This window comes from Zootoca vivipara, chromosome 8, assembly GCF_963506605.1.
Source record: "Zootoca vivipara chromosome 8, rZooViv1.1, whole genome shotgun sequence".
NCBI lineage: Eukaryota > Metazoa > Chordata > Lepidosauria > Squamata > Lacertidae > Zootoca > Zootoca vivipara.
In genome coordinates this window covers 21,556,214-21,700,392 of record NC_083283.1, presented here as the reverse complement: position 1 = coordinate 21,700,392, position 144,179 = coordinate 21,556,214, and the positions used below count along the sequence as shown (strand labels likewise).

The window sequence follows — 144,179 nt, the reverse complement described above, 5'->3', positions numbered from 1 at the left end:
TTTGCTTCTGTTCCCTTTTTGATTAGATTTTAAAAGTATTTCTTTTTTTCTGGTGATTTATAAAAATATAATTTGTATTGGGTATGAACTTTTGTACATCTTTGGATAACTATAAATAAAAATAGGAGAGAGAGAGAGAGAGAGAGAGAGAGAGAGAGAGAGAGAGAAGAAGAAGAAGAAGAAGAAGAAGAAGAAGAAGAAGAAGAAGAAGAAGAAGAAGAAGAAGAAGAAGAAGAAGAAGAAGAAGAAGAAGAAGAATAGAAACTTTGTATCCAGCTCAATGAAATAGATGGGCTTCTGTGCATTAAAAAAAAGGTTATTCATTTGTTCTTGTGTGAAACCCATACTTCTTTCCTTAAGGCTGCCCACCCTTTAAGCTGGTATCACAATTCTTTCCATGATCCATACCACACTATTTCAGTGGTAGGGATATAATATTTTTGCCCAAATGGTGAACCGATAGTTATATTGTGAGCATTTTATGGAGTACACTTGCACGGAACCCTATTGAACAGTGTCTATGGCACCAATATGGACAAACCCACCCCCAACCTATATTGACACAATTTGGGTGGCTTTAAAAATCTTTCCAGTTATTCTGGGTGGTTTTTTTAAAAAATGCTTAATGGGTCTCTCTTCTTTTCAGGCAGCCGCTGGCGGCAGTGTCAACATTTGCTTAATTATATTTTATTAAAATAAATGCACCCACTGGCTCAGGCAACAATCGTGTTCTTTCGCAAATCAAGTTACCGTGGAGATAAATGCAATAAATCCAAACCGCAAAACAGATTATCAATTTTCACTTGTTTGCTTTGGGGGATTAAGGCAACCCACAGCTATTGCTCTGTACGAAACAGACTGAGCTACAATCCGATTGGTTTCAGATCGCCACTGAGCAATTTTCATGCTCGGGAGAGAAGTGGGAATGTGTTTTGAAGTACAGCCTGGTGGTGAACATCAGGCCAAGCTACCAGCTCTCTACTTTCTGCTGTGACATAGCTATCTTGTTTTCGCTCGTCGGCTTCCCCAGTTAATTTTCTTTGTTTAACAATATTTACATACCGCTTGGTTGTGTGTGGGGGAAATCTATACACTGTGTACAAAAAGAATAAGAGAGCAATTCTAGGCACAAGAATGCAAGCTGGTGTAAAGTATGCCAACATAAAGTTACGCCAGATCCAAACTTCATTAAAAAAAACCACTGGGGGCGGGGCAAAGGTGCCTCGGCTCCTAGGATTCAGCTCCTGTGGCAGGGAGGGTAGAGCTAACACATTCTCGCTGTGTGTTAAAGGCAACACCTTTGTAGCACAAGTCTGAAGCCGAGCCCTGATCTCACCATGTGCATAGAGGTGAGACAGGAATCATATATTTGCAGCCTAGGACCCTCGTACACACAGGACCGCCTCTCCTGGTATGTCCTGCAGAGGACCCTAAGGTCCATGAATAATAATAGCTTAAGGGACCCGGGCCCAAAAGAAGCCAGATTATCCTCCACCAGGACCAGGGCTTTTTCAGTGATGGCTCCGACCTGGTGGAATGCTCTGTCCCACGAGACTAGGGCCCTGCAGGATTTGATCCCCTATTCCGCCTGGCCTTCAATTTGAATTTAGCATGATCCTCCCTTCCCTTTTCCCTTTCCTTTTTCTATGAAGAAACCCTTCTGGGACCCCACATTTAAACTCTTCCCTGGTCTCCTTGCTGGCCCTAGCAGGACCAACTGGGCCAGTTAGCCCTGGTGATTACTTGACGTTTACTGAACTGGGTTTCCCCCCCCCCCAAAAAAAATGACCTTGAATTTTTTGAATTTTATTGACATGGATGCTACATTTATGTTGTATTTTATGCTGTTTTTAGGTCAATTTTAATTAATGTTTCATATTTGCTGTTAGCCATCCTGAGCCCGGTTTTCAAATCGGGAAGGGCAGGGTATAAATAAAATATTATTATTATTATTATTATTATTATTATTATTATTATTATTATTATTATTTTCTTACCGACATCCCCAGAGACTTAAACTGGGAAGCTTACAGATAATTTTGTGACAATTTAGTTCACCACATAAATGTATTGTCCTCATGTGGATTTTTGAAATTTAATTTAAGCATCCCCTATATAAATAACCGGGACCCAGGTGGTGCTGTGGGCTAAACCACTGAGCCTAGGGCTTGCTGATCAGAAGGTTGGCGGTTCGAATCCCTGTGACGGGGTGAGCTCCCGTTGCTTGGTCCCAGCTCCTGCCAACCTAGCAGTTCAAAAGCACATCAAAATGCAAGTAGATAAATAGGAACCGTTATAGCGGGAAGGTAAACGGCGTTTCCATGTGCTGCTCTGGTTTGCCAGAAGCGGCTTTGTCATGCTGGCCACATGACCTGGAAGCTATACGCCGGCTCCCTCGGCCAATAATGCGAGATAAGCGCGCAACCCCAGAGTCGGTCATGACTGGACCTAATGGTCAGGGGTCCCTTTACCTTTTACCTATATAAATAACCAGGGAGTCCCTCTTTGAAAAGCAACATTAAGTTAATGAAGAAAGCAGCAGCAACACTATCCACTATTTTTGCAAATCTCTTGGGATAAGAAACCTCTTACTTCAAGCATAATTCCTGGATGGCTTGCTATAGAATAGATGGATCTCCTTGACAACATATAGCATTAGACTTTAATGATCTGCCAGTTGCTCCTGCAAAGTGAGCTGTTATTGACTTGGAATTGTCATTTAATAAGAACTTGGTTTTCTACCTGTCAATCTATCAACAGTTCTAGTTGGAATCTAAACCAGAGGTTTTTCCAAGGACTTTTGTTGGGGTTGGTGGGGAAGGGGAGTGGCTAATAATACAGATGATGACCAGGGATGATGGGAGTCTAGTTTAGAAACATCTGGAGGACCAAAAGTTCCCCACACCTGTTTAAGGTCATCTACTACAATCCTCGGTCAATGCAGGAATCTTGCAGCAGACAGCATTCTTGAAAGAAAGCCATCCAACATCTGCTTGAATACTTCCAGAAAAGCGCTTTGTATTCTTGAAAAGCCTCTTTTAGTCCAGGCAGTGCCCAAATGACTATTTTAAAGCTTAAACCGAATCAGTGTTGTTGGGTTTGTTTCTTTGTTTCTTTGTTTAAATAAAGTTTCCAAAATGAGCCTCAAGCTTTCCCTTCTCAGAGGGAAAATTTGTCATGATCTGCTGTACAAACTCCCTCCACTAATATTGCTTAAGGACTTAACACATTACACAGAAAGCATATACAAAAGGAAATATGTAGGGTTTACAAGCTAAGGGCAAAAAACCCAAAAGGATTTTAACATATGTTAAGGAAGATGTTAACAGCTGTGACTGACAAAAGAAGAACTAATGAGTCAAGCAACACAGCTTTCAGCATTAATTTCCTAATTAAATTAGCAGAAGAGTTGTTAATGAATTTGTTCCAGCTTCCCAGGAATTTACAGCTTCAGCTGTCAGCCCCATCAAGACTTACCACAGTTTCTTAGCCCTGCAAGACTTTCCTACTTGTTGAGCTGCAAGGATCTTTCTGCACAAAGCGCATCTTAACTATTCTCTACCTTTGCAGATACTTCTGAATGTCTCATCCACAGCCACAGAAGTGCAAAAGCTTGCCTGTGTGTTCTGGATAGCTGTGCTATGGGAAAGATTTGTGTGCTATCATTTACCACCTGAAAAGAAAGCTTGTGTGCAGTTGAGGGGAAAGAAAGCACATTCCCTTCCAATTAAAAACCAAACATAAAAGAAACCAACACCAAAAGGGTTGCAAAATGGGGGTTTAGGAAGGAGAAGTAAGGTTGCTAGATCATAACTCAGAGATCATATCTGCTTTTAAAATACAGTACAACGGTGCCTCAGTTTTCAAACGTCTCAATTGGCGAACATTTCGGTTTTCAAATGCCGTAAACCCAGAAGTAAAAGCTTCGGTTTTTGAACATGCCTCGGAAGTCAAACATGCCACGTGGCTTCTGCAAGATCCTGAAGCCTAGCTGTCAGCTATTGAGTTTTCAGTTTTCGAATGTTTTCGAATGTTTCAGAACTTGAACCATCTTCCGGAATGGATTATGTTTGAAAGCCAAGGTACCACTGTAAATAAATTCTAAGGCAACAAAAGAATACACAGCAACAGCAGCTCTCATTTCCCCCCCCCCCCACGTAAAACAAAATTGCTAAGTTGTCATGAGACAGTTGTTCTCCTATAGCTCTATACTTGGATGTTGAGAAGATTTTGAGAGGATTGGTAGTTCAGCAACATCTGGAGGACCAAACTTTCTGCACACCTGGTCTAGGAGGGGACATGGGTGATGCTGTGGTCTAAACCACTGAGCCTCTTGGGCTTGCCAATAGGAAGGTTGGCAGTTCAAATCTGCGTGACGAGGTGAGCTCCTGTTGCTCTGTCCCAGCTTCTGCCAACCTAGCCATTCGAAAGCATACCAGTGCAAGTAGATAAATAGGTACTGCTGTGGCGGGAAGGTAAACGGCATTTCCGTGCACCTGTCACGATCCTCTGTGCGCCAGTAGTGGTTTAGTCATGCTGGCCACATGACCCGGAAAACTGTCACGTGGACAAACACTGGCTCCCTTGGCCTGAAAAGTGAGATGAGTGCCGCACCCCGTAGTCGCCTTTGACTTGACTTAACAGTCCAGGGGTCCTTTACCTTTTTAATGGTCCAGCAGTCCTTTAAGTAATTTGATCCCAAACCATTTACAGCTGTAACAGCTAAAACCAGTATTTTGAATTGGGCTGGAATTTCACCCATCAATCGTAACCCTGCGGCTTGTGCATCCATAGATTTCCCCAGTTATCTGGAGGACAAAAAAGGATTATTTCTGTCCCCATAAGCAGACAATATGCTGTATGATCCTTTTCCCCCTATTTTTAGATGTTATCAAAAGATTATAGCATTTGTGCTTATATCAATGTCATTCTAACACAGAAGATGAAAGCTCTGAATGGAATAAAACATATACTAGTCTACCAGTTAACGGTATTTCTTGGAATATCAGTCAGTCAAACCGGGAGCATAAAAATGAAGCATCAGCATTTCTGGATCAGTCAAGTATTGCACAGAAGATTCATTTAATGTCAGATCTAAGGTTTTTAAAAAAGAAGGGAAGAAAGCCTGCATATACTTGCTAATACTTCTAGTTTGATCTTAAATTATTCATAAGTTGGTGAAGGGGGTGTAGAGGCTGAAAGTTGACATACAGAAGCTTGAAAGATGGAGGCAGGGGGGAAGCCATGCCCAGTTTCCTTTAAATGTCTTTCATCAATCCACACTGAATATTCAGAACCTTATAACCCAAAGGGCTGGTGAAGTGGAAATGCTACAAGAGAAATTCCCTCACATACAGCCCTAAAGATATCTGCACTTTGAAGGCTGACACAGACAGGGTATTAATTCAAATTTCTAGCTCCAGAGCATCAAGGGGATGAGATGACAGGACTTGTTATTAACTAGCTACATTAAGAGCAGCTGGGAAAGTGATCTGAGCATGCTCATTCGCTCATATTTTTAGTAGCTCCTAATGAAGGCCATTTCCTTTGTGGTATCACAAAGCATATTCTCCTTATCTTCTCACTGTAAAATGTTGTTGGTGACCGACAGCAGCGAGTGGGACAGTTTGCTTAGGGGAGATTGGTGGATGGCTCATTAATGCACAGAGTCCGTGCAATTATGCAGATAAAACGGCCTCATTAAAAGAAAAGAATTCAAAGGCACTCAGCAAAGGAGTCACTGATTTTGACATTTAACTCGTGTTGCCTCACACTTTCCTAAGAACGGTGGTATGACATGGAGAATGGCTTGAAAAGCATATACAGTGGTACCTCTGGTTAAGAACTTAATTCGTTCCGGAGGTCCGTTCTTAACCTGAAACTGTTCTTAACTTGAGACACCACTTTAGTTAATGGGGCCTCCTGCTGCCACCACGCCGCCATAGCACGATTTCTGTTCTCATCCTGAAGCAAAGTTCTTAACCCGAGGTACTATTTCAGGGTTAGCGCAGTCTGTAACCTGAAGCGTTTGTAACCTGAAGTGTTTGTAACCCGAGGTACCACTGTAATGTAGTTCTATTCCTCAAGCAAAGAAGACTTTGACCTGTTTCAAAGAGGACCAGGATGCTCATAGGCAAGGGGTGGGGAAATAGTAAATACAGAAATTGTGAAATTGACAGCAGCCTTTTCCAATGACCCTGCTGCCTGGGGCCTGGCTGGGGCTGATGGGGGTTGTAGTGCAAAACATCTAGAGGGCATCAGGTCCAGTCGTGTGCGACTCTGGGGTTGCGGTGCTCATCTCGCTCTATAGGCCGAGGGAGCCAGCGTTTGTCCGCAGACAGCTTCCGGGTCATGTGGCCAGCATGACAAAGCTGCTTCTGGCGAACCAGAGCAGCACACGGAAACGCTGTTTACCTTCTCGCCGGAGCGGTCCCTATTTATCTACTTGCACTTTGATGTGCTTTCGAACTGCTAGGTGGGCAGGAGCTGGGACCGAGCAACGGGAGCTCACCCCGTTGCAGGGATTCGAACCTGCCAACCTTCTGATCAGCAAGCCCTAGACTCTGTGGTTTAACCCACAGCGCCACCTGGGTCAGAGGGCATCTAGTTGTAGATAAGAGCTGTACAGTATTTCAAAATATCTGTCCATGTAAATGAATGGGCCACAAAAACAATTTTAAATGGGGTCTAACTAGGAATGGAGGAGAAATAGGATTCACTTCACATTTAAAGGCAAGCATACATAATTTGCCTGTCCCAGAACAATACACGAACCAAAATGCACCCATCCTTCAAAATTCACATTTCCCCAAATTTTGCAGTGCCGTTCTCTAGCCAGTTATACAAAAATGTATATAGCAGGGGGAAAGTTCACATAAAAATTGCATGTATTAGTGAAAATAGCATGCCAAAAATATTTTATTAGGGGAAAGTGCTTACAAAAATGTGTATGACAAGACAAAATTGCTTACAAAAATGTGCTACATTAAGAAAGATGGGCACTGAAATGCACTACCATTGATTTTCATTTTTTAAATAATCGCAAATTGATTTTCATAAGGACTTTAAGAAGGTGTGGAAATATGAAGAATTGAACTTTAAGATTGGAAAAGGGATAAAAAGAGAAACCAAAATTGACAGATTCCCCCATCTCTAAGATTTGGGCTTCCACAACGAAGAGAGATTTTTAGAATAAGCATCACCCACCTCTTCGGGATGTATTTTCTAGTAGAGTACCTTTCAAATGGTGCTTCAATTTATTGGCTTGTCATGCCAGGATTTGCTTGTCTCTTGGCTCATCCACACAGGGATCCACTCTAAGATGATGAAGTTAATGGATTGGGGGGGATCTAGTAAAAAGAAAGTAGATCTCATAAGCCCGAATTTTGCCTGCTCCTGGGCTAGAGCTTTTCCCTCTGCCACCTATTTTCTATGCCCGTGGGTGGGGGGGAAATTACCCATGGAGGAACATTCATTCATATGTTCCCTCACCTTCTAGACACACCAACTTACAACATCACCTGCTGTGTTTGAGAACTAGATCCTTGGATTTCTATCGCCCTGCCCCAATTTTATTTTATTTTGCTTTCTGTTTGTCCTCAGAACAAACCTCTTGGTTGCTAACCTATGACAATGCCTAGTTCCTGACTTGGGTGACTCGTTTGGTCTCAATCCTGTGACGTCAAAACTGTACAAATAAAGATTGCCTGTGAACCAACTAGCAGCTCATGTGTGTCATGAAAAAGTAGTCAATTAACTGCAATTCCTGCAGAGTAAAATACAGCAGAGGATAAATCACTGGCAGGGCATTTGTGTAGCTTCCTTTAAACATGGGAAGAAGTATTGGAATGAGATGTTAACTGTCAAATCTGATTATTATGTAGGCTTTTCCCTACCATTATGGCCACTATTATTCTAGCTGCAGATTTTTTCTTTCTGTTACGTTTTCCAGTGAAATTTGCTGCAATTTGCAATTTTAGTCTTATTGCCTTGCTTCTCCGGTAAGCTGCTTAGAGACGACTTTAATTAAGCAGTATACAGATTGTTCAGTTTGCCTTATATCCGCTTACGTTTGCTTATTTATTTATTTATTTATTTATGAAGCTTGCATGGAAATTTGAACACATTTTCATGTGTATTCCTCCTAATTCATTTATTTGTGTATGCAATATTGCCAAGTATAGACATGTTTGCAAACAGTCCCCTGACAGAATGCATTTCACAGATACACACACTTATTTTCCTGCACTTTTCACCAATATGTACATTTTTGTATGCATTGTTTGTTTGGGGAACCGCATCACAAAAAAAATCTGGAGAAGTATGAATTCCAAGAGCTGTGTTTTGCAGGTGTGTTGTGCAGGTCCAGGAAGTGAGGATTTTGGAGGTTCACATTAAAATGTGAACTGAACTCATTCCGCACCCACCCCCATCCCTAGTTAAAACAGACACAGCATTATGTATTCATCTAAAACAATTAGAGGAGGAGGAACTTTCCAGTCTATTTTGTCTAGAGCTCAGCAAGATCCACATCTCTTAAGAACACATGCTGGGGGAAAGCATTTTACATTTTTATAGGACTCTTAGCCAAAAATAGGAATCCCGACATGCTCCACAACACTAATGAGACTACGGTTATGAACTGAAACTTTGGAAAGCATCAGGTCTACCATGGTCCCAACTGCAATGCATTCAAAAAGGATTATGGCAAAAGTGGTTTTGAAGCACTAAGTCTGAAACCATAGAGATGGAAGCCATCAAATTCAAATTCCCTGCTGGAGCAATAATGTGCATCAGGATTGCCAGTGCTAGACAGCACTCTTTGTCATGAATGACACGATGTCTGGATAGGAATCATTCACCCTGGGCAACACATTACAGTGGTTTAAGTGATTATTAGTGTCCAATATTAGTCATATTAGTCATACACAAGTCTATCGATTTCAGTGGGTCGCCTCTGAGCATGATTTAGTTGGCTATCATCCTAAATCTCCACAGCTAAAACTCTGCCTTGAGGTGGGGAGGGAATCTGAATCCCTACAACAGATGAATAAAAACTGCACAATCATTCTGCAGGAAAACAATTTTCTGCAGATAAAGACTCCAGATCTTTTCGCGTTCTAAATAAATTTGAAGTCTCACAGGTGCCTTTCTTCATTAACAGCTTCAACTGTTCCATGGAGACCTAAACTTTCCGTTTTGAAGAAATCCCATTTTTTTGTAACAGCACAGTTATGGTTTGACTCACAAGACTGATGGATTGTAGGAAACATTTCTTGATGTAAGGCTTGAGATCCTCAGATCTTTCTGTTTGTTTGCTGTTGTTGTTTTAAAAAAAATCAATCTAAAGGCAAAATTGCTTCTACTGCAACCCTTGATGTCACCGGTACAAACCACAGCTCTTCCTTCTGATGGTAATGACTGGGTCTGGAAGAATTTAGGCATGTCTACCTAAATGATGTGGGCTAGCCATCTAAATTAAACCAAGGTGAGGGATCAGGATTCTAATAAAAGGCCACAGGTAATGAGGAAAATGATATTTACCAGACTTCCACCTCTTGATCCAACTTCCATAACCAACCAGATCCTCTCGCCTCTATATCCAGCTTTTGAAAACAAGAGCTTCTGCCTCATGTCTGAGTACCACTTGCTAAGTACGGTATGTGTGGGACAAGGTCTTCTGGATTGTAGCACCCAAGTCTCAGAACTCCTTTCTTTGAGAGGCCCATCTAACCCTTTCCCTGCTAAATTTTCACAAGAGAATTTTCTTGTTGAACAGAACCTTTAATGTGCAGTAATTCATTCCCACTGATTCAGCTGGGGTTGTTTGTTTGTTTTTGTTTGTTTGTTTAGGTTTCTTGCTTGTCAACCTCAGCCAGCATGGCCAGGAAACAGCAATGATGGGAGTTGTAATCCAACAACATCTGGAGGGACACAGGTCAGCATCCATCCTTTTGTTACATCGCTGCCCACAGGACATATTCACATTCTTACAAATTGCAGAACACAGGTCTGGATTCAACTAAACAGTTGCACTAGTAGGAGCTGGAGCAATGAGACCCACCATGGGGCCTTGCTCCTCTCTCCACCCACCTGCCAATTTTTCCCCCTCTGGTGGCAGTGGGAGAGTAATCAGAGCGGCATGTGGGAGGAGGAAGGGACACAAGGTTGCGTCTGCCAAGCAGAAATGCTTGTGATGGTGGAATGATCGTAATAGCACACCATTGAATTCAACCCTTCATGTAAGCTATGGATTGCTGGTTTCCTTCCTTCGTCCTAAAAAAAGAGGTTATCAGTGCGGAGAAAAAATAAGATCTTGCAGCTGAAAAATATCTCTTGAAGGCAAACATGTGAGAACAATATACTGACCATCTTTTCCAGCTGCAAGGCAGACCTGATGATTGCCTGCAGCCATTGACCTGCTGAACTTCCTTGACTGACACAAGCAAGACACATCCTGCTTGGCAGCCATCTAAAAATAACCTGAAACACTTTTCCTAAACAATTCCCCCCTGTCACCTAACCCCTTTCTGTTTGCTCACTGGGAAAGCAGCTGAGAACCAGCCTTGTATCCTCTGAAGCTGAATCAAGCTGAATTGTTTCCTTCCTTCTTTCCTCTTCCCACTGCAGAGGTGAGCCTGGTAGTCCTTCTTTACGCACAGTACATCATCCATGAAATGTGTCACAGCCAGAGTGAGGCTGGACCATGCACTTTCATAATATGGCACTTTCATAATATGGCACTCTGCAAGGCCAACATTTGGCGCTCCCAAATGGATCTTCTCAATTCTGTGCCCTCTTGGCTTGGTACCCTGGGGGGGGGGCCAACAATCTGCACTGCCCTAAATGCACCGACAGGACTTGGACCTGGGAGACCAGTTTTCAAATCTCCATTCAGCCATGAAGCTCACTGGGTAACTTTGGACTGTCTCTCAGCTTGATCCAGCTCACAGGATTTTTGTTTGGATTCAGCTCATTGGGTCGAATGTGGAGTGTCAATGTAATAATAAATACAAGGATTTCTCCCTGTTGTATATGTTGTTGTTGTTTAGTCATTTAGTCGTGACCCCATGGACCAGAGCACGGCAGGCACTCCTGTCTTCCACTGCCTCCCACAGTTTGGTCAAACTCATGTTCGTAGCTTCGAGAACACTGCCCAACCATCTCGTCCTCTGTCGTCCCCTCCTCCTTGTGCCCTCCATCTTTCCCAACATTAGGGTCTTTTCCAGGGAGTCTTCTCTTCTCATGAGGTGGCCAAAGTATTGGAGCCTCAGCTTCAGGATCTGTTCTTCCAGTGAGCATTCAGGGCTGATTTCCTTAAGAATGGTTAGGTTTGATCTTAAACTCTCCACTATGACCTGTCCATCTTGGGTGGCCCTGCATGGCATAGCTCACAGCTTCTCTGAGTTATTCTAGCCCCTTCGCCACGACAAGGCAGTGATCCATGAAGGAGTTGTATATAGTGGTAGAGAACTGATTTTCCAAGCAAAACACCACCATCTACCATGCAGAAGAGGGTTGTTTCAGCAGGCTTGGGTAAACCCCAAGGTTTGCAGAAGTACAAAAAAGATAGGCGGGGACTCGAACCTCAAACAGGAATGAGCATGCTCAGTGGGCATGGAATGTCTGAACAGGAATGAGCATGCTCAGTGGACATAGAATGCTGAAATGAGTGGTGGAAGAATGGGGCTTGGAGTGGAACAGAATATCCTGAAAAGGGCCTGGCTGGCAAGACCCTGAATAGCACTCCAGTCCACATTCTCCAGTTGCAACATTCTACTGCAAGTCCACTTGTTTTTGCTAATGCCCAATCTCTTCTTTGTCACAGGTTTACTACTTGTCTTCTTTAATACATGCCACACCTTAAAAACAGTACAATCATCCTTGTGCAGGGAAGGAGCTGACAGGGTCCTGCCACCCTTGACAATATTCTAAGCTCCTTCCTGAATTATTCTTCTTCTTCTTCTTCTTCTTCTTCTTCTTCTTCTTCTTCTTCTTCTTCTTCTTCTTCTTCTTCTTCTTCTTCTTCTTCTTAATGCCCAGTCCTTTTTATTTGGAAGGAGGTAGGAGAAACCTGCATGAAGTTGGTCCAGCCTAGGACTGTGACTAGATGAAGCCATGGAATCTGAATAATTTCTTCTTTCACCCAGCTCTTCTCCTGCTTTACCATCCAGCCCAACTTTTCTCAACCTTGGGTCTTTTAGATGTTGTTGGACTACAACTCCCATCATTCCTAGCTAGCATGGCCCGTGGTCAGGGGTGATGAGAGTTGCACTGCAAGAACATCTGGGGACCCAAGGTTGAGAATGGGGAACCTGTGGCTCTCCAGCTGTTGTTAGACTATTGTTCTCATCAGCCCAAGCTGGCATAGCCAATGGTCAGAGGTGATGGGATCTGGAGTCCAGCGACATCTGGGGGACCACAGGTTCCCCACCTCTGATCTAGCCTAATTAAAAGTTCTGGAGAACTCAAAAGCTTGTGACTTTTTGGGTGGCTCCGTACAGGTATTGTTCTCATACAGAGTTTGGATTTGTTCCTGTGGATCATCACGGCTACCTTTCACTTTCTCTGAAAGAAAAAATGGCAGTGCTTTCTTTGTCTCAAAGAATCTCTGAACCACTGACCTGCCTAAAGTTAATTGGCCTCCTCTGTCTATCTTTGGCAAACTTTAAAAACCGGGGGGGGGGGGAGTGACTAAAACTAACCTGTGAATCAGCGGTTTCATTAACGTCCAGCTGTACCATCTCAATTCTGCCACTTTAATTAAATGACTCTATTTCCTCCCATTTCCAAATGAAAAATTGTGAATTCATTTTCCAATGGAAAATGCCATCCCATAGCATTCCTATTAAATCTGTCTCACACATCAAATTGGGGTGGTTTTTTGGTTTTTTTTTTGCCAAAATCAAAATCCAAAGCTGAACTCTCACAGCTCCTGGTACATCAAGGCAAAGATGTAAGTAGAGAACACAGATTTACATTTTGTTTCCACAGAGCAATATTTTCTCACATAGCATTTTGCAAATAGTTTAAACCCCTCTTGACAACAAATATTAGGTGTGATAATAGTAATCTCAGCTGATATCAGTAAGGAAAGGAGGAAAGGACTGTTCTTCATTAACTACCACAGTTACAGCCTGATTCCCATTCCATGGCATTTCTTAGCTCACAGCATCCATGCAAAATTGTTAGTCATTATCTTCTCACATATTGCGTCATAGGGTCAGCCCTTATAGTACCTTCTGATCTTAGCCTGCTTCTTCACTGTGAGCACATCCTTGTTTGTAAGAATTGCAGTCTTTGTTGGAGTTTCCTAGTCCCCAACATTAAGAACATGCATCAGAAGAACAGTCGTGCTGGGTCAAACCAAAGGTCCATCAAAGTCGGGGGTCAGCAACCCAAGGCCCATGGGCCACAAGCGGCCCATGGGGGTCGTTTAACTGGCCCATGGACCCCCCACCGCCCACTCAGTTGGCTCCCATGCGCTGCGCTAAACTGGCGCGGAGCAGAGCAGGGACTGCCTTCCATGATGCTGGCCGGCTTCCCATTGGCTGCAGGAAGCTCTGAAGCCAATGGGAAGCTGCACACACCTCCTCTGCGCCAGAAGGAGCACCAAAAATAGCGTTTGTGCTTGTGTGTGCACGCACACACACACCCCGGCCCACTGCAGCATCTGTGGGACCATGAACCGGCCCAAGCCTCAAAAACTTTGCCGACCCCTGATCAAAATTCTAGTATTATGTGAGAAGGAGGGGAAAGTATGGTTTGTTTTCTTCACACATATGCTTCCTGCTAATTGCATTCTTCAGGAGGGTCATTGTTGGGAAGCGGGGGCAGCAAAATTCCTCGGGTGTGCAAAGAAACCACCTTGCAGTTCTTTGTATCCCAGCCTTACAGAAGAGAATGAGAATAAGCTATCATGGTGATCATTGATCATTATATTGCACTAAAAATTAACATACATGAATGCAGTGCAATTCAGAAAGGTCATAGCTCAGTGGTAGAGCACCCACTTTCAATGCAGAAAGTCCATGTTTCAATCCCTGGCATCTCCAGGTAGGGCTGGAGAAACCCCTACTTGAAACCTTGGAAAGCCACTACTACCGTAGTTAGTGAAAACCAGTGTTTCCCAAACTTGGGTCTCCTGCTGTTTTCAGACTACAATTCCCACCATCCCTGGCCACTGGCTATCTGGGAATGATGGGAGCTGTAGTCCAACAAATAGCCGGAGACCCAAGTTTGGGAAACACTGGTGTAAAGTGGTGTAAACAATACTGAGCTAGATGGAGCAATGGCCTGACTCAGTATACATGTTCAATTAAAGGTTTTTTAATTTTAATTTATTACTTTTTAACTGAGGAAAGGTAGAAGGATTCTTTTAATGTTTTATGTGAGTTGGTTTTTTGGGGGAGGGGATGAGTTTAGAGAAAGAGAACTTTGGCTTGGCTAAGTCAGGCAACAATTTTTTAACAGCCTTTGCTGAGCAGTCAAGACTTCTGGTTGTCATCTTGAGTTATATAAGCACGCTTGCCATATACTGGTGGGCTGTTAGCATACATATAATCATTTTTACAGTGTCAAAAGAGTAAATCTGAAGAGTGTGTAGGATGAAGTGCTATAGAAAGAACCTGTACTGAATTTGATGGAACAGCTAACACAGCTGTGAGGGTGCAAATCTATGGGAGTGTTAACAAAGCAAGAAGGCTTTGTGCATTTCTGAGAATGCTAATGAAGTAGCCTGTAATTTCCTGCAGCGCATTAATGAAGAGAATTTGAAAATGACACTTTCCCCCTTAATGTCTTGGGTCTGCATTAATAACAGCTGGCGCTGTTTGGTTACCACCAGGAACTGAGGACTGAGGAAAAAGCCACTTGCCAAGTTATCTCCCTCAACAAAATAAGCTTATGAAGTTACCAAGAAGTATTATGCAAGAGCTGAAGGGTTTGCCCAACCCAAGATGAAATAAAATGATTTATATAGGTGCAACTGTTATTTAGAAGAGCATTTACAACAACTTCTTTTAGAATGACTCAGAGCGTTTGGCCAATCCCCAAACGGAACATCTATTCCTCGCTTCGCTTTCTCCTGGCCTGGCAAATTATGGAGATTAGCTGCATTTTAAGGCCATGTTTGCTTGATTAGTACTAATTAGAAACTCAGACTTTGTCGGTGTTGCTCAAATATGCTGTCCTTGCTTATTTTAGATGCTGGTGTTTGTGGGTGCACAATGGCTGCCTGTTGACCTAGTATATTGCTACCCCACGCACAACAGCCAGATACACTGGTGTTCCTATTCATGGTTCAGTGCATAGCTGCCAAGCCTCCCTTTTTTTTGCGGGGAAACCCCCGTATTTAGACCCGTTTCCCGCTGTTATCCTGAATAGAGAAAAATCCCGTAAATCCCCCAGATATCCTACCTGCCAGGGAGGCTCCTTCTGCGCATGTCTGGACATGCACAGAACCGATTTCAGGTGCCGCTCTGCCCATGGCTGGGCACTGGATATCAGGGAGTGCCGGCACCGGAAGTTGCTTCTACGCATGTCCGGACATGCGTAGAAGCGACTTCCGGTGCCGCGCCGCTGCTGATCCTGGATTTTTCTTACCAGGAGTTGAAGGGTATGGTTCAGTGTGACTTGCAGGCTGGCGCTGCCACCACCATGACGGGCCCTCCAACTGCCCCTAAATATTCAAAGAACAATTTCCATTCTTTTATTGAAAGTATGCTATCTTGTTATCTTGATTTCTTATTCTTCCAGTAAGTTTCGCCATTTGGGACAAATCCTCCTCAAGATCTTGTGGAGCCGCAACCTCTCATGCAACACAGCAAGATCCCAGATGGAACAGCAAGCCCTTTAAAAGTGTGGGGGTGTGTCAATACAAATGAATGCAGATGAATCCCTACATCCAAATGTGGGGCAGAATACTGTTTGGTCAGAGAGAGCCCCAGCAGGGATTTTAAATCACAAAACATGCAGCAGAGTGAAGCATTGGAATATAGACCTTTTAAATATTTTGTTGTAAGTCCCTTACAGTGACTTCCCCTTTTTACCCCCTTTAACGGTGAATAGTCTACAGAGCTTGTTAAGTTTAAAAGAAGTTTACTTACAAACTTATCAAAGGTCGGATCCATGCATTTTTTCCCCATGCAGCACCAAGAAAAACTCAGGTAGAAAACTAAAAGTTTTTAGAACTTGGAAAAATATGGTAAAAATTTCTGAAGACCTGGCCTAACCTTGAACAGCCAATTGCTGCAGCCGCTGGTTGCCTGATGTGGCTACATACATACATCTTGTGGATCAGGATCAAAAACAGAGGAAAACCTGTTAAGTAAAAAAGAAGAGGTCTTCTCCTATGACAGAATCCATCTTGTTCAATCTCCCATCATTACTCAAGAAGCACGACCCTTTGGCTTAGCTTAGAAATGACACAGCAAATTCTTATTAGGAAAAGGAAAGAGATGTATGGGTTGCAAAACAAAGCACTTAATTAAGACATAGTGTTTCCAATTATGTATGCCAGGGTGAGCTCATTATAGTTAATGTCATTTCTAATAGTGCCCCTAAAAATGGCAAAACAAAGTCAGCAGCAGCAGCAACAGGTTCTTGTCACACGGCTGCTCAAAGCACTGATAACTGCTTCCATTAGAAACATCTGTGCAGGCTGCTAGCTGATGTAATATGAGTCGCATGATAAGCTGGTGTTTCTCATCATCTGAGTTGGAACCATAATGTGACAGTGTTGATATACTGTAGGCAATCAGTTGCAGCGCTCAAGAGAATAAGATTGGGACTCACCCAACTCCGCGAAAACTTGCTAGAAAAGGTTCTGTGGATAATTCTACATAACCCCTCAAAACGTTCTATAAAAGGGGCATGGCTCAGTGGTAAAGTACTTGCACGCAGAAGGGCCTTCACTAGCATCATAGGTTCGAACTCTATGCAGCTGAGGACTGTTCAGCCTCCACCCAAAGTTTGTGGGGATGGGACTGAGCTCCCCCAATCTTGTGGGTCAGGGCCTCACTGGGCCCCACTGTGGCAGAGGGTCTCCTCGGGCCTTGTGGCCTTCTCCCGAAGCACATGACATCACACATGTGTGACACATATGTGATGTCATTCACACACAACAAGCCCCCCCCCCACCATGTCACACAGAACCGGCATCTCTTAACTGGAGACTAGGAAACTCAGTGTAGACTATACGGAGCCAAGGTACATTGACTAATGCTCTGATATGGTATAAGGCAGCTTTAAGGACTGCCACTATTTTTATTCTCTTTTTGTCTGTTTAGGCTGGGTTTTAGCATGTCGGAGTTTAGGTAAAGGAATTCAAAAGCATACGGATCTGGGGGGAAAGAACACCTTCAGCTGCAAGTCAGTAGCATATTTGCTGTCGGTGAAGTGTTGGCGAAAATCTCACTGGTTCACAGTGCGATTGTATGAATGCTAATCCTCATTGAAGTGTGTTTCGCATCTGCACTTCAGGTGATGATGGCGCTTTTCAGAAGAAGAAAAAAACAGAGGGAAAGTATCACCAGAAGGAAAATTCCTGATGAGTTAGTTAAATATTAGGGCTGTTGTGTTTTTTCTGTTTTCTGATTGCTAGCTAGGTATTGCACTGTGAGCTAATTTATTTGCTACAACAAACTCCAAGGTTTGCTTCTCATGCCTTCTCCTGTCCCTGGAAAGTCTACTTCATTGTACATCTGTCATTTGTATTCTATTTTCAACACTTTTCTAGAACATTTGAAGTTGGCATCTATGAAAACCAGCGAGGGCAGTATTGTCTGCAATGTCTATGTAATTTCTGCGGGGGGGGGGGGCTTCTTAAGGAGGTGCAGGAATTAAGGGGAAATCTCAGTGACAGCTGAAATTGTAAATAAAAACAAGTAGCTATTTTGTGTAGAGACTAAAATCCTGAAAGCAGGGCTAGTCAGACAACTGAAACTGCTGTAGGCAGAACATCATGAAATGTTGGTCCCAATGGACTTCTCAATATTGTATGTCCAAAAGTGGTGATGTGGCCGTAAGTGTTTTATGCAATGCTTGCGCACTCTGGAGATGATGCCATCTCACAGCATCCTGACTATAAGGGGCATTTCAAACATGAACATCAGACAGAACAGCTATTGCACCCCAGACACCATGACTCAGATTGGTGCATTCATGCTCCGCAGCTACTGTTACTTTCTTTTCTTTATTGAAGAAACAAGCAACAGAAGAGAATTTGGCTCATTCTGCCCTGGTATTTAGCTTTCTGCTACAAAGTCCCCCTTTTTATGGATAGTAGCATTCCCACAAGCAGCAGTGTTGTTAGGTATTTAAAAGACTCAGGGTGCAAGTGCAGGGCACACATTTACACACACACACACACACACACACACACACACACACACACACCTCTGAGCAAATTAAGATAACTGGTGGCTGCTGTCTGCACTTTGCAACATGCCCAGCATTCCTGTAAGCAATTTTGTTTTAATTCTAGAAAAAGAAGTGCTTGAACTCACAATGAGCACTCCCCTTGTTCTCTTATAATGGCAATGGCGCCCACCTGAGAGGTGCCAACATTGGCAATATTCAGGCCTTGAAAGATTCTTGTCAAGTCTTGTCAAGTCCTGTCGGCTAAGCTCTTCCCCTGACTAGAGTTGAATTTATCCCAGTTATACATTATTCAGGGCAATGGCTATTTATCTAAAAGGTGTTAAGACAGCCCAAGCCAGGCTGCACATCTGCCGAGGGGGGGGGGGGAGATGAGTCATTAAAAAAACCCAGATGCTCACCATTTTCTCAGGAAGGTAAGAATAAACATTCTCACAACCAAACACCCTTTCTTTTGACATCACTGAAACCCTTCATTTGAGCTGAGGAGGGGGAAGTGTGTGTCCTGGGCCTCCAAGTAGAAACATATTTAAACACTGAGTTTTAAAATGTTCATATTTTGCAGTCTGTGCTCACAAGGACAGCACTGGTTGAATTGCAGGCCATGGAGAGGGTTTTCTGAGTCTTCGGGTTTGAAGTGGGGGTGGGAGAGAGGTTTGCAGGCCTGAGGCACCCCACTCCTGTGTCTAGCTGCTTCTGGATAAGAGCTCTTCCCAACATTTGCATCCCTCCATTAGTAAAGAGTTCCTCAATCTGAGCCAGAAAAAGGTAGAAGTTAACAATATATCTCTCGAAATTTGTATGGCAAACTATTGTACTCTCAACACTTCCTTTCCCTTCTCCTAGCATGGGGTATCTGAAATCCTTTAGCTTAAGAGTTATGAATGTGTCGGGACTATAATCATATGCACCCGCAATTCTATACATGCTTGTGCTGCCACACACAACGAACACTGCAATAACACTAAAGTGTGATTTATAAGCTTTTGTTCTGTCGGTTCTGCGAATGAAGGTTTCCTTTCCCAGATCTCGGTTTGCACGTTTTAGCTTGGTTCACATCTCATGCAGACACACCTAGAACAATGCCTGCAGAGCCTTTTTCTGCAAAGATCCCACCCCCCTCTGGGAGGTGGGTGTTTGAGGGGTGCAGTGAGCAGCAGATACAAATGGGATCCATTCATGTGTTTGTAATTTTTTTTAAAAAGCCCCAACTTAAACTTGTTGCTAACAGAATATCAGGAAGATTTAGATTGGTACTTAATCAGTGTCTCTTGTACTGCATCTCATTAGGTCTATAGTTTTGCGTTCTCAATTGCAGAAGCAGACGGATATTTATTTGTAAAGGACGAGGGACGACAGTTTACACTCATCCGTAAGTTAACACACGGGCATATTCGTTTTGGAATCATTGTTTCATACTTACAAGCAAGTTTGCAGTCCTGTCACCTTCATTTCCTAGCAAGCACCTATGGTAGGTGCATTCTTGACGTCATGGTGGGGAAGCTGTCATGGTTCCAGTGGATTCCGAAGGAACAGGGTGTCCCTATTTTCATCTAAGAAATGTTGGCAGTTATGTGGTTGAGTTTTGAAACAGGTGGCAACTACCAGTCTTTGTCAGTCACCTGAATAGTTCAGAAGCCTAAGAAATTGCTCCACCTCCTCTGCTTACCGGTTGGTACCCCTTCAGGTGGCCCCTTTTATCTCATGGTTTATCCAATGGTTTCAGAGGAAGTTGGCTGTTGCTTGGGATGTAGAACTGACTTCAATGAGTGTACAGTGGCGCCCTCTGTCGAGGCTTCCAGTCATCACATGCTTCACTAATGAGAAAAGAAAATGAAATTCAGCTACCGTAGAAATACATGGTTTGTGATGTCTGCATGATGCCAGGCTAATGATCTGGTAACATGAAGCCAATCGCTTTGTCCATTCGTGTTTTATAACATTCACAGCCCTTGAACTCCGCCACTCGTCATCCTCAGCTCCAGCACCAGCCTAACTCATAAGGGAGAACATTAGGGTTCCTGCTATAAAAAATGAATGCTTCCCCCAAGTTCAACAAATATTTCCTGATGGGGGCAAAAATAATTGTCCTATCATGTATGTTATCCGGCCTAACCCTCTGCCTTCAGAGGCTGCTCACAATATATTAACGGGGGTCTGCAATAAGGCAGCCAAAGCAACCATCTCTCATAATTTTTAATGGCCTGTGTGTTTAAAATTGAGTTGCAATGACTTAAAGCAAAGGAACGGGCTGCTGGGATTTGTGGTTTCTTTAGCGGTGCAACACAGTATTTTGAATGAGAGAGACGGTGTGGGCTTGTGGTTAAGAGTACTGGTTCAAATCTCCATTCAACCATTAGCCATTGATACAATTCTTTGCCAGTAAAGTGACACATGCAACTTTTACAGTAGCACTGATCGTAAGTACCTTCCCTGCATCCTTTCCTCCCATTTTTCATTGATGCGTTTTTTCGCAAGAAAATAAATGGCATACAATCCTGCTTGTGCTAATATCAGTCAAAGAATATTTAAAGTGCCATATTATCACTGCCCTCTGTATTCCAGATCATATTCTGCTGTGATAGATGGAAGGGACAATTTCTTCACAGCAGGCGTGGAATGCAAACTTGGAGTCACTTAACCTTTTTTTAGATAGTAGCTCGGTGGAGTAAAGATCATTTCCTATTTTAAAAAGTCACGCCAAAGCATGCCATTATGAAAAGGAGTTGCAGATGGTGTGACAGAGTAGCGGCTCTCACCTGACCTCCAGTTGGTCACATCACTGCTGGGATGCAGAGCGGAAAGAGGGAGGTGAGAAGGTCAGCATGATTCAAACACACCAGCAGAGCCAACCGTGCCATGCCAAGCTCATGCCTCCCTCTCCCAATAAAAAATATATATACGAACTGGTCTTAAAATGGAGTGCACATAGTTTCTCAGTAAAATGATGTGAGCAACCCAGAGGAGATGTGGAGATTAAAATCTGGAACAATTCATAGAAAGGGAGGTGATCAATGCACATTGTCATCCATTGGGTTGAGAAGTTCCATTGTTGGGTGGATAGGAGGGTCATCTATTTCCTACCCCAAATAGTAACCCCGAGCTAAGAATGTGTGGCAACGTAAGCAATGCAATGATGAGGCTTTGCACAGTCGCACCACATTTTATTTGTGCAAAGCACTGGAAAGGACGCAAGAGTGGGGAGAACGAGAAACATCTGTGGCATCTACTGGCTGAAATTACAGATTGTCTTCCGTAAGGTAAGATGCTCAATGGCCAGGCACACCTTAACAACTATTTCACAAATAGTTGCTTTGCATCGTGACGAACTCTTCCAAGGGACATGTTCCTAGCAGACCTAGGACAAATACTGATTCTTACATAGATATTGAGAAATAACCTGACCTTGAAGTTAATGGAGTTCTGCTTCAGGTAGCTCTGACCTTTCTTTCTGTCCAACAATTAAGGCCATTGTACTGAATGCTCCAAAGCCACTTGAAAAAAAAATCTATTGAACTATTGAAATGTTTCTTATCTGTTTATCTAATCCCTTGAGCAATTTATGAATGGTGGGAAAGCTCTTTCCACCTGACCTTTTTGCAAAAGCAAATCCATTATGTATATTAAGTGACTCAATTTTTCGCAAAGGCCTGACAATAAGTTTCAAGGGGAATGAATTACAAAAAGCATTGCACTTAAACACAGATATAACAGACAAGTGCTAAAAATTGGGTATCGACAAACTGAATATTCCACGCTTACTTTCACGATAATTTCATGATACAGGAACATAAACTTGGCATGACACTGAATGAAGATGGAGGGATGAGAATAGTTAATAACAGTTTTGCCCCCTATTTGGGGGAACATTTATAACTGGGGGTGGTGAGAATGGTGTTTAGTGAGCCTGACTTCTACTGGTCTGACTCTTTGCTGGTCTAAAAAAATGACCTAAGGTTTACAAAACATTTGACAATTTTAGATTTGAACATTTCTGCAAACGAAGTCCTATTGGATCTGGAGGTAATTTTCCATGAAGGGCAAGTGGTTCCTATACTTCAGACTATGTAGATTGAAGGAAAGGTTGAAGGGACTGAAAATGTTTAGCCTGAGGAAGTGAAGCTGGGGTGGCATGAGGTTGATGCCATGTTCTCTGCTGCCTGAGAAGACAAGAGTAGAGGAGCTTTAGTTACAGGAAGGTAGAGTTCAGTAGAACATTCGTAGAAATTTATTGATGGTTGAGAGCAGTGGAACCAATTGCCTAGAGCAGTGATGGGGAACCTCAAACCCAGGAGCCAAATCTGGTTCTCCAACCACTCTCTATTTCTGGTTCTCAAGGCTCTCCCTCCTGAGCCACACCCCTACCGGTACTTTGCATTTCAGGAGATGGAGCACTTAAGTAGCCTCCATCTGTAGCCAGTGTAGCCTTCCATAACTTCCAATATTTTTGACTTTTCCACATCACCCATGTCTGCAAAATGCAGGGGAGCAGGAAATAAATATATAGTGAAATGAAACTGTGTGAAAATTAGCAAAATTGATTCAAGTGTAAGATCATTAGTTTAATACTCACCTTAGAGATTTCAAGGCGATCCATTTTCTTGAATTTTCTCTACTTATCCAGTTACTATTTACTTTTGGAAGAAAGACACTAACTGATAAACTTCACTTGTAGCTAACAGTGAAATGCATCTCTTCCAGCACTGACCTGCTGGAACCAATGTCTGAGTTGTGACTGGTCCAATTCTACTTAGCAGATGCGCCAAGCAAACAAATCAAGGAATGCCAGGTTTATGATAAGTACTGAAACTTCAAGTCCAGCATATCCAGGAGCTAATCACTGAACTGGAGTTTAACAGTCCATTTGCATCCTCATATAGGATCTCCAGAGATGCACAAAATAGCATGCTTCGAGTTCTTCAATGCTAGCAGCTTGCACACATCACAAGACGTCTCCTTGATAAATATTCATATGCCAGCCAACATCGTAGCATTCATTAGACTATGCTTGCTGATGAGCCTGCTTTTCCTCAGGCAACGTTTCCCTTTTGGTTTATTAGTGTAAGATACAGATATGTGCCAAAATAACTGAGAGTAATGAAGCTGGCTGGCTAATACGACTGGCACACATTCTGTGATGGTGCAGACCTCAGGAGTGACCTTACTGGATATTAAAGGTTGGCATGTTTAATCAAATTATTGGTTAGCTTAATCAATTAAAAAATGTTGATCACCAATGTTTTGGGACCAATGGCCGCATTTCAGATTTTGGGAGAGCGCTGGAGGCACCAGTCACAAAATATCTGCTATGGGGAGCAGGGAGTAGGGCATCACACACACACACACACACACACACACACAGGCGCAGCCACTTTTGTGCATAGTGTGAAAAGGGTCAGCTGCAAAAATGGCTTCCAACTCCTCTCACACACTGAGGATTTTCAAGAGAATTATAAAAGAAGACCCTGCAACCTTAAAGGAAGCACACTGGCTTTTTGTGGTAGAGAAATAAAACCTGTTAGAAAGTGGTTGCTATTTCAGCTCCACAAGTCATGTTTTCAGAGGGAGAGGGGCCAGCTGATCTGAACCTCGCGGCTCAACCCTGAGTGGAGGAAGGAAGGTGGCATTTAATGACATTTATTCCTGCACCTGCTGCTCATTTTGAGAGAATGGGACTGATCGCTCATATCCTATAAGTGGAGGAGGCAGAAATGTTCAGCTATGATTTATTAAATCTCCGGATAAAAGGCAATATAATTGGAGATGATCTGGTGATTAAAACTGCCCAAAATAGCAAAACAAAACAAAAATCACTGCAAAGGCGTGATATTTGACAGGGTGCCATAAGGCACCTTTACTTTTGCAAAGCCAAGTTTATGGTATGTTTTAGAGCCACCTACTGGGTGCAGCTGGAATATCGGAACTGCATATAGCACTCTGGATTTTGTCCTTGGTGCTTCTAGTTTTGGCATAGTTTTGGTTTAGCTTGCTTTCAGACAGAGGCTTTGGGAGTGTCGTGCACGGTGTCACCAACAAGCTACGCGGGAATTGTGATAATTCCTGTGCTTATCCTGCTAGTCCAAAGAACAGGCTGGTGACAAGCAGGATTAGTGCAAGTTTCAAAGTTCATTACAGGTGTGGGAGAAACTAGCAAGTCCTTGGTATATCCCAGGGGTAGCCAACATGGTGCTGCTATCCAATGTTGATAGCCTACAAATCTCATCAGCCTCAGTCAGGATGGCCAATGGGCAGGGATGATGGGAGTTGGTCCAAAAACACCTAGAGGTAACTAGCTCTGGTATATTCACAGCATTTAAGAATTTAAAGCTGTCTGTAGATTGAGCAGTAATACCTTGCTCCACTTCAGAAGCCAAACATGTATCTTGGATTTCAGGAAAGGTCATTTTAATAAACTCAGAGAATTGCTAGGTAGGGTTCTGTGGCTTGATAAAATAACAGGGAAAGGAGCTCAAGATGTGTGGACATTCCTGGAGGTGGTTACTAAAAGCAAAGTCACAAAGAATTCCAGTGGGAAAGAAAAAAAACAAGCTTGATCCTGTTTTGCAGGGCTCGCTTAAACTTGTTGTTGTTTAGTCGTTTAGTTGTGTCCGACTCTTCGTGACCCCATGGACCAGAGCACGCCAGGCACTCCTGTCTTGCACTGCCTCCTGCAGTTTGGTCAAACTCATGTTGGTAGCTTTGAGAACACTGTCCAACCATCTCGTCCTCTGTTGTCCCCTTCTCCTTGTGCCCTCAATCTTTCCCAGCATCAGGGTCTTTTCCAGGGCAGGGAGTCTTTTCATGAGGTGGCCAAAGTATTGGAGCCTCAGCTTCAGGATCTGTCCTTACAGTGAGCACTCAGGACTGATTTCCTTAAGAATGGATAGGTTTGATCTTCTTGCAGTCCATGGGACTCTCAAGAGTCTCCTCCAGCACCATAATTCGCTCAAACTACAGTTTGCCAATTTGTACATCACAGCAAACCATGGTTTGACAAATGAGGAAATATTCTATTAAGGTGGACATATGAAAGAAGGAGACAGACAACTGTACACCAGAGTTTTCCCCTATTTCTCCAAGCTATGGTTTGGACTGGTTAGAAAATAAGTCTGTTCGAAAACATCTAAACATTTTATAGGCACCTTGGTGTTTTGGGGTTGTTGTTTTTTAAAACCAAACAAGTGAAAGAGTGTAACAACTGCTCAGAGGGTGAGGAATGAGTCAGCCAAACAGCATGATATCTAACTATCTCTGCCTCCAATTGTAGATGTTAACACCAACACCAATTCAATCCAGATACCAAATAAGTATCAGCACATAAGAATTCATATACAGTACAGGCTTGCCCATCTGCATAGCAGAAAAGTACAGATTTAATATTGGGATTTAAATGTTTGCCATCCTTCAGAAAAGGGTTGTCAAAGCAATTGTTAGCTCAGGTGTTTATTTACCTCTTAATTTATCTATTAACGTAACTCCTATGTTATTAGGTTCTATGTAGCTGAAAGTCTACCATAGCTGCCAAGTTTTCCCTTTTCTCGCGAGGAAGCCTATTCAGCATAAGGGAAAATCCCTTTAAAAAAGGGATAACTTGGCAGCTATGAAGTCTACCCGTGGCTACTCAACAGAATCAGGTCCTTGCAACAAACTGATATGTGTATGTCTGAGAGGGAGCCTTCAAAGCTCACCTGTCTTGGGAAGGAGCAGGCCAAGATGAGGATGATGAGGATGATGATGGTTTCCCCAGTTGATGAGGGAACAGGTGGCAACCAGCAGCCGTCCAGACCACAAGGGAATGGGCAAATTATATGTAGGTATCTGTTCCTCCTACCTTCTTGTCTTTCCATTCAATTCTCCTTCCCACCTAGCTTTCAGTTGTTTCCCTCCCAACAGTTCACAAGTACACATTCCCAGCATGTTCTCACTCCTGTCTCAGGGATATCTAATGCTGGCTTGGTCATGTACACAGAGTGGAAGATGGCAGGATCCCCAAGGATGTGCTCTAGTGAGAGATGGCTTCAGGCACCAGCCCCGTTGAGAGACCAACTCTGTGTTGCAAAGATGTCTGCCAACGTGGCATGAAGGTTGGCAGCATCAACCCCACCATGTGGGAATCCCTTACAGACGACTGCAATGCCTAGGGACAGTCCTGTCGTGCAGCCACAGCAGTGACCAGAGGAGGAATGACTGCTGGGAGGAGCATGGAGAGAAGAAATACCATGGTGCGTCTGCAACAGCACAACCAGGCGCCTTCATCTGTCTCAGCTGCAACAAAACATGTCTCTCCTGTATCGGAGAGGGTGCTGTAAGCTTCCAACCAGGGGCGTACCCAGGATCAAAACTAGGGGGGGGGGCAAGAGAAGGGAAGAGAGAGGGAAGGAAGGAGGAAAGGAGGGAGAGAGAAAAAGGAAGAAAGAAAGAGGGGGGAAGGAAGGATGGTAAGAAGGATGAAGCTCCCATCTGCCCTCCTCCCCTAGCTCAGGCTGCTTCTTCCCCCCCCCCCCCACGTTCCTGTCGCTGGCTGCAGCCGCAGAGGGGGCAGAAACAGCCCGATTTCCATAACCCGCAGCGACTTTTCCCCTTGAGTTTTCGGAGGGCAAAAGTGTGGGTTATGGTCCGTAAAATACGGTAATTTATTATTATTATTATTATTATTATTATTCCCCTTCATGGATCAATGCCTTGTCATGGCGAAGGGGCTTGAATAACTCAGAGAAGCTATGAGCTATGCCATGCAGGGCCACCCAAGATGGACAGGTCATAGTGGAGAGTTGTGACTAAACGTGATCCACCTGGAGAAGGAACTGGCAAGCCACTCCAGTATCCCTGCCAAGAAAACTCCATGGACAAAGACAACAGGCATATAAAAGTTATGACGCTGGAAGATGAGCCCCTCAGGTCGGAAGGCGTCCAACATGCTACTGAGGAAGAGCGGAGGACAAGTACAAGTAGATTCAGAGCTGATGAAGCGGCTGGGCCAAAGCCGAAAGGACGCTCAGTTGCGGATATGCCTGGAAGCGAAAGGAAAGTCCGATGCTGTAAAGAAAAATATTGCATAGGAACCTGGAATGTAAGAACCATGAATAGAGGTAAGCTGGATGTGGTCAAAAATGAGATGACAAGAATAAATATCGACATCCTGGGCATCAGTGAACTAAAATGGAAGGGAATGGGTGAATTCAGTTCGGGTGACTATCATATCTACTACTGTGGGCAAGAATCCTGTAGAAGAAATGGAGTGGCCCTCATAGTCAACAAAAGAGTGGCAAAAGCTGTAATGGCATGCAATCTCAAAAATGACAGAATGATCTCGATACGAATCCAAGGCAGACCTTTTAACATCACAGTAATCCAAGTTTATGCACCAACTACCGGTGCTGAAGAAAGTGAAATTGACCAATTCTATGAAGACCTACAACACCTTCTAGAAATGACACCAAAGAAGGATGTTCTTCTCATTACAGGGGATTGGAATGCTAAAGTAGGGAATCAAGAGATAAAAGGAACAACTGGCAAGTTTGGCCTTGGAGTTCAAAATGAAGCAGGGCAAAGGCTAATAGAGTTCTGTCGAGAGAACAAGCTGGTCATCACAAACACTCTCTTCCAACAACACAAGAGACGACTCTACACATGGATATCACCAAATGGGCAGCATCGAAATCAGATTGATTATATTCTCTGCAGCCAAAGATGGAGAAGCTCTATACAGTCAGCAAAAACAAGACCTGGAGCAGACTGTAACTCAGATCATCAGCTTCTTATAGCAAAATTCCAGCTTAAACTGAAGAAAGTAGGAAAAACCACTGGGCCAGTAAGATACAATCTGAATCAAATCCCTTATGAATACACAGTGGAAGTGAGGAACAGGTTTAAGGATTTAGATTTGGTGGACAGAGTGCCTGAAGAACTATGGATTGAGGCTCGTAACATTATACAGGAGGCAGCAACGAAAACCATCCCAAGGAAAAGGAAATGCAAGAAGGCAAAATGGCTGTCCAACGAGGCCTTACAAATAGCGGAGGAGAGGAGGCAAGCAAAATGCAAGGGAGATAGGGAAAGATACAGGAAACTGAATGCAGATTTCCAAAAAACAGCAAGGAGAGATAAGAGGGTCTTCTTAAATGAGCAATGCAAAGAAATAGAGGAAAACAATAGAATGGGGAAAACCAGAGATCTGTTCAAGAAAATTGGAGATATGAAAGGAACATTTCGTACAAAGATTACCATAATCAAGGACAAAAGTGGTAAGGACCTAACAGAAGCAGAAGACATCAAGAAGAGGTGGCAAGAATACACAGAGGAATTATACCAGAAAGATATGGAGGTCTCGTACACCCCAGGTAGTGTGGTTGCTGACCTTGAGCCAGACATCTTGGAGAGTGAAGTCAAATGGGCCTTAGAAAGCACTGCTAATAACAAAGCCAGTGGAAGTGATGATATTCCAGCTGAACTATTTAAAATTTTAAAAGATGATGCTGTTAAGGTGCTACACCCAATATGCCAGCAAGTTTGGAAAACTCAGCAATGGCCAGAGGATTGGAGAAGATCAGTCTACATCCCAATTCCAAAGAAGGGCAGTGCCAAAGAATGCTCCAACTACCGCACAATTGCGCTCATTTCACACGCTAGCAAGGTTATGCTTAAAATTCTACAAGGCAGGCTTAGGCAGTATGTGGACCGAGAACTCCCAGAAGTGCAAGCTGGATTTCGAAAGGGCAGAGGAACCAGAGACCAAATAGCAAACATGCGCTGGATTATGGAGAAAGCTAGAGAGTTCCAGAAAAACGTCTACTTCTGCTTCATTGACTATGCAAAAGCCTTTGACTGTGTCGACCACAGCAAACTATGGCAAGTTCTTAAAGAAATGGGAGTGCCTGATCACCTCATCTGTCTCCTGAGAAATCTCTATGTGGGACAAGAAGCTACAGTTAGAACTGGATATGGAACAACTGATTGGTTCAAAATTGGGAAAGGAGTACGACAAGGTTGTATATTGTCTCCCTGCTTATTTAACTTATATGCAGAATTCATCATGCGAAAGGCTGGACTAGATGAATCCCAAGCAGGAATTAAGATTGCCGGAAGAAATATCAACAACCTCAGATATGCAGATGACACAACCTTGATGGCAGAAAGTGAGGAGGAATTAAAGAACCTTTTAATGAGGGTGAAAGAGGAGAGCGCAAAATATGGTCTGAAGCTCAACATCAAAAAAACCAAGATCATGGCCACTGGTCCCATCACCTCCTGGCAAATAGAAGGGGAAGAAATGGAGGCAGTGAGAGATTTTACTTTCTTGGGCTCCTTGATCACTGCAGATGGTGACAGCAGTCACGAAATTAAAAGACGCCTGCTTCTTGGGAGAAAAGCAATGACAAACCTAGACAGCATCTTAAAAAGCAGAGACATCACCTTGCCGACAAAGGTCCGTATAGTTAAAGCTATGGTTTTCCCAGTAGTGATGTATGGAAGTGAGAGCTGGACCATAAAGAAGGCTGATCGCCGAAGAATTGATGCTTTTGAATTATGGTGCTGGAGGAGACTCTTGAGAGTCCCATGGACTGCTAGAAGATCAAACCTATCAATTCTTAAGGAAATCAGCCCTGAGTGCTCCCTGGAAGGACAGATCGTGAAGCTGAGGCTCCAATACTTTGGCCACCTCATGAGAAGAGAAGAATCCTTGGAAAAGACTCTGATGTTGGGAAAGATTGAGGGCACTAGGAGAAGGGGACGACAGAGGACGAGATGGTTGGACAGTGTTCTCGAAGCTACGAACATGAGTTTGACCAAACTACGGGAGGCAGTGCAAGACAGGAGTGCCTGGCGTGCTATGGTCCATGGGGTCACGAAGAGTCGGACACGACTAAACGACTAAACAACAACAACAAATTATTATTATTATTATTATTATTATTGCTTCTGTGGGAGCAGCTCCCCCCTGCCCCTCGCTGGGTACGCCCATCCTTCCAACAGTTTGACTTCTCCTCCATTGTCTCCTGAGGCAAACGAATGCCAACCCTCCCAACAGCCAATAAGCATTCTGGGGTTACTGGGCATGCTCAGTCCTCATTGGACAACTTTGGGGGTTTCCCACCACTGTTGAGGAATTTTATTTCTGAAGATTTCTTGTACTTCTCCAAGCTTCTGGAATTACCTCAGGTCTACATAACCAATAGGACTCAGCAGAGCCAGCCCACCAATGAGGCGGGATGAAGCACTCGCCTCAAGGTGTGGAAGCCCTGCCTGCCCCACCTCTTCCACCACTGCTGGAATGCCCACCTCTCACCAGCGAGTGGCCTTGCGCCTGGAACAGAGAAAAGGAGCAGCAGTGCCTCGAGGAGCACCCCAGCTCTCCCCAAGTTTTTTTTTTGGGGGGGGGGCATAGATTCTGGCAACGGCAGAAGTGAGGGGGCAGTGGGAGGATAATTCCAACTTCAGTACAGGTGACGAAATGGGCCACCCCTGGGACTCAAGATAACTGAATCAGAATTACCGTAGAGCAGGTGTGGGAAATGTGTGACCCCCTAGATATTGATGGACTACAACTTCCATCATCCCTGACCATTGCCATGCTGCCTAAGGCTTATGGGCTTTGGAGTCTATCATCATCTGAAGGGCAACAGGTACCCCATGCTTGGAATAAAAAAATAAGCAAGATTCTTCTGGAAGTTCCTCCTCAACCTGTCTCTAGTCTAAGGGTAGGATAGATGCAACTACCACGAGACTCACCAAATGCCATCATTATATATCTTTGGTGCTGGGCAAAAACTTTCCTCTATAACCAGGCCTTTGGCCTTTTTAATGTATATTTTTTTAGGGGGGGGGTGCTCCTTTGTCTGTATGCTTGTAAGTTGCTTTGGGTTGCTCTGGGCAAGAAAAAGCAAGCAACCAATTTAATTACTGATGATAATAATGCAGATGCCACATGTCCTTTTGTATACAGGTTAAGCTCAGTGTGCACATGAAGTGTTTGTAATACTAGGCATTAAAATATTGCATTAATGAATTTCTGTTCTCTGAAAGAATTTTATTTGTAGCACACTCCCAGCTAACTCAGAACATTAAATGGCTCAAGCGCTCCATCACATGGACAACCTGGGGTTTCATTTTGCAATTAAGATGCATCACAACAACTGCCTAGAAATTCCCACCAGCGTCAACAAGCATTAAGGGCTAAAGAGTGGGAAGATTTTAGCCAGGTATCTTAAAAAACCAGGAGCCCTTTGAGCACAGAAGAGAAAGCCGGAGGTGCTGGAAATTGCTCAGGGCAGTAGTGTCCAAAGTTCTGAACAGGGACAGCCAAAATACTTTTCATACGGATGCAGGACATGTTGTAGGGCAGGCATACATAGGCAAACTCGGCCCTCCAGATGTTTTGGGACTACAACTCCCATCATCCCTGACCTGTTAGCTAGGGATGATGGGAGTTGTAGTCCCAAAACATCTGGAGGGCCGAGTTTGGGGGTGCCTGTTGTAGGGAGTCCCATTGTGCAAGCTGAGATCCTTGCCTTGAGGGGACACGGTGGTTGAATCCTGCACCATTTGTACATCCAGTCAAGCACTGTATACTTTGATTGGCAGTGGCTTTGCAGAATCTCACACCTTTTCCACCACCTGCTGTTATCTGGAAATGCCAGGGATTGGACCTCAGATTGTCTGCGTGCCATGAATGTAGTGCCACTGGGCTGCGTGCCACTTGGCTATGGTACCTTCAAACAGTACATCAGAGCTTACACAAAAGTAATATGCACTATTATTTGTGAAATAAGGGAAAACTTGCAAAATGAAAACCACAGGCAGTAGAGGCTGTTCCAGCAAATTTTATTTGTGCCGCTGTATATTTTTCTAAACAAAAGGAAGACCAAACCAGGAAGCTTTTTCTTCTGTCCCCCTTTAGTACATCTGTCCTCCTCACAGACTGAGGGCCCTTATTAATTTCTTTGGTCGCAGGACACTCTCCAACACCTGCAAACGTGTTGTGAGAATACACCTGGCTCACAGGAATGAGCAGGTGAAGCTGCTTGCAGGCATTTCAAAAATGACAGGCTCTGTCCTGAAGTGGAAGTTTCTATATAATCCATCTTGTGTTATGTTTTATTCATTTGCTGTAGGCCCTGGAAGACCAAAGGAATAACTAGCTCTCACACAGGTCTGTTCTAAGATGCGTTGTGAATGCCTGGATCCAGCAACGTAATTGATTTGCATCCTTGTGAAGACCTCTGAACATTTGGCCATTCGCACTGCAATTATGACCTGGGATCCATTGAACCATCCGGAAGTGCTTATTCAAATAGGAATACCCATCCTTATGTACAGTCACTAGATTGACTAAAACTGAATTGGGGACAAAGACTGCAATGCCCTTGGCAACGGCAAAAGGGCTAAGAAATATTAAAAGCAAAATGGACTCGATTATTCATCAAGTAGAGTTGGCTTTATAGAAACCTTTTCAGATATTCAACCTCAACTTTTCTCTCTTTCCATTCGCTACTGTGGCCAGCCAGTTTCTGGCTTTGATGCTTACATGCTGTATAAGGAAGATAAGTTGCATAAAAAAAACAAACCAATTCTGATACTGTATTGTGAAGTCTACTCAAGAGATATTATAGGACACATAGTCAACTACACAGCACTCATGCAGTCAGAAGTTACAGTAAACAGATGGCCAAAGTTTCTGGCCAGAAGTCTTTAGGTTCTAGAATTAATCCTCCTGAAATATGCTATGGTATGGCAGAGACTGGACTTGCTTTGAGTAAGCAGAATTGTGGTTTCTGAAGAAAATAAAGTGCCAATGAACTGTTAAAACAGCCAGTCGTCATACTCCTTTTCTGAAGTACACCCAAACGTTCTTTATAAGTTCTTTATAAGTTACATGAATTCAAACCATGTTTCGTTGCAAAAATAGTTGAATTGACACAAACCTCTATTGAGGTTAAAATGAAATAATCTTAAACCAGGGAAGGAAACCCACCCTTCCCTGACCTGTAGAAGTAATTGCTTATTTTTCTTATTTACTCCTTCCGTGTCCTCTCTTCAAGGAACTCAAAGCTACAAGCATGACACCCACTGCCCAAAATTATCACAAGAACCCTGCAAGGTAGGTGCAGCGGAAAGTTTTGTGTGTGTGACTGTCCCAAGGTCACCTAGTGAGTTTCACTGCTGAAATGTGATTTGACCCCAGACCTCCACAGTTTCTATCCAAAACACTACCCACTAGGGCCTTCTGCCTCTCCAAGGGCAATTTAGTCTAACTGTCCACACTGGTATAGCCCCACTACTGTATTTTGAAATGTGATGACAACAGTTAATGCAGTCACCAGTGCTACAACTATAGCTCTGCCATGGTCTGCAAATCTTTATGTCATAGGAGAATTGTAGTTGGAAGGAACCACAAGGATCATCTAGTCCAACCCCCTGCAATGCAGGAATCTTTTTGCCCAACATGGGGCTCGAACCCACAAGACAGGAATTAAGACTCTCATGTTCTACCAACTAAGCCAGCCCAGGGGTATGTTGACATACGACATGAATTCACCTCCAACTGAACTGAGCACTCGTTAATTGTATGCTCTACTTGCACCCTTTTCCATTTCATACCACTACTTCTGTATAGCTGCTGTTCTTAGTCAGGGGAGCTGCTTGTATGCCTGCACCCCTTTAAAGGCACAGGCAAAATGGCAAAACAACATGCCAAGGTTACAGGCACCCTGATTTCAACTGAGCACTAAGAACATCTATTGCCTTTGGCTCTTGGTGTTATTTAGGTTCCCCACTTTTCCTTCCAAGAGCAAAATGTGACATACATGAAGTATCCAAGTGGTTGCTTATCCATGCCCTGGACAAGACCCACACCTATTTATTATTACTTTTTTCTTAGCTTCAAAAAGCTAACTGCCTTACATGCCTTCAGTCCATATCCTGGCTAACTGCAGAAGGAAAGTCATAAGACTTTGACTTTGCAAAATACCAGCTGGCTTTGGATACAGATCAGAAGACAATCTTCAAGCTTGCTTTCTGTCCCATTTGATACAGGGAGGAATGATCCTGGAGCAATCTCTGCTGGCTCCTCTGAAGGACTGGTCTAGTTCAGATGATCACAGCTATGAGCCTTCTGCTTGCACATGAAACCTGTCTGCTGGAGCCACAATTAACCCAAGAAAGCCACATCTTCCTGTCTCATTGAAACCGAGAAACTTCAGTTACCTGCCTTGAAACAAGACGGGTTATCAAACCAACTTCAGTATATGGTTTAATACCCTGGCTTATTCAGAAGCAAGGTAGTTCTAGCTTCCCATTCAAACCAAACAGGGAACCATGGTTAATTAGAGCTGACCTGCTTTAATCATAGCTCAGGAACGAGGGAAGGAACTGCTTGTATATGTAAAAGGCTTGTGCATATCTTGGCTTAGTAAGGTTATATTTCTGTGCGGCCATTTGATCCTGCAGATCCGAAGGCCTGCTGCAATCTACCCCGTTTCAAGCCCTACCGCAACACATCTTCAACGCTACGTGTACACTAACAGAGAATTTTAGGGGTGCACCGGGAGTGCAAGAACTGTTCTGCCAGTGGAACTCCTCTCCACCCACTGAGCAGCACTTACACAGCATCCTAAGGTGGCATGGGCCATTTTGAGGACTGCAGCCTTACTGCTCTACACAAAACAGCAAATTGAGGCGTACACAAATGCCACAATTGTATTACTCAAAGACTGTTAAGTAGAAAAGGTGCATGAATTATCAAAGGAACTTTTGGTAAAGAGGACCCACACACGCACACAACCATTTACATCACCACCTGCAATAAATATGTCCTATAAAAAACTTCATCATGTGTGGAAACATGAAAAAATGTTCCCAGAACCCTCTACTTCCAGTAGAAGAAATAGCAGCTTTTCAATCAGGTAAGTGGCACGTGAACATTTTTTGCAACACTCGTCTTCTGAAGAAGGCAGTCCTAGAAGTCAGCATCCAGAGTAAAAACGTTATCGTTGGTGTCAGCCATAACTGCGAAACGCTGATACTCCGATACCCTCTTTTCAAAGAAATTGGTTTTTCCTTCCAGTGAGATGTTCTCCATGAAGTCAAAAGGGTTTTCTGCTTGAAAGACCTGAGAAAAAGCAAAGTTATTATTAAATCAGTTACTGGCCTAAGCAGTACAATATTCCTACAAATCTCTGGTAGCTAACTGCTGGAGGCCTTTTCCACTGAGATAGTACTCCTTTTTCTTTCTCGGTACATCGCGGGTGAAGCAGCCACCGCTCCAGAGTCATAATTTCTTAGACAAGGTATTAATTTGACTTATTGGGCCCTAATGTCTGATACTCACATTTCAGTGAGTGTTCTATTGTCTCTTTTCTTGTTTTATTTTACTTATGTTCTTTTTTTAACAATACAGTGGTACCTTGGTTCTCGAACTTAATCTGTTCCACGAGTTCATTCAACTCCCAAAACCATTCAGAAACCAAGGCGTGGCTTTGCAGGAGCTTCCTGCACTCAAGTGGAAGCCACGGAGGATGTTCGGCTTCCGAAAAACTTTCGCAAACCGGAGACTTACGCTGGTTTGTGGTGTTTGGGAGCCGATTTGTTGGACAACTAAGCCGTTCGGGAACCAAGGTACCACTGTACGTTATTTGTTAACAATATGTTACTTGTAACAATGTGTTGCAAGTCACCCTGCACACTATTTATTTTGTTGCAGAAAGGTGGAATACAAATTTTCTTAAATAAATAGATACAAAACGATAGAAATAAATAACACAATTATTAAATAAGATGTACAGTATTTTGCAAAGCAACTTGACCATAGAAAGACTAGTCAAAAGATTGCTTGTTTTTTTTATGCTTCATATATTTTATTTGCAAGTGCTTACAGAGCTCAGACAGAACCCTGAAATAAATGACTACGGCAAATCTTACCAAAGCCCAACGCCACTTACCTGGGAGTAAGCCCCATTGAATTCAATAGGACTTATTTCTTAGAATACATGGTTAGGATTGTATTGTAAGGAGACTGGTGTTAAATGTTTATATCTTCCTGAGCTATCTTACCTTGGAGAAGCCCAGTTCCAGAAGTAACCGATCTGCTACAAACTCAATATATTGTTTCATCAGAGTGCAATTCATTCCAATTAAGCCAACTGGCAAGGCCTCTGTCAAAAACTCCTATAAATTAGAAAAAAGGTAAAATATTTTAGGAGGAGCACAGTTCCAGCTACTTAGGAATAACCCATTAGAGTCTGATTACCATGTTAACAGAGGCCACTTTAAATAGAGCCAAAGCTACAACACATTGAGATCTGGAGATATATGTCAAGGTGTTCTATCCTGAAGCAACTGCAGTGACAAACAGTGACTGACGCAAAAGTGTAGTAGTAGACCAGGCACCTGACTTTTTAAGGGGAATAGTATTTTGGCTGCAGAAAAAGAAACCCAGAGACTCGTCTGCTCACCTGTTCAATTTCAACTGCATTGACAACAATCTCTCTGACTCTTTCTTCCGAAGGTTTATTCACTAAATACTGAAACATTAGGCAAGCAAAATTACAATGGAGTCCCTGAAAAATAAGAATGAAATGGAAAATAAGGGACACTTGCCTTGCTTCTACAAACCAACTCTCTTTTTCCACTTTTATTTATGTATTTAAGGTGCATATATATATACAGTATGCACCTTAAATAGATACATAAAAAATATCCATCCATCCTAAATTAAATGTTAAAAGGGCCAAGCTTTTTACAGCATCACACACCCACAATTTAAAAACCTGAATAGAACTATCCAGAAGATATTGATAAGACAGCAATATAAAGCAGCAAAGAAGAGGACACATTGACAAACAATGGTCCCCAATATTCTTTGGGGGAAGCCATGGCTGTTTAAAGTGGTGTGATACTGCTTTAAATGTATAGTGCAGACAAGGCCAAGTTGGCTTCCAATCCACCCACCCTGATTTTTCATATTTTAAAAATTTCAAGACAGAAACATGCATTATTAGTTGGGGAAAACACATCATTCTTATTAAAATGAGTTGTGCTTAATCTAAAGTGATACATTTACACTACAGTGGTACCTCTACTTACGAATTTAATGCGTTCCGAACACACATTTGTAAGTCAAAAAAAATTGTAAGTCGAATCCCATAGGAATGCATTGGGAGAAAAAATTCGTAAGTAGAAGCAACCCTATCTAAAAATTCGTAAGTAGAAAAAATCCTATCTAAACCGCATCCAAGATGGCAGACGGAGCTCCATTCGTAAGTAGAAACATTCGTAAGTAGAGTTATTCGTTAAGTAGAGGTACCACTGTATTTTATTTCAACAATTCAAATACTACTGGTTGTTTTTTTAAAAAAAATATCAAGTGTGGGGGGATTTCTAGTATCTGTGGCTCTTTTAATTGGACAGTTTTGCTTTCAGAGAACAAGACTGGACGCCATTTTGAACATCAGCCCCCCACCACATTACTTCATCTCGGCTAATGAGTTCATTGGAGAAAGTGAGCCCCGGCATAAGTCCTCTTTTCTTCAGCCAAAATATAGCCGCAAAAGAACCAGAGAAGAAGATCCCTTCGACGGCAGCAAAAGCAACCACTCTCTCGCCTGTTTCAGAGGAGATAAAAACACACACACACACATTATGGTCACAAAGTTCAGACACCAACCCCTCAAATTGTAAAATAGAATGTTGCAACATATAAAAGGAGAGGAAATTCCAGTACAAATACAATAACAATCTGCGCTGAAAGCAACATAATTAACAAGAAAATAAATTATTTTTTAGAGAACATAATACAAAACTGCAGTATGAACTCCAGTGACCCTCCTCTCCACAAAGGCCCCAACCCTGGTGGTCTTAAGCATAATTTATAACTAGCTCATTCAACCACCTTCATCCACAGGATACCGGTAATACAAACCAACACCATAGCCCCTCCTTCCTTGTACAGAGCCTTACTGTATACCAGTTCAGTTTCTTACACTTGAGTGGTATTAAACAACTTTAGAACACTCAAAAACATTATTTCAACTAAGGCACGTATAGTGGAAATGCATTACTCAGAAGCAACCTACCAAAAGTGGCTTCCCTGTCTCTTATCCACCTCAGCGCCCAGTCAGCTTTCCTCTTAACGCACGGCATTGTTTCAATAGCGTTAAATAAGAAGTCCCTGGGGGAAAACAAACCAAAAGATAGCAAGAATCTGAGGCGCCAGTATCACATCCGTGCATCGGACAATATGGGTGGATCAGCTATCTTTTACCCAAAGCGGACCACCGAAATTAATGAGCATGACTAAGCTAGGGCTATTAATTTCAACAGGTCTACTCAAGAGTAAAACGTGGTTGAATGCCACATTAGGGCTGTGCAAGGCACCCCAATACAGTTTGGCACCCAATTTGGTAATCCTGATCAGGTCCTATTCCAGCCAGATCACTCCGGGGCCCAGCCTGATCTGGGCCAAACTCAGATTCCAAACAGGATCATGGCCTTGTGCAGCCCTAAGTAGCAAGAGGTGTGAGGAAAATGAGATGATACAAGCAGCCTCCTTCCATCCCCTCCCTGACCGCAAGTTTAATCAGGGTTTCACACAGCCGTATCTGAAGTAGGGGGGTCACCCACAGATGGCTGAATCCTCTCGTAACAGATACATGATTAAATGATCTTCTGAATGTGTGCACGTTATGCCAAAACAAGAAGTTTCTGCATCTTGAAGAATGTTAAGGCACAAACATTTTTCAGAACCTGCTTTCAAACTAGAAGGAAATATTAACTCGTTTCACCACTGAGTAATTTACATTTTGGACTCACAGCTGTCTATGGAGGCGCAGGTCAATTCTGTGTCCAGGGCAGCTGTTTATCAGCTTCATCTGGTACGCAGGGTGAGACCCTACCTGCCCACGGACTGTCTCGCCAGAGTGGTGCATGCTCTAGTTATCTCTTGCTTGGACTACTGCAATGCGCTCTATGTGGGGCTACCTTTGAAGGTGACCCGGAAACTACAACTAACCCAGAATGTGGCAGCTAGACTGGTGACTGGGAGCGGCCGCCGAGACCACATAACACTGGTCCTGAAAGACCTACATTGGCTCCCAGTACGTTTCCGAGCACAATTCAAAGTGTTGGTGCTGACCTTTAAAGCCTTAAATGGCCTCGGTCCAGTATACCTGAAGGAGCGTCTCCACCCCCATCGTTCTGCCCGGACACTGAGGTCCAGCTCCGAGGGCCTTCTGGCGGTTCCCTCGCTACAAGAAGCCAAGTTACAGGGAACCAGGCAGAGGGCCTTCTCGGTAGTGGCACCCACCCTGTGGAATGCCCTCCCACCAGAGATCAAAGAGAACAACAATTACCAGACCTTTAGAAGGCATCTCAAGACAGCCCTGTTTAGGGAAGCTTTTAATGTTTGATGGATTTCTGTATTTTAATATTTTGTTGGAAGCCGCCCAGAGTGGCTGGGTGAACCCGGCCAGATGGGCGGGGTATAAATAATAAATTATTATTATTATTATTATTATTATTATTATTATTATTATTACTACTACAGCGTGAGTGGCAAGGCTACTTCATTTCAGCACATTAACTCTGAAGAAAAAGTCGCCCTTTGGTCAACAGCAACTGGTGTGGTAAAACAGAGGCACCCTTCCGATGCCAATACTTGCCCAGGTAAGCCACTACTGACCTTAGTGACTGCTCTGTCTTTAAATAAATAAATAAAAACCATATGAACTGGCCAGGGCAGAGAGACAAAACCAGTATTCAGCTAATTTCTACCGGTCTACCTCATTTCTCACATCCAGCCCCTTCATGAAAGAGGTTATTCGCCATTCTATTCTGGCTACACACATTTTCCATCTCTGTAATTTTGCACAATTTTTCAGGGCTGCGTGTCTTCTGTGATTTCATGAAAGTGCTGTGTGAAGCCTTCTGGTTGGTGCAGAATTCTCAGCATTTCAAAAGTCACAGTTTTAAAATCATGTATCTAGTCCATGAGCCTTGACGGTGCTTCGTAGAATCTCAGAGGTTAAAAGATACGGCTGGGCCAGAGTACATTTCTAGAAGTCAAAGAGCAGGGCCTCAATACCATGCAGTTCCTTGCTCTTTCTCATACTTACTTGAAGCTGAATTATTATTCAAATTAAACAAAGTCCTACTGTGGCTTATTGCTGTAGTGATCTCTTCTGTTATGCCTGAACCAGAGTCATTCAATATGGAAAGAACACAAGACAGAAATCCTCTATATTGTAGCAATACTTACGGTGATTACCTTTTCTCAGGATCCTTGATATAAGTGTCTATTAATAAACTGTACATCTCTGAGTGAACATTTTCTATTAGTATTTGGAAGCCATAGAAACAGCGAGCTTCTGGGATCTGCACTTCCTGACTAAAACGTTCCACCTGACAACAAAAGGTTAGAGATAATTCACACATACACATTCTTAACAACTCATAGAAGGGTGCATGATTTTACCACCACTGGAAAGCACTACATTTGATGTAGTTATCAGACAACAGGAAACTTGGGCCAAGGGAATGGGTGTTTCATATCGACACATGGAGCTGCAATCCTCAAGTGCCAAATATGGAATGTGCAAACTCATCTAAGGACCTTAAATATTTGAACTGCTTGCTCAAAACACTAATGGCAAATAAGCCTTGAGGTCATATGCCAAATTTCTAAGTGCTTCATCGGCTTGACTGCAGGTGCTGAAATAGCAAATAAGGCAGGCAGCCCAGGGTTAGAAAAGCAGCCCATAAAGTCTCTTACCAGGTTTTCGTTCACAATTCCATCGCTGGCTGCAAAAAAAGCCAAGATATGTGAAATAAAGTATTTTTCTTCATTTTTCAGTTTGTTCCAGTGAGGAAGATCCTTTGATAAGTCAACCTTTGTGAGGAAAAAGAAAAATTCATTGCAAATTTATACTGTAATGCTTCATTAATAACTCTGGAAGACAAAAGAAACTGTTGAGGGAAATAAAATGGCAATTTATTTATTTATTAAATTTGTATACTGTTTTTCATCTGTAGATCTCAAGGCAGCTGACAACATAAAGTTACAAGACAAGAACACAAAATACAAAAGAACAAGAGCAATAATGAAACCAAAACACACCAATACCCACCAACCCACCACATTCATATAGCTCCTACAAAGCTTCTCTCCACGATGTCTTGTGTTTCATTTAAAGACATTTGCAAGAAGATGCCCATAACTTGTTAAAAGATTTGTTATTAATTTTCTTATTATCACCACTATCCATTCACTCCTCCAAAAGTCCCAAAATGGCTAACAGCAATAACAAATAATAAACACAAAACCAATATAATTAAAAATAAATTAATTTAAGAAACAGTACACTAAATATGCCAGGATATCTGCACTATCTATGATCATTTCTTGCTAACTGTTCCCTGCCCCACTGCAGGTGTACATACAAACATTTCAGGAGTTATCACCAATCTATTACCGCAAAAAATTAAAGGTGTATCTATCTAGCATATATTGAGCTCTCAGTGTCACTGACTGCAATTTTTATATCTCATTTTATATCTCATTGCCATTCAGTTACCACCTTACCATTTTCTTCTTTCTCTAGTCCACAAAAGCTTGTGCTATATTAGAGTTTAAGGTGCCACATAATTCTTTTATTAATATGCTAAAAGTTCATCCACACTCAACAAGTCAGACACAAAAAGATGAACCAACTGCTGCCAGAAAGACTACCTAAAACAGCACATTATCAGTGGCCCATATCAGTGTTCAAATGCCTGGGAGAAGACAAATGTCTTTGCCTGATGAAAATGACAGCACCAGGTGAGTCTCTTTGGGGCAAGTCTTAGTTATGTACCTACAACTCTCAGCACCCTTTACAAGCTACAGCTCCCAGAATTCTTTGGGGGAAGCCACGACTTTTAAAGTTGTACAAGAGTGCCTTAAATGTATGGTGTGGTTGTGACATCAGTGAATGGAGTCAGTCTTTCATCACTTTCTCTCCTAGCTGTCCCTGAAGTCCGGCTTTCCTAGGTCTCTTGACCCTTCCTTTCTTTTTATTCTCCTATACCAACCAAAATGATTAAGGTCCTAGAGGAACTCCCCTATGAAAAAAGCCTACACAATGTTTGAGGTGTTTTTAGTTTAGAAAAAAAAAGCAAGTAAGGGTGATCATGATAGAGGAATATAAAATGATGCATTCTGTGAGGAAGCTTTTCTTCTTCTCTCCTAATACCAGAACAGGAGGCAATGCAATGAAGATGAATGTTGGAATATTCAGGACGAAAAGGCATACTTCTTCACACAGCGCCTATTCAAAATATGGAATTCACTAAAAGATGTAGCTGTGGACACCAACTTGGATGGCTTTAAAATGGAATTAGGCAAATTCTTAGAAGTATCCATTCAGAATTATAGCAAATTCTTAGGCTATCAATGGCTACTAGCCATGATGGCTGTGTACCAACCCCAGTATCTGAATATCTGTTTCTGGGCAACACCAGCATCATAGAATCATAGAGTTGGAAGAGACCACAAGGGCCATCCAGTCCAACCCCCTGCCAAGCATCAGAGTGTAGTTCAGTGACGGGCAACCTTTTGAGCTTGGTGTGTCAAAATTCGCCAAAAAACCGAGCATAACTCGGGTGGTGTGTCACTTTGAGGGGAAAAAACGTAATTTCACCATATTTATAGTTTAAATAACAAAAATGTATAATTGTAATATATAACTGTATTTAATAAACCAAAAACTAATTATTTGACCAAACCAAACCAAAAACCCCTTATTTATCACAAAGTGCCCAGAGTTGTTGAGCTTTTTGGGGGGAGCTGCTGACCAAAGTTTTGGAGGTTTTTTTGGGGGGTGCAAAAGTTCTTTTGCTTTTTTGGGGGGGTGGCCCAAAGCTGCTGTGCTTTTTGGGGGGGAAGAGAACAGAAATAAATGATGAATAATACCTTCTCTGGAACTAACACGCAGCACCGACATAGTCTGCCAAAGCGCCAAAAAAAAAAAAAAAACCAGCACAGAAATGAACACTGTTACACCCAATCATCGTCTGCCAAAGCGCCAGGAAAAAAAGCACAGAAAGGGTTAAAAAACCAATCTCTGGCTACCAGCAACAACAACAAAAGGACCCGGGTTTTAACAGCGGAGACAAGCTGTAGCGTGAGGAGGAGCGGGAGAACAAATGGGGGGGGAAACCAACAACAACAGCGCGAATGGGCTGGTCGAGCATATACTTTAGCTTGCTTTGTTTGCATAGGAACCCCATTGTAACTGTGGAAACTGTGAAGCCTCTAACATAGCAGGACACAAAATACACACCTGCACACACACACACATACAAAAACGCCCCTACCTCTGCATGTTTGTTACACTCACCTCTTCCGCTGTCCAGAAGGAAGCTTGCGCCTGCTTGTACATTTTCCAAATGTCTGGATACTGGATGGGGAAGATGACAAACCGGCGAGGGTTTTTCCTTAAAAGAGGCTCTTCGTCCGATTTTAAGCCATCCTCAGTCTCACCTGAAGGCGGCAACAATCTCTAAAGCAAGAACATTGGCCCAGAGATGGAAAGAAGATAAAGTCTCAACCGGAGAAGAATGGCAGGTTAAGTAGATGAATTATGCCAAAATGGCAAAAATGACTGGAAGAATGAGAAATCACGAAGACCTAAATTTTAAAAAGTAATGGGGGAAATTTATAATTTAATCTTAAAAATAATTGGAAACAGTTAAAATCGTTAGTAGGATTGGAATAACACTTGTAGTTTAATGGTGAATTTTGAATATAACAGAGATGTAAAAGATTATTATAAAAGATGCAGGAGGAAATGACTAACATTAGGACCCACAAAGGGGAGGAGGGACGTCCAGGAGATTCTTTGGAATCTTGTTTTTATGTTGGATTTGTGATTGTTAAACTTTATCTGAAATAAATAATTTTTCAAAAAGTAAAAGAACGCAAGAGTCGTAGAGGGTGCACTTGTTTTCTACGCCGCCTCTCTGAAAACTCAATGACGTATTATATATAGCCTATGTTTTGCTCGGAAGTCAGAGCCACGGAGTCCTGCGGGGTTGACTCCCGAGTAAGCGCGAGCATAAGACCGCGGCCCTGGAGCTCGATCCTGCCCCCCTTCGCCCTTCCCTGCTCGCGCCTGCTCGGATGCAAGGGCCTCCGGGTTCGACGGGGACCTGATCCCCAGGAAACGCGCGCACCCATCCGGGGAGATGGAGATCCGGACTTGCCCTGCTCACCTCGTCCCCCTGCGGCCTAGCAGCGCCGCACGACGCAGGGCGCTCCCGTTGCTCGCCCATGGCAACGCCGGCGATGGACAGGCGGCGCCGGCGACGGGGACCTGCGCGCAGCAGCAACCGGCGGACCTGCAAGGGCAGCGGCGTCGGAAGAGGCCTCGACTCGGCGGCTCCTCCTCCTCCTCCTCCCAGAGGCGGGATTGTGTGCGGCCGAAAGGGGAGGCAAATGCTCGCGCTCCCTCCGCAAAACCGAGTCTCTCCTCCTCCTCCTCCTCGTCGTCCTTTTAAGTCAAGGCGCAGACACAGGTCGAGACAAACAAACAAAAATTAACTTAATAAATAACCCGTCTGAATTCAGCGCTCTGCCTCAGTGGCCGGGAAGAAGCTTAAGCTTAAAAAATGTGAACTGGAAGATATGTAAAATAATATTTTAACATGCAATCGAGTTTGCATATATTCACCCATCAGCCATGGGTGCTCAAGTTGAGATTCCTGCATTGCTGGGGTTTGGACTAGATGACCGTGGGACTGCCTTCCAGTTGCAGAGATCTGTTATTATGCTAAACTGATCATCCCAGAGGATCTTGCCCCTTTAAGAGCCCTTATTAGTTCTACCTGAAGATGCAGAGATTGAACTTGACCAAGCTTTTGAAGGACACCAAATTGGGTGGTGTATACGCTTTAAAATCCATTTTAAGCACATTTCAACCAACAGAGAGTTACAGGCCCAGTAGTTTGTTAAGGAACTGTGGCTCTGTGATGGTTAAACTAGAGTACCCTGACCGCTTTGAAGTTATCAGAGTGGTCAAAACAAAAATGAATGGCAAAAAGCTCCCGAGGATTTCTCCAAACGGGGTGAATGGACAACAGAATGTCAAATGTGATTTCATATAAGTAATATATAAGGATAGAGTTTGAGCTGTTTTAAGTGCAGTAAACTTATGAGGATTTGGAAGCTGGCTCTTCTCGTTGCTAGATGGTCATTATTTCAATGGACAGCCTCTGTTGGAAAGCATCAGTTGCCAAGATAATATGCACAAAAGGATATTATTTGAAGATCACAAGGCATGCAGAGAACATACGGAAGAAGGCATGAGATTATATGTTTAAAGTAGCACTTGGTATTCGGCCTGGAACCTCATTGGTAACCAGAGCAGCTCTTCTGAGGACTGGTATCCTGCGGCCTCCTTGGCATGCCTAGTAATCTTGCTGCTGCACTTTGGATCAGTTGTCATTTCTGAACATTCAAAGGCAGGCCTATGGTAAGGGCAGTGCAATATTGAGGTTAGTAGAGCATGTATCACAGTGGTCTGTTGCTTGTTTATCAAGAGAGGGTGTGGCAAGAGTTAGAAAAGAGACACTCCTGGCCACAAACAACACTCAAGCGCCAAGGAGCAGAACATCCAAGGAGGAGGAACTGCAGTGACACTGCTTTCAGTGTGGTGGTCCCAAACCTGTGGAACTCCCTGCCAACTGAGATTAGGCAGACACCCCTCCTTGCTGAACTTCACAGACACGTAACTAAAACTATTGTTCCAGCATGCTTTTTAAGGTAGTGTTCAGTTGTATGATCAATTGCTCAGAATAACTGTAGTATTTTGTTGAAATGAAGCAGTGCATTTCTTACGTTGGGAGGCAATTTGACTAGACAAATGCCGAAGTCCCTTCCAAACTCTCTGGTTCTGTGGTATGGATTCAGCTAAACAGTTGCACTAGCGAGAGGAGTGCACTAGTATGAGAACCATCTCCCCTCTCCTCCCCCACAGGCCCCCCAAATCAGTTTTAGGGGCAGGAGAGCCCTCAAAACTCACAGGGGGGAGGCAAGATTGTTCCACCTAGCAAGCTGAAATGGTTGTGCTGATGGAGCCATGGTAATAGGGCAACCGTGAATTCCACCCTCTGAGTCTATTACCACCTTTAAAGTTCTGAAAAGCTATAGGGCCTATATAGTCTGTAGCCTATACGTAAAGCTGTAAACCTAGAGGATTAATTTGTTTATAACTTAATGACTTCAATCCAAGCCAGAGGGATGACTCGAGAAATGTTCCACTGAAAGATGTCATAGCAAAACCATATGCCCATCTCAGCCTCCAAGGTAACTTGAACGGACACTGCTTCACTAAAAGTATTTACTTAGGTATATGACCCTGCAAAGAGGGTTGGGCGTTATCTCATTCGGCAATAATCACCATCTGTTGTTGACCTCTTTGTTTCCAAAGTTGACCTTTGCTCAGTGTCTGGCCAGCCAAAAAAGCTTTTGGAAGATTGTGTTGAAATTCTTGCAACATAAGGAGCCTCAAAAGATTTCATCCAGTGGTATCCAAATATTTTATCTGGAATGCATACCAGACTTGCTTTTAAAAAATATCCTAAAACTCATGCAGCACTTTACCTGGCGTGCGGGTCATGCAGTGCACTGAAGATGATGCCATAGATGGAGGTGCATAAGACTATAATCAACTCCGCCAAGACCAGAGTAATCTGTGAAAATCAGTTCACTTAGAAAGCTTTTTTGTTGTTGTTTAGTCGTTTAGTCGTGTCCGACTCTTCGTGACCCCATGGACCATAGCACGCCAGGCATTGGATTTCATGTTTATTTAAATCGTTTCATGATCGTTCTTGCTTGCAGGTGCCTGGTAGAGTCAAATAAAATATCCATCTCCTGCAGCTTTCACAAACCCCTTGGCACATAATGACAGGGGTGAACGGGGAGCTATATTCCAAACCATTTGGAAGACATAGCATTGGTGAAGGCTTATCTGCCGCGTAATTCTTATTTGTATCTTTCTTTGCAGTACTTGTACTGTACTTTTCAGTTTACCAAGATGCTTATTTCAGGGATTTACATGTGATGATTTACTGATGTCTTTACTATTAAATGTCCCATCTCAAATCCTTTGTACTGCGATTAATATGTTTGCTCTTACATTTGCCTGTTTTAGTTGGGTAGCGCAGGCCTGCTTGCCAAACAGTAAAGGATATAAAAAAATTCCTTCAGTAGCACCTTAAAGACCAACTAAGTTTATATTTTGGTATATAGTTGGTCTTTAAGGTGCTACTGAAGGAATTTTTTTATTTTGCTTCGACTAAGACCAACACGGCTACCTACCTGTAAGTAAAGGATATGTAAGATAGCAGTTGTTAGATATGTTTATACGTTTATATTTAGTTTAAGATTGTGGCTTGCAAAATGAGACAATTTTTGCATTGTATGTCTGCTTGAAAGACTGAGGCCCCATTTAACATTTGCTGCTCACTCCATCTCCGGTTAGGCTTAACTAATGGAAAAATAACAAAAACAAGAAATATACAGTGAATAATTGTGAACACACAATAATAAAATGTGGCACAAACAGGCTGCAGTGCTTGACCCTCTCACATTGGCCTTGTGGATGATGGTGACAGACAACCCCTTCCCTACCCCTTGGCACCATCTTCTGGTAGAAGACCAAGAACCTAAGCAGGCCAAAGTGACTCATACATGATAATTTCCAAGCCAATGGGCTCAATAACTACCAGGGAAACAGGCTTAAGAAGAAACCCATTTCCATTTTTTAAATCTGGGAGCATTAGTATCAGCTTTCAAACCAGCACTGTGTGTTGCAATACACAATCGGAGAAACCACATCTACACTTCTAGCTTCAAAGAACTAAAGTTTTCCTATTGCTTTGCTTTTCCTTTTACTCTATACCACATATTTAAAAGAAACTAACTTAAGCCAGACAGCAATGTGGTGTAGAATTTTAATAAACATTTCTTATGAAAAGCTTGATATTGTTCAAATATACAGAGAAAAGCTATTTATATAGCTACATATACATCTTGAGTCAATGACTACAGCATAAATCATTCTAGCTTTCCCCTTCGGTTAGAGTATCAGCAAAGTGTTGTCTACATGTATATATTTTCTTTTTAGGCTACTATATCGGGCTTGTTGACTGTGTAGTTTTATCCTGCTGTGATTGTTGTAAAACAGCTATGTTATATACATAATTTATACATATAACATATGGATATGCTATATATACACAGGTTATATATAACAATACTTTACAATATACACAGCCTTTCATAAGAGGGCTCTGGAAGAGATTAACCTTATTAAGCCTCAACACCTCAGTGAGGTAGGTAGCTATCATTATTTTACAGAATGTGAGTAAGAGGCCCAGAGACATTAAGTAACTTGCCATAAAAGCCAGTAGCAGATTCAGGAATAGAATCCAAAACTTTATATCCACTGAATACATCACCAGAAACTCCATCCTTATCCCTCAAAGGGCTGTCACGGGGGAAACTAGTTAGTTCATCAATACATGCAGAAAAAAATATTATTTTTAAAAAGCACCTGCAGTTATTCCCTAACTATACAAGTCTGGCACAGTCACCTTTAAGAGAACAGTCTTCAGAGTCTACTGCATGGAGGTCAGAGATGTGCTCTAGCGAGCTTTCCCCAAGGCCTGTCAGAGTTAGATTTCCTATAGAAGGCAGCCACTCTATTTTTAAGCTAAGGCAGAAAGGGGCTTGAATGCTGTGGTTAAGGGTGAGTGGGGGAGAGGAGTAGTTTTCCACTTTGGTAGAAATTTAAGCAAATTTGCAGCGATGTGCTGTTCTCTCCCCACCCACCCCCCAGCCAAGAACCACAGGGACAGGGGAACAACTGAAGCTACCAATCATAATGGAAAGAGGTTTTATGTCTAGTACGAGATGGTGAGCAAGCAACAACACAGAGCCTCCCCCTTTCATACATCACTTAAGAACTAAACAAAACGGGACCCTAGCGTACTGAAATACAATAGGACTCTCTCCCCTTCATTGTAAAAATGTTTAATTAAAAAAAAAAGCAAGCACTCAGCGCACCACAATACATTTGGCAAACTTTTCTTTGTGCTGATTGAACAAAAACTACATTACGCCTCCATCTTATACAGCCTGGTGAAAACGAGAGCTTGCCAGGGCAGGGCAGTTCTGCTAACTGTAAAATGTGGGCTGAACTCCTTCCATTTCGACTGAAGATGAGGGTGAGTTTTATTCACTTATGAAATTTAGAGTGGCTTTGTGAATGACTGTGGTGTGTGGTGATAACTAGGATTATGCAGGCTATATAAATAAAAACTATTGTTTCTTCAGTATGACTTTGTACTTTTGTCTGTAATTTATTAAAAACTGTAACAAGATACTTAAAAAAGGCTAGATACAAAAGTAGTTAAGCTGCTCACGAACATTAAATTTCTTCAAAATGTACCTTCAAATAATCATGATCTTATAAACATTTTACAGTTACCAGGTAGTGCCTAGGCTGAAATTTTAAACAGTCTGAGACACAGCAGAACAAGTGTCCAGGTTGGAGTTGGAAGTGGAACAACCTTCTGACTGACTGCTTGAGGAAAGAGGGATACAAAAATGTTGATTGTGAACGATTAAATACTGTGCATTGGCTTCCTTGTTATGTACAAAAAGATCCTCACTAAGGTATACAGATTACATGCAAAACATTAGTGGTGTTATTTGTGTGCCAGAGTCCAATGCAAAGAGACAAAACTTGCAATGGCAGTGGTTTTTGTAAGCAAACTTGAATGATTTCAACTCTTAGCTCTAACTGGCAAGAACTTTTTACAAGTTCAATATACATGATGCACAACTGCAGCCAACCACAAAATTAAACACCTTTTTTTTAAAAAAAAAAAAAGTTAAAATAAAACACAGAACATACTTCATCTTTTATTTTGAAATTCCCTACTCCCTCTATACAAGAACCTTTGCTGAAGCACTTTCCACAAAGGCAGCAGTGAATTTTCTTAGAACATTTTACATATTCCTTCCCCACCCTCCCCCGGCAAAAAGCTAAATCACAGTGTAATTTATATTGTTCTGCTGTCATCTTTGGCTGGGGTTGGCCAGGAAGCCGGCAACTAGCAAATGGTTACAGTCCAACATTGCTAGTGCTCCTTCGGCCCCTTGGGTTGCAAACTTAGTACAGGAATGTTGCATTTAGTCATTGCAATACCAGCAGGGAGAGTATGACAGCATTAACTTTCATAAACTTTTATAGACAAATGGAAAATCTACAAAAAAACTAGCTATTAATATTACACAGCAATACACACTTTTTTTACTCTACACAAAACCAAAATTTTTGGTCTTAATGGCGAGTAGCAACTTCTGCTTGAGAATCTGTTTAGAAGAATACAGAGGGACATAAAGGCGAGAAATACAAGTGTTCGCTGTAGGAAGGTGTTGGTCATCTGGCGGCCTTATTGTGATGGATGGCATGGGCTGAAATCCTTCTTCGCTAGCGGGCAAGGATGGGCTAGACGTCCAGAAATAAACCTAAGGTGCAAATAAACATTGATCTGTTAATGATCTGGGGAGAGGGAAACTCACATGCCAATTTTATATTTCAGTGGCGTGCGGTGAACTTTATCGTATTGGGACAGTTAGGGCCAGAAGCGCCAGCTTGCAAGGGTGATTGGGGGGGGGGGAACGTTGCATGCATGATGTCCTGACGTCAAACACGTGAACATTGGTGGGCTTTGGGAATGTGGAGGAAGGAATATTGGACCCCATCAGAGCATTGTGCCTCCCTCCCTAAGCCAGGCAGAAGCTTCCTGGGCTTTGGGAAGCAGGCGCCAGGTTTAAATACTTTAATACTTTAATTTACTGGGAACATTTAAGGCACTAGCCTAGTCCCCCATGTCCATACATCATTGTTACTAACGTTACATCCCTTTATGCCAAAATCCTGTAGATTCAAACAATATTTAAGGTGCTATCTGTCAGCACCATCTTTGATTATTTGTTTTTCCACAAATAATGGAGCTCTATGGTAGAGAAAATAATTAACACAGAGCTTGAAGTGGTTAATAATCAGTAACGGAAACCTACAATGCTCAAATAACAAATGTGAAGCATTTCAGAAAATGACCATCTCATTATTAGTTTTATGAGAGTAACTAAAATTAATCTACCCAAGATTCTCATTGTCCAGTCTTTTAAAGAACTCAAATGCTGAAATCAGAACTAATGCCCAAGGGGAAATGTTACTGATTTTCTTTTTTACGGCAGACTCTGTATTATATTGCAGCCTGATTTTGATACTCCCCCCTCAGTTTCAAAAGAGGTTTGAAATGTACCAGGAGGAACCAATCTTGAAGAGACTCCAAATCCCAAACTCCTGAGTGACTGAACTTGCTCTTTGGGCCCAGGAGGAAATGAGACCATACTGTGGTAGTTAAAATAAGAAACTCTTTTTCTCCTGAATGTGCAGTCATCTAGCACCAACAGGGATTAACAAATCCCATATTTTGACACACACACCCCAAAAAAGAATACTTACTAGATCTTGCCTTTCAGTCATACTCATCTTCTCAACTATGGACCAAAACCAACGTTTGAATTGCAAAAGCTTTTCAGCGTTTTCTCCTGTTCAAAAATGAAATAAATTAACAGAAGAGCAGGCAGATAATAACATTTAGTTGTGGATATCACATAGTGAACTTAATGGAAATACTCTGGTTGTGCAAATAGCAACAACCGTGAATTAAAATGCCAATAAGAGCAGACAGAGGGATCCAAGGACATGGTTTCACTAGACTACTTTTAGTATGCAAGTAATAGTTTATATTAAAAAGGTCTGAAGAGACTGGTGTGAAGGAGAAACGGATGGGCCATCTGCACTGTGATTTTTGTAGATCTGCAAAAATCTCCAAGTACAATGGAGAGACACAAAGCTGGAGCAAACCAACCCGTTCTGCTAGCACTCTGAGCAAGGACTCCCACTAGGGCAACAGGGCTTATTCTCCCTCTTCATTCCCCCAAAACGCATTCTGGAGGGCCGAAAGAACCCCTAGATCAGCATGAGGCAGGAGGAGAGGGGAGATCATTCTATCAGGCAAACTCAAATGCTTGCTCACATTGAATTTCCCCCATAGTCTGCATGCTTCAGGAAACATTACATTTGTCTAACCAATATGAAAAAAGCAGTATTGAGCAATATTACTGCTGCACGACTAAAAGATTACACAAAGAATTTCATACCTGATTCATCATTGAAGGACGTAAAGCTGATTAGCATTTGCACATTTACTTCACCACAGCCATTTACGAGAAGCCTGAAATCTTCTGCTGTCAAGTCTTCTAATGAATTCTTTGGAAGTACATCCAGCAGACCTTTCCTCATTGCCTGAAAAAGCCGCAATAATTTTAATTTTAACACTACCATGAACTGCATGTTGGCTGGTTACTACACAACTAGATGGAAAGAACGACTGGCAGATAAATCTGTTTGTCATGGCAAGAGAGCTATTGTCCTCTGGCAAGCATTATGAAGGGAGCCCTGCACTTGGAAGATGGAGCTCGGTGACAGGGTTGTACTGGGCTGAGTTGAGGACAAGAACTGGGAACTTGACATGACCTCATGTAGAGGGACAGAGCAAGGTCAGGAACAAGAAGAGAGGCAGGATCTTGGGATTGCGGCAAACAAAGTTCTACTCAAGAGTATTGAAGCTGCTGGCCAAAGTAAGCAATGCCCCTTAATATTCCAAGTATTACTAACATTGGCTCCAACCCTTGGTGTTTACAAGTTTTGGCCTGGCTATTAAGGTCAGCCAACATTTGTGGACACCCAATTTCTAGCATGTTGAGTTTTAGCAGGAGTCCCATTTGTTCCTCATGGCGTGGGTTTGTGGGATGTAAAGGTGCAGTCAAGTGCAACATTCCGACAGAGGACTAATGGCCTCCATGTTATAACTGGTTGCTGTGACAACCAGTCTGTCTAGTAATTTTGAAAGATAGTAACTGCTGAGTTCCTCCCTCTGGTATAGTTTATTTACTTGTTTTGTAACCTAAGCCTGCCTTCAGGTAAAGGTGAAGGGACCCCTGACCATTAGGTCCAGTCGTGACCGACTCTGGGGTTGCGGCGCTCATCTCGCATTATTGGCCGAGGGAGCTGGTGTATAGCTTCCAGGTCATGTGGCCAGCATTACAAAGCCGCTTCTGGAGAACCAGAGCAGCACACGCAAACGCCGTTTACCTTCCTGCTGTAGTGGTACCTATTTATCTACTTGTACTTTGACGTGCTTTCGAACTGCTAGGTTGGCAGGAGCTGGGACCAAGCAACAGAAGTTCACCCCGTCGCAGGCATTCGAACCGCCGACCTGATCGGCAAGCCCTAGGCTCTGTGGTTTAACTCACAGCACCACTCGTGTCCCCTGCCTTCAGGTACAGTTTTGTAAACCTGAATGAATCCGAGAGTAAAATAGTTTTTTATTAACGTGTGTGTGTATTCTTTAAGAGGGATTCAAAGGGATTTTGAACCAGGAAGGCATCTTTATTAGTAGAACTCAGACGAGTCAGCAACAAGCTGATTGCTGCATAAACTTATAAAGGGGATTGTTTAACTCTGCTAAAGTAAACCTTCACACAGTATTTACTTCTGCATAGGAATCACAGGCCAATAAGGCAGCCCCTTCACCACCCAGAAAGTTATTATAATGAGAAACATCAAGTGAGATACTTTTCATCTCAAGGTATTGATACAAAATTTCTACTTCTTTTTCCTGATTGAATGGCCAAACGAACTAAAAAGTCAACTTGCACCAGCTGTCAGAAGTGACAGCCAGGAAAAAAAACACCCGGCCTCCTTCCTCCAGAAGGGGAGAAACTAGAAGAGCAGATCATAAGGCAGAGCAGCACTTCCTGTGCTATTTGTAAATTTCACAGGAGCCTTACAATCCTGCAGGTGAGCAGAAGAAACCCTCCTGGCAACCATTGTTTGCTCGGTTTCAGGGACTGCACAGAAATTGTGATGTATCGATTCAAAGACACAGTTCAATGCAAATTATCCAATGTAAGAAAACATCAAAATAAGCCAATGCCTTTCAACCATACTACTTTCAGAGAAGCATGTCACATTACTTACGTGTAGAGGCTGTTCTGCAACTACTAACATTCTGTGCTCTGCGTATTTTCGGACGTATTCATAAACGTTTTGAGGAGTGACTGGTATATTTACACCATTGGAGATAAGTTCAACCTAGGAAAATATTGTGAAACAGAAGGGTGGTTTTTTAAAAATTAAATAAAAAATCCAACTTGTTAAAATACTTACAAATACGTCCCATAATGGAAACCTATTCCAAGCGGAAATTTCCTCAGCCATATGTTTTGTTAAACTGGCCACTAATATTACAGAAGCATCCATCCATTTCCAATTAATAGCAAAAAGGGGTGACTGGTCTGAGTAACAGTGTAACTGCTGTTTACCTGTCCTCCGCCTTCCTCTTTGCACAGGTCTATTGCAAATGCTAAGTCCATTGCTGCAAAAACAGCATCAGCATCTGTACTTTGGGAAGCGAGGATAAGTTGCCGCAAACTCTCATACATTACCGGATCGAAAAAAGCAAAATCATGCCAGTTAACCTGAAATTAAAATGCACATGTAAAACATCACTTTTAGTTTTATTGTCGGCTCACCAAGACAGCTACTCTACTGAGCAGTTTTGCTGTTTAGAACTTCAAAAAGCATTACAAATATTGTGGCCATACCAAGCAAGTTAGTCAGGAGAAGCGTTATGTCCAAATCTTCTGTTCTTTCATAAGGAAACAAAAGTGCCTAGTTCAGACATAACATTCCTCCCTTCTTGCACACCTAACCTTGGCACTGGTTTCCTGGCTTGCTCTAAATTACAGTTACTACTTATGTGCATGCCAGGAAACGTTTTTGAATACAAGCCACAATAACAGGATAAGCCTAGAGGGCACCATAAGGGAGGGAGGGCCCAGTGCTTTCTCTCACGTTATGCCATGTCTGATTTGGGCCTATGTCTCCGTTCAAACTTACATCTGTTTTTAAGAAAGGTTAACGATCTGAAACACCATTTGAAATAGGTTTGTACATCACAGTTTTTCCTGAGCGGCCCTGGAGGTGGCTAGAAAGTACAATTTCCTAATGCTCAAAGAAGCCTGAACAAACATGGAACTCTGGAGGGAGCTCCCATTTTTCTGGTGGGAAAAGTACACAGCAGAGGGAGAAAGAATCATTGCTTTAAATGGAAGGTCGGGTGACATAGCGGCAATATCCAATTAACCAAGCTCTACATTTTAAACCAAGCACCACAATTTTAATCAAATAACACTGCAGCCCTATAATTAACTATTCTTATGATTTATATGCAAGTTTACCTTTCTGCCAAGAAGAACTTTTATTACGTGTCGATTTAACGTGATGGGGCAAAGTTCATTCTGTAGCAAGCATAAACCTAGAATTCTGAAAAAACACACATATCAGAACAAGAAGAGAAAAAGTGATGAAGAAACAAAGTCAAAAGAAGAGCACCTAAGCAAACGAAATCAATTACGGGTATATTTTCAAAGTCTAGCTGAAATCATTGTAAACCTGGTGCTGAATTGCAAAATCTTACATCTTTTGTGACTGTTACTTTTATATACTTTCTAGTATTTTTCACACAAAGCGATGCACACAAAGCTAGAGAATATTTTACCTGCCAATATTTCTGAAACAATTTAGTCTGGCTTCTGTATTTTTGCCAGGCCTTGGTGTATAAAAGCCACGCTTTCCAGGTTGATAGAACAGCGGTGCATTGTCGTCACCATCATCTGTATCATCTAATTCCATGTCTACCACACTGCGACTGGAACCATGACGTTTTCTGTTTTCCTTTTAAAAAAAAAGAGAGAGAGAGAAGTAAAAAAAGGGGTTGGGGTCTTTTTTTTCTGCACACTAATGAGGACTGAAATATTCTTCACTGATACAAGTTGTTTGTCAAAACCACATCCAAGAAAAACAAGGGAATTAAACAAATGGTAAAGTTAATGGAATTGCACACGTAGTTGTAATTTTATTTGTAATCCCTTTAAAGCAAAAAGTTAAAATAAAATTTAGTTTCACCACCACAGTACTAGACTGAAGGAATCTTTCCCTCTTGCAAACAGTCCAACATTTTCCATCCAGATAATAGTAAACTAATAAAGGCACTGTTAAAACATATGTCTTACTTGTACTTTATCTGAAGAATCCAACAAGCCAAGGTCTAGGATACTGTCAGCTCCGTTTTCCCTTTTGAACAGAATGAAAGAAAAATATTTAACCAGAGTCAATGTCATTGCTTTAAAATTCAGTTTAAATGCTATTGTAACATAGTAAAATAAATCACTCTTTTTTTTTGTCCTTCCAAGAAATATGAAAAGAAAAAGCGGGCACAGATGGATTTCACTAGCTGCTAAATGATCTGCCTTCCTTTCTTTCTCAATATTCTGAATACCCAACAAATAGTTTTCCAGTGGGAAAACAAAGAAAAACAAGCACAAAACCACAGGAATTCTGTAGAGGAGCTACAATGTACAAAAGATCTAATTCAGTTTTTCCCCTGTGACAGCTCAAAGCCAGGTGCAATCTGAAAAAGTTTTCCCTTAAGGATTTATCCCTAACACTAGTTTACCTTCCATGTGCAATAATGAGTTCCATAGCTTCATCCACTCTCGCTCGAAGGGAATCTTCACTGGCGAGCAACAGAAGCAGCTGAGCAGGAGACAATTCCAACAGCATGCCAGTGATCTTGCTTGCGAAAGCCTGGAAACGAGAAATTAATATCTTACATTCCAATTTCCCCCTAGTCTTCTCCATCTGCTTGGAAATTACAGATTCGGGAAACTTCAGCTGCCCTGGATTCAGCCCCCTGCTGTAACTGGTGCTTGTGGGCTTTTGCATTTATTTAACGGGAGGCAGAAGCTCTGGGTATGGATCCTGTTACATATATAGCTGCTGCTCCACCACAATCCATCTTGAAGCCCTATGCCTAGGGGAGTACAGGATCCTTAACGGGCCCCTACAACTACAAAGAATTGCAAGCCTAAGGCAAAACTCTTTGTATTCTTCAGCTTATTCACCAACATGTAAAGTATGTGAAGACACACCCAATTTTTAAGTGGAATACTGTACAGTACAATATTAAGAAACAAGAATGATTTTCACCACAGTAGACAGAAGAGAACATTAGCCTTACAGGTTGCATTGCTTGTACACGGGGATAAAGTCTTTCACCCAGGGCCTGCCGATGTGCTGGAAGAGGATCAGGGTCATCACTGGGATTCCCTTCTGATGCGGGTCGAAAAGGTCTGGTATCAATGGAGAGTTGCCTTCTAAAGTCCCTTAAAAACAACAGCAATTCATCAGAAATTGTCTTTGCTCTCCGAAAGGTCCACATCAAATGCACTACAGGGTATGCTCCTGCTGCGCTAAACACATCCTTCCCCACCTTTTGTTTTGTGTCCCAGTAAAGTGGCAGGTAGGGACGTGGGTGGCGCTGTGGTCTAAACCAGAGAGCCTAGGGCTTGCCGATCAGAAGGTTGGCAGTTCAAATCCCCGCGATGGGGTGAGCTCCCGTTGTTCAGTCCCAGCTCCTGCCCACCTAGCAGTTCAAAAGCACATCAAAGTGCAAGTAGATAAATAAGTACTGCTCCGGCAGGAGGGTAAATGGCGTTTCCGTGCACTGCTCTGGTTCGCCAGAAGTGGCTTAGTCATGCTGGCCACATGTCCCAGAAGCTGTCTGCGGACAAACGCCGGCACTGTCGGCCTAGGGAGCGAGATGAGCACCATAACCCCAGAGTCATCCACAACTGGACCTAATGGTCAGGGGTACCTTTACCTTTACCTAAAGTGGCAGGTGCTTCCTAGTTAATTCTTTTGCTCACTTTTGAATCCCTGTTTCTGAGGACCATTTAATTTAGAGATTTATTTTCTGCCTTTCAATGAAATTCCTGGTGAGAATGAGCTTTATTATTCCAAATCTTCTCCTGATTTGAAGTTAACTTCAAAAGAAAGCTACTTACCTATCCCTGTCCCTCCGAGAACCAGTTCGCAAGCCGCTGCTGTTCCTTCTCATTTCTCTTTCACGCTCCCTTTCCCGATCCCTCTCCCCTCTGTTTCGTAATCTCTGCATGAGACCTTAAAGGGGCAAGACATACTTATGGTTTGTAAACAACGCTCACTTTTGCAACAATGCTCACTTATAAATACTATGAAAGATCATGAACCTGTGGAAACCAAGGCTGAGGGAGAAGAACACAAAATTTAGCTTGGAATCACAATTCCAAATTAAGATTTAAAGACATATATAAATCAGGCTTGTTCACCAAGTTCTATTCTACCACCACACAATATTGGAAGTTTACCTTAAAAAATTTGAAGAAGGGTTAAAATGTAACCCTTCACTGGCTGAAGCCTCAAAAAACCAAGCCAAGTACATGTAACTAAAATAAAATCCATTTGCTTTCCCTGTTAGTCCTGCCTGTTACTTTCCCTTTCTTTAGTTGACTCCCCTTTGATGAAGTTTAGCATATAGACTCAAGTTTCGCATACATACTCAAGGCAGGAATCTGTTATCTTGTATTCTATGGGAATAATATGGAACCAAGGAAGAATTCTGGCAGTCTGACAATTCTTCCTGTTCCCACCCACACACCCAATGTTCTCTTAGTGCATCTGCAGGCATCTTTATTTCATGCTAAAATGTTCTACACTATGTTTAAATGAAGGACTGATGGAGAATACAGATTTTCCCATCAGAACTCTGCATTGTGACCATCTTAAGTGCACAAACTTGTGCTGAGTGCAAAATTCAGCATCCTCAGTTTTACTGTTAAATAAGCAGATGTGCCCCCCCCCCATAATGATTTGAAAGCCTGAGGATAATGCAGAACCCTGAATAATTTCTTGCCCCTTATCCTGCTTCACTGTTCCAAGTCTTCAATGTTATACATAACACATTTATTACAATATACTTACTTGTATGTGTCCCTTTGTTGGCATTCTGAATACAGTCCAGATTTGGCAGCTTCTCGTTTGACAAAAAAGCTTGTGCAATGGCAGTGTAAAAGCTTCTTGCTACACCACTGCCTTCTCCTGGTTCATCCTTAAACGTGACCTTTACCCTGTGGACAGCCATTGGAGTTGTAGCACATCGGCGACCAAAATGATTGTTGAGCTGCCTCATCGTCTGCTGAATTAGAAGATCTCTGTCCCGATCAACCTAGAAAACACATTATGAGAACACTGTAAAGAACAGACAAGCTAAAGAATGAAAATATGATATATAGCCACACTAGCACCCAAAAACATCCTTCAGCTGCAGCATACACAGCGATGGCTGGGCCACCCTTTTACATCCTAATTTACTGAGGTAAGTAATTACAAGAGCAACAGGATATCCAAAACTGTTCATCTTTTAAATCTAGCTAAACTCAAAAAGATAGCACTAAAGCTTCTTACCTCTAGTGTTAAATCTCTAGATTGTTGGTTTCTCAGTTTTTCCATTTCTCGGCGGAATTTAGATTCTTTTACTTCAAACCCACCTAATTCAGTCAAAATCTACAAAGAGAAACAATGTATTAGTAAAAGGAAAGGCCTACAAAACAATCTAGCAGTCTTCATTCAAGAAGATACATACCGATCCTGGTTCCGCTCCTACATCTTCCATGAACACTCTTCCAAATAACTCTAGGGAAAGCCGCCAACGTCCAAGCAGCATATCATGAGAAATAACCATCCCCATAAAACTGCACTGTGGCCTGGTAGACAAAAATTAAAAAATAACCAGGAGAAGAGAGATTACTTTTATATACTAAACATGTGAAAATTAGGATTGTGTTGTGTTCAATTGCTGCCAAACAGCTCAAAGTTTCTAACAGGAAGAGGCAAGTGACAATCTCTCTGCAGTTTCCATCAAGGATTATCTTGATCACAAGCACATGAATTAAATAGCGTGGTAACATACAAAGAAAAGTGGAACTTGCCAAAACAATGCAAATACCAAATAGCAATGGTAATTGCAAAAATCAAATAAGAACCAAGATGGAAACCCTGTGTTCACAACACAGCCATTTCCTCGCTCATTTTCCTGCTGCTGTTGCCTATCCCAAGCAGTCATATGTGGCAACTCTCCTGGCTATGCAGTATTGAGGACAATGGAGTAAAAGTAAAGGTGTTGTTTCGTAAGTAATGGTACCTGAAGGATGTCAGAGGTGGACCTTCACTTTCGGTCAGTCCAATCTCTGCCAGTAAACTGCTCTTCAGCTGTGCTGCAAGATCATGAGCTGAAGGGCCTGGCTTAGAACTCTCCGATTCTTCAGATGGCACATTTTGTTCTTCTTCCTTCTTCTGCCGATTCTGCATGCTCATAACATTTTTTAAATTTGCTGCATAAGACATTTTGGTTGGAAGAACCTAAACGAAAGGGCAATGAAACAGGTTTGTAAAACACTGTAGGGTATTTTCATGCTCTAGACTAATCTGCAATACTATTTTGGTACAGTCTGCATATCATCATTACCCATTGTCAACTTTATCATGAAATCGCTGATCTTGGCTTCTTCACTCTATCCCACCAACAAGCAGGAGAAACAAACCTGGCATTATGTCCCAACCAGGGACTCTGGTTTGTTTTACTCAACCAAATGCAATCTGTAAATCAAGACCAAACTTTGCCTACAGATCATGGTTTGTTTAGAGCAAAACAAACCCCCATCACTGGTTCAGGCATAATGCTACAGCCCAACTTAGTGCATCCATAGTGAATCATTAACTCTTGTCATCATGTCGTACAAACAAGGTCACTATGGTGCAAGAACCCAAGCTCTAATACTAGCTGAGCCAGAGAGTCAGGATTAACTTGACTGGTCCTATAGAAATCAGTGGGATCAAAGTTCATTTTTATCCATGGATCTCTCCACTACATCAAAGCAAGCCCTAAGAATGTCCAAGCTTATAATATACATAGTATTATAGATTGAGATGAGGAGCACTCCAAAATAGCAATGTGGAATTTTCAGATCTAATATTCTATGGGAGCAGGCCTTTTCTCTTCCAATTATCATCCTATTAACACCTAAATTTAATTTTGCATACACACAAGTAGCCATGAACATTTGGAAATATCCATTGTGGATGCATCCATCATATAAACATCTAACGAGCCTTTTTTTGAAACAACTTCTATGCATTCTCCACTTGGAGAAAGAGTTAATAGCTATCTGACTGCTCACTAGAGGAACAGGCAGCAATTGTATTTGGGTACGGCCTGTCTTCCAGCTACTGCAATTGCATTTCCAGAATCTGAAATGAATACTATGGTAATCTTGTGGTTCTTTAAGGCAGTGTTTCCCAACCAGTGTGCCTCCAGATGTTTTGGGACTACAACTCCCATCATTCCTAGCTAGCAAGACCAGTGGTCAGGAATGATGGGAGTTGTAGTCCCAAAACATCTGGAGGCACACTGGTTGGGAAACACTGCTTTAAGGCAGGGGGAAATCCTTAGAAGGTCTGGAAAGGTACTGAGTGTAGTGGATAAAGAAATATGGATATATAAATATAGACTTATTCTTGGTTTTTTAGCAAAATAAGAGTGAAGGAGAAAGTGGAGGAATGGAGAGGGAAGGAAGCAATGTTATGAATTTGTAACATGTATCACAATAAATTCATACCTCAAGACAGTTTCTATCCACAGTCACTTCCATTAAACACTTTCCACTATTGGCAGAGGATGAATATAGACCCTGACTTGGCCGACCAAACAAATCTTCTTTTCTAGCATTTGGCTGAAAAAAACCCAGAGGTAATTTACATGTGAGCTAACACTGATGCAGATGCAACCTTCCTGATTACAACGTAAGCAGCTGATCCATGCATCTCTTCTCTACAGTGAGAATTTCAATTTTTCTTCCTCACATACCACCATGCTTTGAGGAAGAGTAACATGGCAAAAAAACTACTGGCTGTATCAATTCCTCCCTTGCATCTGAACAAATTAGCTACCCAGACCCAGGAACAGCACTCCAAATGACTATTACAGGGTTTAATCTTAAGGAATATTTTGCTTCACTAACATTAGAACTGATTAAGGCACTGGGTAGTTAGCTTGTTTTGCAATGGGTGCGGCGGAACTAAGCCAACCATAAAAGGCTGTTGTTTGGAAAGACGGAAATTGGAATGGTGTACCATATCTTAACAAAAACAAGATTGACATATTGGGCAATAAGGCACTGAACTTCCTACTGCATGTATTAGCAGAAGTTGTAGCTGATTTACAATCTGCTCACAATTGCTTAACAATGGCTAAGGTGTCTGGAGTATTAAATTATGTGTGCAGCTTAGGAATCAAGCAATTTAAGCTTTCACTTTCTCAGTTAATATTACCTGTAACAGATGTGGCTGGTCTGCTAGTGGAATGGCCTCTGCTAGAGGAACTTCAAAAGGATTGGGCGGAATACAGCCAAGGAATGTCATGGAATCTGATCGTCGGAAGAATGGATGATTTTGGCCTGTTTCAGCTGGAAGGGAGTCATCATCTTTGTCATTAAGTGTAGCACCTGAAAAGTGTCCAGTTAAAAAAAATCATTACAATATAACAGTGATTATTTGATACAGATTTGCTCTGTTACCCTATGTCGATAACACTTCGCCAGTTTTTTAGGACAAAATATCAGTAATTATTCCACTTTTGTCTGCTTCTTGATTATTAGCTTATATTTTTTCCAAATTATTAAAAATAGTAATTGTGAATAATTATTATTTATATGCTGCCCATCTGACTGGATTGACCCAGCCACTCTGGGCAGCTTCCAACAAATTAACACCCATAATACTTTTGCACATTTAAAATACTATATAAAAACAAGGAACAGCATTCAACTACCCTTCCCTTTTAAAATATTACTATGACTCCCTGTCTATTTTTTAAATCTTCCCTCTTTTCTACCATTTACTTCTCTTGTCATTTATCTTTTTCTCCCTCCAATCTTGTTGCTCTTCCCTCTTTCACTTCCATCCCTCCCACAGAAAACTTCGGCATCGTAACAGCCATCAAATGATTGCAGCTAGTTCCTTCATTCTTTTCAAATAAGTACTTCAAAGCTGAACTTGTCAGATTACTCATTGGATTTCTATTCAGACTGCAGTTCTGCAGACAATTTGTCTTCTTCTTTCAGTCTCTGTCACTCTCTCTCTCTCTCAGGTGCCCACATCCAACACAATCACTTTTTTTGCAACTAAGCTACTGGAATTTTCCACCCTACGTTCAGGCAAGAAGCTAAACGAAGAGAAGGGTGGCTGGGCAGGTTCCTAGTACCTACATAAAACTGTGCTGGCTAGACTGAAAAATTTGGTTTCTAAAGCCTTCTAAACTCAACCCACTAGAAATTCCATTTTCCAGCATCTACAAAGGAAGGGCAGTCCATGGGAATGCCTACGTCATAAAATGGTGTTGCTACTGCCACAAGCCCTTATTCCCTAGATTCACAAAGTTAAATCTGGGAAAGGAGAACACAGAAATAAGCAGAGAGGGACAGTGGGGAGCTCATCCAGGAGTCCTAATGTTAGGATTTTTTGAAAAACCACACTAGGAATACAAGATGAATTGGTGTGGGTGAACCCATCACTACCATAAACCCTAGAAGCTGACTAGATAAGTTATTTAGTCACAAAAGAGACACTCTGAACATTTTCAAAGGCATTGAACCCTGTAGGTCCTACGCTGACCCCCTGAAAAAAAAACAGCTAGGACTTCATTTTTATCAATTTTATTGTTCTTGAACAATTATTGATGTCCGTGAATCATTGAAACCCAAGATCCAGAGATATGATCAAGTCTCTATCCAGCTCCCCACAACCCCAACCTGAACAAGTACTAACTTTGATTTGTGTCATCATCATTTTCGTGCTCTGAATCTTCATTGTCAAGACCAAGTTCCAAAAGTTCCCGGGTCCTTTAAAAAAAGTGAATGACAGGTTATTTTAGATGGCACGTGGTACTAAAATTTACAACTAGTGCTGCACAAGAAAAATAATTAAAAGTATTCTATCAGCTATACAATCCTACAGCTATACCATACACATGCAGGTTCCGCTTTCCTCAGAAATCGTTCGTTAAGTGAGAGTTTGCATAAAAGGCTTAGGATTGCCATTGATTCCTATGGGGGAAATCCCAATGTGTTGCCATGGCTTGCCGGCCTACTGCTTGCCCCTCCATCCTGAATTACTTCCTGTAAAGCTGCCATTTTTACCAAGATGACAGTTCTTACTGTGCTCCTATTTCCTCAGTCACAGCTTCATTTGAGGGGGTCCTCCAGCTGCTGACTGGAGCTGCAGCCAGAGGCGCTGTCCCACCCCACCCCACGAAGCTGTGACTAAGGAAAGGAGTCTGATAAGGAGCCTGAGCTCAGTAAAAATGGCAGGTTTAAAGGAGGGAATTCTCTGATATTTGTATACACAGAGGTTCCGCTGCTCGGGTATCTGATTTACATGTTCGTGTAATGAGGTTAGGGTACAAATTCTTAATGTCTGGATAAATGAAATTTCACATAATGAGTATTCGGAAAATTAAGACCTACATGTATAGACCTACACATATATAGTTTATAATGTAATGTTCTAACTATAAATGCAAGTGAAGGCTTAGTGCCAAACCTATTTATTTGTATCATTGTGTGCAACACCTTTCAACAAATTCCAAAGGGTGGTTTAAATCCAAAAAGCTGAATATATTCAAACCCTTCCACTATTTTAAAAACAAATCCAAGCACCCAAAGCAAGAACATTCATTTCCTAAGAAAAGAATAACTGGGAGAATAGTGTGTTTATGATTATGATGAATGTTTCACTTGCCTTTCAGAAAAATACTTTGAAAGACAAAAAAGAAATAATAGGATTGGTTTGTGGGTCTTTGTAAATTGGCTTCTATGAAATTATTAAGTTTCTCGGTACATTGGTCTGTTTCCTGTTGAAAGAGCTTGAGTGTCTGAACTTTGGTTTCGTCAAAGAGCTATGGTCACTTGGGTAAATATATGCTGGGAGAGGAATGGACGCATGTGACCATCAATTATTTGATCTGACCAATGTATCATTTAGACCACATTTCTAGTTTGGTACTGGGGGTCGTTCCCTCCTTCATTTTGCAGATGCCAAAACTGAAAATGTTCATATTTCTAGTCAATTCTCATAACCAGGACAATATTTCAGCAGCAATAGCTAAATTCCTACCAGAAATGCATCATCTTCAGCTATACATATATACTAATCTACTGCATATGCTACATATATAACCACAAGAAATATGCATTAGTGTTATGAATGAAAGGGGAAACCAATGCCCCTCGCTGTGCACAGTCTAGCTGTGTTTCCACTGAGTAATTGGCTTCTGTACCTCTTCCGTTCCAGCTGAGGTGTATCCAAGGTAGTCTGCTGGTTCATTGCTTTAATCCAATAAATGAGAGCTTGAAAAACATATGCTACATGTTTCAATGAGCAGACATCCAAAACTGGAAGAACATCAGAATGCTCATCATTGTGAGAACGCATCAAGGAGAGGGCGTAATTTAAGAAGTCCCCCCTTGCCGACATCATTCCCTGACGAGCACTAAGCAGTGTAGCACGCCTGTAATGATAAAAAAAAATGTTTTGGGCCACAGAAGTGCATACAGTAGTATAAACAAGGGTAAGCCTCTGCCCCTGGGCTGCTTTATTTGGCAACACCAAGAGAAATACTTGTATTTTAGACCAGGGGTGGCTAATCTTTTGGTCAGCCAGCCCTCCAAGGGCTACATGTCAGTGTGGATTACTGCACTGATTTTGGCCTGTGGTTACTATTGGGGGGGGGGGCTAACATACAACTATTAAGGTCCATTTGCATACCTTCTGCCCTCCAAAGTTCTTAAGCTAGCTTCTTCTCGTGCTGTCATCCTCTCCCTCCTGGTTGAGTTCTGTGATGCATGAAGTGGGTGGTTTGGGTGCCCTGGGTCCCCAGCAGAGGCAAGAGCAGAACCATAGCGCAACTGAGCTTCAGTGGAATCCATAATGCTCACCATCCAATTCCACGTGGGTATCAGTTTTTCCTCAACGTAGTTCTAAATCAAATGTGATCCACATTTTGTATACATACACACAAACATTAAAAAATCAGACAAGTTCTGAACCATACTCCATTGAACCAATTACACAATGTATCCACTTGGTTCGTCAATTCCCCAATTTTCCAGATTCAACTGTTACCTTTACTTAGTTCCCCATCCACCAGTATTAGGGTCTGGAGGAGGGGAGAAATTTCCCTTCCTGGTGGCCAATATAGGGGGCAGAAGAATGATAATAAGCATGAAACAGTAGTTATTTAATGTGACAATACCAAGGAATTTAAAGGTGGAAGCCAGATTTTGCATTAAAGACACTCCAATTTAAACATGGAAATTAGCATATCTTTGTTGCATTTTACCTGCAAATTCACAGCATCCTGGTAGGTCAGCTTCACAGCAGCTGGGATCTGAGAGTACACCAGGTGATTGTATTTGGGAATGAGGCCCATCAGATCAGATATTTGTCGGATCACAATGCTATATGCCCTCGCCAAACTGCTTGCCGATGTCAAATAGCTGCTAGCATTGCTAGCCTCAAGAGCCGCTGCTGCTGCCGCCGCACTTGTACTGATGGTGCCACTTCGACGCAAGTTTGATGGATCAATATAAATCAAGCCTGCTGAACTTGCTACAAGTAGAAAGAAACACATTCAGGGGGCGTCAACAGCTAAACAGAAGTGAGCTCCAGTATTAACACAAAGCAGATGATCAATATTTGATCCTATCCAGTCCATAAATGATTCTTAAAATGACAAAGCACTTCACAGCAGCTTATGAGAAGATGCATACAAATTACTTGTATCCCTTCTGATCAAGAAAAAACAAAATAAAAAAATCAGGTCACTGGGTAGGAAATCAAAGAAAGGCCCAGTGAGGTAAAAATAAAAATCATTTTTATAATACCTGCTGGAGCAGAGGTACTAGATGGAGCCGTGCTGGTAGTCCTCTGATTCTGGGTGTTACGTACAGCCCACTGCATTGAGCGGGGTGCCTGGGCGGCACCATTGGCATGAGAGCTGTTTGTTGTTCGCTCCAGAGGCTCGTCTAGCATAAAGGTCTCTTGCTCTATATCATCACTCTGACTGCTGCTGCTATCTGAATCACTGGTGTCATTGGACTGAGAGTCATCCTCAGAAAAAAATGCTGGAACACTGCTAGCACCTGTGGGGAAAGATATACTATAAGGGTCGCTGAGAAGAGAGCAGGGTGAGCTTTATTTATTAGGCCAGAAATCCAAAGTATACTGTGGCAAGAAAAACTTTTTAAGAAGCACACAAATATTTTCCTACCTCGCGTTTTTTCAACATGTTTTTAGAAGACAGAGCTGCAGATGCAACCCCATCTTTACACATCCCTCAGGCGGCAAGCATAACAAGATTATTAACCTGACAGTTGCTGCTTGGTTTTATTTTAAATTGTTTTTGTTGCTGTAACCCACCCTAGGACCTTATGGCAAAGAGTTCTATTAACAACAACGAACAGCCACAATAATAGTTAAATATTTCAGATTTTCTCCTACAAAACAGTCAAGGTAACTTAAAAAATAAGCAACTTGTAGACTTCAAGGTTTGCCCATCAACCTCTCTCGGACTAGGGGACACATTTAAATTCTTTTAATGATGTACAGCAATATATTGTCCCGTCCCGTCCTGTCCCGTGCCCCCCCCCCCCAAAATCACATAAAAATGAAGGCTGATAAAAAGAGTATTACCTGCTTCTGATCCTGCTGTAGCTGCAGTGACAACACTTCTTCGCCCACTAGCATTGTCCTGGTTGCTATGGTTACTCTCACTATCACTCTCTGTTTCTGCTGCTGCCAGAAGATCCAACTCCATATCACTTCCTAATAACAAATTTATAGAATTGTTAACACAGTGGTTTGCATGATACAATATTTCAGATTCTTCACAAAGCTATCTTTCATTTTAAGCTCTCCCACTGCTTAACTGTTGAGATGATTAAGGCACTCCAGTAGTACATTAACTACTGCTTAACTCAACCGCAGAAAACCCATACGTTTATCTCACAAGCTTGCTGTTTTTGATACCGATATTACTAATGCACAATTACCAACATGCATAGCAATACAAGTTAGACTGGAATAGGGGGTTGCAAAAGCTTTCTGTTTCATTTCCAATTAACCCAAAGAAGGTTCATTTTAGTCCCTTGTGCATGGTAAAACCTACGGGTTGCATCCAAACTAAGACAGCCACACTTAGGTCCCATTGAAATAAATATAGAATGTCAGCCATCACTACCTTCAATGAGGCCAAACTGAGAGGAAATAAGACTCACTCAGATACAGAGGACTTATTCTGGATCCAACCCTGTGCATGTCTTAAAATGGCTAATAAACATGTCCAGGTATCATACCATCTTCATCATGCTCATCATGCTGCCCTTCTGCCTCAGCATTTTCCTCGCCATGTTCTTCTTGCTCATCATGGTGGTCTTCTTCCCCAGCTACTCCCTCTACCACCTCAACCTGAAACAACAAGGTTTTGGGGGTTGTTGGTTTTTTTGCACCATGTAAATGCTTACGATCTTCAAGGACATTTTGTAAATACAGCTCTCAAAGCTATGGCTGTTTTAGGCATTTTCTATATTGTTCAATACACTTATTTTGCGCTCCATTCCTAGTTTTGGGCCAGCCCTGTAACATTTTGCTACCTTAGGCAAATAACAAAATGGCACTTCGCACACATAACTCCACCTACAGAAGTATGGCATACTGATAGCTGAATCTTATTCTAAGACTGGTGATGGGACATCTGCCTGCTGTAGAATGTCAAAAGTAAGTGATGCTCTACTATTTTTCTCACATATGCATTTTTTGTTGTGATGAATATAAAGTGAACACATTGAATGTGTTGCTGAGTTCACAATAGCTTTTTGTTATTATGTATTTTCTAAATTAAAGAGAACTTTGAGGCTAAAAAGTGGTGCTCATACTCATAAAAGTTGGGAAAAGGGGGCATCAAACTGGCTACTCCCGGCTCAGACAATAGACCAGGGGTCCCCAAACTACGGCCCCCGGGCCGGATGCGGCCCAATCGGCCTTCCAATCCGGCCCGCGACGACTCCCGCCGCCCGCTGCCGCCGCCCGCTCTCACGGTGCGCGGCGCAGCGACGATCTAAAAAATCGGCAAAAAATCGCCGAAAATCCTTTGTGCGCATGCGTATGGGCCTCTCCCGACCCGGAAGAGGTCATTTCTGGTGCACTTCCGGGTCGGGGGAGGCCCATACGCATGCGCACAAGCGATTTTTGGCGATTTTTTTCCCGCCCGTGTGCGTGTGCGCATGCGCACGGGCGCGCACTCCCCCGCCCTCCGGCCCGCTGCGCGCGCACTCCCCTGCCCTCCGGCCCACCGCGCGGTCGGCGCGGCGGGCACCGGCCCGCCGCGCAGAAAGTCTGGGGACCCCTGCAATAGACAAAGCCATTCTCTAAAGTACCACAGGACTTTCTGCTGCTAGAGGCTAACATGGATTCATTTTTGGTAGTGTGTAACACCAAGGTTGTACACTCATTACATCCCAAATTGCAGTATAGCTGAAAATTCACAAGCCAACTTATTATTTTGCATTCTAGTACTAGATTCATTTAACATTTGCACTGATAATTACTTTAAAATAACTAGAAAGTTGCCCATTGAAAATAATTAAGACAACAACCTCTTCAACATCTGCGGACACAATGTCATCTTGTTCTTCATCTCTGCCACGAACTGGTTGAGACTGACTGATTCGCCTTTGCTGTGGATTTCTAATAATATAGGACGACTGAGACTGACTGGAACTACAAGAAAGAAAGAAGCCTTTTAAAAAAATATATATTTACACAGCATCATCGCATATGATTTTCTTCTCTTCACACAAAAGTATCAACTTAAATACAGCAGACAGAAGAACCTCCATAAGTATACTAACACGAGTAGTTTAAAATAGTCAGTTTAATATAACAGATTTCCCTTCTCGTTTTTGAAAGCTTCTTCATTTAAGTTCTTTTGAGCTACCAGTCCAGTCCACTTCCCATGTTAGCTGTACACCTTGTTCTACCTACGGCTTGTTTAACAAAACCACAAGCCATCTCACACATGAACAAAGGAGCCTCAGCTTGTTTCTCCAAAGCTTGGTTTGTTTGCCAGCTGCTCTTGCTTTGTGCCTCTCTACCACAGTGAATGTCTGGGGGTGGATGGGCAAAACATATATGATTTAGAAGAATGCATTTATAATGATAAACATTAAGGAGCATTACCTGCTGGATTGATCAGATGACGGCCGGGGAGGTAGTGGTTCTACTGAGAACAGCTCTTCGCTGCCTTGCATAGCATCTATACTAGTGCTTGCCAATGTAAAAGGTGCCGTAGGGCGTGCAATACCCATTCTGACTGGGATAATGAGGGATTCCGCTACATTGCACAATTCCTCCACAGCATAAGGTAGCAAAGCTTGGAATACACGCTTGCATTTCCCAATTGGCTGTGGAATGAAGTTACTGGAAACAAGACGTGGGAAGGGAAAACACTGACATCAACAGCCACATTCAAAAAGGTTCAGAATACACACAAACCAGGACAGCTTGTTTAATGGTTTTGTATTCGCACAACTATTTATCTGTTCATCCTGTTCAGTCAATAGTCAAGTTGCATTGCTTCCCACTTAACACTGCTAAAATACAGCCCTTCTGTCTCTTTGGCAAAAATTCTAGTCCCCACCTCTAGTCTAGGCCTACTGTTCCACTAGCTGTCCAGTGGATACAAAACAATATGCTGAACTTTACCTTAAACTGAAAGAAAGTTAGAAGTATATTATACAGTTGGAGCACTGTGTTTATGGAAAAAGACTCAAAACACAACAAGTTTAATTATAAAACGAGGACTAACCCATTAATGTAGCTTTTCATAAATCAAAGCATATTTATTTATTCTGCAGTCTTTATAGCAATATGAATCAGAGGCAGAGTGTGGCACCCAAGTTATAAACCATGGCAGGCTTTGGCTTACAGATGGTGGGGGACAATGATACTATCCGGGATGCTGTATGGAGACATGCATCCCAATTTGTTCCTATGTTTCAGGATACACAGCATGAGAAAGCCCCAAGGTTTCTGTGTAATAATGTTATCTGTAGACACAGATGTGCGTATTTGTTTCACTGTACTAACTGAAACGTGGTTTGAATTCACTCTCCAGAGGACTGTTTCCAGTTGACGTGTGCACCACCTACAAAATACAATGACATCTACCCTTGAAGATGATCTGGAAGTTGCAGATGGTGCAGAACATGGCCACACGGCAAGAGTGGTACAGCAAATTATATGAAGGAACTGTGAGATTTGAATTAGGGAAAGAAAACCAAATGGCGGGAGGGAGGGGAGTCACAAGCTCGGCAGAGCGATTGGTAATGAGATGGGTAAATATACAGTATGTGGAAATGTATTTTGTTTTGCTTAATTGGAAAATCCAATAAAAAGTATTTTTTTAAAAAAGAGTAGTACAGAAAGATGGGACCGCACAACACTGATCCTGCATGAACTACACTGGCTACCTATTTTTTGGTGCTGGGTCCAACTCAAAGGTCTTTATATATTAAAGTGCCAACAACTTAGGACCTCACTACCTGCTAGTTCTCTCCTTATCTGCCAGGCCTTGCAATCTGCAGGAGGCAGCTCATTTTGTAGACACACCAGTGAGCATAGCTTGCTATTGGGGTGTGTGTGACATGGGATAGAGTCTTTTTGGGTAGCCTCACACTTGTGGAACTCCCTCCCTATGGGGATCAAGTTGTCCCTCTCACAGTTTTTAGAAAACAGCTTCATTCACAAGGGCATTTGGGAGAAGTCTGAGAGCATATGGCTACTCTTGATGCTACTGAACTGGTGAGGGGCATTTTAAAAATAACAAATCTTAGGCATTTTCTCTCACTGGCCCAAGCAGTAATTTAAGTTTGTTTTTTTTTTTAAAAAAAAAGAAGCTTACTTTTTCTTTTTTGAGGAAGCCATTTCCACACTGAGGATAACAAAAACTCTTGCCACAGAACGCAGAAACCTCATTGTAACAGAAATTGCTTCTTCTCTGCGACCTGGAGTGTATTTGTTCTGCAGTTCCTTTACAAGTGTCCCCAGCAAAGTATCTAAAAGCTGTAAAGAAAAGTTTACTGGAGCAAATGTCTACTCTGGCTATGCAACCATGCAAATTCTTGTGCAAAGGAACTGTAAACATAAAGAGTTATGACAAACTTGCCACAACTTAGATCTGCTAATCACATTAACATTCATACCTTCTAAACGCATAAGCATTGAATGGACAAATTTCTTTGGTACTGTGTTATTTAAATATGCCTTACCAGTATGTCTGCTGTACACTTTACAATAAGGCAGTGTGTAAAACAGTCCAGCCGAATAGTTCCACTTTGCTGATTAAGATACACTTGTTCTTCAGGCAACAGATGACCAATCCTACTGCTTGCACTAAGACTTGGAAAAAAGCAAAAGAAAACAGGGGAAGAGGAAATATAATGTAAGTTGCCAAGTCCATGATACAAAGTCAGTTCTCAAAAGTGTAATCATAACTAGTTCGTTAATACACACGGGTCTTTGTTCTCCTGTGAGCCAAACATGATCATAGACTTCAGTGCATTCCAATCTTGCAAAACCCGTTCCAAGGCAAGCTGTGCAAATCGTGGAGGTTCTAAATCATGATCTGGCATATCCGAATCTAAAGCCAAGGAATTAAAGAAAAGCATGTAATCAGTTACTGCAGCAGTTGCTACAATAAGAGAAAAATCTTGTAAACGAGAAAAGGGTCCCACCTTCAGGATTTGCAGTCTTACGATTACGGTCTTCCCTAATTCTTGGTGGCCTATACTGGCAATGTTCTACTGTTTGTCTTGCAACTGTCTGCACCAAGAAGAGCAAAAGATGTTCCCCCCTGTAAACATACAAACAAACCAAGAGTTGACATACGGACCACACTGGGGCCTTTTGTGGGGCAGATCAATCCCACTAAAAGGGACACTTGCCTACTATTTGGCATGGTGACAAGGTTTGTGGTGGTAAGCAGCCGGAAAAGCAAATCAAGACGAGCAGACTTCTGTCCTGCAATTAATGTTTTGCACTTGCATTTCTCCCAGCAGTCACAGTAGGCTGTTGGGGATGTGCGTTTGAGCCTGAAAGTAGAGACAAAATGTGTAAATACAATTTATAAACACCAGTTTCCATATTGATATACACTACAACCAGTTTCACTACGTCCATAATCATTTTTAAAAAAACACTGCTAATTCAACTGAAGTGTTTTTCATCTAAATACCATTTTCCAGTTCTTGTTTATGAAAGGCTACATTAGTCTGAGGAAACGGCGGCCTTGAAAATGGGGTGGCAGTTTCTCCCCCTATTATCAGTCCTAAGTAAATGCCTGATTTATCTCACCTCTCTGACACTGCTGGAGAGGAGGCTACCTAGCTGGTTACATCTCCCCTCCCCATCCCTACACTGTGGACCCAGGCCCAAGTTGCAATTCCAGTTTCCTTCAATTATCTATCAATCCATTCACTAACGAAAATTTTAGGTACAGCAGAGCGCTAAGAGAAATAAAATTCTACTGCATTTTCAAGCAAAATGAAACCGAATCACCCCTGAAAATACAAAACAACCTACAGTAGTCTCGATGTTAGGAATAAACACACGTACTTGCAATCATGACCTTTGTGGCACACCCTTGCGCACTCTGTGCAACAGCACAGAGACTCCAATAAACCGCATGTTCTACATTCAAATATATCCTACAAAGAGAAAATTTAGCATTTTAGCGGGGGAGGGGGAGAATGGAGTACTATGTGTAATTACGATGCTGCTTTTAAATGGTAGCTAACAATTCTAGACGTGTCTACTTAGAAGTAAAGAACCGTCAAGTTCAATGGAACTTACTCCCAGGTACGTATGCACAAAACTGCAGCCTTATTTATTCTTCAAGAGTTTTCAAGTTAGATTACATTAAAATAATGTTAAGCTTCTTGTTAATGGTTTCTTGTGAAGCCAAATAGAGCAGTAAGAAACTTTCCCCCCACCCAGCTATTTCCCCAGAAAACCCAGCAGTAAGAGAAAGGCAAGAATTTAAAAATCTGTCCTTAAAGGCTCAGGAATATGAGCTTGTTTTTACACCTAGCACAAAAAAACCAATTAAGTTCCCTTATTTTACCTGATTTATGTGCTCTGCACCAGTCCATGTAAAGCTGCAGGTATCATTGCAACATAGGACATATAAAGGAGAGTCATCTGGGTTTGTGCCAGTTGGACAAACCATTCCCATAAACACATCCTCTTCTTTTTCACTTGAAGTTGCCTCCGCTTTTTAAAAAAGGAGAAAGGTATTGCTTAAAACGAAGTTTTGCATACTCTTTGAAGAGCTAGCAACTTAAGGTAATAATTCTCAAAGGCCCTCTATGAAGAAAACAAAACATCACGGCACTGTAACATTACTGAACTACACTGCACATCAGCTAACCGAATGCACTGATGGTTCCCTCCAAAATGACTTCAAATTGTATTAGTTATACTAAACAAAATTCCTCCTCTATGGGGAACAGGTTTTTATCTTTGTTTCATTGAAAGCTGCCACTATTCACAACCTTCTATCAATAATTGCCCTGACCTATTTTCACAGAAAAGAAAAGAAACCCAATGGATATCAAAGCATCACCTCCTGCAGGGAAATTATTACAGGAAATTGTATCTATTGAATCAGACACTTTTTAAAACCAAGAAGATAACAGGAAGTTATTCACGGACAGCAGGAAGACTGGCATTTTCTATTAATTCAATATATTACATGTTATTCCACTGTCTAATCCAGAGATTTAGGAAGGGGAAAGCCATCAATTATTGGCATACATAAAGCAAGAATCACAATTAGAATTCACATACCTTTGGCAACTTTTTGTGCAGTTTCTAAAATGGTAATCGCTGCAGGATATGCTCTGCCGCTTACAGCAGACATAAACGGTGTCATACCTCTTGCATCCCTAAAAAACAGTAATATGTCAGTATCATTTTCAGTTAAGTTAAAAAGGCAGTCTTCTAGGTTTATCAGAAAGAGCCTGATTTAGTACTGCCCCAACTTTTAACATTAAAATGAAGGTAACAGATCTGATGCATAAACAAAAACAGAAAAATCAATATACAGTATTAACAAATACAAAATGCAGCATAAAATGTAATGGCTTTGTTTAACTCTTCTTGTTGTTTATATCAAGGCTCAGTGCAGCTTTGCAAAACATACCCAATTCCCTCAACCATTCTTCATAAAGCTTGGCTTCCCAAGTAGATGAAAATACTACAAGACATGCACGTAAAGACCCCTTACTTGGCCGATAGCAGTTCCCGAAGATAAGGCTGTAAAACCACACTGTCGCATAACAATTTCAGTATGAAGTGAGCATTTGCCTTCCGATCCTTTGATTCCACTACAGAGGGCTCTGTAGAAGGACCTGCAAATTGGAAAAGTATTGGTGAAAAATAGCTGCCTACAAAAGTAGCTCACTTACTTAAAACATTCTAGACAAGAAGAGGGATTCCTGTATCAAGCATTTATGATTAGCCAACACTTTCACAATGTCAGAAACCTAATGCTAAATTATGAATCTGAGTGTATATAAAGAATTGGAAACTTCATGTCTTGAACCAAGACTGGCCAACATATTTTAATGTGTGAAGCGGTGCCAAATAGTTTTAACAGGACAAACAGACTGATACGTTAAGCGCCCTTATTCATTATACAGAACGATGGGAAGATGCACCTTCAAGTTATAGGAGGGAACATTTAAGCTGCACTAAAATACATGTATGAAGCAAGCATTTGCCATTTCTTTTTGTTAAGTCATATGCAAGTGTACAAAATAGCATGTTCTCACCTGGTATCGTGGAGGTGCTGGGTCCTTGGCCAGTGCCAGTTGTTGCTGTGGTAAGAGATCCCACAGCAGGGGCCAGGATAAAATCAATGTCACCATCTTTTAGTAAACAGAACAGTAGGATGCACATCAATACATAAAACACATCCCTGGCAATATGCGCACTCCACAGAAACTAACCACACTATATCTTTAAATTTTCTTTCCTTCCAAAGGCTATTCAACAAAATTACTTGTAAGTGCAGCTAACATTATAGGAGGTAGCAAGTCACATTATTGAAATAATCAACATCTGCCTACAAGCTGTAATCAGAAAATCTTAACACTCAGTTTTCACCTGAAAGCACAGAAGTGGCTAACTAGCTAAATGCTTTGCACCACTGAAATTGTAATAACATTGATGCAATGCATTTCTTATTCCTACGCTCTTTCACAAGTTCACACGAAAGGCAATTTATATCTACTTTTACACGTATGCGCAAGTGCATGTGAAAATCTTACCAGGGTCCATCGCAGGAGGATCAGGCACCCAGCTTGGAGGAGCAATGGGAGGAGAAACTGGATCCTGATGATCACTAGATGAAGCCCCTGCTTCATGTCTGCCCAAACCTGCTGCTCTCAGAGATCTTCTCATCATTTCTCTCAGTCGCAAACTAAGACCAAACAGAAAATCCTAAAACTAATGCTGCCTGTTCTTGCACAGAGAGCATACTGAAGGCAACCTAGTGTTCTAGAATGCCAAACAGACTTTTGTCCACATTTATAACTAATATGTGGAAAAGAAAGCAATATTAATGCCACACCAATTATTAAATGTGAAAAAGAAATACGGCACGTATTTTAGACACAGTACTGTCAATGTACCAATTCAACTTTGCATTCTTCTCATAACTGCAGTTGCTCTTGCATTTAATTTATAAGTGAGCCCTCACCTGGAGATGGGGGGAGAAAAGGGAATAACTAGCAACCATAAACACATTGTAGGTGGTTTGCAAGTGAGTGGGCTCCAACGTAGGAGTACATGGTGGAATTCAACTAACAAACCCTGTTAGTGGGAGCACTTGCATAACAGCTTCTCCACTCCCCCCCCCAATTGCCTGGGGTGGGGTTTGAAGAACCCCCAAAACAGCAACCAGGGGAAGGGGATCATTCCATCCATAATGTTTGCACTGATGGAACGTGCAAACACACTAGGATTTGCACACTAGGATTGCATACAACTAAATCCTGCCCAGAGTAGACCCCACTGAAATTATTGAATGTTTTTATTAACCTCAGTGGCTCTACTCCGAGTAGGATTAGGGTTGAATACCACCCACTGGAAGCTGCCTTACACAGAGTGAGACCACTGATCCATTTAGCTCAGTACTGAGTACCCTGGCTGGTGGGGGCTCTCGGGGTTTCAGTCAAGGGACACTCCAAGCCATATCTTGAGATCCTGGGGATTGAACACAAAGTCTTCTACATGCCAATCAGATGTTCTAATACTGAGTTTACAGCCCTTCCCCCAAAGAGAAGACAGCTACGATGGTTCCTCCATCCACCTGGCACAGCAGCTTCCACGGCGGGGAGAATATTTTCCTGGTTACAGAAGTGGTTTGCAGGCATGAGCAAAGTCCTGATCAGTCTCACCCTCTGGCCACCTTGAAGCCTTTGACCATTCCTGAACTTGAACTTGCCTGCTCTTGCTTTTAGAAAGACTGGTGCAAGAAACAAACTCTAATTCTCCTCTAATAAGGAGTTAAGGAAAGACTGCCATCAATCCCAGCCAAATATGAAAGAACTGTGGCTCAAACCAGAGAAAAGGGCACATAGTCCTATCCACCTGATACAAGTTATGTCTCTCTGGAGGGCTGCTGGCAGTCAAACTCTGGGTTAGATGGAGGGTGCTATCAGAGACAAGCAGAAAGAGGGAAAGCAGCCCCACAGTAAGTCAGGGAAAGAAGAAGCGAGGTCCCATGCTTACTGGAAAAGGATACTTATTGTTGCTGCTCATCAAAAGATTTGAACAGTACTTTGTGATACAAGAGCCAGAAATCTAACCCACACACTCTTAGGAACATGAGAAGCTGCCTTATAATGATCAGACTGTCTGCCCATCTAACCCAGTATTTTTGACTGGCAGCGCCTTTCCAGGGTCTCAGGAAGAAACTCTCTCCCTAACATCTGCTACCTGATCTTTTAACTGGAGATGCCAGGGAGTCAATCTGGGACATTCTACATGCAGACAATGTGCTCTATCACTGAGCCATGGGACCTCCCAAGCAGCTCTTTGGATCCTGGCCTACGTTAATTCATAATGTCTTGCTGGTAATTAATACTGCAATAGCAAAAAGAGAAGTTTCCACTAGCTTACCTTCTGCTGCTAGAGGATCCTGCACGATTTCCCGGTCCATTACTTGACACCACTGAAATAGCATTTGCAATCGCCTCAACGGCAGATAACCTTTCAGCAAATGTGTTCCTTTCAGAGCGCTCTGCTTCTGAAGCATAAAGAAGAAACTTGGCATCTGTTTATTACAGAGACATTAAACACTAAAGAACTGAAAGCTTCTCTGTCACTTTTATATAAATTTTGTATATGAAATCAACATGGATTTTCTCAATATTTATATGCAAATGTATAATGATGACGATGGGTTTGATTACTGAATAGCAAAAAGCCTCCAGCAGAGAAGAGAAAGACAGGACAATTTAAACTGGAAAACATATAACACACAAATACACAACCGAGCAATTCTAGCACTCAGTGGTAAGCAGGAAAGCTTAGGTCCTTTTTGCTAAATAAGGAAACCAGTCTCCAAGCAGCCCCATAAATCATTCATTTGCTGGACATCACATTCAGAGGTTCAGAAACGTGTATGTATTTTAGAGAATTGGTAAGTGAATTTGCTTGCTTTCCCCTCTCCTTCCTCACCCCTATTTCCTTTGCAGCACGCTTAGTAGATTTATATGCTATTATTTTTAAAATTGGACATGGCCTTGAGCAAATTAGGAGAAGGGTGTAAATGGTGTAGAAATGTATTTTAAATGATTTAGAAAGTTCACTTTCTTCTGCTTTTAGTTCCTCAAAAACTTCACATATTTTGCCCCACTGCAGACATATACAGTATATATAGATGTTTCCATATTTCTAGTTTAATAGGATTCTCAGTTTTGTAGATCTCCAGTTCATGCTGTAAAACAGTTTTAATGCATCATATGGGCCATTTTTTGACATAAATTGCTCCTTTCCATCTTTCTCTTTTGCTTTGTTTGAACAGTCATAACCTTATGCTTCAAGTTCACAATGGCCTGTTTCGTCTTGAAATTCCTGTCTTTCTGCAAGCGTCATCTGCTAATTTTCCCCAGTGTACATTAGAGGCAAGAATTATGGCTGGATTCCAAGCACTTCCACACATGCAGGCAATGGAGTTGGCACTAGCTTCTCCGTGCTGCTTTGAATACTGCACCAGATGGTCCCATAACCTCCAAGCACAGCTTTTCAGGATTGGAAGACTGCAGTGGGAAGGGAGCCTTGAAATATAGCCTGATACACACATGGGCTATTGAGCGCAGCATTTCAGATCCCACCCTTATTTCCAAGTGACTTAATTTGCCAAGTGGAAAATGTGATGCTGAACTGAAACTTGTTGCCAGTTGGGACATTTGTTTCCCTTTCTACCATACTCTCTTCCTGCATTTTCCAACCGGATGGCCTTGCTGGTTTATGACAAGCCTCATTACTGATGAAGTTGCTGTGTGTGTGTGCACCTGTGTTTGTGTCTGTAACTATTTCAAAACAGGTTTTGAACAATTCTGACTCAACTTTCTAGCCTTCTTGCAAAAGCTCTCAGAAGAATCTCATCAGCATGAGATTACTGAACTCACCCTCTTCCTCTTTTGTTTCTTTATTACTGGTTGGAAAGCACACAGATACACAAGCATGCAGAATATTTCGATTTCCATCACATCTGTGACTGAGGAAAGTCTGCAGCATTTGTGGATTCTGATCCAAGACAACAGCTTGCTCGAGGTTCATCAAATACTGTCTGCAGGCCTCATAGTCACATCGGAGAATATGCTGCATTAAAGTTTGCTTCTGTGCTCAGAAAAAATGAAAGAGACATTAATAAAACAAGAGCAAGCAACATTCCCTTGCCCTATGCTACATTCTGCAGCCTGTTTTAGCATCAGTACTTTATGCTGAACTAAACAAAGTACGGGATACAAATCAGATAAATACCTAAAACTGATTGTGTAACATTTTAAAAGTGCTGTATATTTAAATGATAAACTCTAAGATTTTAGCTGTGCAGGATCAACAAACTGATTTGAGGACAGGCAGAAGTTGCCTAAAGTGGCTCACAAATAAAAAGCAAACATAAAAGCAATGATAATCCAGTTATAAAAACACAAATTAACATCATTTAAAAAGCAGCTACAAAGTAAACACACTATCACTAGAAATCAGTATTTAAGCAACAGAATCAAAAGCTTGTTTAAAAAGAAAAGTTTTCAATTGCAAGTGGAATTTAAATAAAAAGGACTATAACCTATTTTAGCATTATTATTATTATTTTTTTGAATGATATTTATTCATTTTTTCCCATCACCAAACCTGAACATTGTTCTTCATGCTTGTATACATATACATATACATACATATACATATACATTTATGTTTGTTTGTTACAATTTTTCGTATCGTATTTCTAATCCTCCTTTCCCAGAGAAAAAAAGGGAAAGGAGGGGGGGGAGAAAAAAAAGAAAAAGAAAAACAGAAAAGAAAGTAAATTTTGTCTTTGGACTTCCTGTTATCTCCATCAGCATACTCTCCTCTTTTTGTCGCAGAGTGTATATTCAATCCATGCTATCTCTGTTTTTACATATCGTTTGACACTCCTATATCTTAAGGATATTTTTATATTTTAGCATTGTTTTTAAAAGCATTTTGAATACCTAGATATCCCATCTTATTAAAAACTGTTATTTAAAGTTAATTTCTGGGGTGGATGAATTTCTTAAAATAAATCACATCAGAAAATTATGTCCCAAAACTGCTATCACAGTAAAACAGAGAGAATATGAACATGCACAACTATTTGCACATGATTCTATGAAGCTATGTGCTCTTTTAGGCTTGCCCTTTCTGACCCACTTAAAAATGGAAATGTGGACTCAAGATTTTTTAAAAATAATAATAATAATAATAATAATCACACTTTCTCCCTGCATTAAAGAGAAATTAGGCCCAGAGCATCTATAAACAGTAATAGCAAACATTTGAAGAAAAAATAGACTTTATACTACAGTAGAAGCAAGTCTCATTTTAGGCAACTGCATTTTGTAACTAGCAGTAAGCTACTTCTGTCACAGAGCTCTCATATCTAAAATTACTCTGTTTAGATATATTTGTAAAAAGGAAAAGTTCAGTTGAAAACACTGAGTAATCCAGGTGGTGCAGAACAATGCCTCTAAGAGAGAATATGACAGGTATATATATGAATTACCTCAACAGCCATTATAATGATAGCAGCTTTCTTTTTGATGGTTGAATTGGCAGGAAGGTTTGTTAAGGAATGAACTCCCATTCCCAGACTGCTAATAGGAGGAAGATCAAGCCAATCGGGGTCTCTTATTCCACCCATACAATCTTTTGCCATTGGATATATAGTGCCATTTCCATCTCGAAGAATGATTGGAGATTCCTGCACAAAAAGTAGATTTTTACACAATTCAAATTTTCATTATTTTTCTCATTCATTTGTTATTGATTTGCAGCTCTATCGCCTGACACATCAACATAGCTGCACTGATGAAGCCAATCTGGTGTTCCTGCTGATATGCCCACACAGTGCTGACATCCCCATCACCTGATACCTTTCCCTCCAGGTAAGGTAAAGTAAGGTAAATGTAAAAGACCCCTGGATGGTTAAGTCCAGTCAAAGGCGACTATGGGGTGCGGCACTCATCTCGCTTCAGGCCGAGGGAGCCGGTGTTTGTCCACAGACAGCATTCCGGGTCATGTGGCCAACATAACTAAACCGCTTCTGGCGCAATGGAACACCGTGACAGAAACCAGAGCACATGCAAACGCTGTTTACCTTCCCACCGCAGCGGTACCTATGTATCTACTTGCACTGGTATACTTTCAAACTGCGAGGTTGGCAGAAGCTGGGACAGAGCAATGGGAGCTCACCCCATCATGCGGATTTGAACTGCTGACCTACCGATCGGAAAGTCCAAGAGGCTCAGTGGTTTAGACCACAGCGCCACCCGCTTCCCTCCAGGTTAAGTGTCAGACAACAGGTGTAGTACCTGTTGTCCTCACTGACCACTCCTGCAAATATCCAGAATGGACTAGAAGATTGAGTTCATATGCTTTCTTAGTGCAGTTTGAGGAGGGGAATATATACCGTATACATTACAATTAATATCCAATATCACAAGCATGCATGGTTGTGTCCCTCTCTTCTTTGTGTGGGGATTAAAAACTGGCAAGTTGTGCCTCTTCAAATTCTGCAGTTAGGTTGCAAGGCAAGTGAGAAGAGAAGGGATTCTTCCCAAGATCCATTAATTTGTGTCAGTAGCTTACAAAGCCTTATTCCTCACTATACCATTGATCTAACCACCTTTTTCTTTTTCTTTACCACTTCCTTTACCAGATAGGGATCAGGAGCACCGACAGTCAAGTTACCGGTAAGTCTGCCATGAAGATTTATTTTTTCTACATTTCTTGTTTAATGGAATCATTTATCAACATTAAGTAACCCATTAAAGAGGTACTTTTAGGGTGGTAAGGTAAAGGTAAAGGGACCCCTGACCATTAGGTCTAGTCGTGGACAACTCTGGGGTTGCAGCACTCATCTCGCTTTATTGGCCAAGGGAGCAGGCATACAGCTTCCGGGTCATGTGGCCAGCATGACTAAGCCACTTTGGGCGAACCAGAGCAGCGCACGGAAACATCATTTACCTTCCCAGCCAGAGCAGCACCTATTTCTCTACTTGCACTTCGTGCTTTCGAACGCTAGGGTGGCAGGAAACATTTAAAATGCACGAAGCTGAGAAGAAACAAACCTGTCCAGCAGTGAAAATAGCAACACTCCTCTCATTCTGCCCAAGGAAAGCAATACTGCTAGTGGGGAAATTGTTTTCTTGTTCTGCTTTTCCAGTTGCAAGATCAAATATGCAATATCTAACCCAGTTCCCGGTTTTCAGGACGGCATGTACTCCTGAAAGAGTGCAAAAAAGGACACTGACCAACAGACTATTTGCTCCAAAAAACATTTCAAACCATTAAACTAGCAAATATTGATTAATGAAATAAAGATCACTCAGTTTAACAATTCTCTAATAGGATAAGTACCTTTCTTTTTCTAAAGCAAGCAATAGATAAAATGAGAAGGAAAAAACCCTTCATCCTTACCTTTGGAATCTACATTCACAGCTAGGATTTCTGTTTTTTCTGGAATACATAACTTTTTAGGAGTCCTTTGAAAACAATCTGGAACTTTTGGTGTCCCACCAGTTTTTACCACCTGTAACAAAAGCAGATTTCTGTACTTCCAATGCAATCTAAAGAATTGGCTTAATTCCCCTCTCTTTAAGAATGTACAATTTGCTTGAAAAGACTAGGATTCTTCTGCAGCAGCAGCCAACCAGATGCCTAACAAGCTCATTAGCCGTGCATAATGGTGAAAGCCACCCCCTCTTTTTTGTCCCCAGCATGTGATAAGCATAAGTGTGCCATCTATTAATGTGAGGGCTCCACTTAGCTGTCATAGCTAATAGACAATGATCAATCCATGAATTGATCTACTTTTTTATGCCATCTAAGCAAATGGCCAGCACTACATCCCAGCCATGTATTTAAAGTAATTTATGTGTTGCGTGAAGTTCTTTCTTTTGCCTGTTCCGAACCTACTGTCACAGACTCCAGATTCTTACAAAAGAAAAATTACCTGGTGCGTAATGTCTAAAATCTAACTTATGTCTCCCCTTAGATGTCTTTCTTTCTAAACTAAATAATAGGCAACTTCTGAAGACTTTACTTTTAATATCTATGGTTCTTATATTCTGAAGGTCTGACACCTCTTTGAGATGGAGTGATGGAAGTGAACATAAACTCTAGAAACTGTGGCCGCAGCAGAGATTATCTAACAGCTTCAAGGGCCAAAGTCTTGGCATTGCAAACACACCTGGAGCTCATCTATCCTGAGCAACCGACAATCTTGGAGAAGAGAAGATGGATCAGGATCCGAACCAGAGCTGTTTGTACAATTTGCAGTAGTAGATGTCCCTGGAAATTTTACAGCAACATAAGCACCATCCACTTTCAGTACCTATAAAAGAGAACATATTGCATAGTGTTGAAGCAGAATTAAAACTCTCTGAAGTGAAGCGCGGGGTGGGGTGGGGAATCTTAAACTGTACTTAAAACATCCAGAAAAGCAAGCAGTGCCACCACACAAAACCACATTTTCACCAACAATACAATTTAAAACCAATATGACTAGGTTTGCTGTAAAACAGCTTTCTTCTATCTGTTTTTAAAGGATTAGTACACAGCAAATTAAAGGAAACTACGGGAGCTTATTTTATACAAACCTTCCCAACAGGAACATTCTTAACATCTTCCACAAACACGACTTCCCTAAGAGACCACTGTTCTTCATTCACTTTCTCCTCTTCTTTTGGGGCAGGTGTAGATCGCCGCCGCTCTTAAGAAAAAAAGTATCAGATTAAAAGTCTCCTTGTAGCATGTCTACGATATGCATATTCTATGTCTAAAAATGAGCACATGGCTACTTATGTTACTTTTCACAGGAAGTGCTTTCTGTAAAGTTTGCGCCATCTACTAAAATTGTAGTTTGCTAATTTTATCCTGTAAATATTCCTCTATGGAACATGGTTTCTTAAATTATTCATTGCAGGGGTTCAGGAATTAAATATGGATACAATATAATTGGCAGATGTTGCACCACAGTGGTTTTCAACAAGGCAAAAAAAACCCCCAAACCTCCCCATATGACTTACTATATGGCATTGATGCACTACTTGCTATTGAAGAAGCATCACTACAGGTAGAAGCTGGAGAAGGTGGTGGACCCATTTCAGTTTTCACTGGTTCCTGTTTGCTTTCAGGCCTAGGATTTTAAAAACAAAACAAAAACAAGGCAGTTGTTACATTTATTTTCCATGAATACAATGTGAAAATTAGTCAACACTTTGGACCGAGATACTAACTTCTGAATTGTTTCTTAAGTCAACAGAAGTTTTTGCTGATGCAATATAACAGCAAACATATACTGCTACAATATACAGAAGAACTGTTTACGGTCATTTTCAAACCATTAATTTGTATTGGGGGGGAAATCAACATACTCTTAATTATGCGGTTTCCCAGTATGAAAATGCAATGCAAAGCCATTCTTTGTGTGACTTGCTTCTTTCAAGTATTTGCTAAACAGACTTCAGAGCAATATTTACAGCCCCTTATTGCACTCATGTCTGTTTTATTTATGGAAACAGTGAGGAGCTGGAGTACAGAGACCCATAATCTAATGCCAGTTCAAGATCTTTTTCAGCCACAGTCTACTGTGTCCCTGTAAAAAGTTTAGAACACTTACTTTGCTTCAGTTGTTTTACTAGCTTTCTCCATGTTCTTTAAACTCTCTGGTGACCGGAGCTGAAACCTACAGCTGTCATTCATATTCCAAACAGATTCCATTAGGACGCCAACTTTAGGAATCCCAGCGCTAATTGAAAAAGCAACAGCTCCAGCATGATAAAGAGGATTATTTCTCAAACACACCTGCAATCAATCAACAAGGGAGGTAAACAACTATTTTTATTTGTTTATTACCCACCCTTCACCCTAAAGTCCCATTCGTACCAAATGAAGAATCAAAACCATGTAAGCAAAACAATGCTTAGAAGAGGTTAAGTACTTAATATATTTTAATCAGGTTTTTTAGTAGTGACATATGGAATATTATCTCTATCTTAGCCGCAAAACTCTTAGAATGGGTGTAGCCAATAGGGTGCAGGTTCCAGATGTTTCTGGACTACAACTCCTATCATCCTTAGCAATTGGCTATGCTGGCTAGGACCGATAGGAATTGTAATCCAACAGTATCTTGAGGGAACTACATAGGCTACCCTTGTTTCCAACCACATAGTTTCCTGATAGGGGCACTTGGTTTGAAGGGAAGGAAAAGGTTAAGGCAAAAGGGCAACTACAGGCACACCAGCATATCTGAAACCTTTTAGGAACAACAATGAAAATGTAGAGAAGAAAGGCAAGAGCCTAATATGGTTGCAGCTAGTTCACAGCACAGAGCTGCGTATGAACAGGTGGTTTAAGCTCTGCCACTTCAGGCTATGGAAGCACTTGCGTTAGAGTACATCTGCAGACTATTTGCACATGTCACTGCGTCATAAAAAGGGTCTTAATAGTGGATTTGTTTCTTCTCAAAGCTTTAAAATGTCACACAGTAAGCTTCTACATACCTGAGTACCAACAGTGATATTTGGCATTGAGGAGATACCAGCACTAGACTTAGGCTTTTTATTTTTGGCTCTAGCCTTTTCCAGCATCTTCTTCCTTTGGCTAAAAGGAACTACACCCCTAGGAGGAAAAATACTAATATAAGGTTAAAAAAAAGAGAGCTGTGTTGGCTTTATTATCCATAAATGTGATTTTCAAGGTGATGTGGTATTGATTAAAAGGGAAAAAAGCAGTGCATTTCCAAATGTTTATTTCCAGAGCTAATAAAATAAAATAAGATCTGAGAAGCTGAGCTCCTGAAAACATTATTCCTGCTTACAGGTTCCTTCAGTGAGTATCCCATGCAGTCATATGTATGGAAAATGTGTCTGTGTAAACCAAACAGATCCCTCCAAGAAAGTCTGAAAAAACAGAAAGCTCAGGGATGCTTCACTCGTACACAGCAGCATTCCACACACTGGCCAAGGAAGCAGAGGCAGCATTTTCCCACTTAGTTCTATACAAACCATTGTATACAGCATGACTTGCTTTTGAATTGATTTCTGAATTGAAGTATTGCCCTTCATCCTAACTCAAGCAAGGGCAACATATAAAACTCAACATGCCAAAAATACAATACAATAAAACAATACAGCAACATCACACATAAAGCATTCAGAGCCAATTACAAGTTCCAACAATTGTGATTGCTGCCTAAGAAAGCAAAGCAGGAATTGTGAAAATCTGACTGAGATCTTGCTACCACATTCACAACCCTAATAAAGCAGAGCCTTACTTACCGGGGAGAAAGGTGCAAAACAAGTTTTCATAAAAAGGATAAAGCAAAAAAAAAAAGCAATTGTATTCAGGGTTCAAATTTTGTGGCCAGAAAGAAACAGAGGGAAGGCAATGCTTTCACCTCTTTTCCAACATGTGGAATGTGGCAATCCATGGGGCAGGAGGGGGAAAGCACTCCTAATCTTTCAGAGCTTTCTAGAAGGTTCCTGCTATGATCTGTGCAGCCACTGGGACTGTTCATAATGAAACTTATGTTGCTGACCAATGCCACTTAAATGGTTGAATCATTTAAGGACACATTGTTTATTATAGCCACTACTAATCTGATTTAATTTAATAATTATTAAAAGATTTTTTAGGCTACATTTCCAGACAAAGTCCTCTTCAAACAATGTATACAATATGCACTGTGAAACAAAATAACTATTAAAATTTTGATACAATTTGATACAGAATACATTCATGGTCAATTTCAAGTCACCTTTTTAAACTGGAAGAATTAGGGAAACTTAATTTATAGATAAAGGCTTTAAGCCATAACAAATCTGCACAGCCTGGCAAAAGAACAGAAGAGTTTAGACAGTTTCAGATTAATATCCTCCCTGCACTATCAAACCAACACTCTTATCACACATAAAATCATGTTTCATAACAAAAATCAACTAGCACTATTAATAAGCAGCTTGGCTTTTGTGCTAGTTTAGTCATAAGGCCCCAATGAAGGAATGGAAGTAAAATTAAAATTAACATATTTTTGCAAGTGAAACCCCCAAAGGACACAATACCTACTCACCCACTGACTGCCAACACAAAACTGGACTGATCCTACAGAAGATGCTTAACCACCTGTGATGAAATGCCTCAACTATAATAATCACCGTTGTGTCTTAGACAACTCCGATAACGGTATCAGCCTTGTATAAAGATTTATTTATAGATTTTATGTCATATGCAGTGGAACATCTATTGTCGTAAAGCTGTGAAGGTTTGTTACAGTAATAAAGCATTAGCTCTTCTAACTCTGAAAGCATCCTCTTTGGCATTAAATACAAAATTCATTAAGATAATTCAGTGTCAAGTCACTTCAATGCTTTAAGGACAAGAGCATGCTTTGTTTCTCTTTGATCCAAGTACAGTCCTTTCTTCAAAGCAATGTAACCTCCTAAAGAATTCTAACCAGAAGGGAAAATTCAGTTCCATTAAAAAAAGAGAAAGATGCATATGAACAAGGATGGGTAAATTCAATGTACCTTATTGACCCAGTTCACACCATGGTAAACCAGTTATTGGTTTATTTGGTTAACATGCCAATCTTACCCACTTTGCTTCTGTATGCTGTATGAGCCACAATCACTGTCTTAGCTTTATGGCAAAACTAGGGATAATGGTTAGTTTCACTCAAACAAATAATGCGTAATGTGCTAAGAACAAACCTTGACCACAAACCTTGTAGTCTGAAGCAAACAAACCATAACATTTGGTTTGGTTTCCCCTGTGAGGAAATCACAGGGGGAAATGCAATGAATAAATCAGAAATTAAATTGTTATAACAAAGAGGGGGGTGCTATGGAAAAGCACTTAGATTTTTTTTGCTCTCTGACACCATCTGGTGTTGCATGTTTATAACACATTCAACACTGTTTCTTGACTAATGTAGCTGAGTCCATGGTTTGTTTCTCCCATTCATTAGTCAGGCAATAGCACAGCAGGCAAGATCAGCATATTCTTAGTAAACCATTAACTGCTGTTTACCATGACATGTGAACAAGGCCGATGTCAACTTCTCTTCTATTGGTTTTCAAAGAGCAAAAAACCATTATTTGGCCTCTGAACTGAAATATACACTTACCACCAGTACAGGTTATTCTCCAGCTGAGCACAGGTATAAAGAGCGCAGCAATGCAGGGAAACTATCCGCTCTCCTTGAAGTTCAGAGTACGTCTGTGCCGTATGTTCTAGTTTAGAAGCTACAGAACTCAAGGTTTCATCTACCCAGGTAGCTACCTAAAAGGAATAGAGCACAGCCCTGCAGTGGATCTTAACATAAATATGCCTTTATATTCATGCAGGTCACGATACAAAACAATGAGAATATAATCTTAAGATTATTCAGGTGTGACCACTTCTACTATAGTGCTTTGAAGTTTTGCTTCAATCCTTTTTGTTCTAAGCATGCATTGGCCCTGCTACAACCATTTTATCAAGCCAGAAGTAGTTCACATTATCACAGAACTCCCCCACTGTACCCATGTGTGCATGCCTTTGTAGACAGTCACTCCTCACTTCCTTGAAATGAACAGGAAGCTTTCGTAGGTGGAGCCACGATATGCATCCAGCAGAGAGCACAGAGTGCCTGGACTTTATTTAGAAATCTTTATTTAGAATATTATGCTAGAATATTCGGATTAGCAACTTTTAATACAATAGACTAACTACTTGTTAGTCACTTGAGACTAAAGGGGAAGTTTGCCATTAAGGATGACAAACCTATTTCTGAAACCTTAAGTGCTACGTTTCTATGGCAAATAAGCTTTCTAAGGCACAAGGGACAAGAATGACTCAAGGGCCATACACAGCCCACAAATGGCCTACCCTTCCTTTATACCAGGGATAGCTAGCCTGTTGCCCTCCAGATGTTGTCAGTCTACAATTCCTGTCGGTCTCAGACAGTATGGCCAACTGTCGAGGATGATGCGAGCTTTAATACAACAACTTCTGAAGTGTCACAGGATAGCCCCCCCCCCTTTACAAATTCTCTACTTTTACAGCACCTTCATTTTTTCTTATGGATTCTTCTTCTAAAGAAGGAAAGTTTCTTTAATTTTGTTACTAGGCCAAAGTCTTCTCAATTTTAACAGCAAACAGATTCAAACATTCTTTTATCTTCTTTCTAGCAAACCCTGGCATGTTTTTATGATGACAAGTTCTTGCTTCAAGGTTATTCGCAAAACCAATCTCTGCAAATGATTTGCTGAAGGCCATCTGTAATCTTTTTCTATAGAATGGCAATGCAAGGAGGAGATTAAAAGCACTGAATTTTATCCTCAGTGTTTCGTACCTTATTGTTTTCTGTGGCAACAGTTGCTCTGATGCTGTTTGCAGAAAGGAGGACGATCTTCTCGTTGGTTAATCCCAGGGACACGGCACGGGGGTGATGTATAGAAGGATTCTTTGAAACAAAAATGAAGCAGACAATATTTTAAAATTTCGCCACTGAAATATCAATTGTGGCTACCAAACATTTGGCAGGGAGGGAGACCTAGTCTTTGTCTCTCTCCCAAGTCATAACAAGGGAACAGGCATTACCCCATACCAAGAGCAATGGTATACCTTTTGCCATAGAAGCAAATGGGCGCTATTCATATATGACAGAACGTTACAAGGAAGCCAAGCAACACATCAAAGAGCCCCACCACTTTGCTATGGCTGCTCCTCTCCAGCTCTCAGGTTGCTGCTGCTGCTGAGGGGAAGGAGGAAAGATGCACAATTTCAAGCACAGCCGGCGGCAAACCTTTCCTGACTGATTTTCTCCCAGCCACTGTAATCTTCAAATAAAATGGTGAAGCTGCTAAGGAAGAGGAACTGGCAGTGGCTTTCCAGATCCAGCACTAGGCGTGGAGAGCTCACTATTCACACTGAAGTGTAATCAAAGCAACAACTGTAATGTAAAAGATTATCCACATCTGCTTTGATACCATGTGGATGACTGCACACAAGACTTAATATCTGTATTTGTCCTGCAAGACAACACTATGCTTGGTAATTGTTTATTTAAAAATTCAATACAGTTAGTAATAATAATTTTAAAAGCTGCACAGGAAGCTCTGTACGTGTTTTTGTTTAAAGCAACTATATTTTATATGCAAGAGATTACCACATTTTACAGAACATATCTAGACATACCTGCGCATTTCTGTAAGGTTCAGATTCACTCCATTTCCACTGATACAGCTCCCCTTTACTGCTCACTGCCACAAGTTCAGAATACAGAGCACCAATAGAAATAAATTTCATCCCATCCTATAAAAGCAAACAAGTGAAGCTTAAAACTTCAATATTATAAGTGCTAAATGCTCACAAGTATTATAAATTCATCACAAGGTAAAAGAACTGTTCAGACTATTTGGTGTTTGTAAGAAGTTGACAGGTTATCAGACATAGCATTATATTGAGTAAAAATAACTATTTTAGATTGTATTTTATTTTTGACATTGATAGGGTTTAGGCTGTATCATTAGTGGGTTCTGTATAATTTCTGAACCTTGACAATGCAATTTACTCTAATAAGAAATTTAAGGGGCTCCAAAACAGCACAAGTGACTCTTGAAAGATTTATCAGATAATGCTAACTTCTGTATACTCAATGGTTCAATGGTTGTAGATGAAGAATTGAGAAAGGTTTTACAAACAAAGGAACATGTGTAGTGGATTATATGGTCATTCCTCTAACACTAGCTATACAAGTGGAAGAGTTTCTAGTTCTATTAGGATTGAGAAGTATCCTATACAGAAACCTATCCTTGGAGTAATATAGAAGAGGTGTCACAAAGGAGGGTTTGGTGGCTACCTGAATTTGAATTAGTCTTCATTTGCTTAATTCAAAAGAAATGATGGGATGTTCTGTTGTCATCTGTAGAAACCTAATCTGAAGAAGCTGATAAAATGCTGTTGTGCTTTGAACAAATTATTGAATTATTAAAATCAAAGCTGCTGAGTAAGCCAGGATTTTCAGGAAGAAGAAAACAGACCAAGCTTAGGTATGGTAGGAATTGCTGAACTATTATGCATGAATTGAGGAGTTCGTTTGTTGAGATGAAAGAAACCATGGCATTCCAAGGTTTGGAATTTCTCCTTGAATTAAGGAGAGAATATAAGCAATGGAAGCAGCAAAAGAAAATCAGGTGCTATGCAATTTTGAACACATATTATGCTTGCATCAAGAGGCAGATAATCTTTTTGGAAACTGATCGTGAAGGAAACAAATTGAGTGCCTATTTTGGAATTACCTTTACATTCAACCTAATAGCTTTCTGATAACCACTTGAATTGGTGTGGTGAAATGCTGTGACCTTTCAGTGAAGCATAAGACATTTTGATCCAAATTCTACCTGATCATCGAGGATTAGTGATGCATTCTGTTAATCCAAAAGACTCAACTGAACTTTGGACACACATTTTATATCTTGCCCTTCCATCTTCCCCAGCCATTTAACTGCAAGTACTCCAAAAATGTCTAAAGCACATAAGGTTGTGGTCAGTTCTCTCGTCCCACTTCTCGTGCCTTGCTCTAGGCAGGGGCATTATATATCATGTCACAGCAAGCCTCCTCATTCTTCAATTCTCCAGGGAAGAAGCAAGCCAGGAAGCTTGACTGATGACGCGTGTCTTAAACTGAACCCAGGAGAATACAAATCCAAGAGAGATGAGAACGGAATAAACAGGCCCAAAGCTTAATGTTCCTGTGCTGGGCATCTCAAGTTAAAAAATAAGCCCACTGCATGATCAAGTAAGATTCTACTAATTCACAACAGCTGTAGCTCAGCAACTGAGTGCATGGCTTGCATGCGAGAGGTCCCTGATTCAGCTCCTGCCAGGTAGGACTGAAAAGATCCCTGCCTGAAATCTGCAGCTTCCTCTAGACTCTACTGTTCTCAAGACTCTACTGCACTTCAGATACCCACTTAATTATATCTCCTGCTTTGTGAAAAGGCTACTTCACAGTACGTACCCCCAAAATATTGGAAGCAAATAATGAAGGGGAGCAGATGCTTGCCTACACTAATTAAGAGTCCAGACTGGCTTTCAGTCTTCTGGGAAAGGAAGGCACAAATATAGGACGTAGAGTTTAAAAGACAAAATAGTTCATGTCCATTCAAATAGGACCAGTAGAGATCTTTAGGCTAAACATATATCAGATCTTCATATGGCCCACCTACTTGTCGCTACATTTGTTCCTTAGAAGGGCAGGGAGTAAAAGAGAAATAGGTTCATAGTTGTTGTTTTTATCATCAGAGCAAAAGCAATCATTTTCAGCTGACACTAACAAATAATCACACTTCTTGAATGAAGGAGGAAAATAACAGCAACAGTGTGAAGATGAGTTCTTTCAACTGCAAGGTGACAGAAAACAAGTGAACCAACTGGTGAAAGGGAAAAGAGTAGACAGAAGAAACGCAAAGGATCAGCTTAAAAAAAATCACCCCATTGCTTCAAAGGGTGGCAAACGTGTTGATAAAGACAGACGAGTACTTGTTCAATTGACACAAATAATTTTCTGTCCAAGTGAAAGGGATGCTAACTATAAACTACTTAAAGCAGGAGGCCTGTGCACACTTCCATTCAAGCAACTCCCTTCTATTAAAGTCAACAATACTTAATTTTCCAAGTGAATGAGTTTATGATTGAGCAACACGTCAAAACTGAAGTGACATGAACACGAATGATCCACATTCAATGTAAACACGTCCATAATGTAGGAATTACATGCAGGGCCATTTGATGAGGAAGGTGGCAGGGGGAGAAAAGAGATAGATCCACATTTACAGACAATACAATATATTCCAATTTTGCATTTTTAATAAAAAATAAAATACAAGCAAAATACCTTATCCGGCCACCACTGCAAGTCCTCTCCTAAAGAGACCGGGCTTTGGACAGGTGTATTCTTCTTGTCAAGGTTTGGCTCCCCTTCTTTGCTTGTAGAGCCTCTTTCATTATCAAATGAGGCTCCATCAAGCCACCTTCTTTCACGCAAACGTAAAACGGACTCACGTTCACGCAACAGCTCAGAGTCTCTCTCTAAGGGAAGAAGGAGAACTGGTATGCAATTGGGTCACACCAGTGGGATAAAAGTAAGCCACTCTCTAGTAAAGACCCTTCAGGATGCAACTAACAGCAGTTAAAATCTACTTATAGATTTCACTTAAGTGTAAATATAAAAATGACATGCAACACTCAAAATATTAACCCTTTCAAGCATATGTACTTTGGTATTGCCAAAATAATTTGAAATGCAAGAATGAGACTAGAAATAAAGTTCAAAATCTGAAGTTTCAAGCTACTCAAAAAATGAATTAACAGAAGAAGAAAAAATATCTCAATGTTTACTTAGGATGAGATAAAAAGTGATTTAAGATTTTTATAGTACCATATGCAAAGAGTATATTGTGGGTGATCTTATCAAAGAACAGCAAGAAAAATAGATGCCACCAAACAAGGCAATGTCTCTTTTAGACTTTTTAAGCTAACCAAAAAGGAGTGTTTATTAGAGAGTCTCAGAATTTTCCCCAACCACCACCACCAGTTGAAAATGTTAAAAAACAATCTTAAAACTTCTGTAAAATTTGCTAATCCAACCCCTTCATTTAAACAAACATATAGGACTTGCTTTGATTTTTAAAAGCTTATGGCAAAGTTGCTTAACTGATTTTTTTTGTAGTCAGACAACGTTCTAAAAAAAAGATTTTTGAAGGAGATGTTCCTTACCAAAATGCTTTCCCTCCAATTGGCCTAAAATTGTCTAAAGCCAGTACTCTCCAGTTCTCTCATACAATTAAAATTTTAAGTCAGGTAATCAAGCTAAATATCCAAGAGTCAAATATACATGGAAAATAAGGATTTTTCATCTTAACATAGAAATAACCTTAGAAAGGAAAAAGGGAGTGATTTAAGAAGTCAGAGGTTGAATATACGTACATGCACATAATGCATTTAACATATGAGTCTTCATTTGTATTGATAAACTTCTTAAGAACAAATCTCTCATCTTTCCTCCTTGCTCTCTTTTTCCTTCTGGTATCTGTCATTTCATTCTCTTCCTTTATTAAAAACTAATCTCCACATAGCTTAATTCTTTCCCCCACCCCACCCCTTGATCTACAGCCCATTCTTAACAACTTTTCCTTTTATCTCCCGTGACCCATCTACTTGGACTAATGCTGGGCCAAAAATCATCTCCCATCCTAATGGTACTGTTCATGCCCCATGAAAAGGTTTGGGGGGGGGCATTTTCTGCCACTTTGGGGGCTAGTAAGGCAAATTCAACAAATTGAGAAAGGCCTCCTTCTACGATATGAGGTGGTGGAGGGTTCCTTGTGCTTAAAAAGGAAAAAAAGTTAACAAAAAAACAATGAAGGTTTCCTTCTGCTTGAAACAGAGCTGCGATTGACTGCCTGTTGATAGGTCCTAAAAAATGCTAAATAGGAATGACTAAATCATGATGAGTGATTGTGTTCACTGCTTCAAACAGCAGTAAAACATCTTCCATTTGAACAAAAAGGTAGTTGTGATAATGTTTTCCTTCATATTGATATTAGTAAGTTTCAGTCTCTCTCCACTTCTGTGCTTGTATGAATTTTACTGCCATTGTTTATACCAGAACTATGCCTTTGGGTTGGGTAAAGGAGGAGGAGAGGGGTGTACTGGCGGGGGGGGGGGGCGCTAATTTTTTATTTAAAAAAAGATGAACAAAAAGTAAAAGCATTAAGGAAACCCTCAGACACCTCATATTGTATAGGTAAGCCCTCTTGCCCCCCCCAAAAAAATGCATCCAATTTGCCACCCCCCTCAAAAGGCAACTCTGGCTGTTCTAAGCCCACCCAATCCCCATCCCAAAATCACTGGGGGAAAATGGGCCAAATAGGTCAAACTTAAAGACATTTAAAACAGCTTTTAGAGATGAAGTGTAGACTAGAGGATCGTGTAAACCTTCTCCCCACCACCTTCTGCATAAATTCCTCTTCTCTCCTCCCTCCAGCTTTGGAATTACATGCAGCCATTGTCAATCCAAGTTAAGGTGGAACCAAGCATGTAATAAACTCATTCCAAGAACCCTAATAGTTTCGTCTCTCTTTTAATGTAGAAACTGAAGACAGAGTGTGTGCACTCGAAGGGGTAGGAGCATAGGTGCCAACTTCCAGATTGAAAAATCCAGGATCGGCAGCTGCGTGGAACTGGAAGTCGCGCTGCGGCCATTTTGGAACTGGGCAGAGCGACGTCGGAAGTTGCTTCTACGCATGCTCTGCCCATTTCCAAAATGGCTGCAGCGCCAGAAATAGCTTCTGCACATGTCCAGAGACTCCAGACATGCACAGAAGGAGCCTCCCCGGGCCGGTAAGAATCCGGGGGATTTACAGGGTTTTTTAAAATCCGGGCTGCCAGCGGGAAACGGCTGGAAAAACGGGGGTTTCCCGGGGAATACGGGAGACTTGGCAGCTATGGGTAGGAGGAGGATGCATGTGATCCTGCAGCCTGCACTCAACACCTAAACCAGGGGTTGGCAAGATTACCGTCGGAGGATGGGCCAGAGTGTGTTCGCACGCATGCTCCTATGAGTCGGAGGAGTGCCCGTGTGCATGCACACAGGTGCCATCAACCCAGAAGTCAGTCCCTGCACCGGTAAGAGCGGATGGCGGGCGGCAGCAGGGGTCACCATGGGTCAGTTAGACAAGCCCCGGGGGCCCGCTACCGGCCCATTGGCCTTAGGTTGCCGACCCCTGATCTAAACCCTAGCTTCAACGTTATGTCTGAACCATGTCTCAAGAATGATGACAAGGTATTTTGTTCTAATCCTCTACGTCACCTACAGAAACTGCATAATTTTATGACGCTAGATTGGATAAATCTAACATGTTGAGAAAATTAAAATTATGCCTAATACCTACAGCAACCATTTTACTGATCCTAACTTGTGATAACACAAAGATATTCAGGCATTGGAATATCTAACAGAAAAAAATTGAATGGGCAGAGCAATACTCCATGAAAGATCATGATAGAGGTTGGATTAACAATTGGTAAAATGTTATGGATACGCATAATAGGTATTTTTAATAAACTATGAAGGAATAACTAAGTATCAGATCTGGTAGCACATTTCATACGCTTTTCAAGTCATGCTTATAACTTGACAAAATGCAAAGTACTCTGTCATTGCAATGGGTTATGAATAACAGACATGGAATTTGAGCACTGCAAGCCATTTCAGAATGCAGTTAAATTCCAGCTTGCCTCACCTATTGTTGAGTATGTCATTATTACTATGCTTTGCAAAGACAATGTTTACTCTTAGAGCAGTGCATAAGGAGCAGTGGAAGAGCTTTCAATGCTACCTACTGGAACAGATGTAGGACTTCTAACTATACTATTGAGTTATGCCTCCAGACTCAGGAAGGCACAAAATTCCCTATGAACCATGGATACTGAGCAATTGAACTCCCTTTCAGAATGTTGCATGAGAAAAACATTGAGTTTTTCAGTAAGAACTCCCTAAGTAGGCATGGTTTTTTTAAAAAATTGGCTTTAGGCAGATTGCTTTTTGAAAGCCTCATACACATTTCACCTGTCAAACTTTTCAAACATACTGCTAGCAATTAATTTCACACACTTACATCATACAATTTTTACAGCTTAATGCAAGAAATTTTATATATCTATATTTAAAACAGAAAAGGGTTGTACACACAAAACTAAAGACAAAAATCACCAGCATGTGCTATAACTAGTGTACTGCACAGCAATGCTACTTATTTACAAAGAAAAAAAAGGTGCAAAATTACCTCGGGACGAGCTTAGCCTGGAAAGTGATGAGCGCCGAAAGGATGGATAACCAAAGTAACTAATATCTTCTGAAAACATAGCATCAGCATCAATAATGACACTTGGGTGAGCAGAATGTATGTCAGCATCCAGAAGAGACATAAGATCCTCTATAAGAGGAGACAAGGATCTGAGGTGAATTATCAGCTACTTGAAATATCATCTTGAAAGACCATCACCAAACAAGACAAATCCACCAACAAAAACTGATGTTCTGTTCTTCAGATTCCCTAGCGTATGGATGTATTGCCTACTGCTCACATATGCGATCAAGCAAAATGTCCTGATTTAAGAAACCAGTGTTAGCTATATCAACTGCTTGGTCTAAACTAATCCAGACATGGTTCAAAGCTGGAAGCGGTTAAACAATATAAAAATAGCAAAGCTCAATAAGTTTATGTTCCAGAAGAAAGCAGATAAAAAAAAGACTTCCTCCAAAGAGAATAAAGCTCATGTTTGCCTATTATTAAGACAATAGCTTCCTAAACTGGAAAATGTCAATTTTAATAGAATCTGCTGATAACCTCTGCAAGAACTCATAAGCATGCCCCCCCCCCAAACAAACTCTACATTTTCTATCATGAAGTAACTGACTTTAATGGTAGGATAGTGCCCCATCTTTTAATTCTCTATCTGGAGATGATAAAGGTCCTACCTTAGGTGCTGGAAAAAAATATCTGCCTTCCTGACTTTCTGTTAAATTCTATTAAATTTATTTTCCAACACAAAGCAGGAAATGCTGTCCACATTGACAGCAGATATATTTTTATATTTCTGACAATGTTTTTCAAGCTCTATAAAATCACACCCCGCTTCTTACATTAACTAGGCTTTCCATAGACATTCCCAACCACAAGCCTTGCTATGGGTACTCATCTAGGTGCACTGAATGCGTCCACCCATCGTGGACATCTCTCCTTTAAAGTAATCTCATTGAGACTGCCACTTTCACTTTGAGAAACCTTGATGTTTTTATACATCTGATACCAATTAAACATGCAAAATTGTTTTCAGCTTCTTTCCTCCCTCACCCAAAATGTCCTTCACTGGTACCTTGCACCATCCCAGGGATCCCTCCATTAAGTCAAGGAAACATAGGTTTATGCAATCCTTTCAGCGTCCATCCTAAGAATCACAACCTCAACACTAATTACTTTTAGTTTCTCTGCACACGGCATCCTCTAGAACAGTAGTCCCCCCCCCAAAAAAAAATCCCCACAAACCACTTGAAAGTTGCTGAGGGTCTTGGCAGAACATTTCATAATTTTTCTGCCTGTTGTAGCAACTGTAATGTGCTGTGCCCAATGCTATATGGTTTGTAACTGTGTTTTTACTCACACACCACAGAGTACCTGAATAAAGCTTGCAGACCACTTGTGGTCCACAGACAATGGTTTGGGAATCCTTGCTCTAAGAACAAGGATGAGGAATCTGTGACCCTACAGATGATGTTGGACTACATGGCCAATGGAAATTTCATTCCAACAACATCCGGAGGGCCACAGCTTCCCTACCCTTGTTCTAAAAAAAGGTTGAAAATTTAAATTACTAGTAACCAGTGCTTTTTGTCTAAAAGAATAGGTGCTGGTACTCACCATGAAGCTGTTACAGTTAAGTGCCACACTTTTTAACAACAACAAAAAGAGGTGCCGCCGGTACTACGTACCAAACAAAACATTCACTCTGGCCTTACACAGATATCACCAAATACCCAACTGGATAAATCTACATTTGTAACAGAAACAAGCCCAAAATCTAAACACGATAAAAATAAAATAAACCTATCTCACTATCTGTCCGTGAACTATTACCTCTGAAATAGACCTAGACAAAACTAACGCCAATAGGGCACACCACTTGACCTCTTCCTAATGCATTGTTCAAAGCCTCCAAAAGATGCTTATTTCATATGAAATCCCCCTGATACAGTGATGACTGAGAATTTGAAGGTCACATTAAATATAAACAGTAGAGCTCACCTCTCCTGTAAAAACAATGGAGTAACTTGGCTGAATAATTTTGCTTCAGTGCTGCAACACAGATTCCAGCAGCCACACCAAAACTACTGCTGCAGCTCAGAAGCCAAGTATTTTCCCGTGACAATGGCCATCAGAACACAAAGTTAAGATAAATACGGTAACCAAACAAACCAGAATGTTGAACTCTGGAAAATTCCATGTATCTAGAATACCAGGAAAGGGGGGCAAATACTAACCAGCTTTAAACAGCAAGCCTTTGCTCTCCAAGCAGCACCCTTTTCGTGCAGCCTCAGGACTGTTTCACGTCCATATTTTATCAACATGGGACAACTTTGGCAGTTACCTTTTGGTGGAGATGCACGTGGCTCAACGTGCACCTAGAATACCATCACCTTGTATCTCAAAATTGGGACTTGCTGAGCATCTATTGAACCTTACAAGGAATGTGATTAACCTCTCTGACCCAAAAGTGCTGTCAAGTCTATTTGAGGTAAAAGTATTGCTGTGTAAATTGTTTTGTTTTGTTTTAGTAAATTTTACCTAATTCATATTTAATGTCTCAAAGCAACAAGAGCATTACAACTGTAAGCACACTTTGTAAGAACAAAGGTTTTTTAATAGTCAATGCTTACAAATATGTCTTTCAATGAGTAAAAACACCGGTGCTTTGTCTACCTGTCTGTGAATCATCTGCCACTGAGCTTGCTCAGTTCTTCCCAACAACAATAAATTACACAAGCAAACCAAGCCCCCCAAAAGACAGTCTAAGAGAACACTAGCCTTTGAAAGGGGTTGGGGATGTAGGAGATACTCTCATCCCCCTTCCTTTTGTCTGTCACAGAAGCTCAAGACAAGAAGAATGAGATATGGAGACATGGAAAAAACTTTAGCTGAAAGAAAGGAGCAGATAGGGAAGATTTTGCTTGGGCATTTTATTAATATTTTAAATAGTCATCTATGGAAGATATGAAATTTAGCAGCTAGGTTTGGAGACTGCCATAGCTCCTTATCTCAAAGGCAAGGCACAAGCCAAGAGGCACAGCATGTTTACAGAATGAGAAAAATGAAAGCTGGATGCATTAACAGCGCAATCCTTTTGACTGTTTACTCAGAAGCAAGCCCCTACTATGATCAACAGAACTTTCTCCCTAGTTTAGGATTTCAGCCCAATATATTTATAGTCTGCCCTTTATGCATTAAAAAATGGCCCAAAGTGGCAAAAAATTGCACACCAACCAATGCAACAATTTTTAAAAACCTTTTTAAAAACTGTCACCAGCAGTTCACACAGGTTGGTATCCAGTCATTATCAAGGAGAGCTTCACATGGCTCAAAGTTACATTGTATAAATAGGCCCTTTCCCTAACAAGCACCCAGGTTAATTCTTGTCCCCGGCATATCACACATTATGAATCACTAGCCTTTCATAACAACAGTAATGTCAACTGCTGTCAATTCGTTCTTCACAATATTAGAACAAAATTGCTAATTCTTCGCTTGTCAAAACAAACATGCAAATTATTTACAGTCTTCCCACTTTATAAGCTTCCCACTGTAGCCCTTCGTATTAGACAAGTTGTGCACCCTGGTTCTCCTGTATTTGAGGAGCAACACAATCTAGAGATCTACATATACAGGCTTTGTGTGAATGTGCATATGAGGTATGGAAAATCATGCCCCAAATAGGAATGCCTATCAATTATATAAAATGCCAAATTACTCAAGACTGGTACATTTTAAGTGTACAGCTGTTCTAGCATAACTGTCTCCTGAGAGTTACAAAACAGAAGGTCCTTGCAATAAGAGCTCTTTACACTTGGGGGGACGGACCCTCTTACCAAGATAAATGATGATGGTCAAAGTATGTACAAGCTTTCATTATACTAGACCTCCAAACTGTTGCTTCAAATCCAATAAGCTAACTCAAGACATTCACTTCCATACAAGTTAACCTTACTTTTGTCTTGCCTATTACTTTCTCTCTTATTTATTGGAACCAAAGAGGAATCAATATTTTTGTATCTCCATAGGGTACATCGCAAAGAAAATAATGCTAACTCTTTACCAGTACTGCAAACTGAAAGTCTATTGCACTTTGACAGAATAACTTAATATTGATTTTAATGATGAAAAAAGGAAACATTGCCCAATACAAACCTCCAGGAAGGTAAGATTCACTCGCCGTGTCGTCACCATCATCCCCATCTTCATCATCACGACTCAGCAAGTTGTTGACTGCAAGATTTACATCAAGATTTGTCCGCTGGAGCTCTCTGATAATTACACTCCTAGATTTTCCTTGTAAGACAACTTGTGCCTAAACAAAATAGAACACATTTTTAACAATGTAACATGTTACACCTCTCCAGGTAATTTTCATCAACAGAAACAAATATTTCTGGAGTAGTAGAAGTCAACAATATACTCAATATAAGCAGATATCATGTTTAACTGGAAAAAGGTAAACAGGCTGGTTTTGGATAATGCTAGTAAGTAATGTGAAGTCTCAGTAACTTCTGGTTGTGGAGCAGTTTATAAATCTGTAAAAATAAAAATCTATTGCTTATTTCAATTCTTTGCTGCTTAAACATTCCTTAGCTCCACTCCACAGGCTACTTTTAAAGAGGCTACCAATGTTCCTTTTGGGGGACATGCTTAATAATAACTTTCTTATACCCAGTCTTCCAGGAACAAGCCTCCAGCAAAGACATGAAGGATTCAGGCCACCCTCCCATCAACGCTCATGGCACATAGTGTATATATATTGGTGATTCAGGACTCCTCTCTAAGTACCGTAGGTGGGAAGAGTGAGATTCTGAACCCTGCCAAGCCAAACTTCTGCATCCCCTTGCCTGGAGCATGGGCATGCCAAAGCTTCTGACAGCAGCTGGTTATTTACTTTCAAATCATGCTAGACAGGTAACAAATGTGAGAACATGGTCCAGAATTTGGAATGAAAACATTCACTCAAATGGCCAGGGGAGGCCCTTCTGCTCATGTGGCTTCAGAGGTGAGGCTGGCACAAGGAAGTGAGTTCACCATTACAGTGCCCAGAATAAAACGGCCTAAACGGCCTCGGTCCAGTATACCTGAAAGAGCGTCTCCTCCCCCATTGTTCTGCCCGGACACTGAGATCCAGCGCCGAGGGCCTTCTGGCGGTTCCCTCGCCATGAGAAGCCAAGTTACAGGGAACCAGGCAGAGGGCCTTCTCGGTAGTGGCGCCCACCCTGTGGAATGCCCTCCCACCAGAGGTCAAAGAGAATAACAATTACCAGACCTTTAGAAGGCATCTTAAGGCAGCCCTGTTTAGGGAAGCTTTTAATGTTTGATGGATTTCTGTATTTTAATATTTTGTTGGAAGCCACCCAGAGTGGCTGGGGGAACCTGGCCAGATGGGCGGGGTATAAATAAATTATTATTATTATTATTATTTATTATTATTATTATTATTATTATTATTATTATTATTATAAAAACATTTGGGGGGGAAACTGTCGTTCAGGTAGGCTTTTGATCTAAGAGGCTGGAGATATTTCATCTGACATATTTTTACCTGACACATTCTTTCTTTTGGATATTTGCTGTTTGGTTTTTTAAAGTATGATTATATAGTAGTTTATTTTTGATGATGTATGCCATTTCAGTAACTCAGTACTGATACAGAAGGGATAAATACAGTGGTACCTCGGGTTACAAACGCTTCAGGTTACAAACTCCGCAAACCCAGAAATAGTACCTCGGGTTAAGAACTTTGCTTCAGGATGAGAACAGAAATCGTGCTCCGGCGGCGTGTGGCAGCAGGAGGCCCCATTAGCTAAAGTGGTGCTTCAGGTTAAGAACAGTTTCAGGTTAAGAACGGCCCTCCGGAACAAATTAAGTTCTTAACCAGAGGTACCACTGTATCCTGCCAGATAAAAATGATTTATGGGCACCGTTGTGCTTCTCTATTCCTTGGCTATACTGAATATAGCCCTGGAAAAGACCCTGATGTTGGGAAAGATTGAGGGCACTAGGAGAAGGGGATGACAGAGGACGAGATGGTTGGACAGTGTTCTCAAAGCTACGAACATGAGTTTGATCAAACTGCGGGAGGCAGTGGAAGACAGGAGTGCCTGGTGTGCTCTGGTCCATGGGGTCACGAAGAGTCGGACACGACTAAACGACTAAACAACAACAATATTGAATATGTCAGCGTGTATCATATAGCACAAAGTCTGCCTCTTATAAATATACTAAAATTAAGAAATTTGAAAAGTGATTATCAATTTACAAGGAAGATGTGTATTTACCATTAGAGAATATTAGTTAACAACTTAATGTGAATAAAATCAAAGTGTCCTAGTGCGCAGGTGGGGGTGGAGGAAGAGACCCACAGAAAGAACGCATAAAAATAATACAAACATGTGCAGTGTCTGAAGAAATTTACCCACAGGCATTATAGGAAACAGAACATAATCTCAGAGCAATTATCAATTATCCCTGGGAGTCCAAGGCCAATTAGGGTAGTCTCAAAGGCCTGAACAAGAAGCGCCATCATCTTCACACAATACTAAAGAAATACTAACCAACTAACCTACTTTTAAAATTCTTGCTAACCCTCATGTCAACAGAAATTGTTCCTTCTCAATAATCTGTAGTCTGCCTGCTAATCTTTAGTGAATAGTCAACACAAATGTGTTTTCAAATGGTCGAACATTAAGTGACTTGCATTATGGGTGGTGTTTATTTCTTTATTCACTAAAAATTGGGCCAGGTGTTTTTCAAAGGCTGACTCAAAATATTTCAGTCCCAAGACCACAAACCAAAATGTGCTCACAGTCAACCTTAGCTTTACATGAATCTGATGCAGATACTCTTCCTTTTCTCAAGTTTCCAACCATTGTGAACGTCTAAGGGCACAGAAGCATTCCATCTTCCTCCAATATATATACATACATGCAATAAACTTGCAAAATAAATAAGCAAGCATCTCCCAGTTACTCCTTTTCCACAACTTTGAAATATTTCATCACAAGAAAGATTCATACCTGTGAAATGAGTTCTTCTGGAATAACAGATGCTGGAATCACTGGCTGGGGCTGACTACCCAAGAGCCCAGATCCTCTATCACGTCCTGTTCGAATAACTCGCGTTTGCCTCCTGGAATCTCTAGCTCCAGCTGATGATCTACCAGAGGATCCTCCTCCACTTCCCCCGACACCCGAGCTCCAGCGACTCCTGAAGAATTTTTAAAACGGCAATAGATTTATGTGTTTGAGCTGTTTTACAAACTATCGTGTATCTGAATTTAACTACAGGTAGGTAGCCGTGTTGGTCTGAGTCGAAGCAAAATAAAAAAATTCCTTCAGTAGCACCTTAAAGACCAACTAAGTTTATATTTTGGTATGAGCTTTCGTGTGCATGCACACTTCTTCAGATACACACTGAAGAAGTGTGCATGCACACGAAAGCTCATACCAAAATATAAACTTAGTTGGTCTTTAAGGTGCTACTGAAGGAATTTTTTTATTTTGCTGAATTTAACTGTCGGCTACAGTACACTAGCCATGTGATTCGGTAGCCTTTTAAAATGAAGCTAGAATGCTTGATACAATGGCATCTTTTCTGTAGTTTTACAAATGCAATTTCTTTTAAAGACTCCAAAGAATATAAATTCACAAGCTAGTTTGCATTAAGATGCACTTCTTTACTTTCAGCTTTTACTTTTATTCTACATTCCAGCCAACTTCTGAAATTGTTAGCAATGAAGTCATTGCATGCATGTGCAAAAGATCAATATGCTTAAGTTTTCATATCCAAGAGCCATACATTCTGAGTTACAGACTCTGACCGCTACACTACAAATAATTAAAACAGAACTCCCCTTTTCTATGCAAAACGTTTAAATACTACCACATCTTAATGGCCATATGTTGGTTAAAATTATGAATTGCTTCAGAAATAGTCATCCTCCCAGTAAAGATCTCCTTTGGAAGAAAGATATAAGTATCTTTACCAATAATAAGTGGTAATTTATTTTGAAATATTTGTATTAGTGGAAATGTAGGATATTATTTATGCTTGATTTCTTTTTCTAGGCTGAAGATAGGGCTTGTATTAATATAATAATTTATTAACTGAATACACTTGACACAATCGAAACGTGAGGCTGTTCAGATATCTTGAAACTGAAGTAGTGAACCATTCTTGAGAAGATACTAACAATTGTTGCTGATGTGATACAAATGCACCGGGTTTAACTAGAAATCCTCTCATTGTTTACTTCTAAATCATGCTAGCATTGTTCAACAACATAAATAACAAATATGTCCAAATACAGGTCATGACACACATGCAGATATTTTTCCTACAAATGTTTTTATTTGTATTTTTAATATTAGTCCCTTACTACAAAGCAGATTCATGTGACATTTTGAGTAAATTATGTTCCCCTAAAATGAAGTTATTGTTATTCAGGGGAGGGATCTAAAAGGACTACCCACAGTAGCAGACATGTTTTTATTATGGTTAAAGTAAATTAGATTGCTTACAATTATAGATTTAACATTCCAAACTTAACAGCTTAATAGCATTTTTCCAAAAACCACTTCTGCATTTCGGTGGTCTTATACATATGGAAGACAATGTTATGTGTAGCCACACATAACCAAGTGCAAACAGATGGTAGCCTCAACCCTATCAAAACTTACCCAAGGGTGTTGCCTGCCAGTCTGCCCAGAGTTTCAGAACCAGACAGAAACCATGGGGAATCACTAGTTCTGCCTGGCCTGGATGTCCTTCCTGCCCCTGAGCCACTGCTCAACTTTGAACTGAAAGTAAAAGATGGTAGATCAGTCACAATACAATCCCAAATGGGTTACGAACAAAGCCTGGAATCCCAGGTTTAAATTATCAGGGACTTAGTCTGGTAACACACACCAGCTTAAGCAACACCCTTGGGGAATCTTCCATACTTAGCTGCAGTATATGATGCTCTAATATGGAAAAAGAAAAAGCATGTGAAGCATGCCTAATGAATTTGGTGGTTGACAAAATGATGTCCTACTTAAAAAACAACAACAACTCAGTGTCAGGAATTACGGTAAGATTGTGAAGTGTCTGTATAAATGAATGAATATGCCTTAGATTATAAATTATAACCATGAGTTAATGTAAAGCCCAAAAACCTGTTTAAACCAAACATTAAACATATCTGGTAATAGTTCCCCCCAAAATAATTTTGAGCCAAATAATAACAATGTGGATCCAGAAAACATCCCTAGCAAGTGGTAAATATGTAAAAATGTACAGTGGTACCTCTGGATGCGAACGAGATCCATTCCGGAGCCCCGTTCGCAACTTGAGCAGTGCGCAACCTGAAGCACCAAATCTGTGCATGCTCACCGCACAATTCAGTGCATGTGCGTGACGTCATTTGGTGCTTCTGCGCATGCGCGAATCGCTGAACCCGGAAGTAACCCGTTCCAGTCCTTCCTGGTTTGGCGCGTTACTATCCCGTGGTGTACGCAAGCCGCAGCAAACATAACCAGAGGTATGACTGTAATCTCAAACTTGAGTGATTACTGAAATAAATTATCTAAAATAACTCATGGCACATTTAGGATTGTAAGATTCTGTTCTCATCATTTACTATAAAATAGGTCATTAGATTGGCCTTAATCAAAATACCAGGAGAAATTTGTTAGGTACTTCTTAAATACACAACAAAAGTAGTCCTTACCCATCATTATTATCAGGTTTACCCAATTCCAATCTGTCTGGCTGAACTAAAAAGCCAATCCTGCAGACTCTACCATCCTAGATTTAAAAGAGAGAGTGTCCAATAATGAAACAATACTAAACTTTAATTATGTAAAAAATAAAAGTTTTCAGCTGTGGGTCAAGTTGGTCTAATTGAGATTGGGAAAACTGTATTTAATTATATGAATTAGGTTTAACAGTATCAGCACAATATTTTTGCCAAACGTATTTTGAACAAATTACCTCAAGGAGAAATGCAGCATGATTTGGTCCCACCACACACTGTTTAATAGTGGCCTGCTCCAATACATTCAAAGGGGGGTGGCTGAAAACAAAAAACAAGCATGGGTAACATTTTTTAAGACTCCTTAACTCTGAGAAATAAACCAAGTGGCATATGGAATGTATAATGAATATAGCTGTAACATCTGAAACTGATTAAAGATGAACATTACAGTTGCAGCAACCCAATGTATTTTCAGCCAAAAGACAAAAAAGAACAAAATGTTAAAAGCCACCAGGAAACATTATACTATATTTCAATAATGTATTTTCCAATACATATCTTTATGAAGCAGTGTTCCCCAAGTGCTATTTTCTGACAATAACTGTGAAATATACAGCAGCAGCCAGTTTTAATCCTGCCTATGCACTTCAATTCATTTAAATCATTTTTAATGCTAAACTCCAATTATTATCATCAGCACCAATACTGATTTACTAATCACCATCTAAACAACCGTCTTAGATGATTTATACATAATTAAAAACAGTTAAGAACACAAAAACAAACAAGACATTTAAAACAAGACAAAAAAAACCCAAGATCAAACAATTAATTTGGATACCAATGAAATACAAAACCACATCCACATGGCACTTTGACCATCACAGGTACATCAATAGCTCTTCCTTTCTGCATTGACTTGGGCAACAAGACTTATGTAGTTAACCAAGTAGGGAAACTAATTTAGAGACAAAGGTACTAATTCTGGAAATGGTGAATATGAAAGCTGAACAACTAAGCAGCTTTATCCAACCTCAGGTCCTCCAATTTTGTTGGACTACAATTCTCATCATTCCTTACCACTGGCCATGCTAGCTAGGAATGATGGGTGCCACAGTCCAAAAATATTCTGGGGGACCCAAAGTTGGGGAAGGTTGTCCTAAAGTTACCCTTCCTTTGATGTTTTACCCTATTAACGCTACCTCACCTGTTTAAGTTGTATTTGTTGAGCTTCTCTGAAACTTCCCTTAACCTGCAAGAGAAAACAAATGATCTTTTAGCATTAATAATTTTCAGTCAAGCAGCACATTTCTGACCAAAATTTACTTTGGCTATTAATAGATCTATTTATAAGGATACAACAAATGCTCATGGTGAGTGAAACCTCGGAACCAGATTAGTAGCTGAGATTTCCAGTGGTCAAAAGACAGATTAAGTTATGAATATTGTTCTAATTCTCTTACATTTATATTCCACCGATTTTCTGTCTTGCAACCCAATACATGTGATTCCAAGGCAATCACCCATCCAGGCACTGAACAGACCCAGATATGCTTAGTGTAAGCAAGGTAGAGACCTCATGTGCCTTCAGACCATGACCATAACAAATGCATAAATAGCATTTGGTTAGCAGCTTTAAAAATGGCCTCATTTACCAGGGTTGCCAAGCACCCCTTTCTGTCACCACTCTCCTAGCCAACATACTCTTTGCTCTTCTAGCTCTAGCACTCCATTATCTGTAGTTCTCCTGCGCGTCAAACTCTGCCCTCTTGCAGTGCCTGGTACCTGTAAGGTGCCAATCTGACTTCCTTCAAATTCCTCCTCAAAGTCCACCTTTTGCATAAAGTCTTTGTCAAAATCTCTTAGCTGCCATACTACTAAACTCAAGTACTGTACGTACAATTGAAACAAGTGCATGTTCTTCCCCAGTTTACTTTTACTTTGTCCCCACCCCCCACTTTCTGTGATCAACTTAAAGTGGTTTTAGAAGGGAGCCTGTCGTATTGTACTTTATAAAGCACAATATAAATTCATAGCATTATATAAACAAGACAACATAAGAGCTGAACCATAGATATTTTCTGTTTTCTTCATCATGCACTGGTGTTCTTGCATAAGTAACTTCAAATACACCTTGAAACACACGATTTGCAAGGAGGTAAAGCATGAAAATGTACCCATCATTCTTTTGGTTTGATCACATGATACACCAGCCTCTGCCAACCTGGTAGCCTCCAGATGAGTGTTAGAAACTCAGATATATACGCTAAACACCAAATGGCTCCTTAAGGTAAAAAGGTAAAGGTAAATGACTCCTGGACAGTTAAGTCCAGTTGAATTTGACTATGGGCTGAAGCGCTCATCTCCACTTTCAGTTCAAGGGAGCCGGTGTTTGTTCGCAGACAGCTTTCGGGGTCATGTGGCCAGCATGACTAAACTGCTTCTGGTGCAACGGGACACTGTGACCGGTGCCAGAGTGCACAGAAACGCGGTTTACTTTCCCGCCATAGCGGCACCAATTCATCTACTCGTGCTAGTATGCTTTCGAACTCCTAGGTTGGCAGGAGATGGGACACCCACATGACCTTAAACCAGGATTACAGTCACTAAAATGGGGTGCCTAGTTGTCATTTGGGAGCCAGGCAGCTTGAAAGTCATATTTTTAAATGCAACATTTTGGTTCCTGAAATTCAATCTGATTCTGCAGAGAAAATATAATGGATAGGATGTGCTGCTAGTGTGTGAAAACACATCCAAGGATCCCCAGCCACAGACCTCTAGATGTTGGAGACGTCAGGCACCATCCTGGTGCCCGGGCATCTTCACTTGGTCGCAAGTGGCCAACAGCCAGATGCAAAATGCATCTGGTGAATTTCGAAAACTGTTTTAGATTACAATTCCCATTGGCCCTAGCCAGAACAGCTGTGCACAAATGCATTCAGCCTCATTTTATGTATGCCCCTCCTTACCTACTTGGGCCAACCTTGCTGTTAACGTGTCTGCCTGTGACATAATTATTTGTGACATAACAATTGGCAGCCTCTATGTAAAGAATGAAAGCTCATTTTAATGACAGGAGCAATTTAAGACAGGACTTCTGAAAAACTCACTGAAGAAAGCGGGATCAGTACACAACAAAAGCCTCATCTAGAAAAGCCCCCAAAGACTTTCCCTGACTGAGGGTAGATTTTTCATGATCACAATAACCCTTTAATTAAGTGATCCTGCAGAAAAACAGCCCCTACATTAATTTAACTCGAAGAGATCAATATTAAAATTTGTATTATGGGCCAAAGTTACATTCCACAGCTTGGACTTTCCTTTGCTCTGTTTTTCAGCTTTAGTTGTGTTGTCTACCCAGCCAGCAATCAAGAAGAATGTTTGAGTGCTTGTTGTAAGAAGCGAGGGTTAGTTTATTCTGCAGTTATTATGATGAGTAGAGGAGGAATGGGCGCTTATTGCAAAAAGGTGAAATAATGAGGTAACCTAGAGAGAGCTGAAATACATCTACCCCAAGTAATTCTTCACTCTTTAAAGCACTCGCTATACTCACAATCATAATGGCTATTTTTTCCCCCTTGTGATGCTAGACGGCAAAGGATGAAAACAAGCCTAGAGGAATAAAAACACTACTGTGCAATCTACAGTTGGCTGGCTGACTGGTTCTGCTGTAACAGGCCTAATTTCTGATTTTCCCAATACGTGCAACTCAGCATGAGGCCTTTCCAGGGTTTCTGGGAAGAAATATCAACCCAGCAACCAGTAAAAAAAAATCCAATGGATTTCTACAATTAGTTTCTAATCTCTGTTAGCCTTTTAGTCATTTATATAGCAAACAGTAAACAAAAGATCCTTGACCATCCAACAGAAAGGAAGATCTATGGAAAAGTTTGTTTTTCATATGGAATCTAAAGCTGAGACACCTAATCCAGCATTAAAGCTAAGCTGACTGCCATGTCCAAAGTAGCTCAGTTCATGAAGAATCAAAAACAGGTGAAAGATGACTGTAGCTATTGGCAAAGTCAAGCTTTTGAGCCTGGTTGTGCATATTTTTTAAGGTACACACTGTGGGTTAAACCACTGAGCCTAGGGCTTTCCGATCAGAAGGTCGGCGGTTTGAATCCCCGCGATGGGGTGAGCTCCTGTTGCTCAGTCCCAGCTCCTGCCAACCTAGCAGTTCAAAAGCACGTCAAAGTGCAAGTAGATAAATACAGCGGGAAGGTAAGCGGTGTTTCCGTGTGCTGCTCTGGTTCACCAGAAGCGGCTTTGTCATGGTGGCCACATGACCTGGAAGCTGTATGCCGGCTCCCTCGGCCAATAACGCGAGATGAGCGCCGCAACCCCAGAGTCAGTCACGACTAATGGTCAGGGGTCCCTTTACCTTATGCATATTTTTATTTGATTTTTTTATTTATTAGATGAATATACTGCTCTTAATAAGATCTCAAGGCGGTTCATCTGTCCTCAGCACCACTCCACACAAGTTTTTACTTTACAAGTTATAGCATAAACTATTCTATTTTGTTTTATACCTTTTTGTAGCCTTGTTCACTGCATCCATAACATCCTTAGAATCATAGAGTTGGAAGAGACTTCAAGGATCATCTAGTCCAGGCTTCCTCAAACTCAGCCCTCCAGATGTTTTGAGACTACAATTCCCATCATCCCTGACCACTGGTCCTGCTAGCTAGGGATCATGGAAGCTGTAGGCCAAAAACATCTGGAGGGCCGAGTTTGAGGAAGCCTGATCTATCTAGTCCAACCCCCTGCAGTGCAGGAATCCTTAACCCAATAACCCACAACCCTGAGATTAAGTGTCTAATGCTGACTGAGCTATCCCTCAGGTCAAACAAAAAATATGCCAGTCATCTAATTCCTGGTGTTCACACTAAATGCTCTGTTAACATGACCTTTACATAGCCAATTATGTAAGTTAACCTGCTCTCTCACTGCCTTTTCCTTCCTTTGGATTGGCCATCAGTAAAGAAGCTGGATTGGCTAGCACTATGCCCCTCCAAAACACCCCAGCTCAAAATGTGGCTGCCCCACCTAAGAAAGAAATCTGGCTACAAGGCTGCCCCTACAGGCAACTGCATCATCAGCACTGCTCTCAGGAGGCAACACTACCAGTCCAAGAATGCCACTTACGCCAAGCATGCCACCTAAGGCAATGTGAAGACAATTTTCAAGGTTATTTCGTTTGAGAAGACAAACTCTCCCAGTGCAAACTACTTGGGAAGGGATATTATTATGCCATGGCTGGGCCTTCAGCAGTCTGGCTAGACATATTCCAGACTCCAGGCTAATAAAGTTAGCCACTGCTGCAACAGGCAATCACTGCCAGTGTTTTAGTATTTTTCCACGATGTGGATTACATTTGTGCTTCATGTTTTTGTGTCATTGTCCACCCCCCCTCTTTCTGTTCTGTGCACATATAGGGTAAGGCCCCTCACAAAACAGGCTCCTGTACTTGTACTCTGAAACACCCTGCCATATGCCTTACATAAGACATGAAAGGAAATCACAAGTGGAGCGGTTAACATGAATTGCAATGAGATCAAAAATACATTTCACTGGTAATACATTTCTCTCTGTGTTCATTTCAACAATACAATAGCTAACCTTTCAACAAGGTGATCTCACGATGAGAAGGGGAAGAATGTGATTCACTAAAGGTTAGGAAATAAAACCACCACCAAGAAGAGTAGCCTTGTAAAAAAAAAGAAAAAAGGATAGGACCCCTGGACGGTTAAGTCCAGTCAAAGGAGACTATGGGGTTGCAGCACTCAACTCGCTTTTCAGCGTTTGTCCACAGACAGCTTTCCGGGTCATGTAGCCAGCATGACTAAACCGCTACTGGTGCATGGAGGACCATGACGATGCCAGAGTGAATAAGTTCAAATTTACTATCCTCCTTTCCCACGCTTTCCACTTGTGGTGTGTTGATGGCCTGGGGGAAGGGAAGGGGGAACCAATACTTTTCTAATGTATGAAGCTTTTTCTACCTAATCATATTCTTACTCTGACCAGCTGGCATTTTTTTCTAGCTGGTGAGTGTGGAAAGTCCAAGGCTTCCTCCCAATCTGGGGAGGGGGCAGGGATCACCACTGCAGGAGCAATCCTTGCTGAGACTCCCTTCATAGCCCACACCTTTGGAAGAAAGACTGTACTTCCAAGGTACTTCACACACCTCTGCAGGGCATCACCAAAACAAGGCACACACTACAAAAGAGGCAGGGCTTATTTTTGCACCACACTTCGACACAGCATGATTCCAAGGACATTTTCCCACCTGGGAAATGGCCCAACATCCTGCTGCACTTCAGAGGGGGCACCACAAGGTCAGGGACAAAATCCTGAGCCCTGGATAGGAGCAAAGTTTCAGAAACGAAATTTTTGGTCAGCCAGCAAGACCAGACAAAATTTATGGCCCCCATTATATCCAAGTCCCTGAAACAGTAAAATTACTTAATGCCACCAATACCTTATTTTAAAGTATCCTGTTCCCTTTTAAGTGTCGCAATTAAAGAAAAATGTTAACGAACCAGAAAAGGTTCAGAAGGGAACTATGAGAATAGTAAAGGCTGTGGATTAATCATAAGATAAGCCTAAAGAAAAATAGGGATTCTTCAAAACAGAGCACTGTATGGGACTCTGAAAAATTAGGGTTTGTGTGCACAAAATTACATAAATTCTGGGATGGGCTCCACTTACCCATGTGTCACATGCACACTCCAAAGCCACATCATATATTGTTTCAAGCTCATTAATGTCATCTAGAGTCCTATTATGAAGTGGAAAACTGGGCAGGTTCAGTTTTATTTTGGATTTTTTAGGTGACCACCCGGAGGAAGTGTGTGTATGTATCTTTATTAAACACATTCATTAAGTCTATTTGTAAACAAACTTTGGGCGCCAGGGAGTTAATAAGGGAGTAAATTAAAACTAACACTGTCCAGTGTATATATCTCAAAACTCTTGGGGGAGCAGAAAAATACATCAATATGCCAGGTATTTGTAGCATAAAATCTCCAATCATTTAAATTGAATTGGAGCAGCAATCAAGAGTAACACTGAAATTAATGAATACTGTGGACTGCATCCTTCTGTTATAGCTTCTTGAAAGCATAGAGTAGATGTTCCCAGCAATGCTCCTTTAAAACCATTTGAGAATGTTTGGTGAATGTTTTGTCCTCAGGGTGCTGTATCTAGAAGCCACAGCCCAACGCGAGCTCCAAACTTTTAGACCTCAAACTATGTAAGATTTCAACAAAATATATAGGGTTGAAGCCAAAGAAAAATAGCTGAATGTATGTCTCACTGAAATCAGTGGTACAAGTAATTAAGCTTCTCTGATTTCAATGGGACTTAAGTTTAACTAATTCGGTCCAGATCCAATCTACAGTCTCTAGATAACTGCAGAATACCCTGTGCTAGCTAAGCATGAAGATATTTTAAATAGTGTAATGGAATTTTGGAAAGGTAGGGAGAGTTCCAAAGGCACAACTACACACAAGCAGAAACACAAGAGTTGTTGCCAAAATCACCTTCCCAGAGGATGCTGGACATCTCTCCCTCTTAATGTATAATACTTAGCCCATGTTGCATAAACATGACATTCTGCATTTCCCTGCCACACATTTTTGTTGGCTGGTAGGGGAAGGAAAACATTACATTCTTCTTGTTATTATTTTTATGTGTGTAATGGCTGTCTGCTAGACACAGTAAACTGAACTGATACACATTACATATTAACAAAGCTTAGTAAAACATATCTAGATTCTAATTTCAACAATCTTCTACTGAAGGCACATGCTTTTTAACCGGTAAAGAATGCCCTGATTTAACAGTTAGATCCTAACGCATATACGCAAATAAACAGCTGCTCCAGGCAGTGTCACAAAACTTGGTAGTACACCACTGTTAAAGGAAAACTATGGACTTGTGGTCCCAATTTATTTTATCCCTTTATGATGCTGTACACCAAAATACATGGTCAAAAGTGGGATAGTAACAGGCAGGAAAATGTTGGTTTACTAAATTGTACGGTATTCAATCTCCTGCCTAAAATCCTGCTTACCCTCACCAAGGGAGACACCTGAATCCCTAATTCTTGAGTAGAGAAGCTTTTCAACACCTTTTAAATATAGAAGAGCTTCCCCTCTCTTAAGTCACCATGATTACAAGTCACAACTGCTATGGGACCAAGCATGTCGACTCAAAAGGGTATTTGATATTAATACCGTTCTACATCAGAGAAGAAAATATATACCCAAAAGGTAAAATTAATATTTATTACTCATCTGCTTCTGGTTTCATGTGATCAACATTAAAAAAAAACAATTCACACAGCATTAAAATAGGTATACAAAAATAACCTGATTTTTCCAACAGTCAGATTGTGATCATTAATTAATGGGAGCCATTTTGATAGTGCAAACAGATACATGGTGCAGTAGTTATCAGGTGTCTAACAATGGCCAGGGAATCCCTAGGTCAAATCCCCACTTGGTCATGAAGCTCATTGTGTGAACTTCAGCCAGTCACTTCCTCACAGCTTAACTCAGGGGTCAGCAAAGTTTTTCAGCAGGGGGCCAGTCCACTGTCCCTCAGACCTTGTGGGGAGCCAGACTATATTTGGGGGGGGGGGGTGAACAAATTCCTATGCCCGACAAATAACCCAGAGATGTGTTTTAAATAAAAGGACACATTCTACTCATGTAAAAACAAGCTGCTTCCCAGACCGTCTGCAGGCCGGATTTAGAAGGCGATTGGGCCAGATCCAGCCCCTGGGCCTTAGTTTGCCTACCCGTGGCCTAATCTAATTGACAGAGTTGTCTAAATAATAAAAAAGGGAGGCAGAATCATGTATGCCAAGCTAAGCTTCTCTGCAAACAGACCAAAAAACTCTGCAATAATCAAATATGTTCTATCCTTGTGAGCATTTGTTATTACATCAGTAAAAATGAACAACCATAATAAAGTTGTCCTTTAAAAGTGTTTGCATAAATGAAACCAAATCTATGCTTTTCCAACTAACAATTCAAAAAACAAACCCCCATATTTATGAAATAATTTTATGAATTTATGAAATAATCATTTGTTGCTAAGAAGTTATAGCTACCAACAGCCATTTTATAAGGTGTTTTGTACATTTAAGTCTGCACTAAAATTGGTACTTTAAGCATTCCTCACTATTACAACTTCATGAACCATTTGCTTATGATTCTAAAGCTACAGCCATAATCAGTGTCACCAGGAAGAAACCAAATACCATGGGACCCAGTGGGATATATTTCAAGGCAAACATATTTAGAACATGGCTGTAGAAGTTACATGAAGATGCTAGTGTACTTGCCTCACACTATTAATGTCCTATCTCCACCCTTCTATGACAGAAACATGCCAAATTCATAGACATTAGTGAGGCTGCAGCCAATCTCTGAGGTGGTATTTCTCTTAGCACATGACACTCACTGCAGTGTTAAATGTGTCACCAGGTCATTCAAGAGAAAGAAACCACACCCAGACAGGCAGGCCCGTAATGGTTTGAATAAGATGTACTGTAACCCTCACATTGATGTACGTTACTTGCTAAATATTTAGCTTTTCATTTTCTACTGAAACCTTTTTCAGACATCTTTCTTAGATAAGCATACAATCCTATGCACACTCATCTGGGAATAAGCCCCACCAAAACACAGGGGTATTATTTCTGAGTAAATATGCTTAAGATTGTGCTGCACAATAACAGCATAGACTTGGACCATAATCAAATTTAATAAAGGCCCAGAGAGTACAATTATGTCTACTATCTCTGTTGCTATTTTAAAAAGAAGTAATAGATATATCTACATGTTAACTGCAACAAAATTATTTTTGTGTTGTAATGTGTTGTAATACAAAAAATTAAACATTACTGGAAATCTCAAATTGCTTGCAATTTGGGCTTTCCATTATGCTCCCAATCATATACATTTAGCAGTTTCAAGACTGTCAACCTCAATGCAATCAAGCCTATTTCATAGATCTCCCCTGCAAGAACACCAGCCACAATAAACATGCTGATTTACCTATCCCTTTCCCATCACTAATTTGTACAGTTGCACATTCTCCCTTAAGTCCCCCTTAAAAGCATATTTAATTCAAAACCTAGTCTTGCTCCTTTGATTTCTATGCCAAAGACTGACAAGATTAGCAGCTTCTTCGAGATAAGATGGGAGAGTCCTTCAGAATTTTATCTGATGGTGTGCAACGTTCGAAATAGCTAAATTTCCATTGCGGTCAAGATTCCCATAGCGCCAGTTAAAATATACACACCATCAGAAGAGGCCAAGTTACACGATGCTTACAGCGTGAAACCCCACGCGTAATCACACTGTCAGTCGAAGTTTTTATTCAATGCCGGGGAGAGAAGACCGGAGAGTCTGCTCAACCCCACGTTTTGCAAACCCAGAGACAAGAGCAAAACCAACACGTTTCCAAGCCGGATCCTATACCCACGTTTACCCAGGATCCAACGCAGGATCCAACGGGATCGTTACACATGGGTAAGCATGCATGGGACCGTGCCTCTCATTTGACACCAGCGGCTTTATTTATTTATTTATTTATCGGTGGTTTTTGATTTTTTAAGCCTCCAAATGCACGAGGCGGCTCCTGCATTTACAACCCAGGCGGAGAACCTTGTTGACGCTGCTCACAACGTGTAAAGTGAAAAGGGGGGGGGGGGAATAAACAAAATCCCGGGGAGGGGGTGAAGGAGAGGTCCCCCCCTCACATTCCACCTCCAACCCTTCACTCCCGTCAACCAAACACGCGGGGCTCCTCCCCTCACGCACGGGGGCTCCTCCCCCTCTTCTGCTCCCTCTGTCTCCCCCCCCTCCCGGGGGCCCCGAATGGCCTCCCCTCGCGCGCTCTCCCTCCTCACCGGTCATTGAGCTGGTCCTCGGTGCCCGGGAGCGGGTGCACCACGAAGTGGATCGATGTCATGTTTCGCTCCCCCTCCCTCTAAAGAGGCGGGCAGGGGCCGGGCGCGCGAGGAGGAAATGGAGGGTGCGGGAGGGGGGGAAGAGGAGGAGGAGGCGGAGGAGAAAGGACGGGCGACGGCGGGCGGGGGGGGGAGGGAGGTAAGGAGGGCTTGGCGCCCCCTCCGGAGTGCCGCTGGGTGTCTCGTTCACACTCGGGAGCCTCCGCTCGGCGCGAGGGGAGAGCGAGAGGCTGGGCAGCGGCGTGCGCGGGAGCGGGGAGCTCGCGGCGGCGGGAAAGGGTTCGGTCAGCGCCCCGCTCTCACACGCGCCGCCATCTTAACTTCCAGCGGCCTCTCTCTTCCCTCCCTCTCCTTGCGCCTCGCCGGGGAGAGAGCGGACGGGGCGGGGCCGCCGCCGCCCGGCAGCCAATGGCAGGCCGCCGCTCAGCAGCGGGCGGCTGTGGGGACGATGTAAAGCTCGCGAGGGTTGGCCGGCGCCCTGCGTGCGTTGCGTCAGGCGCGGGCTGGGGAAGAGGGAGGGCGGCGTGGCTGCGCGCGCCGCTTTCGCTTCCAGTGCGGAGAGGGGAGGAGGTGATGCGCGTCGGAGATGCGCGTCAGCGCCGCCTTCTCCCGACGGTCCTGCCGCCTTGGCCTCCCGGCTTCTGGGCCCTCGCAGAGAGCGGGAGATAAAAGAGGCGTCCTCTTTCTCCTTCCCCGGAACAGGCAGCAGCTCATGGAGGGCGGGGAATAATACCCTGTGAGGGGACGGGGCATCCGCCTCCCGACGGGAAAAGTCCCCGAGTGGGAGAGGCTGGCAGGTCGCCATAGGCTTTCCCTTGACTTGACAGCCAGATTCTGCCTGTAGGAGTTCCTAAGATTTATGATGGGGTGGCGGGGAGGGAACACGCGAACGTGTGAACGTCGCACTTGCAGCTTCGCCTGAGAAAACCCCCGGGAAAACCTTTACTGCGGTTTGTGTAAAGCGGGCCCTCCGTGCGTGACGGATAGGGAGGTGCAATCCATTGTCTCTCAAGACAGTCAGATGTCAATAACATGGTTCCTTCCTCTGTCCTGTCCCCATTTTATCCTCACAACAACCCTGTGAGGTAGTTGTGCAACAGTGAGTCACCCAACAGGCTTTGTGGCTGAATGAGGATTTGAAGGCCACCTCTCCACAACCCTATGCCTACACCTGACCACACTTGAAGACTGTGGTTTTAATTCTGTTCACTGGCTGTTCCTTTGGTTGTATTGCCACCCCTCTTCTTTTTCTCCATGATTTAAAGAGAGTGTCAGTTACCTGAATGAGACTCAACTGGCCCACGTGGAGGTCATTGTAGCTACCTCTGATCCAACTTGGGGGGAACCAACAAGTTTGAATTCTACCTTTGTACAATTTGATAGGGGACGCGGGTGGCGCTGTGGTCTAAACCACTGAGCCTCTTGGGCTTGCCGATCAGAAGGTCGGCAGTTCGAATCTCCGCGACAAGGTGAGCTCCTGTTGCTCAGTCCCAGCTCCTGCCAACCTCGCAGTTCAAAAGCACGCCAAAAAGTGCAAGTACATAAATAGGCACCGCTCCGACAGGAAGATAAACGGTGTTTCTGTGCGCTGCTCTGGTTTCGGTGTTCTGTTGCGCCAGAAGTGACTTAGTCATGCTGGCCACATGACCCGGAAGCTGTCTGCAGACAAACGCCGGCTCCCTCGGCCTGTAAAGTGAGATGAGCGCCACAACCCCAGAGTTGTCTGCGACTGGACTTAACTGTCAGGAGTCCTTTACCTTTACCTTACAATTGGATAGTTACATGCACACTTCAGGCAAGCAAGTAGCGTTATTCAGAGCTCAAGGGCACCAAACCACTCAAATAATTTGCAAAACAGGGCCACTGAAGGGAGGGAAGGAGGCCTGGGAAGAGTTCTAAGAGCCAGAAATAGAGGCTTGGAAGGTTTCCAGATCTGAGGTTCCATTTCCCTGGGCTAGAGTATGGAAGCCCCATCATGAACTATTAACCTATGGTTATATGATTTGTGTGTAACTTTCTGAGGTCAAAGGCCTGAGCTTTAACCTTGCTGCAACTTATTTTTAACATCTAAAATATGTAGCTATCAGGATTCCCAAAAAATGTAGTTTGCAACTGCAACATCTATGACTCTCAGGCAGGAGCTCCTTTCCAATTTTGTTGCTGTTTCCTACTATGCTAGCAGGAAGTTTACAGTAGCTCTTCTTGCTGCTGCTTCCTCTTATGCACATAAACCAATATACTCCTGATGTAGGCATTGTTCTGAACGTTATTCTCTGTGAAATCATTGGCACTAAATTAGGACTTCATCCTTTTCCTGGCAAGCCTGTATCGCTTATCCAGGATGACCAGTAGGCTATAGGGTCTTATTTGCTACATTTACATGCCATCTTTCTTCCCATGGTAGAAATGAAGGAAGAATGTGTAGGATTCCCTCACAGTGCCCCATCCGCACACTCACCCACCCTGGGCTTGGTCGGCTTCATCAATAATATCACATTGTGTATCTTCACACCATGCTGCAGACTGTTACAGTTGGCATTCCTCTGGCTGGCCTTGGCTGTTTACCTGCCAAACTGGCTGTAGAGTTGTGCTGGCTGTGTTTAGTCTTTAAACCTCTGAGTAAGCTTGTGTCTGTAGGTGTTGCTGCCCTCCTGACTGATGAGTCATGAAGATCTCTAACAAGGGGGGACACTGTGGCACCATGTTCCCCTCAGACACCCTGCTTGGTGCTTACCAAGGCCACTGGGTACACCCAGTTTTTAATCTTTGTAAAAGAACATCAAGCAAGTAAGGACAGCTTTTGGGTGAGTTGAGTATTTTGCTTGTTTGGTGGGAAAGGTTCTGCACACCACCAATTTTTCTTCCATGAAATGGGTGTTTTGTGGTGTAGTTCTTAGGTTTTCAAATGGGCATCATGCCCCCCAAAGTTGAAGACCCCTGCACACACAATGGGCTCTCCTTGATAACATGCCCATGGCACAGGCCAGCAGGGCTTTGTAAGTGACAAATCTGTCACTTCACTCTCCTATTGTTGTCCCCATTAGCAAATACGTACTACAGTAATGCTATCTGCTTTTTTTGTTTAGAGAGCAAAAAAAAACTAGTACAGTAGATAACTATTTTAATAATGTAATAATTGCTTTTTGTGATTATTGTTTTCTGAAAACAGGAGTTTGAACTGTGAAACTAGGAAACGTGGTAATGCCTTAAGATGAAGTTTGAAATTTAAAAGTCTTATAAGCAAAAACAGTATGCACAATTCAAGGTATTTGCACTACAAGATTTTGGCCATTTCAGTTTCTGTTAAATGAGTGCCATGGTGTCTCTTAACGCAATAACTTTAAACTTTTGGACATCAACGAAGCTGAATGTTGGAAGATTCGGGTCCTTCATACAGCACATAGTTAAACTGCAGAACTTGCTTTCACATGAGGCATTGAGGCCACCAATTTAGACAGTTTTAAAAGAAGATTGATGGGACCCAGGTGGCTCTGTGGGTTAAACCACTGAGCCTAGGGCTTGCTGATCAGAAGGTCAGCGGTTCGAATCCCTGTAGCGGGGTGAGCTCCCGTTGCTCGGTCCCAGCTCCTGCCAACCTAGCAGTTCAAAAGCACATCAAAATGCAAGTAGATAAATATGAACCGCTACAGCGGGAAGGTAAATGGCATTTCCGTGTGCTGCTCTGGTTCGCCAGAAGTGGCTTTGTCATGCTGGCCACATGACCTGGAAACTATACGCTGGCTCCCTCGGTCAATAATGCGAGATGAGCGCGCAACCCCAGAGTCGGTCACAACTGGACCTAATGATCAGGGGTCCCTTTACCTTTACCTTTAAAAGAGGATTACCAGGCATCCTCAAACTGCGGCCCTCCAGATGTTTTGGCCTACAACTCCCATGATCCCTAGCTAACAGGACCAGTGGTCAGGGATGATGGGAATTGTAGTCCAAAACATCTGGAGGGCCAAAGTTTGGGGATGCCTGGATTAGACAAATTCAGGGCTATCAAACACTATCAGCCCTGATGGCTCTGCTCTGCCTAAAATATCAGTTGCAGGAGGGTTTCCCCCAGGGATCTGGTTTGCCACTGTGAGAATAGGATGCTGGACTAGATGGATGCTGGACTAGATGGGCCACTGGTCCTGATTGAGCAGGCTCCTCTTAAAGAATGGCTCAGGCCCACAAACATCTGTATGATTTGTACACAGTGTATGAAGTCTGGGAAATCAAATAGTGCAAATAGCTGAATAGATATACTAAAGATGTATACTGTGAAGCTGCTGTTATTATTCCAGTGTGATTTAACTACTAGGTGTTGCATGCATCTCTGTTCATCTCAAAGCTGTTGTAAAATTTAAGCTGGTTCCTATGAACCCAGAGAAATGGATCTTGACCCAGGGAGAGCTCAAGGATCCAGGCAAGCAGACAAATTTAAGCGTCTCCTGCCCACCAAATAACAGAGACCAAACCAGGACGTACGAAGCAAGGCACTTTTATTTTTGCTGTTGCAACAGGGTCCTTCCTCTCACACAGGAGAACAAGGAAGGAACCCCAAACAAAGATGTCTTGTCCTTAAAAAGAGATTTGAAATTGGTTTCAGCCCACCCCCCAGAAGCATCATCCATATGTCACAGAAGGGGTGTAGCCCAAGACCCCCCTCCCTAGATTCATCATAGGTACATCATGAAAGGGGAGGTCTGGTGGCAGTAATCTGAGCAGTCTGGACCCTGCCCCCTGCCCCCCAAAACCTAATCAACAAAATTGAGAGATATTTACATTTCCCTGTTTCCCAGCCAAGTTAATCACACCCTTTTGTCTGGCAGTCAGGTATCAGGATGCCAGGGATTATCACTTTAATTCCTGAGACAATGAGAAGGTTCCCCCCACCCCACTTCTTCCTTGCAGAGGAACACCTGGTCAGAGAGAGTCAAAATGGTGTCAGTCAGGCCTGTTTTCCTGTGCTGCTTCAGACATGTTTCTGTACATTCATGTACATGTTTTATGAACAATTATTATATATATATAGATATGACCTCAAAATTCTTATAACAATTCCCCATTTGGGGCTATAATTTTTCTTAAAAATTGTTGCCCCACAAAAGAATAACCAGATGTGTTGTTTTAGTACTTTGGGAGAAGCATTTCTCAAAAATGGTCTACGTATTTCATTTAACAGGATGGTCCACCAATATTGACTGGAAAGTGCAGTTTGTTTGTTTACCCTTTTGTGTGTTCTTCAGGTGTCAAAAGCTAGCTCTCCTCTGGTTGCACACCTCCATCGTGGCACAACAGCAACAATCCCTGGTGAATCCCCTTAGGGCTTTCATATTGACCATGTCGCCTGGCACCCCCCATAGCTGCCACAGGTTTGGACATGTCATGAGAGAGATGCCTTTGCCTTGGGCTTCCTATGGGCCTTTATTATAGGCTCTGGCCTTGCACTGTAGGGAGTTGCCCAGTTGCTCTTAAAGGAAGAAAGCTACTTGCACCTTGGATACACTTGCCCAATTAGAACTGAAGCCAAATTAAAATTTATACAGCCCCATAAAACATGTCCAAATTAGTCAAATTTAACTCTAAAAGGGATCATTCCTGTTAAATCAAGACATAAATACCTTCATTTATCTGGTGTTTCATGGATCTTGGGGCTTATTCTTGGTAAAATGATTTAAACAATCTAAAATTGTGTAAGAAGGCTGGCACACTGCAGAGTGCCAGGTGGGACAAGAAAATGTGGTCATAATTTGATCTAATCTAAATACTGAACTATGCAATATCCTGATCCTTTAAAAGGCATACAATGCATGGCAATAATACAAAAAAAAACATTGGGACACTATACATTAAACATTAAAAAACAACTAAACACAAAATTGGTTCACCCCCCCCTCCTTGTGGAAATAACATACTGTCAGACATAGTTCAATGTTTCTGTCGAATATCACACAACATAAAACATAATCATATATCAGTTGTATGTCTTGAGGCCATCATGATCTTGAGACAATTCCGGCTGCTTTTAAATCCTAGGGCACAGAGTCTTGAGGTCAAGGAGAGAGAATGTCCTTGCAATTCACTTTCCCCCTTTGTCCCAAAGTCATTTGACACATTTCAGTATTCCTATATAACACAGAATGCACAAAACCTTCAAATTATTAATTATACGCCATTTGTATATCTTGAGGCAATCAGGTGAACTTGAGATAATTCTTGCTGCTTTTGCATGTATCTCCAACAAGGGGGTTTTCTTGTCTGCCTTCGAGTCACTGGGAGGAAGTTAACAGTACTTCTATAACAGCACTTCTAAACCTTGCTGAAACGTTATAGCTTTCTAGGTCCTCCTTCTTAGGTTGTGATCAAAGAGATAAAATGTCAATTTGGTTTCCTGTAAAACATCCTTTTGAAAATAGGCCTGCAGGGGGTTGGGGCCTGAAGATATAATTAGTTAAAAAATAATAATAATAAATAGTCGAGAAAGGGGAGAATATTCTAGAAATTTCTTCTTGGGAAGCTGCAAATAATATAAGATCATAGTTAGGCATTTTATTCATTTAAATATTATTATTATCATTCATATTTAATTACTGCTGTTATTGTCTGCTCAGTCTGTTTAATTTACTTCACCTAGTTTGGCTGTGGAGGAAACAAAGGACAAAAATTTTGTTAATTATGACACAATCGATAAGTTATTAACATTTTCCTTATGTGGTTCTGAATTCTCTTTGAGGTTCACGTATCTTGTTTGAAAGGGATTATTATTATTATTATTTACAGGAAAGAATGACTTAGATGCTACATTTGTATGTACAGAAAGAAAAAGTAGAAATACCAAAAAAGATACAAAAATAAAATAATAAAATTTAGATTACCACTCACACAACAATTTTTCAAATGAAATTGGACGTATCAGATTTTTTTTAAAAAAATTATCATTAAATAATACAAAGACATTATAAATTGGAGAGGAACCTTAAAGATCTGAAGGTGAAATATCCAATTAAGATGGAAAAATGGTAAAATAACGGAAAAAGCTTTGAAATTCATCATAATAAGAAATACTCAGGCAAGACTACCTGACAAAATACAGTCACAAAACAATACCTGGTTATTGTTAGAATAATTTCATAGACATAATGGAAAAACTGATTTAATAAATGGAAGCAGATTATTTATAAGCTAAAGAGAAGAGGCAAAGCCAAAGAGAAATGAAATTACTGTTTGTATCTCCTCACTCCTCACTTTTTTTTTTTTTTTGCTGTGGAAGAAAAGAATTGGCAAAACACTCAAACATTGCTACATTAGAAAAGGGAGGGTTATATTAACATAGGGTAATGCTTCGGGGTGAAATGCAAATGAGAGATAAGTATCCATCCTGAGTACCTGCTAGGAAAGAAATGGAGCCTTTTGTTTGCATAGTCTGTCAACTGGTAGACAGCAATTTTCTATGAATTTCCAAGTGTGGAGGGGGCTTGTTTAGGTGGCGTGTCCCCCCCCCCCCATTGGGAGATAATTTTGCATTAAGGTTCTGAAAGAATTTCTCCACACCCTGAATCTCAGTATTCTGCTGGAAAGGGAAAATTATTTCATGTGAAAATCAGTCAGGAAATGTTCCTAAAATGTACAGAGTTTTGCATGTTGAACTGGAATTGGCAGCTTCTAAACAGTTGATGGTTCTCAATGGTTCTTTATCTATTTATTTTTACATAAGGAAATTTAAATTTAAGTTTCATGTGCAAAGCATAACCTTGAACCTCTTAATTAATTTATAAACTACTCAAGAGACAGACTTATAGTAGTACTCTGCTATTTATACCTGTGGAAAGAATCTGGCATGTTAAGATTTTTGGAACTTGGCAACCACTTAACCTTGATGGACCAGTAACACACATGAGGTTGTTTTCCCTCAGTGGTTCAAAGCTTTACATTAAGAAATTTGAATAATATTTCATGAGCAGATTATAACCTTTTCGCCCCTTAGTTAAAACCTCCTTTTTCTCCTCTATTTTCCTCTTCAAGCTGACATAGCCTCTGTGCATGTACAGAGTTCATGATTCGGCAGTCTATTGTACCATTTTTTTTTTAAAGTGCTGTACCTCTTGACAAAATTACCATCTGAATAAAGGAAGGGAAGGGGAAAGAGTAGATTTTAAAATAGGGTTAGATTTTACACAGAAACCCAGCAATTTACACTTCCACCAAACCAGCAACAAAAGTGGTGAAATTAAATTCTTTGGTCAGTTTAAATCCATTTCTTTAGCTTTTGTGTCCTGAGATATTTCTGACACCTCTTATTTCCTGTTCCTTGCTGCTTAGGAAGCAGGCTTATAAATCTTAAACTTTAAATATATAAAACTTCAATATCCAGGCAACCCAATATTTTCACCAGAAAGCTGCAAGAAAAGTTTGGTCAAATTAAACTCCTTAATGAAGTCATGGCACTAATTAGCCATGTTTACTGTACTATATAAACATCTCATACCCCAGGCAAAATAAATCTTGATTTGCCCCCTTTATCTACAGGGTTCGGGGTGAATTCGTAATTGCAAATGTTTTCGTTTGTTTGTTTGTTTTTAATTAATTTATTACAGCCATGGCAGACTAAATTCTCTGCCCCCTTATCTATGGGTGATATGGTCATAGAGCCAGAATTCATAAAATCCTTTGCATTCTCATTGATTTTCAGCCTTACCAATTTCAGACAAAATTTTCTGGCCCTTTATTTACAGGGATGGTCAAGGCTCATTCTGCTTGATTATGAATTTGTATGTGCTTGAACTGTTGGCTGGAGTTTTGCAGTTAAAAAAAAATGGCTGACACTATGGTGGTAAAAATAACACCAGACATTCATTTTCAATGCATGATATACCATCTCTACCTCTTTCTGAATGGCACCTCAAACTCTTCATGCCAAACTTTAAAAATCTATCTTTCCATCCTTCTCCACCAAAGAGTAATGCTTGACTGAATTCAGGCCATTTCACTATACCACCAGGGTTTAAACTCACTTTTCAGTGCTTACAAACACATTTTCTCTCCCTCCTTTTTGCAAGTTTGGAAAGGGTTGGAAGGGATCTTGAGTAATCTAGTCCACCCCTTCTGAAATATGGGGATCTCAACACTATCACTGCCCTTAGGATACACATACATTTGAGTACAGACGCCTGACTGGGAGGGAAACACAGGTTATGCCCTATCACGGAAGCACACGTGTGTACTAAGGGAAAAATAAGGAAGGGGAAGATTAAAAGTACCAACATTATATAGAAGCCTTTAGCAAACCTTAAGATTGGATAAACAGTTTAAGAGGGAATTTACTTCCTTACTAAAACCATTCTGTCCATTTGAATCAAGGTTAAAGTGACTCAGATAGACATTTGCTGGCTATGGAGCCTCTACTTTTAATAACATTTCCCTAGAAGGAACACCATATTCCATAGTCACATGGTGAAACATTACATACAGAGCACATGGCTCCCTTGTGACACAGACCTTAAATATTGTGAGTTCACAAACAAACATTTTCAAGATTACAATCTCCCTTTTCCCTTCCCGCTCCCCCTTTCTGTACAGAAAGGGGTAGGTATGCACATACACCCCTCTTTTACTCTCTAGAGAAAGATTGGGAAATGTTCAAGACTTTCATATGTGCTTAGACTTTAAACCTTAATAGAGAAAGTGATAAAAACTTATATAATCACTCCATAAAAACAACAAGGACACTCTTGTTCCAACTCTGAAAACCAATAATCTTTCCTTGCCAGAAAGCAGAGCTGGGCTGAATTTCAACCCATCACCACATCAGACACATTGCCTTTCACATAGCTCTAAAATGGGGGTTAGAAGGGACCCTGAGGTCATTTAGTCTAACCCTCTAAGATACAGGATTCACAAGATTTGAATGAAAATACCAACTTTATACAGAACCCTTTAGCAGATGAGTTTTTTCCTTAAGAGACTGATATTAGGAGCCCAACAATAACCCTTCTGTCCAACACAATTGAAGTTAAAACTAGACTCAGATAGACAATTCCTCTAGTCACTTGGAGGAAGACTCCCTTTTAGAGCCTCTCTCAATAACAAACATTTGCACACCTCATGAAGTGAACATTTTCAAGTTTCAAAATATTTTCAAAGCATTGAGCCAGCATTTTCAAACTTACTACTCTTTATTTTCCTTCATCCTGCCCCCCCCTCTTTTTTTTTTTTTGGAGAGGAAAAAAATGGCCTTCTACAGCCTCTTTAAAACAAACCTTTACACACTACCTCCACTCTTTTAAAGATTTGCCATGTTTTGGGGTTGATCAAGCCCTTACATAAGATTATTTAAGCAAGCTTGCCTTAATTTTTATATTATTTTAAACTATGCATGCTTTAAAAAAGGCAGTCTGTGGGTGTCATGGCCAAATTTTACACAAACCCTTAATTTCCTAAACCTGGATTATATCTCTCATTTACTTTAAGGGGAACAATGAACTATAGCAGACACAAGGATCAGACGCACATACACTTCACAGACAACACAGACAACATGTAACATGCAAACATATATAATTTTATACCATAACATACTTTGTAGGATTCCTCACAAAACTTTTCTCATTCAGAGTTCACCAGGGTTAATTTTAAAGCGGAGATTCACTGTATGTTAAAGGAACCTCCTGGTAGCCATTTCCCCTCATCTGGGTGGTCCATAGTAAATCGGACCCAATGTTTTTTTCTTACAAAGTTTTTGCAATTGGTTCCCTTCAAGCTTGTCCGCCCCGGGGATTTCGTGCCAATTTAAGAGAACGAATTGGAGTGGACTTTCATCCTCAAAGTCCTTACCGGAGCCAAGCCTCAGTTGTGCTTTGCCTCGGTTGGGAGTCTGGGAAAGGAATTCCTTAGAGTGGGTTGCACCCATTTTACTTAAGCCTTTTTATACTGCAGTTCGGGTCCCCGACCCTGTTCCTGGACACTCTTAACTTCCCGAGTCTATGACTCACCCCCACGTCCTAGTGGTGTTCCTGCCTGCCGTTCGCGTGCACTAACTACTAGGCGGCCTGGTGCAGCTAAAACCCTATTGGAACCCTCCCACTGGTCATCAATTGCCTGAGGGTTCCACAGCAACTTCCCTGCCTCTTACACACTAGACTCATATCCTACTGAACGCTTGCCTACGCAATGTCAGGTCGGAACTGAGGAATACAGAGTAGTAGGAAAGGAACGGGCGCACTTGCAATCTCTGGTCATGGGTCATTCCCGACACGAGTCGCCATGGCAGGGGGGCGTCTTCACCCGAAGATTAAGAGCAGAGGAATAGGAAACAGAGCTGGGATAGCCAGATTCCCAGATTGGTAGAAAAGCGACAGTTTGCTCAGACTTCTGCTCAGTTTGGCAGAAGGGAGCTGGGACAGTCTTTCTGAGCTCTGCGTTTAACGTAAAGACTGTTGCCCTGGACCTCAGTTCTACCTTGTAACTGTGCCTGGCAGCCTTGCTGCAACTAAGGTCCAAAGAGGAGAGTAGAAAAGGATAGTCCAAGTGGAGAAATAGATTTTTAGTTGCTGTGGTTCTTAGCTCACCCAAGGTGTCCCCTTTTAATACTCACGACCGATCCTTTCAGTCGAATCCCATTGTCTCCAGCTTCCAACTGGTTCCTGAAAAAAAACAGCCTTGTCCCTTTAAACGTTGCTTCGTCCTGGGGGTCCCGCTTGGACTCTCAATTACTACCAAGTGCCTCGGGTCCTGAGGTTGGTTTACCCCCCTGCAAAAGAGGCAAGGGCGCGCTGGGCTCCCCTTCCTCAGTCAACCCGGAGCTCAAGGCAAAACTGGGTCCCCGAAGTGGTCGCCAAATTGTTGTAAAATTTAAGCTGGTTCCTATGAACCCAGAGAAATGGATCTTGACCCAGGGAGAGCTCAAGGATCCAGGCAAGCAGACAAATTTAAGCGTCTCCTGCCCACCAAATAACAGAGACCAAACCAGGACGTACGAAGCAAGGCACTTTTATTTTTGCTGTTGCAACAGGGTCCTTCCTCTCACACAGGAGAACAAGGAAGGAACCCCAAACAAAGATGTCTTGTCCTTAAAAAGAGATTTGAAATTGGTTTCAGCCCACCCCCCAGAAGCATCATCCATATGTCACAGAAGGGGTGTAGCCCAAGACCCCCCTCCCTAGATTCATCATAGGTACATCATGAAAGGGGAGGTCTGGTGGCAGTAATCTGAGCAGTCTGGACCCTGCCCCCTGCCCCCCAAAACCTAATCAACAAAATTGAGAGATATTTACATTTCCCTGTTTCCCAGCCAAGTTAATCACACCCTTTTGTCTGGCAGTCAGGTATCAGGATGCCAGGGATTATCACTTTAATTCCTGAGACAATGAGAAGGTTCCCCCCACCCCACTTCTTCCTTGCAGAGGAACACCTGGTCAGAGAGAGTCAAAATGGTGTCAGTCAGGCCTGTTTTCCTGTGCTGCTTCAGACATGTTTCTGTACATTCATGTACATGTTTTATGAACAATTATTATATATATATAGATATGACCTCAAAATTCTTATAACAAAGCTAATTTATGGAACAGGAATGGCCTGAACCTCAGAAATCTGGAGGAGCATCTGCTAAGCTCTTTTTCTCAGAATGTTCTCAACCTGCAGGGAAGAATTTGTAAGGCCTTAAGAGGTACTGCCTCCGGGGAATCCAAACCCATAGCTTTACTTGCAGAAATATTGAGAATCAATAACTACAGAGTTGGAAAGGGATCCAATGCAACTATCCAGATCAACCCACCAAGCCTTCCAGGATATAGTAAAAGCAGGCTTTCTCAAACTCGGCTCTCCAGATGTTTTGAGATTACAATTCCCATCATCCCTGGCCACTGGGCCTGCTAGCTAGGGATCATGGGAGTTGTAGGCCAAAAACATCTGGAGGACCGAGTTTGAGGAAGCCTGATTAAAAGCAACTAGGCAGGAGGCCCCTGCTCCTATAATTTGCTCAAATTGCCTCTTGCTGCCTTCTGCTACCACCTAGAGGCTGGTTAAGAAATAATGAGCCAGTTCTGATGGCAACTACCATAGTGCCTGCTTAAAGGTGGGTCAACGAGTTCTAGTGTAATGAGAATCAATAATGACAGCTATTTATGCTGTTGCTGCAATCAGCTGAATGCAACCATATTCACTTCCATGCATTAAAATCTTCTGAGGAGGGTTTCCACCCCACCCTACCTCCACAAGGGACCCCACTAGCAAAGGCAGGCCATGGGTTGATCCTAGCAATTTCAGTTGTTAGCTAGGATGCTTACTGGCTTAATATGTACTCCCACATACAAGTGTCATAATGTCAGGAAACTCTTGTGTATTAGATAGAGGTAAGAAAAGGATAGCTACAGAATATTGGGGTGTGGTGATTGCTGCTCAGAGTCAGAGCTCCAGTGAATTGATGCTAGTCCACAGAAACTAGCAGTCCAAGAAGCAGGTGTTGTATTTGCTGTTACACCAAAAACAGAGCTGTGCTATCCCTAAACAAGAGGTGATTTGAAAAGTTGGGGACTACAGCTGGTAGCAGGCGGAGCCAAGACCAAAAGATGGTGGAGTTTGCATTGTATAGCTCCTCCTCTCTCTGTGCCACCTCATGCGTTCTCTTTGTTGTTGTTGTTTAGTCGTTTAGTCGTGTCCGACTCTTCGTGACCCCATGGACCATAGCACGCCAGGCACTCCTGTCTTGCACTGCCTCCCGCAGTTTGGTCAAACTCATGTTGGTAGCTTCAAGAACACTGTCCAACCATCTCGTCCTCTGTCGTCCCCTTCTCCTAGTGCCCTCAATCTTTCCCAACATCAGGGTCTTTTCCAAGGATTCTTCTCTTCTCATGAGGTGGCCAAAGTATTGGAGCCTCAGCTTCACGATCTGTCCTTCCAGGGAGCACTCAGGGCTGATTTCCTTAAGAATGGATAGGTTTGATCTTCTTGCAGTCCATGGGACTCTCAAGAGTCTCCTCCAGCACCATAATTCAAAAGCATCAATTCTTCGGCGATCAGCCTTCTTTATGGTCCATGCGTTCTCTTACATTTCCCTTACTCTCTCACACACAGCCAAAGGATATGCTTCTCAGAGGGGCATCTGGAGAGCAAAAAGTGGGCCTACAGTATCCAGAGAACAAGGGTACATGTGAAATTTACTCAAGGCATTGTTTTTACTTCTTAGAACAAAATTCATATTCCGCTTGAATTGTAGTAAAACCTCTGCAATCGGTTTTTGGGCTTTAAACCCTGCAATAGGATGTACTTTTCCTGCGCAACAGTTGCCTAAAGGACCCCCTGAAAGCATTGTTAAAAATGGGAGTTGTATCCAACTAAGTTTTACTCAAGAGTAGACACATTGAAATGAATGGGCCCAAGTTAGTCATTTTATTGGGTCTACTTTGAGTAGGTCTACCACTGGATACAAAGTAGGGTGTTAAAGTACAGCACTTTGCCAATTCATATAATTTTGTAAAACTGCAGTTCAGGGCATCCTGATCAAAGCAAAAGTCTGAAAATTAAGCCTTTTATATTTCTTGCCTGAAACCTGTGACATAATGGCCATTTCATAATATCAGAGTAATTACAAGCAGTAGGAGACAGTGGGCACAGAAAACTGAATCCCAGTGTATTTTAACTAAAACCATCTGAGGGAACTTGGTATTATTTCTAAAGGAGGTGGAGAAGTCTTCAGTCTTGTTACCCAAGAATTAGATCTTCAGAAAGTTTGAGGGATTTCTCTTTGGAGGCCACATTCTGCACATAAAATGGTTCCTGAACTAAATTTTGAGTTTAAATTTAACAGTTGGCCCCCAATAGTAATGTTATGAGACATTATTCATCAGTGGATTTGGCTTTTCAGGATATGGGCCTGATTTGCTTTCTGCCTATGTTTTATGTTTCTGTGTTTATAAGGACGATTGTACAACGTCCTCCAAGTATTTCGCCCAAACCAATCTTTATTTCCTATCACAGCACCATTAAGACACCCACATCGCACTCATTTCCTACTAAGAGGGAAAAGTACAAGACACCCCCCTGAAAAATTCTGAAGTCTCTAATGTGGGCTTTTAACAGAAGTCTGGAATGGCTTTTAACAAATACCCCAAACTCTGAGTTTTCTGACTTCTTTGTACATGAAAGAATGACCTTGGTGCTTCATCGGGGTGGCATTTTACATTCAGCAGCTGAGACACAACCACAGTTTACCGTTCCCATGGCAATGGCTAGACTGTGACATACTTGCAGAGCAATGAGGTCATAAACGCCATGCTGGAATACAGCCAGAACACCAGTTGCTTGCTCCTTAATGCAAACTTCTGGCCGGGGCTTGCAAGACCAATTTTTTTTCCCCTGACGAGTGCCCTTTATTGAAGGCTGTGCTCGTCGGTTAATATGGTTTAATGCCTACTCATGGCGACCCTCTGCAACGCTCTCGAAGCTGTAAGGCGAGATTTAAGGCGAACCGACAGAGAAATAAAGAAGCGCTTAAGGCTTATGGACATGAGTTGCTGCCCTAAATCCTGCGAAGTCCAGGCAACCTGCCTCTGTGATATAAGTCTCCACCCACACTGTTGCTGTCTTCTCCACCCTTACCCGCACTGCCTGTGTGACATACTATGCTGTCGTCCCTGTAGACCGCCTTGCCTCTCGCCTTTGGAGCGTAAAGCTATCAGGGCTAAGATAGAAGCTGAGCAAGAACTGGCCAGGTAAACGGGTTTCTCCAGTTTGTCGCTTGCGTAATTATTTAACAGTTGCTGTTAAGGTGTTAAAAGGAGCAGGGTGGAAGCAATGGGGAGTGCATTTATTCTTATGGATCTAGTTCTGTAATTCGACTGCTGCAGCAATAGATGTCCTACAAAAGAGGGGAAAGGAAGCACATTTGCAGTTTCCAGGTCTCTCTTAAACTGGGTCCTTCTGCGTGCTGTTATTTTATTGCTTCTTTGTTAAATTTGTATACTACCCTATACCCATAGATCTCAGGGCGGTTCGGAGCATAAAGTTCTTTAGGAGGTCACCAACTTGGATGGAGCCAAGCCCTGCCACCCTCTCCCACCACCACCACCGCCTTTTTAAGATTCAGAATACAAAGAAGAAGACGAGATGAACTGCTTCTTGACACAGTGGCATAGTTAAAGCTGTGGCATTTGCTCCCACGAGATGCAGCGATGGCCACCAATTTGGGTGGCTTTAAAAGAGGATTGGACAAATTCACGGGGGATAAGGATATCCGTGGCTACCAGTCATGATGGCTATGCTCTGACTCTGCCCTCGGAGGCTGAATGTCAGTTGTTGGAAAACACAGGAGGGGAGAGGTGCTCCCACACTTGGATTCTGCTTGTGGGTTTCCCATTGGCAACTGGTTGGCCATTGTGAGAACAGAATGCTGGACTAGATAGGTCATTGGCCTGATCAAGCAAGCTCCTCTTATGTTCTTTGAAGTGCGTTATGCACCGTATGTACTTTTAAAGCCTGTATTTCAGGCTATTCATTGTCTTGGGGGCCCAATCTCCTGGGATAAAATCCTAAAAAAAAAAAGAGCTCAACAACTTCAATCCTTCATGGGGTTGTGCTCTGAGGGAACGTTGGCTGAATACAACTCAATCTTTTTATTTGCCTCAGGCACACTCCTCCAGCAGAGTGTCTGAACTCTACCCTGCGACTGGCTTATCCGCACCAGGGATGAGCAATGGCTACATGAGGTTGCAGAGTGCTTCTAGGTGGGCATTCACTGGGGGATCTGGGGATCTCACGCATGCACTTCCTTTGCAGTGTCCGCACAACGTAGTTGGCATCAAAATGCCAGCGGGGTATTCCCCCTCCCCCATTTAATCTGGATTTACCCATTTATCAGAAAATCCCATAAGTTTCTCGTTTGTTTGTTTTTAAAATGTTGGCAATGACCAATTGCAATACAGTACTAAGCCCCTGGCAGGAAGCACATGTGAATAAGTAGAAAAACAGAGCCTGCTGCATCAGGTCAAAGGCCTACCTAAGTCAGCAATCCTCTTCACACACAGTGGCCAACCAGATGCCCACAGCCAGGATCTGGGTGCAACAACATTGTCTCCACCTGTGATTCCTAGTACTGTAACTGGTATTCAGAGGCATGATGCCTCCAACAATGGGGGCAGAACATAGCCAGCCATCAAGATAGTATAGCAATGATCCAGGGCAGAAGTGCTTGCCTCCCCCACACCCCAGAGATCCTTCCTGCACTCCTGATTTGATGCTGCAGAACCCAAATAGGATAACAGGAAAACGTTGTGTTGGGAAGCTTCACTGGCATGATTTTTTGTAAGGAAACAGCCTACTTTCTCATATGCAATATTAGACAATAATTAGACCCTTGTGGCAAAAATGACCTATTCTCTTATATTCTCCAGATAATTTGTGGATTCTCATCTTCAACATGACAGATTTCCATCGCACACATGCCGTACTTATCAGCAGAAATATGCAAACTTTTACAATCGTACAAACATAATAATCACACAAACAAAATTCAATGCAACTCTTAGGACTCAAAAAAACAGTGCTTTGAATGTGTTTTAAACATGCAACACCAGGTGGCACTAGAGAGCAAAAAGATTTTCTTTGCCATTTTCCATAGCGTTTCCTCCCCTTTTTGTTATAACAATTTAATTTCTGACTTTTTAATAGCATTTTTTCCTGTGTGTAGCTGGTTGGCCCCTTTGGGAACAGAAAGCTAGACTAGGTGGCCTTTGGGGTCTGATCCAGCGGGCCTTGTTACTATCACAACAGCCAAACAATGAATAAAACATATCAAGAGGCACACAACAAGGTTGATCAATTTCCACATAAATCTTAACAAGCTCTAAAAATAACAATTGCAGAAAATTAATATCAATAACAGCAACAAGAAACCCCAACAAAAAAATCACTAAACAATCCCCCAGTCCAATAATCCATTCAGCAGCCTCCACTTTTGTAGTTGGAGTCAGTCAAGGCCCTGCCCTCCCAAGCTAGATGGGAAAAGCCAGCAAGGCAGGGAGGGAGCAGGTCTTCCAGGACTCATAGCCAAGATGGTCTCTGGCTGTATATAATCTGAGACTCATATAAGCACCACACAGGAAACCAAAGTTTTACAGCCAGTGCTTAGACAGATAACAGAATTGAGTGCGGCCAAAATACATTCCCCTCAAATAAATTCAAGGAATGGCCCTACCTCACAGGGTTGATGTGAGGATAAAATAGGAAATTCCTTTTATGTTGTTATGAGATTCTTGACAGAAGGGTGCACTACAAATATGTAATTACCTGGCCTGCCATTGTGTCATTTATCATCAAGCATGTTCACGTTTCAGCAAATCTGAAAGTGGCGTTTAGATTTCTATTGTAAGTGGAATAAAAGAGCCATGTTCAAGTTTCCTTTTGTGTGCTTGTATACCACTTTTAGTCACCAGGTAACTTCAGAAAAGTTCCCATAATAAATAAATCCATGGGCAATATCCAGCAAAATATCCAGACTTCTGACTGTGCAATGGAACTTTCTCTCCCTGTATGCACCCACTAAACCCATTCTGGGAGTTTCTCTAACCTTCCAGAGCAGATTTCAGGAGGGGCTAAGGTTGCACAGAGAGAGGAGAGGAGAGGGAGGGGAAGTTATTTTGTGTCCTTGCACTTAGTAGTGGAACTACTTAATTGGATCCTGCCCCATATCATTAAAGATCACACAACGCAATTAAAACACCTAGCAATAAAATATAGCTCATATGGTAGAGCATGAGACTCTTAAATCAAGTTCGTGGTTTCAAGCCCCACATATTCCTGCATTGCAGGGGGTTGGACTAGATGACACTTGTAGTCCCTTCTATAATTAAAGATAACCCCAAGCTCAAAAACAGTCTAACCATAGCCTGTGACAGCTAGAGAGAGAAAGTATGTTTGCAGCAGGTGATGGAAAATCTGTGTAGTGCCTGCTCTTGACTCCACGAAGAGGGAGTTCTACAGAGAAGGCTCTACTCCAGGTCCCTTCACAGTAAGATATGTTCATTGGTGGATCCACAAGCAGGGCCTTCCCTGCTGATCTCAAGGGCGAGGGAGGGGACAATGATAAGTGCTGCTCCATCAAATCAAATACCCAGGATCCTATGTCACTCAAGAGCAGGGTTGGGCAAATCTGCCAGCTTCTATTTCCCCCCAATCTTGCGTTCGAATCACTTTGTGATTATTATTTTTTTAAGGTTATTGTGAAAACTTATCATCATTTTAGTGTGAATTTCTCCTAATGAACACATTTTTGCATTTTTTTGTTTTATTTTCACAAATACGTGCATTTCAATGCACCCTTTACCCTAGTATCTTAATTTTTTGTACACATGACTGGAGAGCGGCACTGCAAAATTTGGAAAAGTGTGAATTTTGAAGGATGGCTTTGCTTCAGCACATTTCCAGCTGTGTATTCCTTTTCTACAGAGCCACATTTCTTTATGTGTCTTCCTTTTAACTATCCCTAGATTGCAAGCTTTTTAGTATGTGTATAAAATGTCCTGCACTAGATGGTGTTTATATATTTATCTCAGATATATAGGCTAATTGCCAAATGGCACCTTCAAACCTTAGTTGCAGTCACCACAATGAAATGTCTAGGCTCCTCTTTTTTGTTACTATTTTTCATTTCATTTCCATACCACTTTATATATATATATATATATATATTAAAAAATCTGAAAGCAGTTTACTACATTAAAAAATTCAATAAAACAATCCAGAATAAAACAAATGCAAGCTTCAAGGAAAATATTTCTGATCCTTCTCTAAGAGACATTTTGCTTTCCCCAAATTTATTTGCCTCCTTAATTTATATAGCTGTCCCATAGCAGAAGTACGTCTAGGAAGCCAGTGTGGTATAGTGGTTAGAGTGTCGGACTAGGACTTGGGAGATCAGGGTTCAAATCCCCACTCAGTCATGAAGCTCACTGGGTGACCTTGGGCCTGTCACGGCATCTTCACCTACCTCACAGGGTTGTTGTTGTTGTTGTAGGGATTAACTATGTACTCCTTGGAGAAAAAGCTGGGATCTAAATGCAAAAAAATCAGCTCTTCATCTTACTTGATTAAGAAAGCTGGAGGGGCCAGCCAGATGGAGATGTCAGTCGCCAACTTGGCATCCAGAGATCTCCACATGGTCGCAATTGGACCTGCAGCAGTTGCAAAACGCGCCTGGCGCCTGGTTTCTAACACTGAACAAACCCCTACACACACAAACGCACACACACAAACGCACACACACACACACACAGAGAGAGAGAGAGAGAGAGAAAAGGCCACTGGCAAATGATTAGAGTCTAATGTTGCAGCAAACATCACAGAATTGCCCCTGTTCAGTTCTACCAACACAAAGATATAGATGAGTTCAACCCTGTGGCATTTCCAATGAACTGGTACAAGTTGATTATTGCAACCATTTGGTTTCCCCTGCCACATAATGTGAATCCACCGACACAGTGTACGGTACCGTCAAATCATGCCTATTTATCAACAGATTTAGCCACCGCTGCTCATCCTGTGTGCGGGATTCCAGCCGCTTGAAGCAGCTTGACTCGTTCTGCTTTCCTATTTTATTATCATAACCATTACTACTGCTGCTGTTGCTATTCTTTTGCAGAATTCGAAGAAGGATTACTAAGATGATGGCAGCATGTAGCCGCCCAAAACTGCTGGCTTTAATGGACGTTAAGGGTTTCGACCCGGAAGACATTACAGTGAAGGTATGTGATGGGAAAGTTAAAGTCTCGGCTGAGCACGAGGAAGAATTTAAGACTTGCAGAGGGAAGGAGTACAACTACTCAACCGTCACCAAGGAGATCTGCTTGCCACCAGGGGTGTGTGAGAACGAAGTCACTTATACCATAGGACCCTGCAGTCTCGTGAGGATAGAGTCCCCAGGCTGTATCCCCGAATGCCTGCTTAGCCTGCTTTGAAGAAGACACTGGATGATCAGCTCTGGCAGCTGTTCAGCATCTGGATGCGACCTCAGTGGATCCTCAGGGGAATGGCTGTGTTTGGTTTCTTTTTTCTTTCTCTTTTTTAATATCGCCCTTTAAACGTGTTGCTGTCCATGCGAACCTTCTTCCAACAACGACAATGCTGAGCACCTGCTGGTTTGGCTGCGTTTGTTTTTATTTTCAAGTTGTGCTTTTAAAGGACATCTTCATAGCTGGTAGCTGCCACAGGAGGGGGAATAGGCAGAATAGACACAGGCCTATGGGCCTTTTAGGGGGCCCACGACAATGGATCAAAATAATACTGATTTGATCTTGAAAGAAAATTGCAATCAAGCTTTCTTAATTCAATGTGAGCCCCCCGCCACCGCCACCACCAAGATTTTGATTGCCTAGTGGCCTCTGCAGGGTTTAACCCAGCACTGGGGAATGCCATTCCTGTTTTATTTTTAACTGCGGAGCTGAAAATTATGGGGAGGGACTCTCGCTTGGTAGTAGAGCACATGATTTGGGGATCAGGTAGCAAGGGACGGGGGAAGACGCTGTGCTTGAGATCCCTGGAAAGCAGCAGTGAGTACAGTTCAGAGCTCGATGGACCAAATAGGCTGACCTGGCAAGAGACAGGTTACTCTGCCGCTGAGCTCTTAAACTTGCCGTTTGTACCGCAGTAAAAACAGAACAGGCCCCATTCCACTTGGAGGGTTTTTTAACAATCCAGCTGCGTATAAATGTCATTAAATAAATACATCTATTTATTAGATTTATATACCGCACTTCAGCATAAGATCTCAGGGCAGTTCGCAAAATAAAAGAAAACAGCAAAGCAAGAACTCCCCTTTCCCACAGAATATTAGAATATTAATCAGCCGAAGGCCTGGTTGAAGAGGAGCATTTTCACCAGGCTCCTAAAAATATATAATGAAGGCACCAGGTGAACCTCCCTGGGGAGAGCATTCCGCAAATGGGGAGCCACTACAGAGAAGGCCCAGTCTTCTGTTGCCACCCTCCAGACTTCACATGGAGGAGGCACTCAAAGAAGGGCATCAGATGATGAACGCAGAGTCTGGGATGGTTTATAATAATAAATTGGAACTGGTAGGGCAGTAGCCGGAGATCAACAGTAACATACCCTCCAACATTACTCTGACGAAAATTGGGATACGCGTCTTTTGGTGCCTTGGTCTTGTGTGAATCAGCAGCACAAACGCCAGTGTATGCTCATCCCTGGGACATTCTGGGTTCATATCAGAAGCCGGGGTGGCTTCTGTAATTCTGGGAATGTTCCAGGCAAATAGGGACAGTTGGAAGGTACACAGTAGGGGGAATCGGAGCCAATGACACACAGAGGCTATCCTCCCTGCTGAGTTCTATAAGGGGTATCCCTGATGAGGAAACTGATAGGCAGTGCCTCTCCCTGGGCTGGTTGTAAGAAGCAAGCAAGCGGGGTCTGGTTGAGGTTGACGGGGCATTGCCCCATTTGTCCTGAAGTATCAACCGCCACTCAACACAGAAGGATCTTTCCTGGTTGATGGGAAGGACTTGGCCCAATTGAATTGTAGGGTTTCCAGTGATAGTATGTAAAGGCTTAACAGAATGACATGGTCACTTTGTTTGGAAATTAGAAACGTGGCTAAAATATCTGTTCAAGATCTGCACCCCGCAGTTGCCTAACCTACTAAAAAAAATGCAAATATTAAAGACTCCATGTTGCAATCGAGAGTTGCCATAAGAGCCTTCAGCGCACAGCATAGGAAGCTCTCGGCTGAAGTCCTTGTTGATCCTGCCTGACAAGTGGCGTTCCTTGGCCAAAGCAGCAGAGTCTTAAATAAGAGCACACTTCTAAAGGAAATCGTATGGTTCATTAATGTTTTGGAAAGGGTTTAACATCGTTCTCAACATCTAAAGTTTACTTTATCCAATTAGTGTGAACCTGGGTTCAGAGCTGAAAAGAAAAGTACAAGCTATAAAATCCATGCCATCGCTTATTCCTTGGTTTTTGTTCAGCTTCTGAAAGCTGCTTCCTACATAATGAGTTCTGGAAATAATATATATGCTGGAGATTGTACATTAAGCCACTTGTATTTGCGGTACTACATGAATACACAATCTTAGGCTGTTAGGAGCAATCCTGATGGAGAAAAAGATTTCCTTGCATGACAGGCAATACAGATGTGGAACCTTTTTTATAAATAAGCTGTACATAGATGTCTAAATTGGTTTCCTGTTATTGCAAAGACTGGTGTAAAGATCTTAATTAGCTGAAGCTTATCTTTGGGGAATGGTAAACACGCCGTAATCCTTGACAATTCTTCACAGTTTTCAGTTTTAACTTGGAAGAATAAACCTCATCCTTTGGGGGGGGGGGAGCTTGGTGCAAATAAGCCACGCAATACAAAAGGGGGTGGGGTGGGGAAGAGAATGTCATATTTACATCAAGCAATTCATCCTATGCCATCTGGATCCACTGCAGTTAATTCGCCCATGCCACCCAAAAAAGTGGACAGGGGCTTTCTTTTCAGCACCTGCCTCTGCTGAGAAACTTGCTTGTTCTATAATCTATATGAAAGTAGTTGCAGATATTCTAGGTCAAAGGTGCTCCCCCTAAATGCTTTTTGCACTCCAGCTCCAACCAGCATGGCCAGTGGTCAGAGATGGTAGGAGTTGAAGTCCAAAAACCTCTGGTTCCCCATTCCCTGTTCTCCAGGCACTGGAAAATACTTTCACCACTAGGTGGCATATATCTGTCTAAGTAAGACCTCATTGTGTCTATTTATATCTTACTGGCAGGTGAAATTTCACAGGCTGAAATAAGCGCAGCCTGAAATGACCCCTGCTCCCTTCCCATATCAGGCTAATGTTGGCACTGGGTATTGATTTTCCCTAAGTGGGCCACGGATACTTCTGAAACATTAAACCACTCAAAACTACTGTGCAATGTGCTGCCAGATGAACAGTGAGAACAAAATCACCCCTAGCCTTCATTTGCACGCATATACGGACATCATACTTTCAGATAGCACAATGGTTTTACCTTCTGCCATCCTGTATCCTAAGAGGGAACCCATTCTCCAAGTGTGGATCTTTATATAGCCAAAACTGCACCATCCATACACAAGTTATTAGCAGATTTGGGGGAATCCCAAGGTTTGCAACAAACTTATTCTTATTTTTTTATGAAGGAGGGGACCCCCACAGAAAATCCCAAGGAGGATTCAGCATGCTCAGTAGTCACCAAACACTAACTCACTTTATTTAGGGAGGAGGGTTAACAGGAAACCAGGGGGTGGAGATTTAATGGTGTATCCTAAAGAGCATGTCTGGATGGTTGGAATCCTGAACAGAAGCCCTCCACGCTGCAACATTTTGTTGCAGGTTCGACTTGTACTATTCCCAGTGCTTTTTTTTCTGGGGGGACGCAGACCCCTAAACATTTTGTTAATTTTTGTACTTTTGTCCATTTACTGTATTTATTTTTCCCAATTTGAACTATAAAATGGTGATTTTCTTGAGTCCAAAAGAGAGTACCCCTAAACATTTTTTTTTAGAAAAAGCACTGACTATTCCCAATTATAAATGCAGAACAATCTCTATAACAGTAGCCTGTCCCCACAGGTTTCCACTGAGGAAGAACCCCACATGCTTTTCTTCTCAGTCAGCTATTTTTATTATATTAAGTGATATAGAAATTAAATAATTGGATAACCATGCTCAGACCAGCCCTCATGGCTCCCCACTGACCAGTCCTCAACATCGCTTCATACTGTCAGCTAACACCTCGTAACCAGTTGCTCTTTTTCCTCGGCCAGTGAATTTGCATGCTTGGTTTCTTTTGGTGATGAAGATTCCTCAAGAAGCTAGATGCACAAAGTTGCACACCATAAAATAACCTGTAACCCATCCAACTGGTGTTAATACTGAAAAGTTCCAAACAAATGTAAACATCAAAAATAGCAACTTATATAATTATGGCAGCATGTGAAAACACATACTGTATAGTGCTTCCCTTACGTGAGTAAAATATACTCAGAGTCAAGAGTGAATTTCATGCTCTTTATTCGGCTTGTAGTAGCAACAGAAGAAGAAGAGAAGAATGGCTCTTTCCCCAAAACGTCTGCTTATATACATTATTTACACAATGGGCCTTGCGTGATTGTCTACTTCAGGGCTGCACCTGTAGGCCAATCAGGTTGCTGACTCGCTTCATCCAGG

The 144,179-nt window shown here is 41.7% G+C and overlaps 3 protein-coding genes across 7 annotated transcripts; 1 reads left to right on the top strand and 2 right to left on the bottom strand.

Moving 5' to 3' along the window:
- Positions 1-32,180: 32,180 nt before the first annotated feature.
- Positions 32,181-44,799, bottom strand: RRM2B (ribonucleotide reductase regulatory TP53 inducible subunit M2B). The gene is made up of 9 exons (XM_060277680.1): positions 44,620-44,799; positions 43,746-43,907; positions 41,141-41,257; positions 40,637-40,770; positions 38,448-38,542; positions 37,843-37,976; positions 36,828-36,932; positions 36,427-36,540; positions 32,181-35,485 (listed from the first exon to the last, which is right to left on the bottom strand). Exons 1-9 carry the CDS (start codon positions 44,677-44,679, stop codon positions 35,333-35,335), a joined length of 1,074 nt encoding a protein of 357 aa, XP_060133663.1. The 5' UTR covers positions 44,680-44,799; the 3' UTR covers positions 32,181-35,332.
- A 5,495-nt stretch (positions 44,800-50,294) lies between these two features.
- UBR5 (ubiquitin protein ligase E3 component n-recognin 5) lies at positions 50,295-119,370 on the bottom strand. Of its 5 annotated transcripts, none has more exons than XM_035126422.2 (59): positions 118,957-119,370; positions 109,234-109,278; positions 108,263-108,344; positions 108,000-108,076; positions 106,969-107,088; positions 105,307-105,496; positions 102,437-102,596; positions 98,261-98,410; positions 94,309-94,520; positions 91,608-91,724; positions 90,763-90,873; positions 89,554-89,708; positions 86,930-87,047; positions 86,047-86,231; positions 85,454-85,563; positions 85,025-85,137; positions 84,616-84,759; positions 83,844-83,955; positions 83,495-83,649; positions 81,928-82,125; positions 80,306-80,516; positions 78,792-78,918; positions 76,937-77,088; positions 76,439-76,534; positions 75,892-76,015; positions 75,453-75,550; positions 74,728-74,876; positions 74,220-74,311; positions 73,550-73,696; positions 73,340-73,458; positions 73,119-73,245; positions 72,875-73,004; positions 72,508-72,668; positions 70,785-71,024; positions 70,202-70,325; positions 68,903-69,014; positions 68,241-68,372; positions 67,433-67,690; positions 66,889-67,157; positions 66,315-66,526; positions 65,827-66,057; positions 64,317-64,390; positions 62,823-62,995; positions 62,111-62,224; positions 60,637-60,854; positions 60,079-60,199; positions 59,901-59,999; positions 59,418-59,661; positions 58,463-58,577; positions 57,637-57,781; positions 57,073-57,203; positions 56,630-56,690; positions 56,116-56,291; positions 55,796-55,880; positions 54,878-55,033; positions 54,534-54,647; positions 52,652-52,796; positions 51,951-52,036; positions 50,295-50,944 (listed from the first exon to the last, which is right to left on the bottom strand). In XM_035126422.2, the coding sequence occupies exons 1-59, from the start codon at positions 119,016-119,018 to the stop codon at positions 50,732-50,734; spliced, it is 8,397 nt and encodes a 2,798-aa protein (XP_034982313.1). In that variant the 5' UTR covers positions 119,019-119,370; the 3' UTR covers positions 50,295-50,731. The 5 variants fall into 5 exon arrangements, with proteins under 5 accessions (XP_034982313.1, XP_034982316.1, XP_034982315.1 ...); XM_035126425.2 differs by having other exon boundaries at positions 57,637-57,772; XM_035126424.2 differs by having other exon boundaries at positions 72,875-72,998.
- A 14,970-nt stretch (positions 119,371-134,340) lies between these two features.
- ODF1 (outer dense fiber of sperm tails 1) lies at positions 134,341-140,242 on the top strand. Its single transcript, XM_035126224.2, has 2 exons — positions 134,341-134,711; positions 139,634-140,242. Exons 1-2 carry the CDS (start codon positions 134,416-134,418, stop codon positions 139,947-139,949), a joined length of 612 nt encoding a protein of 203 aa, XP_034982115.1. The 5' UTR covers positions 134,341-134,415; the 3' UTR covers positions 139,950-140,242.
- Positions 140,243-144,179: the final 3,937 nt, after the last annotated feature.

Bases quoted from the DNA above. Each gene is read 5' to 3' on its own strand.
- RRM2B (XM_060277680.1), bottom strand. From the start codon at position 44,679: ATGGGCGAGCAACGGGAGCGCCCTGCGTCGTGCGGCGCTGCTAGGCCG. The intron at 40,771-41,140 runs GTAAGAGACTTT...TTTTGTTGTCAG, and splicing joins GAATTGTGAACGAAAACCTG to GTGGAACGTTTTAGTCAGGA. The intron at 36,933-37,842 runs GTAATGTGGTGG...CTTATTTTTCAG, and splicing joins AACTCATTAGCCGAGATGAA to GGACTCCATTGTAATTTTGC.
- ODF1 (XM_035126224.2), top strand. From the start codon at position 134,416: ATGGCGACCCTCTGCAACGCTCTCGAAGCTGTAAGGCGAGATTTAAGG. The intron at 134,712-139,633 runs GTAAACGGGTTT...ATTCTTTTGCAG, and splicing joins GCTGAGCAAGAACTGGCCAG to AATTCGAAGAAGGATTACTA.
- UBR5 (XM_035126422.2), bottom strand. From the start codon at position 119,018: ATGACATCGATCCACTTCGTGGTGCACCCGCTCCCGGGCACCGAGGAC. The intron at 91,725-94,308 runs GTATTTTGCTTG...TTGCTTTTATAG, and splicing joins TGCAGTGGTGGCCGGATAAG to GATGGGATGAAATTTATTTC. The intron at 85,138-85,453 runs GTAAGTCATATG...TTTTTTCTTAAG, and splicing joins TAGTGCATCAATGCCATATA to AGCGGCGGCGATCTACACCT.